At 47.0% G+C, this 143,681-nt stretch overlaps 3 protein-coding genes across 3 annotated transcripts; all 3 read right to left on the bottom strand.

Annotated features, from left to right (window-relative positions):
- Nucleotides 1-9,374: 9,374 nt before the first annotated feature.
- KRT23 (keratin 23) lies at nucleotides 9,375-48,616 on the bottom strand. The gene is made up of 8 exons (XM_084804600.1): nucleotides 48,134-48,616; nucleotides 33,029-33,111; nucleotides 29,991-30,147; nucleotides 20,271-20,432; nucleotides 16,880-17,005; nucleotides 13,483-13,703; nucleotides 12,008-12,036; nucleotides 9,375-10,010 (listed from the first exon to the last, which is right to left on the bottom strand). The coding sequence occupies exons 1-8, from the start codon at nucleotides 48,545-48,547 to the stop codon at nucleotides 9,916-9,918; spliced, it is 1,287 nt and encodes a 428-aa protein (XP_084660726.1). The 5' UTR covers nucleotides 48,548-48,616; the 3' UTR covers nucleotides 9,375-9,915.
- Nucleotides 48,617-85,694: 37,078 nt separating this feature from the next.
- LOC146341036 (keratin, type I cuticular Ha4-like) lies at nucleotides 85,695-103,912 on the bottom strand. Its single transcript, XM_084808254.1, has 7 exons — nucleotides 103,418-103,912; nucleotides 98,506-98,588; nucleotides 93,814-93,970; nucleotides 92,373-92,534; nucleotides 92,111-92,236; nucleotides 88,105-88,325; nucleotides 85,695-86,250 (listed from the first exon to the last, which is right to left on the bottom strand). The coding sequence occupies exons 1-7, from the start codon at nucleotides 103,910-103,912 to the stop codon at nucleotides 85,947-85,949; spliced, it is 1,548 nt and encodes a 515-aa protein (XP_084664380.1). The 3' UTR covers nucleotides 85,695-85,946.
- Nucleotides 103,913-121,036: 17,124 nt separating this feature from the next.
- On the bottom strand, nucleotides 121,037-128,357 carry LOC146341037 (keratin, type I cuticular Ha6-like). The gene is made up of 7 exons (XM_084808255.1): nucleotides 127,902-128,357; nucleotides 125,972-126,054; nucleotides 125,635-125,791; nucleotides 123,663-123,824; nucleotides 123,438-123,563; nucleotides 122,654-122,874; nucleotides 121,037-121,187 (listed from the first exon to the last, which is right to left on the bottom strand). The coding sequence occupies exons 1-7, from the start codon at nucleotides 128,355-128,357 to the stop codon at nucleotides 121,037-121,039; spliced, it is 1,356 nt and encodes a 451-aa protein (XP_084664381.1).
- Between the last annotated feature and the right edge of the window lie 15,324 nt (nucleotides 128,358-143,681).

Here is a 143,681-nt window from a genome sequence, read left to right on the forward strand (position 1 = left end):
TTTCATCCTCACAACAACAACCCTGTGAGGTGGGTTGGGCTGAGAGTCTGTGACTGGCCCAAAGTCACCCAGTGAGCTTCCATGGCCGAGTGGGGACTCAAACCTGGATCTCCCAGCTCTCAGTCCAACACTCTCACCACTGCACCATGCTGGATCTCCACCTTAATATTTCTCAGCTTTAGTTATCCTTCTTTCCCCTAGGGGTGGACAAAAGTCCCTTACCTGTCCTCGAAGGACGTTCGCGGTGGGGGGGAGGCGCTTCGCTGCTCCCCCCGCGAAGTTCAGGCCAGGGGGGGAGGCTTCCCGCCTCGGCCCGGCCGAAATTCAGGCCGGGGAGGAGGCTTCCCGCCTCGCCCGGCCGCGAACGCGAAAGTTAAAAAAAAAACAAAAAACGCCCCCTGATAGGCTACGTGACGATTCACGTAGCCTATCACGGCTAGATCTGCAAAGTCAGCCGTGATAGGCTACGTCAATCATCACGTAGCCTATCACGGGTGACTTTAAAAAAAAAAGCGCGTACGCTAATGGCGGCCCCCATAGGGAGCCGCCATTCGCATTCCTTATTTGGTCGCTGTAGTCTACGTAAATGTTTACGTAGACTACGGCGAAAATAAGGGCAATGCAAATAGCGTTGCCCTTATTTTCGCCGTAGTCTACGTAAACATTTACGTAGACTTCAGCGACCAAATAAGGAACGGGAATGGCGGCTCCCTATGGGGGCCGCCATTATCCGTACACACTTTTTTTTTTTTTTTAAGTCACCCGTGATAGGCTACGTGACGATTGACGTAGCCTATCATGGCTGACTTTGCAGATCTAGCCGTGATAGGCTATGTGAATCGTCACGTAGCCTATCAGGGGGCGTTTTTTTTTTCTTTTATTGCAATGGCGGTGGTGGCAGCCGGTCGAAAGACCGGCTGCCGCTCCCGCCCCACTCGAACACCCGCCAAACCGCCGGCCGGACCCGCCGCTGGGAGGGACATTCGGCGAAGGTAAGTCCCGTCCTGGGGGGGGTGCGGGGGGGTGCGGAGGATTTCTCCCTGAAACTTGTTCGGGGGGCCGAACACGTTGGCACCCGGCCCCCCGAAGTTTCGGGGAGAAATTCTCCGCCAACCCTACTTTCCCCAGAACTGAATTATATAGCAATGCTGACCCCACTTACAGGGGTAGTGTAAGACTTACCCAAATAATGTATATGGAGTGCTTTGATTTGCTAAATCATTATAGAAATTCTCCTTCTCCTTCTCCTCCTCCTCCTCCTCTTCCTCTGGCATTTGCTCTGAGGAATGTAAGAAATCTTGGTGCTTTTTCTGCAGATGAAAATCGAACATGTAAGTTCTCTATATGCAAATTGCGTTTGTACAGCGCTGACATGGATGCTATCAGGGAAGGAGAGTCCATCGATTGCAAGTACTCAACAGAGCAGGAGGGCTGTTCCAACTGATCTGGGGAAGAATGAGAAGATTTTGGGCTTCCTCTTAAGGTTTTGAGCTTCCAGGTAAGTAATTTTAGACTCCTGACTTCATGGTCTTAAGGATGCCCCAAGGTAGTCATGACTGGGGAAGGCAATGGCAAACCACTCCACTACAGTCTGCCATGAAAACGCCAGCGCAAGCGGTGTCCCTCTAGGGGTCAGTAATGACCCAGTGCTTGCACAGGAGGAACCTTTCCTTTCCTTTCCTTTCCTTTCCTTTCCTTTCCTTTCCTTTCCTTTCCCCCTTTATATGGTTATGTGTATTACTTCATCTACTTCAAACTGTGGCAAGTCAGCCATGCTGCATTTCGGGACCCTCCTACTCATTCTGCTGAGAAAGCCCCCCAAAGTCTTCCCCAAAGTCCTGTCCTGACGGTACCACGGTGCTTCTGCCAGGTGGCATGGCATGAAGATGCTATTTGAACAAATTGGACTCTGGAATAATAAACGGGACAACAGCCGTCCAGAAAACAACATGGCAAATCCAAACTCTAGACAGAGAATTAAAGGGGTCTGCCCTTTCCTAGTTCCACATTTACTCTATGGCTTCGCCAGTTAAGGCAACTGATGTAGCAGCGTAGGGTTACCAGGAGTGCATTTTTGTGCGGAAGGTCTATGAGGTCAGTTCAGTTCTAGTACTCAAAAACAAATTCCTGGGCTCAGTTTCTTTAATTCTAAGTGTATGTCTTCTGCACCAGCCTCCATTTGGTGGGATGCTGACGTTCGAGAAAAGTAGATCCCACAAGCTTGAAGTCTGCCCTCCCCTGCTTTACAGCATAGCTGACTTGACACTCAGTACCTAAACATTTGGGCAAGAGATCAAGGAGCGTTTCAACCAGTTTGGCTTCCTAGGGACAAGGAATACCTTGTTGTTTCTTAGTGTAAGGCCTCTATGAGAACATTCTGCCTGAGTCAGAGCAGGGAATGTGAGCACAGAATCTTGACTTGGCTCTTTGGACTATCAGCTGGTGAAGCTGAGTGAAGCTGGTAAACAGGAAAAAATGCTGGGGGCTGCAGAGGGACCAAGAGAGCAGGCTGGGAGGTCTGGAGGAGAAAACTGGTGGATTACAGAAACTGGTGGATTACAGTCATGTATGGGTTCCTGCAGTAGCCTGGTGGATTATAGTAGCTTTGTGGATTCATTGGTTTGCGGATTTATGATTTATGGATTTATTTCTCCCTACTGGTACTTTTAACTTTTCCTTCTCTTCACGTGTTCCTATACTTTGCGTGCCTATGTGCTTTGTATGTATGAGTTGTTTCTGTTTGCCTTTCATCTGTAAATATTCAACTCTGTTCATTTATATTTGCTAATTATAAAGTTCATGTGGTGTTTTGTTGGTTTAAGTAGAAGTGTAAACAGAATCCAGCCCAATCTTGATGTGAAACTGAGAGCATCACATCAATTGGGCTTTCACTAGTAAGACACATGGGTCTTAAGGTGTGGAATTGTGTGTGTGTGGCGGGTTGGGGCAGGAGGGATGAGTTTTAACACTGCTGTGTTGAATGGTGAACTCGGCAAAAGCAGTCTGGAGTTTGCTGAGGAGGGATGCTTGAGGATTTCGTTTGATCTGCATTTTCAGCAAACTGACTTGATTTTCACTTCCTGGACTAATTTGCAGATCTTCAGAGGTATTCTTCAGATTTTGCACTCTTCCAAATTTTGCAAGACTGTTCTTGATTCAAAAATCATACCAAAGTGCATATATTTTAGGATAAAATGCATACAAATGCATACTTTAGGATTATTTATTTATTTATTTATCTATTGTATGGCACATTTACATCACATTACAATAAAAACACAGAGCATAATAAATATGAAATGTAAAATATAAAATATAGACAGGAATATTACAAACATACAGATATAGTTATTTACTTCAGTTGTTACAGCCAGGAAATCAGCAAAGTCTCCGTTGTAGGCTCGGTTTTTTTGACACTCTGTCACTGTATGTTGGATAGTTTGTTTTCAGCCCCACAATCACAATTTGATGATGTTGTTTTGCCCCATTTATAAAGGGCATCTGCACATCTACCATGACCCGTGCAAATTCGGTTCAAGGTTGTCCATATCGCATGGGGCTGGTCAAATCCAGGTGGTTTTTCCAAGATGCAGGGCAAGCTTTGGCAGTGTGGAGGGCAGTTTCCTAGCCAATGTTGTTTCCACGTGTTGTGGATATTGAAATCATCTTCTAGAAGAGCTTTAGCGGTAGAAATGGCTGGATGTCTCGATCTTAACCTGTATACTTTAGGATAAAATGCACAGACAAATGTGTGTTTTGGGGAAAACAAATTTCACTACCATTTCCCCTAAAGTTGTCAATTAAGGAGGTTGAAACCTTTACAGTGCTTGATCCGACAGTTGGGTATTCAAAGAACATGAAACTGACTATGAGCTTCATGTAGGCAAAACATCAGATGTGGAAATTCATTAGGGAAACTCTTTGATCTTCTTTCTCACTTGGCATTAGGAAAGAGTGTTGGGTAGCCTGTGAAGGTTTCAGAGCTGTCAACGTATCCTGCTTCCACACAGAGGGAAGATTTACAGCACTTCATAAAAGGAAATAAGGCTCTCATTAAATCATTAAATCAAGTGGACATTTTGCACTTCTGCTTTGGCTGAAGGTAGTTCTTTTTTTTCCAGGCGAGAACACACACAACACCCCTCCCCCCAATTTTGATGGTGGAGAGTCTGTTCCTAGCTAGCACATCTAATCCTAGAACAACCCTCCCAGCATTTTGGAAGGAAGCCCTTTTTCAAAGCCACCCCTGAGACACAGGCTTCCTCAGCAACCTGTAGCGACAGGCTCCATAGGTTCATTATGTGTTGCATGAGGGACTACTTTCCTTGGTTCATTACGAGCCTGCTACCAAACAGTTTCAGTTGGATGATGCCAGGTCTGTGGTGTGTTGTGAGATTGTTGTTCATTTAAGTCTCACTCATAAACCTGTCTCATGTCCTGTCAGGGCCAAACTAGACATAACGCAACATAAGTTCTGTGATTTAAGGATTGTGTAAAATCTGTTCCATCTGTGCTTCACAGGTTGATGGCACCTTTCGTTCTGTTATCCCCCCATTGACAGAATTGGATTTTTTCATTCCCGAATTTATGCAAATTCACGTGTGCACAAATGCAGAAATTCCCCCCAAATGTTCAAATCCCCCAAATGCACATTTTCAGGGTTTCACCTATGAGGAAATGCGCATTTTCAGCCAGGGTTTTTTTTTTTTTTTTTTGGCGTATTTTTCTATGACAAAATTTGTGCACAATCCCCGAAGGTTAGAAAAACAGTTGGCAAGTCTGCAGAATCCTCCCAACAGAGGAAAAACTGGTCTGCTGTGGAATCCATGGGTTGGATGAATAAAAATCCAAACTCATTTGGTTCCATTGCGGATTTCTCCAACATCCCTACTGTGATTGGAGGTATGGATGTGTTTTTCTCATCCCAAATGCAGCCATGCAAGGGCCTCCACACTGATTCCTTAATTCAGATACTCTCCCCCCACAAAGAAACCCCTGTGACATTAGCCACAGAGTGCAAAACATATAAGCATCAATATCCTGCCTGTATGTTGTCTCCTCTGTACCTATCAGTAGCTTGGGGGCAGTGGGGGAGGGATACCTTGGGGAGTCACTGCAGGGGAAAGGGTTAAAACCCCTTCTCCCTGCACCATGCCCTCTGCCTCCCTGCCCAGCTACTTTTTGTACATGAAGACATTGGGAACTTCAATCATGGAACTACAATATCACATTTAATTTGGTTCTCAGTCCTCTCTCATTAAATTAATCTTAAATATTCCAACTGCTTAAGCCTTTTTTTGTACAATAGGCACTTCAGCTCTCATCATTTTAGTTGTCCCTTTTTTTGTGCTTTCTCCACAGTGAAATCCTTTTAAATGATTTAATAGGATGAACAAAATGTTTGTGTATGTGCATGAAAATAATGTTACAGCATTATGAAACCATGCCACCCATTCTAATCTGCTCAGGAGCAGTAAGTCCCAGATCTAGCTGGCTTTATTGACATTGGGTGTTAAACTGAAAGAATACATCGGTTAGCCTAGAACCGTCTATCTGGCAGTACCTGTTCTTCCCAGAAAACATTAGGTAATCCACTCAAAGTCTTTTGGAACCTTTCCTTATGCAACCAGGAGTTTTGGTCACCAACTGGTCTTAACATGCCCAGAGAAAGATTTGGCTCATGGAAATGAATTTTGTATACAGCCCTCCTATGGACAACTTAAAAATATGCTCCCCTGGAACCCTACCAGTGGGCATTGAGTGGTTTCACTTTGTGGAATCATAAAGCTGAAAGGAACCAAAATGACATCTTTCTTGTCTATACCTGCATTGTGAAGCTGGGCTATCTTCATGCCTGCCTCTCCACAGATCAATCTTATGCAATGTATCCACTGCATGATCATAGCAGTTCCTGCCTTCAGGCCTACCAATGGAGCTGAGGGAAACAAAAGTGGGGTGTGTGTGTGTGTGTGTGTGTGTGTGTACACGTGCTGGTTAATGGGGAGGGTACAACCGCCCACCACAAAGTGGGATAGGCTTTTCTCAGCAGGGGGCAGTCTTTGCAAATTTCTCTCCAGCTAATTTGCCATTTACCCTTCTTGTTGTTGTTGTTGCTTTTAAAAATTCTCCAATTTTCAAGACAGGTCTAATCTAAAACCTAATTATTGCCATCTTGTGTTAAGAAGTTTTGACAGAGGAACAGGCTGCCTTGAGAGGTGACGGGCTCTCCTTCACTAGAGGCATTTCAGCAGCAGCTGGATTTCCACCAGTTAGGGATGTTGCAGTTGCTGGCATTGTAGATCCAGCATTGAGCAGGGTTAGATGACCCCCAAGTTCCATTCCACCTCTAAATTTCTATGGGTAGGATTTCTTTTAACATGTAAAGAGGCTTTGTATCCTCCCATGAATCTCCCAAGTCCTTGTGCATTCGGCTGGAAAAAACTCTAATATGAGTAAGTCTGGCTGGCATCCACTTGGAAAAGGGTGCATCACCTGGGGAATGCTCAACCCTATGAAGCCTGTAGGGTTGCCCAAAGCCTTCCTCATTTGATGGTCCCAAGCTGTTCTTTTGTTTGGTGTTTCCTGTGCTAATTTTTGTATTTTGTTGGTTTATGTTCTCATATCTTGCGGTGTTCTGGTCTATATTGTTACTATATTGTTGTAAAATGTCCTGAGGAACCCATTCAGTGGAGACATGGATAATATATTTATTAGAGCTATGCGCAGATGGCCTCTCAAAATTCTCCATCTCTTGTGGGCAGATAAATTTGGGAGATAATTTCATGGAATTTCTCCAGGGGAAGGAGGAATTCTCCACAGTTTCTCAAAGGTAGGGATCCCTGTTGGCAGGGCTTGTAGTACAGCTCCTTTAGTTTTGGGGCTTTTCGTGATGCAACAGCATCAACTGTGTTAGCAGGCTGGCCCCCATTTTGCATCCACCACAATGCAGGTGTGTGTGTGTGTGTGTGTGTGTGTATGTGGGGGGGCAGTGTCGTGTCAAGCTCCAGGGATGAGGTGGAGTTAGTGCTTTGCCAAAATCTGTCCCACAATTTCCAGAAAGTTTTCTTTCCCCATGAAAGGGGCTCCTATTGTTCTGCCTCATTTGCAGGACAGTCTATAATTCATGTTGAATTTCTTTTGGTGGTGTTTTTGAGCTTACCTTATCTAGGGATGTATGAAAGTGACTTACCTTTCTGCGGATTATGCTGATGCTGGGGGGGAGGTGTTCCGTCCCTCCCCCCGGAATCCTAGCCGGCCGGCTCCGCTCCGCAAGGATTCTGCGGAGCCGCCGGCCGGCTCTACCAGCAGCCGGACATTTGGCCGCTGGCTAGCAGGGACGCAAATGGCGGCGGCTGTAGCCGCCGCCGTTTGCATCCCTGCAGTCAGCCGTGATAGGCTACGTAAATGTTTACATAGCCTATCACGGCTGATTAAAAAAAAAAAATGCGCGTATGCAAATGGCGGCGACCATGGCCGCCGCCATTTGTATTCCTTATTTTGGCACGTCTTAGTCTACGTAAACATTTACGTAGACTAAGACGGTGAAAATAAGGGGAACGCAAATAGCGTAGCGTCTACGCTATTTGCGTTCCCCTTATTTTCGCCGTCTTAGTCTACGTAAATGTTTACATAGACTAAGACGTGCCGTACGCGCGTTGTTTTTTTTTTTAAGTCAGCCGTGATAGGCTACGTAAAGTTTTACGTAGCCTATCACGGTGTTTTTTAAAAATCTAGCTGTGATAGGCTACGTAAATCTTTACGTAGCCTATCACGTTTTGTTTGTTTGTTTGTTTGTTTGTTTTAACTGGAAATGGAAGCGCCAGGAAGATCCGCCCCAGGTAAATCTCGTCCCGGGGGTGGTGGGGGGGGTGGCAGACCGTTCCGCCACCGATTTCGGGGGGCTGAATGCGCTGGCATTCGGCCTCCCTGAGTTCCGTGGCAGAATTCTCTGACATCCCTAACCTTATCACAGCCAGCCTCCTAGGCTGCCTGCACTTCCGGATTTGAAAAAGCCCTGACGGAGGTATTAGCTCATGATGCCTTCCACAAGGCTTCATGAGGAGGCTACGGGCATCTCTACACCAGCCTAAAATCCTGCATTCAAAACAGGGCTTTCTGCTTCTGTTTTAAATGCAGGATCACAACTGACTCCCTTCCTCCCGCCGCCCTTTCCCCATATCTGAGTCTTCCATTCTCTTTCATTGATCTCACTCCCCTTCTTGTCGCTTTAATGCTTTTCACGGAGGAAACTGAAGCAGCACACAACGGGGTAATTTGATAGCTCATGATCTGCGATCTATTTAAAAGCAGAACAAAGGGCATTTAGTGCAGGAGGGTCATGGCAGGGTCATGGCATCATGTAAAAAGCCTGCAAACTTCCGTGAAGGAGCAATCTCAATCGCAGCATAAAAGCTCCGTGTGATGAAGCCCTACAGGCTGAGGCTCAGGCTGCCGAAGAGATGATTGTACAATGAAAGACAGGACACTTGTGCTCATTCCTCGGCCGCCTCCTAAGTTAGGTAAGCCCAAGAAACCCAAACCTAACCCTTGAGAATTTCTCTGAAATTTCTTCAGTATTGAATTTCTTTCTGAAACCTTTTCTCTTCAATCAAAATTCAAATCGAATGAGGATGGTCGAAAAAAATGTGGGAGAAATTTTTGGCAGAGCACTGATGCTTATGTAATGCATAAAGAAATATTATCAGTTAATTACTTGATTTGGTGAATCAAGTAATTCATATGGTGAATATTGATCCCTTCCAGTGCCAGGCCCCATTGATCAAGATGCCGTGTGAAATGTAATTAAGCATCAACAAGCAACAAGGGGAGAAAGAGCTGGTGATTGTTTTTTTTAAAGGCTCCTTTTTGAAAACACCATCGGTCGTTGTTCTTTGGGCACAGGGACAAACCATTGTTAATTTAATCCCAATAGCCTGCCCTTACCACTACTCAGTGCATGGGGGGCTGTATTAAAACATTGCTCATGTTGGCTCTCAACTGGCTCAGCCCATCATAAGCCACTGTTCACCATGCATAGCATTTGACTTTTGGCATACCCCTGAAAATATTCAAAGTGCTGCACACGTTTTTGAAACCCTGACAGTGTCAATCTACATTGTTCTTAAACACAATGTCATATGAGCCCTTCTTGATAAGAGATGCCTGTGATTTTGTAGATATTTTTACCCACCCCCCAAATCCTTTAAGACATGCTTAATGGAACTTTAAATGAGAACATTCTCATTTGATTTCCCTAAGCTGCTAATTTCAGCAAGTTCCAAATAGATGTTTTGACTGTATTTGAAAAAAATATCTGATTTTTAAATAGGCTTTCAGGAGCTATCTCATATAAAGGCAAGATGAATAAGCCCTCTAGAGTTCCAGCCACTTTTCAAAAATATTGGCTGTTTAATTTGTTTTAAAACATTCATCTTAGTGTTTGACAAGACACTTTCCAGACAATTCTTAATACTTGTCTTGTTTTTTTGACAAATATTATACCACTTAATAACTTGCATCATGGCCTTCCTTCATTTTCTTGAGGCCAAACTAGTCTTTTTAAGTGCACAATTGTACAGCATTTTTTACCTCTTGGGACAACACGTTTCTTTGTTGACTAGCTGCCATGCTTAAACACCAGTTGCCAGGAACAAGAATAAGTTAACAACCTTGATTTATCTTGTGTCCTTTAAATAAGTAGGAGCCAAGAGAAGACAGACTATCATTTGCATTTGTATTAAATTAAATTACGATCAGTTTGGATAGCAACATGTAATTGAGGAAAACAGTTTCAAGGCCCCCAAAGAGAAGTTTTTAGGTACAATACTAAAAAGAAATAGAACTTTTTTCATCAGATAGTCAGACTTCCATGGGTTTTCCTGTATATAAGTGCTTCTTTTCTTCAAACTAGTGAAGTCATGCCTGCCGTTTGATCTCAGTGGTATGTGTGGAAACAACCTGTCCATCCACAGTCTCCTGCACAATTTTCTTTAGATTTTGGTTGGTTGATTCTGGAAGAAATTTGGGAATGCATTATTATGTAAGAAGCACTGTATGATTGTCTATATCAATAAAGATGCTTGGGACTGAGTGACCATCTCAAAGAGCTCTCAGAATTGTTAGGGTACTTCCATTTGTCCTAGAACAGGGACAGGGAACCTCTGGTCTACAGAGTTTCCACATCCAGTCCATGAGTTTCTTCTGCAGACTCCACCCCTTTTCCCTTTAGCCTGGCAAGAAACCACCACCCTTATCTCCACTTTTTCTGCTCCGCTTTTGAGCACTGAAGAATGACAGCCTTCCTTCAGCACAGTGCAGGGAAACCCTCTCTTATCTCCGATCAGTGATTGCAGATAAGAGAGGATTTAAAGGCATTTAAACTTCAAATACCAATGCTCTTTAAATACCTTTAAATTTTAAATACCTTTATTTAAAGGTATTTAAAGACCTTTACAATTTAAAGCTATCTAAAGAGCAAGGTATTTCAACCAGTCCCATAAGGCGAATGTGTGGGAACCTGAGGCTCATGCCTTAAGCGTCTGTTTCTGTGGCTTACTTCTGAGTAGGCATGCCTAGAACTGAGTTGTGCTCTCTATGCCTGAAAGATGCTGCACTGGGGCTTACTCCTGAGTAGACATGCATAGAATTGAAATTTGTACACATACTGTTAAACACCTTGGTTACTAGAAAAATCTGAACATAGGGCATGTTTACATCTAACAGTCAAAATATGGGGCATGATGTTGCAGGTGGTTTTGTAGTATAATCTATACATGTCTACTCAGAAGTAAGTCCAACAGACTGCCATAAGGCATAGTCCTGGATAAGTGGGTTTATGACTGCCGCCTCAGCCTCCCTTCACACATATCAGTCATGGCTCAGACTGGAGCCCTGCCCCAAAGTAATGTTATTTGTGGTGTGCGGAACTAACCTTTCTACATATATCTTACTTGAGATATTCAAAGCATGAATGCAGACTTTCAAACAAACAGAAGAGATGCTCCCTACTATCAGCATTGCACAAGGAAATAGGAATCCTACAAGTACAGTTCTGGTCAGTGAGTGATTTGCTGGGTTTTCCTTACCCCCATGCAACATAACACATCTCCACCTAAAGGACTTCCATTTGAAATTTAGCTCCAGTGGAATCTGCTGTTAATTTAAAAGATCTCTCATAAAAGTAACTTAAGTGAGCTGGAACTCATGTTCACCCAGTCCATATTCACAGCTCACATTCAGATGGCCAAATCTATTTAAGAGCGGGGTGAGCAACACGTGACCTGTGGAATGCATGCAGCCCCCATTGTGCCTCTCTGCCACCAAAATTCATGGCAGCAACAAAAATCACTGATTTGTGCCACCAAAAATCGGTGGCAAAATGCTGCAGAATGCTACGATGGCCAGCTTCGGCTTATTTTCCAGCTAAATTTGGTCACTGTACCATTCCATAGTGGTTTGCTGCAAAAGAATGGTGACAAATCTGTTTCTTCTTTGTCACTCATGCCCAATTCCACAAGGCAGCAGCAACAGCAGGAGTGTGGCCTGCTTGCGGAGATGGGGGGACATCTGAGTGGTGGTGAAAATGGCTCCTGGACCTCCCATAGTTGCCCACCCCTGATTGAGAAGATGCACATGCTGCCCAAATACTTCAAGCGGGACTTTTCCCACAGACATACATTTTGCATATCTGTGATCACGAACAGAACACAAAAGAACATAAGAATATAAGACAAACAGCCCTGCTGGTTCAGACCAAAGGCCTATCTAGTCCATCATCCTGTTTCTCACAATGGCCAACCAGATGCCTTGGGAAGCCCAGAAGCAGGGATAAGGGCAATGGCCCTCACCCACTGTTGTTCCCCAGGGACTGGTATATACTGCCTCCGACACCGGAGGTAGCATGTAGTCATCATGACTATTCACCATCAACAGCCTTATCCTCCATAAATCTAATTCCCTTTAAAGCAGTCTAACTGAGACTTTTCTACAAAAAAATCATAACTTTTACCTCTAAAGCGTGAATAGGAGTCTGTCATCCTGTGAAATGATAAAAGTAAAGGTAACATGAATTAATATGTTCAATGAAAATTTGTTTAATAATATTTCTAAGGTGGCTGTTCCCTTAGTAGTGGCCAAGACACTCTTCTTTTTATTTTATTTTTTACCCTGACACTAAGGAACCCCACACCTTCCCACTGGACAGAAGATAAGGAAGGGAAGGTATCACACACACCCTCTCTTTCTCTCACCAGCTTTTAAATACCCAAATGTAATTCCCTCCTCCTCCCCACTTCTCAGAAGCTGAGTCAATCCACTGTGCAGCCTCCCTCCCTCCCTTCCATCATTGTTAACCATTAAACTGCCATTTTGTCCTTTTGCAAGAAAACTCCAGTTCTGGAAAAATTCTAATCTGGTCTCCTCCAGATACCTTACCAAGGGCACTCCACTACCTAAACTAAGCAAGCCAAAGTCATTCACATTCTGCCCCTTTGTATTTGGAAGACATGTTAGTTTCTGGGCCAGCTCTACCTGGCCAACAGCAGCCTGTCCTCCAGCAGCATTGAGCCAGGGTTACAGTGGGAAACATTTGAGTTAAATTCCCCCACCCCTGCCCTGGAATTTGTGGTCTAGAAGAGCTTATTCCCTGAACACAGAGAATTAGTTTGCCAAAATGTATAGAGACATGTACGTACCTTGAGCAAGTGAAGTAAAAACAGCTGTCTTCAAATGTGCATCTAGAATGTATCTGTGGAGTGTGTGTATGCGTGTATGAGGGGAGGGTTGCATGTACGATGACTTCCATCATGCATATAGTTGCATGTCTGAAGGGGTAGTGTCTGGTGCTTAGGGATGTTGGAGAAATCCACAATGGAACCAAAAGAGTTCAGATTTTCATGAATCTGCCCACGGATTCCTCAGGGGACCGGCTTTCCGGTCAGGTGGATTCTGTGGACTTGTGGACCAGTTTTCTAACCTTTGGGAATTTTGTGCAAATTTCGTTGTAGAAAAAATGCCCAACATTAAAAAAAGGCCAACAATGTGAATTTCCCTCGCAGGTTAAAGTGTGAAAATGCACATTTGGGGGAATCTGTGCATTTTTGCATGCGCGAAATTGTGTAAATGCAAAGTTGCGCAAATTCAGAAACAAAAAAGAATTCAGTTCTGACGATGGGCAGACAACGGAGTGGCAGGCACCTGACAGTCCATGAAACACAGACAGAACAGATTTTACACAGTTCATACATCCCTACTGGTGTATCGTTTTTGCATGCCATCTAAAAGTGGTCCTAAATGTTGCATTAATTCTTTCAGTTATATATACCAGTATATTTCGGCCTAATGCCTGGTTTTAGAATTGTTTATTCACTCGCCTCAGCTTTTCTGCTGTGCAATTTCCCCACATAAAAAGATATCCTTAATAAACAAATTCCAGGCATAGGTTTCTTCTTTCCCTGTCTGTGCCTGAGGATAACTTTGCCTTACCCATGAACTTTTCCCTCTAGAAGCTGGCGATAAGTAGAAATCTCCTTCTCCAGGCGGGTTTTTATTCCAAGGAGAACCTTGTACTGGTTATTTTGAGACTTGATGTCATGGCGTAACTCACTGAGCTCTTCTTCACATTTGGAGATTAAGTGTTGGATGCTTTGAAGCTGGAAGGTGTAACGAGACGTGGTTTCATCCAAGTTGTTTTCTAGGGCAAATTTCTGAAAGAACAAAAAATCCAGTGATGTTATCATTTCAAAATGGGCATGGTGACAATACAAAAACCCAAGAAAACACAGTTATTTATTTACTTGTGGATTTGTAAATTACAGGCTCGCTCTATCTGTAGAAATCACATCTCTAACTTATACCTACAAATACATTGTATTGGCGTGGGGAGGGTAGTAACTGCATCCCTCTTCTTCTCTTGGCTTCCTTGCCTCTCCACCCAACTTTAGAATGCAACAGTACCATCCTATACATGTCTACTCAGAAGAAGTACAGCGAGGTTTACTCCCACATAAATGGGTATGGGATTACAGTCTTAGTTTTTATTTTTATTTATGTAATTTATTCTTTTACAGTATTTGTATACCACTCCACATCCAAAGACCTCAGAGCGGTGAGCAGCAGACAGGGTAAAGAATAAAAACACCATGTCATTTTTTAAAAAATTGTTTAAAAAGAGACAGAGTTCTGATAAAAGCAAATTTGATAAAATATTGCCACTGCCAGTCGCTCGAGGAATGCTTCCTGAAATAACAAAATTTTCAGGAAGTGCTGAAAGCAACATAACATTGGCGCCTGCCTGTCCTCCAAAGAAAGGGAATTCCATAGGAAGGGGGCCACCACAGTGAAGTCTCTTTTCCTGGTGGACTCCAATCAGGCCATGGGTCCATGTGGAACCACCAGAAACATTTAATGTATTTTGATCTCACTCCTCAACCAAAGACTCTCAGGGTGGCTTGCATGCAATCAGAGAAATGACAGCCCCTGTTTGCAGTCATAATCTAAAAAGATATGACACACAAGGAAAAAGGGATGGGAAGGGAAGGGAAGAGGAAAAATTAAGTAGTCTTTCAGCAGGGCTGGTGGAACAGCCCTGCTTCCCCTCTCATCTCCTTCTGTACAGCCTGCTGGAATGGGCAAGGCCTTTTACAAAGCGCCATGTACATCAGTGGTGGTGTGATTTAATTACTCTCCATTGTGTGCTCATCAAGTGGAGAATGGCTGCCCTATAATTCCTTGCAGAAAATGTGATGAGGTGGAATTTTCCCAGAACCATCCCCATTGTCTGCAGTGCCACTTCCTGGATGATGATGAGCTCTTTCAGCAAGGCCTAATCCATGCCAGGGTTCAATGGTGAGAAACACAGACAACAGCATTGCTGACTATGCGCAGAGTCCCTTGTCCCTCACCACCGACTAATCACAACCACCCTTTTTGCATTTCGCATTGGATAGGTAGGGTTGCCGGTGACACAGGGTGTGGCTTAAACCTCAACTGCCCTCTCTTTAGACACAAACCACCATCTTATATAGAACTATTACACGGGAAAAACGAACCTACAGTAGTAAGTAGGAACATGAGGGCTCTGTCTGTAAAGACGGTAAAATGTTAGTGAAAAGAACTACTAGGCGGTCACTGCTAGACTTGGTAATTGTTGGCAGCTTGTCTGTCTTTCGGAACAATGGTAAAGTCCTTTGCCATTCAAGGAGCTACTAGAACACTGTACCTCTAACTTCATTCCCAGTGGCTTGCCCTGCTGACCGCGTTCCATTTTTTTCTCTGTGGTGATGGTGGTTTGATCTGAGAATGTTCTTGCAAGGCTCCATGAGTTGCCATATTCATGGGGTATCGCTCTATCAATGGCCATTAGGCAACAATAGCTAAGTGCCAGTGTGGTGTGGTGGCGAGAGTGTTGGACTAGGAGCTGGGAGATCCAGGTTCTAGTCCCCACTCGGCCATGGAAGCTCACTGGGTGACTTTGGGCCAGTCACAGACTCTCAGCCCAACCCACCTCACAGGGTTGTTGTTGTGAGGATAAAATGGAGAGGAGGAGGATAATGTAAGCCGCCTTGGGTTCCTTGCAAGAAGAAAAAAGGCGGGGTATAAATGCAATAAATAAATAAACAAATAAATAAATAAATAAACAAATAAATAAATGTGCAGAGGCAATATACCTCTAAATATCAAATACAGGAAGGCCGTCACCTTCATAACCTGCTTGTGTCGGGAGGTCGCCCCTGCCGCCTTCTGAAATCCTCAGGTAGCCAGAATCAACATGCGGACAATAGGGCTCTTTTCCAAGGCTTTATTTCCATTCATCCTAACGATGCTTACAGATGCTAATTGTTTGATCCTACGAGTGAGACTTAAGAGAGCTGCCTACTAAGGGGTTCTAACCTTAGGAATCAGTTGTTCTCCGTTTGGAGGGGAAGGTGGGAAACCTCTGTACTTATGGGCTAGGAGGAGAGTCCACCCTTTTCCCGTGGGGCATCGGGGCTCCACTGTTGCCATTGCGCCAAGCGAGCTGAGGGCCTCCTCTCAGCGCCCGCCATCTCCCGCTTGATGCTGCACCAGCGCCTAGCATCCAGAAACTGCTGTTGCGCCTCCCTCTCCCTGCCAGGGTCACTATCACTCTCAGGAATGTGTACCCGGGGGGGCTCTCCCCCTAGCTGCTCCTCTGAACAGTGCGCGGGTTCCTCTCCCACGGTTTCTATCTCTTCCTCAGAATCAGAACTGCTTTGGGGCTCTCTAGGCTCCGATCCAACCCTGACAGCTTGTGAACTTCCCCAGGCAGCTGCAAAATGCAACATGGATCTTGGTCTGATCCAGCAAGCCAGTCTTTATTTGTATGTAACCACAGGTCATTACAAAAAAACAAAATGGGATGTTATGAAAAGAACACAGCAAGACACACTTTTATAACCCAACTGAGCACATTGACCTAGACTCATGAAGAGCCCTCTGCAAATAATCATTTCAGACCTCTGGCAAAAGCAATCTATCCTTGTCCAGCAGCCTGATGAACAAGAAGAAGAGGAGGGAGGGAGAGAGAGAGAGAGAGAGAGAGAGAGAGAGAGAGAGAGAGAGAGAGGTGGTGGTAGTGGTGGGTCCTGCTGGCTTTCACCCTGCCCACTGCCATCAAGAAGCCCCCAACAGATTACACTTGAGGGAACGTGGCTCTCGACAGAAAAAAAAGGTTGCCCACCCGATATAAGCCATACATATGTTCTCTCCTGAAGCCCAATTTCCATGCTCATTTACCTTTGTACAGCACCAGCAGGATCAGCCAGGAGTGCACACGTTTAAAACCAGAGCAGGATATGGAAGAACGTATTACGGGGTCAGGAAACTGATCCAGTGTATGTCCTCCTATGCCCTTGGTAGTTACCTTGTTAAGCTGTGTCTGAAAATCAATTTCCAGGGTTTGCAGGGTGCGATTCAGCTCACTGATTTCTTTCCGGCTGCTTTGTAGTTCATCCTGGTTGGGGCTGTCTTCCAAAGATTCACTGGCAATCTGTGAAACAAAAGCAGATGCAATTGTTGTTGCCATGAGCAGGCTCAGCCGAGCGTGTTTTGGACACACCCTTTTCACTGGGCCCTGTGAGCTGCAATAAGAATTCTGCCTCTCTAGGCTTATTCCCCTAAAGGCACAATCCTATGCATGTTTAGAAACAGGAAAGTCCTACAACTGCCAGCATTCCCCAGCTGGGTGGGGGATGCTGGGAGTTGTAGGACTTGGTTCTGTCTAAACATGCACAGGATTGCACTCTAAATGGTTATTTCTTCCCCACAGGCAGAGTCTGCTTGGAGTGTTTGCTAAGGAGGGCGTACCAAGGTTGCACACCTGTTATCCCTACTATCGTTGTGTGTGGGCTTCCCAACCTCATCCAGTACCTGCTCCTTTTTAGGATGGCACTGTTAGTTGAGCAACTCAGCAGATGGGGTTATATTAAATCTCTAGAGTTATGCCAGTCTAGAACACAGAATCATAGAATAGTAGGGTTGGAAGGGGCCTACAAGGCCATTGAGTCCAACCCCCTGCTCAATGCAGGTATAACTTCTTTGGATTTCCCTACTCTGGCTTGGCATCAGTCTAGTTTGCTGAATCTAGACCTGTGCACAGTTGGCCTCTTGAAATCTTCCACCATATCTTGAAATCTTCCACCATATCTCTGGGCAGAGAAACTGGGGGAAGGGATGGTGCGGGCGCCCGATTTCGTCTTGGAATCCAGCAGAACAACCCCTTTCCGCACCCCCGAGCCCTGCTCGCCGAGCCCCTGCCCGTCCCCTGGCCGTGCGCGGTGAGCGGCCCGCACGTACATTGGCAGCCTCGTTGAGCTCCATTGTTGCCATTTTTTGCAAAATAAAATGGTGATTGTGAAAATGCACATATTTGCGTAGGCACGAAAGTATGCACTTTTGCAAATGCGCATATTTGCCTATGTGTGAAAACGCACATTTCGGGGGAAATGCGCATTTTCTAAAATGCACATTTTCATGAGTATGCAAATATGCACATTTGGAAAATGCGCATTTTTGTGCATATGCAAATATGTGCATTTTGCGATAGCCATTTTATTTTGCAAAAAATGGTGACTGCGGAGCTTGCCAAGGCCACCAGGGTGAGTGTGGGCTGCTTGCTGAATGCAGGAGGGGCTCGAGAGTGGTCCAAGGACCAGCGAGTAGGGGCAGGGGCTGGGTGGGTGCCCAGAGAACCCAGAGGGGGGTGGGTTCGCACATCCCTAACTGGGGGGACCATTTCTGCCATATTTCTCCATGAGGAGAAATTCTCCAAAGATTTCTGAGGGGTTCACCATTAGCAGTAGCACAGCTTCTTCTTTTTCCCCCCTAAGTCATTAAAAAAAGTATTATTATTTGCTGCTGTTGCAAGCAGCAGCAGCCCCAACTGCGTTGGTAGCCTGGCCACCATTTTACGTCCTCCGCAGTGCCCTGGAGCTAGTGTCATTCTAGAGCACTGTGGGAAGGTAATGGCAATGGCCACCCAAAAACAGTGGAGAATATTTGGAGAAAATTCTGCAAAGTGGTTTTCTGTTTTTAGGGCGGTAAGAAAAGGAAAAATCTCAGGCATTTTCTCAGAGAGATGTCTTCTGGTTGAAACAGCCCAGAAGGCTTCAGAACCAATTAGACCAAGGATCACCACACATATACTCATATCAAAAGGACTGATGGCCTTCTCTAGATGGCTGCTGCTTGAAAGCCGCCCCAGTTCCACATTGTCATGACCCATCTGGTAGAATCCTCTTTGGAGGATGAGCTGGAGCTACCAGAGTCAAACATTGCAGAGGAGCAGCCTGAGTTAAGGGGACTCAGATCAAGGGGATTCTGGCCTCTCGGGGAAGACAGAGGTCAGTTCTTCCTCTCAAGATGATAATAGCCCCCTCTCTGAATAAGAGGCAGACACTAAGTAGCCACCTAGCCTGGGGAGTGTAGTTGTCTAGAGATGCAGGCTGAGTTGGCCAGCAGATGAAGATGTGCCTACCCAAGGAATAAGGGCTCCTTGTGAGTAAAGAGATACTTGTGAGCAAGACTCTCCTCACAAGGAGACCATTCCTCAGGTGAGACTAATCTCCTGCAGCAGTGGTCTGTAGGATCAGGCTTAAAAACCTTCAGTTCTAGGCAGAGAGTATCAGAACAATGTGTGTGGATCAGTTTCTGTCTTCCTTGGCTAACTACTGCTCCTCTGGACCACCCTGTGTTTGGACCTTGAACTGCCTTCAGGCCTTGTCTTTGGTACTGACCCTTGCTAATTCCTAGCTGCTCTGTCTTTGCACCACTGGAAACTGGGATGGACAAACTCTATCTGTAAAATCAGCTCTGTCTGTGTTTCGTGGATTGTCAGGCACCTTTTGTTCCATCATCCACCCACAGATGGATGTGAATATTTTTTTTGTTGTCATGTGGAAAAAGATGGAACTAATTATGTAAATATTTACGTAGCTATTTACGTAAGTATTTACATAATTTATCTCGGTACATAACATTTAGCCTTTCGTCCCCCATTCAATGTTTCCTCAGCAGAAATTTATGTATTTTTCTAAGGATTTATATGCATAAATTTTGGGAAAGTAAAAAAAAAAAAATCATCTGAAAGTCCACGGACTCCTCACGGCCTGAGGGGGTCACTGCAGCAGATTCCACAGGTTGGATTCTTAGAAATCCAAGCTCATTTTAATCCATCTCGAATTTCTCCAGCACCCCTAACTGGAAACAGGATACCCTCCCACTGGGAGAACAGTGAACCTCTGTTTTTCAAATAACACTTCTGGAGGTGGCATTGATTAGGCACGGATGTTGTCACTTGCCAGTTTGTGTCCAGACACCCAGAAAGGTTTGGGTGTTGGTGATGTCAGATGGGGAAAGCCATTACTGCTCAGATGAGGAGGTGGTGTTTCTTAACTAAGCACACATAACCAGGCACTTTATCTATCTGGAAATAAGTTTGCAGGGACAATGGGTGTGAAACGATTCCCTGGGGCACTTTTGTTTCCTAGAATGGGATTAAATCAGTTTCCACATAGCACCCACAGGCCAGTCCCTAATTTGTAAAGAAATAATTTATCGACACTGTAGTCCACCCCTCCCCAACCTGATGTTCTCCAGCTGCGCTGGACTACAACTCCCATTATCCCCAACCAGCATGGGTGTCTGTGCTTGCTGGGAATTATGAGAGCTGTAGTCCAGCACAGCTGGAGGACACTGGGGTTGGCTATTGTTTTGTAGCCAACAAGGGTTCTCCATCTCCTTTGATTTCGGGATACCTGTTGTTGGAACCAGGCATCCAGGCTTTGGCGGTTCTTTTCAATAATTGCTTCATAATCTGCTCTGATCCCTGCCAGGATCTTGGCCAGATCTTCTTGAGGAGCTGTTTTCACCTTGACGTTCACCTTCAGTTCCTTGGAAGCGCCATGTGCTTGCATATCCTATACATGAGGGCATAAGGAAGGACACCAGCATAAACCTCCTCGAGAAGCAAAACAAGCAGATGGCATTCCTTCCTATCTGTCACCTCTTCCCTTTGGGCAGGAGATGAAAGTGGTTTTGGGGAGACCGCCTTCCCTCTTTCTGTTTTGTAAATCTGCTCGCTAAACTTTGCCTTTGTTCTAAGCAGTTTCACCTTAGTTGGCATTTTCTAAACTAAGGAGGGGGAACCTCCAGTCCATGGGCCTAATCCGGCCTCCTGAAGACCACCCCGGGGAGGGGAAAGGAATCACTGGTCAGTAACAGGGTGATTTCTCTTACGTAGCATGTCACTCGCTCACCCATGGATTTTTTTTTTTTACAGCTGTCACATGATCTTTTTATGGAGCTATCCACCTTACTCCCAAGATTTCTTTTCTGGCTAGCCATCCCCAGTTCAAGCCCCATCAGGGTATATGTGAAGTTGGGATTTTTGACCACAATGTGCACCACTGTAAGATTCCTTCCTTTAGAAGTTAAAAACAAATGTTGTTAAACATGAACTCCTAGATAGCTCAGATATAATCTTGCAAACTGAACTCAGCTCATAAGCTGTAGATATGCTTTGGGTCAAACCTAACCCCACACTTCCCCTTTACGGGCAAGTAAATGTCCCTCTTTTAGGGAAAATAACTGCTACAGTACAAGTATGCCTCCAGTTTATTTTAATGAATGTTTGCAAGCCTGGAGCATGCTCCCTTACAGCAAGCCTGGAAAAGCACAAGGATATGGAGGGAGAATGAGAATGCCATCTGCTGCAAAGCAGATGTTTGTGACAAAAATAGAAAAGTCTAAAGGAAGCCCCCTTGGACTGGGGGAAGTTCTCAAAACAACTGTCAAGGAATAGAACACTGTATGTAGTGATGGATGGACTCCCTCTGATCCAAGCTCAGTGGGTGCTTGAGGAGGTGTCATTGCTGCCTGCCTGCATGAGCCCGTGGAGGGCTCGGCAAGCTGTCCTCTCCCACCCCGCAGCCATCCATCCCCCATGCGAGCCTCCATTTTAACACAAGATGGGACTCTGTAATTTTTGTAGATCTAATGTTGAGCACAACAGTGGCCATAAAGGGCCATTTCCCCAACATTGTGTTGGGGAAATGGCCCTTTACAGCCACCGTTGTGTGCAACATTAACACAAGATGGTGCTCGGTATTTTTCATAGATCTAATGTTGAGCACAGTGGTGGCCAACATTATGTTGGGGAAATGGCCCTCTACAGCTGCTGTTGTGTGCAACATTAGATCTACAAAAAATAAACGTAAAGGTAAAGGTGTCCCCAGCCAGTCGTGTCCGACTCTAGGGTGTGGTGCTCATCTCCATTTCTAAGCCGAAGAGCCAGCGCTGTCCGAAGTAGGGATGTACGAAAGTCACTTACCTGGTCTCGCAGCTTGCTTCGCGGTGGGGGGGAGGCGCTTCGCTTCTCCCCCCGAAGTTTAGGCTGGGGGTCGGAGGCTTCCTGCCTCGCCCGGCCGAAATTCAGGCCGGGGAGAAGCGCCCCGTCTCCCCGGCCGCGAACTTCAAAGGGAAAAAAAAAAAAAGCCCCGTGATAGGCTACGTAACGATTAACGTAGCCTATCATGGCTAGATCTGCAAAGTCAGCCGTGATAGGCTACGTTCATCGTCACGTAGCCTATCACGGGTGACTTAAAAAAAAAAAAAGCGCGTACGCAAATGGCGGCCCCCATAGGGAGCTGCCATTCGCGTTCCTTATTTGGTCGCTGTAGTCTACTCTTTACGTAGACTACGGCGAAAATAATTTTCGCCGTAGTCTACGTAAATCTTTACGTAGACTACAGGGACCAAATAAGGAACGCGAATGGCGGCTCCCTATGGGGGCCGCCATTAGCGTACGCGCTTTTTTTTTTTAAGTCACCCGTGATAGGCTACGCGACGATTAACGTAGCCTATCATGGCTGACTTTGCAAATCTAGCCGTGATAGGCTACGTTAATCATTACGTAGCCTATCACAGGGGCGTTTTTTTTTTTTTACTTTTCTTGTAATGGCGGCAGCGGCAGCCGGTCGAAAGACCGGCTGCCGCCCCTGCCCCTGACGAAGACCTGCCGAACCGCCGCCAGGACCCGCTGCCGGGAGCGACATTCGTAAAAGGTAAGTCCCATCCCAGGGGGTGGCGGATAATTTTTCCCCAAACCTTCGGAGGACCGAATGCGTTGGCACTCGGCCCCCCGAAGTTTCAGGGAGAAATTCTCCCCCATCCCTAGTCTGAAGACGCTTCCATGGTCATGTGGCCGGCATGACTGATCACCGAGGTGCACGGAACGCTGTTACCTTTCCTGCCGAGGCGGCACCTATTTATATACTTGCAATTTCTTGCTTTCGAACTGCTAGGTTGGCAGGAGCTGGGACTGAAGACGGGAGCTCACTTCGTCACGCGGCACTCGGGTCTTGAACTGCTGTCCTGCTGACCTTCCGGTCTGCAATTCAGCGTCTTAACCACTAAGCCACCGCGGCCCCTCTACAAAAAATACAGAGCCCCATCTTGCATTAAAATGGAGGCTCGCATGGAGGATGGGCGGCTGCAGGATGCGAGTGGGCGTGCCAGGCAAATCCCAGCTGCTTGCAGGGGTGGGGGCTCCCTGGTGCCAGGTTCAGGGGTACAGGAATCTGACGGACTCCCGGACCCAACTGGGCGCCTGCGCCATCCCTAATTCTACACAGCCCATTGCTAAAACACAGATGATGGGGTCATGAGCAGGACATAAGCCTGGTAGGTAAGCAGAAATGGGATCTGCCAAAATGATCTGGCTTGAGGTACATCTTAAAAAGGATCTGACATGTCTGGCTTATCAGTTTATCATTTGGACCTGAAAGTTTCCTGCCTGACAATTCCCAGACTCCTTAGAGAGCTCTGAATGAGTATAAAGGGAAGGCATTATATTTCTCCAGCACTTTATGGATTCTTCTGGGAAACACCTACTCAAAGATACGTAAGCACTGAAAGTATTCCAGTGGCCCAAATTCTTGCTCTCCATCACTTTTCATGAGTTTTAGGTTTTATTTCCTTGTTTTAGAATCCACACTGAACACATACCAGTGTGATTTAAGGGAAGTGAGAAAAAATAACAGATTTCCTTGCAAAATGGGAGTGGTGGGACAGTACCCTTCCAATGACCCACTGTCTGTGCTGCCACCACCTCCCCTTCTTTAGTGCCAACAGTGCACTGGCCCATGCATGCAGCATAAAAGTGGTGCGGTGTTTTTCCAAAGAGGTCACAAAGTGCAGTTAAATAAGGCAGCGTTTGGAGGAGAGGCTGTCCTGGACTGACAAATAAATAGCTGTGTTGACAATGGCGAAGCGGATGAGGTGGAACTTGAATGGTTCAGCAAAATTTACACCCGCTTCTCTGGCTCACATCCCCACCCATTAAAATGTAATTAAGAAAACCCTGAATCGTAGCCTGGAGAGGGATCCCAACAACCTATTCTAGTCCTGTGTGGCTGATGATAGTAAAATAGGATTCCCAGTCCTCATTTGAAGGTGACAAGAGTTCTCCATATTCGTTTTTTCAACCTGGATCTGGAATGGACTTCGCTGAGCTCTGAGAGTGAGAATGTTCCCTTAATTATTTCCCTGACTCCTGCCACCCCACAAAAAGCAATAAAAAACAACAACCAATAACTCATCTTAACTTATTCCTTGCGCAAGAGACTTAAACTTTTCTAATGTAATTTGCTTATCCTCCTCCACATGAATGCCCTTGTTCTCATTGACTGGTGATTTTAAGTGCTTGTTTATTCTTATTTTTTATGTATTTCAAGCAACTACTTCCATGCCACCCTTTAACAGAGTTCTCAGGGCAGCTTCGGTGAGAGTGTCAAAACAATTAAAATACAGACCTAGGCATTGATTGCTTCTTTGTCTTAAAGCTAGCTTATCACAGAGAATTGTAATTTCCCTGTCGGCCTTATTTTGAGAGTCTTTAACTACCTAGAAATATACGAGCAAGGTTGTACATACAAGGCTTCCCTAGCCCAAATTCAAATTCCTGCACCAGATAACTCACATTTTGCATATGGAATGATTTGGCAAACTAAGCTATATTTTCATAGATTGTGTATATCTGGTTTCCAAGGGTGGGTTTTTAAAAATGTTGGGCAAAGTAGCGAAGGGAGGGGATGACATGGAGGTCTATGACTTGGCAATCAAAGAGACAATGGCTGTGTTCACACAATACAAGAACCCACACTCAGGGTTGAGTATGGGTTGAGTGTGGGTTGTCGTTGAACCGTGGGCTGTTGTTGAAACATAGGTTGTTGCATTATGTGAACCCAGCCATGCTAACAAACTATGGTTTGTTAACCACGAACAACCCATGAAAATAACCCATGGTTTGGTGTTGGGTTGTGAATTGTGGGTTGTTCGTGGTTAATAAATCGTAGTTTGTTAGCATGGCTGGGTTCATGCAACATGACAACCAACAGTTCAATGACAACCCACACTTAACCCATACTCAATCTTGAGTATGGGTTGTCATGTGTGAACCCAGTCACTAACAGGAGACACTTGGGATGCTCCGTGGGTCTTGTAATTACCAGCCATATGTCGTGCCACTGAGGCACTGCTTGTGCAAGGCCAGGCAATTAGGAGGACACATTTAAAACAGGAGACAGAGCCATAGGTTCCCCATGCATTACCTTCTACTGAAAGGTGAAAGGATACCTAGGCTGGACCAGAGGCATATTGTGGAAAATTTTAAATTTGACTGCCTGAAGCACAGTTACATTTGGCTTTAGGAATCCTGGCTCCTTACTGAAATATAACTTGAAACCTTTTTTGGGGGAGGGCAACATCCTCTTCTAAACCTGAAACAGTGCCTTTCAACTTAATCAGTGTTTCTACAAAATTGTATATGGCCATGTTTCCATCCAAAAGCCATGAAGGTTCAATGTAATTACTGTAGGAGCAGCTGAATGAAAGCACCTAATTACTATGTAAACAACCTAATTATTAGACAAGCTGAACTGGTTTGGTAAAGCTCCCTTCATTGCAGTATCAGCTTGTGGTTTACATACTGCGAGTGCCTTTGGGAAGCAGTGAGAATGAGGTTAGAACAAGACAGTATTCAGAGAGCCTAAAAGCTGTGATGCACTTAGGGATGTCCTGAGTGTCTGTTTGGGGGCTCAAGCTTGGGGGGTTCCCGCCAGTTCAGACCCGCCAGATGCCAGTCTGCGACCCCCTGCTTTTGCCCAACTCGGTGGCCCCCGCTCCTTGCCTGAGTGTTGCTCTTCCCTCTTGGTTCCCATCCTGCTGCCTCCACTGCTGCTGACAAGAACAACTGAGCCCCTCTCTGCCGAGCACTGGCAGAGAGGGACACAGTTGCTCTTGGCGGCGGCACTTGCTGGGCTCCTGCGAACCACCAGCCGGCTCGCATCCCAGCGTGAGCAGGGGTGAGCAGTGGGCAGGGATCTGGTGAGCGGGTCGCAGGGTGGACTCAGGTGAGTTCGCCCATCCTTAGATGCACTGTGCTGATTGCTTAGTTAAAGGGGACAAAAGCAATGCATCTTTCCAAAATTTTCTAAGCACAAAATGACATCAGTGGAACACAATCTGATACTGGTTTCATGTTCTACATTTCTATGACTTGTTGTGTTCCATTTGATATTTAACTGTGAGATCTACCACTAGGGATAGGTGAGAAGTTCATTCCCTCTGAATTTGTATGAGAATTTACCAAATTTGCACTTCATGAACCAATAAGCAAACCAGAACACATTCTGCACTGAAATTCTCACTTTCCCGAATGTTGTGATACAGTTCTCCACTTAGAAATATGCGCACCAAAATGTGCACATTAGGGGAAAGTGCACACAATAATCCATATGCCGTGAGTGCCATTTTTTGGTAGAAAGGTGTGGTACAAATCAAATAAATACCTTAGGGGAAAGTTTGCAGAGAAATGTGCACAGTGCTGAAAATTATGCACAGAAATGCATTGTAATAGGGAACATAGCTTGCCAAAATGCATACATTTGCGAAAAGCATGCACAAAAATATGTGCATTGAGTGCACACAAAATGCGTATTCTAGAAGTGTGCATGAAAATGCATACAGATGTTCATGTGGACTTAGATCCTTACACTGATGTGAAATCAGTGAACAAGGCAGGAAAAAAGAGAGAAACAGGAAAAAAGAAGAAACTGAAAGATTTCCCCATCCCTATCTACCACTAGAAACTTTAACACTACAACGGTCGCATTTCATCTGAAATGCTGAAATCAGGTAGCTGACATGAGATAGTGTTACCTCTGGAAGCTCCAGAAATCAGGACCGGCCCTACAATGACACTGCCTGGTGCAGGCACATCAGGCGGCAGAATGGGAAGAGTGGCAAATTGCACCGCTCTCCCCTTCCAAAGGACCCGCCGCTTCTTGGTGTTGTTGGCCGCCTGCTTGGCTCCCACCTGCCCAACTGGCCGCCCGCCCGCCCAGCTGTTGCTCCTGCCCAGCCACCCACTCACACTCCCACCCGACCTGTGTTGGCTGGGCGTGCATGTGCACAAGAGCGGCCAGCTGGGTTGGCTGGCTGGCCAAGCAGGTTGGGGGGGAGAGAGGCAAGCCAGTGAGCAAGTGAGCCGCCACTCCTGTTCCTCCGCCCGCCCGCCCACCCGCCTCCCTCCCACCCAACCTACTTGGCCGGCCAGCCAACTCAGCTGGCCGCTCTTATTCTCATGTACCTGCCCGCCCTGCTGCCGCTTCCACCCTGCCGCTGCTCCTGCCTTATGCCCAAGCCGCAGGGCTCCTGGGAGAGGTCGGCTGAACTATCGCGAGAGGTTCCAACCTTCTCTCAATAGTTCGGGACCTTCTGTGATCATCCAGCCAGCCTCTCCCACCCGTGGCTGTGGCACAAGGTAGGAGCGGTGGACAGGTGGGAGCACGAGAGAGGCTGGCTGGATTGGCCAGCCAGCCAAGCAGGGAGGGTGGGAGGTGTCGGCGTCTGAGCCACTGCCAGAAAAAGCAGGGCGGTGGCAGCCGCTCGCTTCAGGTGGCAAAATGCCTTGGGCCAGAGCGCCTGAAATCATTCTTTCCTGTGCCTCTAGTGTTAAAGGGACATTTACCCTTCCTGTGGAACTCTCTGCTTTGGGAGGTCAGGCAGGCGCCAACGTTGTGTTCCTTCTGGAGCCTCCTGAAGACACTGTTATTTCGGGAGGCCTTCCTTGTGTGACCAGCCCTGGTTTGTTAAATTCGGCCTTCTTGGAACTTGTCTTTTAAAAAAAGTTACTGTTTTAATGTGGTGTTTTATTCTTTTATGTTTGCTGTTCACTGCTCCACAATCTTTTGATGTAGAGCGGTGTATAAATATTTTAAATAAATAAAACGTAAATAAATTATCAACATATCTAAAATTTGAGGCATTTTGATGTGTCTTTCCCAGTAGTAATGGCTGGCTTAGAGCATCTTCCTCAAATATGCATCATTCTCTAGACAGCCTCACTCTCAGCAATAGAGCATGCAGTAGCCATACCACTCTGTGGCAGAGATTTGTGGGCTTCTGAGGGGCGTCTGCTTGGTCACTGTAGGAAACAGGACACTGGACGAGATCAGCCTTTGGTCTGACCCAGCATGGCTTTCCTTCCTTCCTTATTTATTTACTTATTTCATTTATATCCCGCCTTTTTTCCTCCAATGAACTGAAGACGGCGTACATAATCCTCCTCCTCCATTTTATCCTCACAACAACAACCCTGTGAGGTGGGTTGGGCTGAGAGTCTGTGACTGGCCCAAAGTCACACAGTGAGCTTCCATGGCCGAGTACGGACTAGAACCCGGATCTCCCATCTCGCAGTCCAGCACTCTAGCCACACTGTCTCTTATGTTCCTGGGTTATGCAAATGCAGCCCCTGATCACCAAACTGTGATACACATACAACTTGGCATCAGACTGGTGGTGTGGTGCCAGTGAATGGCAGGGAACAGTGCTGTGCCAGGCTATATAAGTAGGGTGAAAATTCAGTGTGTCAGTTTTTAATTGACAGGAATTAAGCCCGTTGAGTGTTTGCTCAGCTGAGATTAATGAGTGTTCAAAGCTTAATGGTTCGACACCTTGGAGATTTAATTCAACATTTCAGGACTTTTTTCTCCCTCTCTCATAGCAGTAGAACCCGGGGTCATCCCACGAAGCTGATTGGTGGGAGATTCAGGATAGATAAAAGGAAGGACTTATCATAGAATCATAGAATCATAGAATAGTAGGGTTGGAAGGGGCCTACAAGGCCATCGAGTCCAACCCCCTGCTCAATGCACTTCTTCACACAGTGTGTAGTAAACTATGGAATTAGGGATGGTGCGGGTGCCGGATTCCATCTGGGATTCCATCCCTGCCAGCACCCCTGAGCCCCACTCGCCAAGCCTCTGCCCCTGTTCATCCCCTGCCCGTGCTTGGTGAGTGGCCTGCACTCACCTTGGAGGCCTCATTGAGCTCCTCGGTTGCCATTTGTTGAAAAATAAAAGGGCGATTGCAAAAATGCGCATATTTGTGTAATGTGCAAAATGCACATTTTGGAAAATGCACATATTTGCGTGTGTGAAAATGTGCATTTTGTGAACGTGCAGATTTGTGTCTGCGTGAAAGTGCGCATTTCCCGGCATATACAATTATGCACATTTTTGCAATTGCCATTTTATTTTTCAAAAATGGCAATCGCGGAGATCGATGAGGCTGCCAGAGTGAGTGCGGGCTGCTTGCTGAGCACAGGAGGGGCTTGAGTGTGGTCTGGGGACCAGCAAACGGGGGCAGGGGCTGGGCAGGCACCCGGAGAACCTGGATGGGAGTGGGTTCGCACATCCCTTTATGTAGTTCGCGACATCAAGATGTAGTGATGGCCACCATCTTGGATGTCTTTAAAAGGGGGTTAGACATATTCCTGGAGGAGAAGTCTATCACTGGCTATTACAGTTTATGGCTATATGCTACCTCAAGTACCAGAGTTGGTATGCCATGTGCACCAGTTGTTGGGGAACATGGGCAGGAGGGTGCTGTTGCACTCATGTCCTGCTTGTGGTTTCCTAGTCGACAGCTGGTTGGCCACTGTGTGAACAGAATGCTGGACTAGATGGACCCATAGTCTGATCCAGCATGGCCCTTCTTATGTTCTTAACATTTTCTTTCATTTGTGACTGAATTATATTTAGTCTCTAAATGGATTATGGCTGGAGCCTTATGGTAAATTTAGGTGCTAATGAGCCACAAATGGTGATTTTATATATTAAGGATTGCCAAATGGCCAGCCCATGCTAGGGCCAGCCCATGCCAGTTGGCTGATCTGGACAGAAATTTGCATTCAGGGTAAGTAACAGCGTACCGATAATACTCACTTATGTGTGCTGGATCCCTGCAAATTCAAAATAACTATGAAATGACTTACAAAACTGCTGCTTTCAACCAGATAATAAACTTGAAGAGGATTACTGGGTTAGTTGATTAAAAAAAGCATAAGAGTTAATTAAAATAAATGGAAATCAACCTAGACAACTCATTTTAGCATTTCTGGAAGTGTATCCTACCTCCTCATGTTCTTTCTTCTTGAGTATGTTATCTTCTCGCAGAGCTTCAATCTCCATTTCCAGGTCTGTTATTATAATTGTCATGTTGTCGAGTTCCTTGCGAATGTTCTCAACATCATCCTGCACACTTTGCCGAAGAGCTTTTTCTGCCTCATATCTGAGCCAAGAAAAAGAAGTTGCATACTTGAGTGGGTTGGAGACAGCAATCCCACAGAGGATTTGCACCTACAATGTTTAGGCATTTTGCAAGTGTGCCTCCTGTGTCAACTTTTTCTTCTCCCACCTTCATGCCATAAAAAGAATACAGGTTGGAAAGACACAATGAAGCATTGTCCACTCAAGGACAATCGTGAAGTCCACTGAAGCTCAACACAGTCATGGAGAAGTTGACTGACCAACCAGTATTGGTACCTGGCATGCATCTAACGCTGGCCCAAAGGCATTGCTTCCAAAGCCAATTTGGTTAGATGTAAAACCCATAGGGCAAGGAGGTGATCAGACAGGAGATTCTAAAAATATTCAGTGACTTGATGGGATACAGTTCCCTTGCATATACATACATAAACGGTGTAGTCCTCTTAAGACAGATGTATTGGTCCAAATTAATTTTGTCTGGTATAGGAGGATGAAAATGATAAAAGCCACCTGTCAGAGCTGCAGGGAAGGGCCATAGCTCAGTGGTACAGCACACTGTTTGCATGCAGAAGATCCCGGGTTCAATTCCCAGCATCTTGAGGTATGGCTGGGAAAGAACCCTGCCTGAAACCCTGGGAAGCTGCTGCCAGTCAGTGCAGGCACTACTGAGCTAGATGGAGTAATGATCTGATTGGCATAATGCAGTTTCCTATGTCCTCATGGTGTAGCAGCTATCTTTTTGTGAACCGCCCAGAGAGCTTTGGCTATTGGGCAGTATAGAAATGAAAAGCATACGTACGTACGTACGTACGTACGTATGTACGTATGTACATACATACATAAATACCATTTCCATCTAGGGAAGCTGGTTGCCAGTGTTGTTGGTAGATCAGGTTAAACTATTTGTGCATTTGTGCAATTGTGTCCTAAGGAAAATCTAGTACGACAAACATTTGGACAGCCTCATTAAACTACATTACAGTGACTCAGAAAGAAGCTGCTCGAACAGTTTTAGTCAGCATTGCTCCACGGTGAACTGAAGCAGAAAGAGGTTTGGACGAAATGTCAGTCTTTAAGAACGCATGGCTTCTATGCCAAACCAAACATTATGGTGAGCCTGAGATAAGGAATGGGACAGACCTCGTCCTCGAGGGTGTCTTTAACTTTTTAAAAAACTCATTGCCCTTGCAATGTTTGTGACATCTTATTCTACTTTTTTCTACAGGTTGACTAATGGTGCTACGCAGACCACTGCAGTACTGCTAAACTAAGAGCGCAATCCTACGCATGTTTAGACAGAAGAAAGTCCTACAACTCCCAGCATTCCCCAGCTGGCTATGCCAGCTGGGGAATGCTGGGAATTGTAAGACTTTCTTCTGTCTAAACATGCATAGGATTGCACGCTAAGAAGGGAGGGCCCTCAGAAAACACATTCAGGCTTGAAGCTTCGGGGTCTTCCTGGATTAATTGCTCTGTGTGTGTGTGGGGAGGGGAGGGGCACCTTTCACTTGTTCCTCCTGGTGAAAACATTGTGCCTATTTTTGTCAGATTTAGATTGTCACCCCTGCTTTTGTAACCTTGAGGTTAGACTCCCATAATTAGCACTACGTTGCCTTCCCTTGATGGCTGTTTGGAAACTTCAGCTGGTGCTACAAGGCACAAGAGCTTAACTTGAATCCAGTGCTCCAACTTCCCATTGTCTTCTGGACACAATACAGATGTTGCAGAACCTGATCCATGAAGCCCTAAATGGCTTGGCTCCTACATACCTAAGAGACGATTGCCTTCGTCCTACTACATTCTCAAAAAGATCAACTGATGGCCGAACCAGACACATGCATGTTAATTTACCTACAAAAGGGAGGGGGAGGGGGAGTTTGCTTTTTTATATCAAAATGAATACGCAGGGGAAGGAATTAAATTTGTCTCCACCACCCTCAGGGGCTTTAAGCTGTTTTTCCTCTAGCCAGCTCCGATAATGAAGTGGGCTGTGCTGCGTGAAATGGCATAAAGCAGGAGAGATAAGGTGGAGGAGAGGTGGGTTTTACTCCCCTGCTTTGCACACTCATTTTGATAGCAAAAGTCAACACTTTGCATCCATGCTTTATAGATAAACAGGCAAGCACATGTTTAGTAAGTGTGCATATCTGGACACACCCTCTTAATACCATGGATGTATGAGCCAGAGGTTAGGGTGGGCCTTTAGCCCCAGTGAAGCTCCTCATAACTAGCTTCAGGAGGGAGGAGAAATGGGCAAAAGCAAACAGGTTGGATTGCCTACATCAAATGAGGGCAGACTTCACGCTTGCAGGATCTGCTTTGTGTTTTACTAGAAACCCCGAGTCCACCAACTGGAATCAGGTGCAAAATAATGGTAGTGGGGTGGTGGTGGTGGTATTACAGAAATGCACGGAATTAAGGAATAGGATGCCTCTGGCTACTTGCTCAGTCCAGGAGTTTGCTTTTGTATCAGAACTGAGCTTACAGTCTTTGGGCACAGAAATTCACTTCTGGTCCCACTCCTAATTAGCAGCCTAATTTCTGGTGGTGATGGTGGTGAGGTGGCAGTGCTGGTATTGTTATTGTTGCTATTATTGAACAATTGGGAGTCAGAAACCCTTGCTGATTTACTGCAAATCACCCCATGATCTAGCAGTGGATCCTGACCTATTTTCTGCCTGCCTCCGGCCTACATAATTCCTGAAGTTCCCTCTCCCATTCAGGAAAGGCAGCAAAGCTTTCAGCCTCAAGCAGCTACGTCCATCCGGGCAGCCACAAATGCATAAGTGGCAGGGAGGGAAGGCCAAAGCCACCAATTTGGTGGTTAAGGGTGGTTAGAGCCACGTTCAATGTGCTTGTCCATTTCGGCTTTCAAGGATAGATGAGTTCAAAGAAGAACTTACTTGAGCCTGAAGTCCTCGGTTGCCATCTTAGCATTGTCGATCTGCAGAACGATGCCTGCATTGGTAACCCGCCCAGTCTCAATCTGCAAATAATAAAGATGGAATTACTCTCACTGAGGATGTAGAATGGATATCTCAGGATGTGACAATTTGGCTGGAGAAGTGGTGACACTTCTTAGCACATTGGATTTGGAAAATACCAAAAGGAGTCCTGTGGCTTCTTAAAGACTAACAGTGTTGGGTGGGATTCTTTTACTCTTCCCTACCAAACTATGAATACTATCACACAGGTTTCCAGGAAAAGTGTGTCAAGCAATGGTACCATCCATCCTGTGGCTCCAGCAGACGAAACCTTCCCCTTAAGGCCCAAGAAGGTTTAGGACACAATCCATACTGGCTGGGGAATGCTGGGAGTTGTAGGACTTTTTCTGTCCCAACATGCATGGGATTGCGCCTTTAGTCTCCGGAACTTCCATGGAACCTCTGGGGTCCTTCTCAGGCCATCTGTTATTTCCAGCCTGGCTTCCTGATTGGCTAGGGCCTTTGTATACGTTTCCTCCCTTTGGGAAATACTCATTTTAGAGTTGAAACAATGACCTGCAAACATTTCTAATTTGGGCATTTCAAATTTTGAATGAAATATCTCAAAGCAAAATTCAAACTCACATTATATGAAAGTGTCAAATACGTAACTCTAAATTCTAGATTTGGATACCTTATACTTGTTAGCAAATTTTGGTTTTTAATTTTTTTTGTTAGCTTGCTTCTGATAGGAATTCTCAGCTGCCAACTGCCAAATACTAATTACCATTGCATGTCACACATGTCAATTACCATGCATGTTACATTTCGCAATAACAACAGCTGAAAGTCAGCCTTCAAACTCCTGCTGATATTCCTCTGAGATGCACAGCCACAGAGGAATGTTCTGGGCGTGTGCTATAGAACATGCTAACTCTTATCAATTCATGAGAGAGGATGGTGGGGGCCAACAGTGCCCCCATGTCAACTGAGTGTGCATCCCACGGCATGTTTCACAATTCTCTGCAATGCTCGGGTCTCCAGCTCGGAGGTGGAAGAAGAAGATGTTTGGGCCAGCCTGTGCATCAGACTAGCATTCCAAACTCAGAGCACCTGTGAGGTGCAGAGGCTGAGCAAGCCCTCCCTGCTCCCACACCTCCAGCTTGGAACTGGTGGGAAGTGGGGACTTGGTTTCTGCCTCCCCCACCCAGCTCAAAGCTTAGAGCTGGAGAGAGAGCAAGGAGATCTCCCCCCAACCTCATGCAGCTCTTGTTAGAAAAATAAAAATCCCCACCACTGGTATTACTCGCCACTTAAAGCCATGAGGCTAACTGACTTCTGAGTAGACCTTATCGGATGCAATTTGAGTGACAGCCCTGATCCTATGCATGCTCACTGGGAAGCAAGTCCAACTGAATTCAATGGGGATTTAGCCCTAAGTAAGTGAGCAGAGGGTTTAGTTAGTTAGTTAGTTAGTTAGTCAGTTAGTTTATTAATTAAATGTATTAATTGCCCATCTGGCTGGTCACCCAGCCACTCTGGGTGAAGGCAAATGCAGTAACTGAATGCTGTCTTCCAGGTAATACGTGTTATCACATCACTAGAAAACACTGTCTGATACATTTTACCTGGAAGGGCTACCATCTGATGAACGAAAGGGACACTATAGTTGGATCGGGGAAGAGATTTTGTTGTTTTGCTGCTGGGAAGGTCTTTCTTTAAAATTCCAAATCCCTCCATCAGTTAAGGCCAAACTAGTACGTGGGCAGCAGATGACTCTGAAAATAGCATCTACAACGGCTCAGGTGAATTAATCAGCTCTCTTCCAGATACCTGCAACATGTGAATCCCTAATCCCTTTTCCAAATGTGCTTTGTTCCTGTACGATGGGTGTTATTGCCCTTCCCTGCAAATCATCTCACCACATTGCTAGTTTTGATTTCCCATTTTTGGATGCCCTCGAGCAACAGCAGCTTCTGAGAAAGATGTTAATGTCCCCCATTCAAGACATGAAGAACCTCCTGTTGCCTGTCCTAAAATAATTGCTTTATTTGGTCTCTATAGACCTGTCCCTTAATAAAATACCTTTAAGGTTAAGAATTAAACTGGTGTGTCTCTTTTTACCTTGAAGGGCATGTTTTCTGGACTTACCTTCTTTTTCTAGCAGTAGTTACATTCTTGAATCCTCCGAGCAATAACTCCTGTGCACACAACACTCTCTGTTTCATAGTTAGTAATGTGGGTTTGTTCATTATATTCTTGTTTGGAAAGAGAGAAGCAGCGTGTGGAATGCCAAAGTAGTCGTGATGGGAGTGGGAATCAGTATACGGATGAGTGAAGCAGTTTGCTTTTACTCTCCATTAATCCACTGTTCATGACTACCACTATTCGCACAAGCATTAGTGTGGATTAGAATCACTACCCAGCCTACATACGGTTGCACTGAGAGAGTGGAGAAATCATCGGTGCAGTTAAAATGGTTAGGAATGAACATCAAATGATGTCAAGATCGTGCCGTTAAATGTTCCTGGACTGGGATCTTGTGAAAGAGGGGGAAACAACAGAGAAGTTGCCAAGGAGAGGCTCTGGTGGATGGAAGATGCCAGGTTTACGGAGAGGTTAGTAAATGATGAAGGAATGGGCAGTGCTTGAATTACTGGGGATGGGAGCAGGGGAGAACTTTAATGAAATCACAAGCTCCACCCCATGGGTTCCCCCAACTTTAGCCAAACAATGCTGACTAGGGATGTCGGAGAAACCCACAATGGAACCAAAGAAGTTTGGATTTTGCTGAATCTAGCTGGTGGATTCTGTAGCAGACCAGCTTTTCCCTTTGTCCGGTGGATTCCACTAACTTGCAGACTGTTTTTCGAACTTTCCAGATTTTGCACAAATTTTGTTGTTGAAAAATACACATTAAAAAAAAACTGGCCAAAAATGTGCATTTCTCCATAGGTGAAAGCGTGAAAATGCACGTTTTGGGGGATTTTGCGCATTTGGGGGGATTTGCTCATTTTCACACATGCGAGTTTACAAAATTGAGCATTTGCGCAAACCCGGGAACTAAAAAATATCCAATCCTGTGGATGGGCAGACTGCGGAACGAAAGGCACCTGACAATCCATGAAACAACGACAGAACGGATTTTACCCAGTTCGTACATCCCTAATGCTGACCCCATAGCCTTCTCATCCAGTAGCTAAGGGGGCCATCACAAAAGGCAAGGAGGTGTGGGGCCCCTCCCCTCTGCAATTTGTGCACTGGATGGGTGCGATAACAGGTGCACTGTGGGTCTCTGTGAAATAATTTTGTGGGTAGGAACCTGAGATACCCTTGACCTCTACCTAAGGCATCCCCAAGAGATCCTCTCTTGTCTTGTCTTTCCTTGAAATTCCTCCGTAGCATCACACAGCTGGGAGGATTCATGTTTGGAATGTATTCATTGAGCAATGAGAAGGAACATTTCTGGGTAGACAAGAGGTGTTGCCAGAAGGTGCAACACGGAAGGCCTTAAACATCTCACTTGGTTCAGAAATACAATTAACGATCTTTGCATTCCAAGTAATAAGGTGTGTTGTTGTTGTTGAACTGTAGAACAGGAAAAGGGCAGGAGCTAAAATCTTGGAATCAATGACCTATATTTTCATGATTATGGAAGCATGCCATATAATAGACTATTGTGAACAAAGTCACTTTAGCCTAAAACTTCCTTGCCCAAATCCTCATGTGGCTGGGAGTCACAGTGACATGCCAATCAATCACTATCTCTCCGAAGAACCTAGTTCACCTGTCAGCTTCTTCCTCTCCCTCCCTCGACCTATGCAGCAGCCCAGAGTGCCATAAGGAAAGAGGCTGCACAGTGAATATCTCCAGCAAGGGAGGAAAGCCACATGTCAGGAGACAACACATGGACACACAGGGCCTTCAGCCAATTTGAACTGAGGCAAATTCTTTCTGACCCCTGGCTGTGAACAAAATTCATGTAGAGTCACATCGAAAGGAAACTGGGTGACGCTGTGATGGGGGCGTGGTGGTGGTACTGGGATGTTTTGAAAAACATCCTGACTTCAGTTGTAGAATCTTGCACGATGCCCCAGAAGAAGCAGAAGCCGTCTCCAAAACATATTTGGGGATGAAGACTTTCCCAATAGGCCAAATGCATCACCAAAGTAGAAACAGAATCATAGAATAGTAGGGCTGGAAGGGGCCTACAAGGCCATCGAGTCCAACCCCCTGCTCAATGCAGGAATCCAAGTCAGAGCATCCCAGACAGATGGCTGTCCAGCCTCGTCTTGAATGCCTCCAGTGTGGGAGAGCCCACCACCTCCCTAGGTCATTGGTTCCATTGTCGTATTGCTCTAACAGTCAGGAAGTTTTTCCTGATGTTCAGCTGGAATCTGGCTTCCTGTCACTTGAGCCCATTATTCCGTGTCCTGCTGCACTCTGGGATGATCAAGAAGAGATCCTGGCCTTCTCCGCTGTGACAACCTTTCAAGTACTTGAAGAGTGCTATCATATCTCCCCTCAGTCTTCTCTTCTCAAGGCTAAACATGCCCAGTTCTTTCAGTCTCTCTTCATAGGGCTTTGTTTCCAGTCCCCTGATCATCTTTGTTGCCCTCCTCTGAACCCTCTCCAGTTTGTCTGCATCCTTCTTAAAGTGTGGTGCCCAGAACTAGACACAGTACTCCAGATGAGGACTAACCAGTGCTGAGTACAGGGGAACTAGTACTTCACGGGATTTGGAAGCTATGCTTCTATTAATGCAGCCCAAAATAGCATTGGCCTTTTTTGCAGCCACATCCCATTGTTGGCTCATCTTCAGCTTGTGATCGACAACAATTCCAAGATCTTTCTCGCTTGTAGTGTTGTTGAGCCACGTATCGCCCGTCTTGTAACTGTGCATTTGGTTTCTTTTTCCTAGGGGCAGAACTTGGCATTTATCCCTATTAAATGTCATTCTGTTGTTTTCTGCCCAGTGCTCCAGTCTATCCAGATCACTTTGAATTTTGTTTCTGTCTTCCAAAGTATTAGCTATCCCACCCAATTTTGTGTCATCTGAAATGTGATCAGCATTCCCTGCACCTCCTCCTCCAAGTCATTAATACAAATGTTGAATAGCACTGGGCCCAGGACTGAGCCCTGCGGTACCCCACTCGTTACCTCTCCCCAGTTTGAGAAGGTCCCATTGATAAGCACTCTTTGAGTCCAATCATGTAGCCAACTGTGGATCCACCGGATCGTTGTTTCATCTAGCCCACTTTGAGCTAGTTTGCTCATCAGGATATCATGGGGCACTTTGTTGAAAGCTTTGCTGAAGTCGAGGTATATGATGTCTACAGCATTCCCACGGTCTACAAGGGAGGTTACTTGATCAAAAAATGAGATCAGATTTGTCTGGCAGGACTTGTTTTTGACAAATCCATGTTGGCTTCGAGTAATCACTGCATTGTTTTCAAGGTGCTTCCAGATGGATTGCTTTATCATCTGCTCCAGAATTTTCCCTGGGATTGATGTCAGACTGACTGGTCCGTAGTTCCCAGGTTCCTCCTTTTTACCCTTTTTGAAGATAGGGACAACATTAGCCCTCCTCCAGTCATCTGGCACTTCCCTCGTCCTCCATGATTTCTCAAAGAGAATAGACAGCGGTTCTGAGAGTTCTTCTGCCAGTTCCTTTATTACTCTAGGATGCAGTTCATCTGGCCCTGGAGATTTGAACTCATTCAAAGTCATTAGGTGTTCCTTGACCATATGCCTATCGATCTGAAGCTGCAATCCTGCCCCTTCAGCCTGCACTTCGCCTTTGCCAGGGGGGTCATAGACCCTCTTTTGGGAGACGACTGAGCCAAAGTAGGAATTGAGCACCTCTGCCTTTTCTTTGTCATCTGTTATCGTTTTGCCATCCTTATTTAATAGCTGAACAACCATTTCTTTCCTCTGCCTTTTACTATGCACGTAGCTGAAGAAAGCCTTTTTGTAGTTTTTAGCATCACTCGCTAACCTCAGCTCATTGTCAGCTTCAGCCTTCCTGATGCCATCCCTGCAATTCTGTGCTACCTGCCTGTACTCTTCCTTTGTTACTTGGCCTTCTTTCCACTTCCTATATGTGTCCTTTTTTGTTTTCAGGTCATCCCTAAGCTTTTTGTGAAGCCACATTGGCTTCTTCTGTTGTCTTCCACCTTTTCTTCTTGTTGGAATTGTTTGTGATTGTGCCTTGAGAATTTCCTTTTTTAAAAGCTCCCACCCATCTTGGACTCCTTTTCTCATTAGCGTCGCTTGCCATGGGACCTTACTGATCATTGTTCTGAGTTAATTAAAATCAGCTTTCCTAAAATCCAGGGTACACGTTTGACTACACTCGGCTTTTGCTTCCCTTAGAACCAAGAACTCAAGTGCAACATGGTCACTTTCCCCCAGAGTTCCTATAACTGCTACTTTCTCCACTAAGTCATCTCTGTTGGTTAGGATCAAGTCAAGGACAGCCGATCCTCTAGTTCCTTCCTCTACTTTCTGTAGGAGGAAGTTATCTGCAACACAAGTCAGGAATTTCCTGGAGGGGCCATGTTTTGCAGAATTTGTCTCCCAACAAATATCGGGGAAATTGAAGTCCCCCATTACTACTACATCATGCTTCCTTAAAACATTGGCCATTTGCTTTTCAAAAGTTTCATCCTCGTCTTCTCCTTGTTTGGGTGACCGGTAGTAGACTCTGACCACCAGGTTCCTTTTATTCTTTGCTCCATTTATTTTGATCCAGATGCTCTCGATGGGGCTACCAAGCTCATCCTCCTGTATTTCTGTGCAGAGATATGTTATTTTTCACATACAGTGCAACCCCACCTCCCTTTCTGTTCCTCCTGTTCTTTTTGAACAAGTTATATCCTTCAATTGCTGTATTCCAGTCATGAGAGTCATCCCACCAAGTCTCAGTTATACCTATCAAGTCATAATTTCCCTCCTGTATTAAGAGTTCAAGTTCATTCTGTTTGTTTCCCATACTCTGGGCATTAGTATATAGACATCGAAGACCATGTGCTTCATTGTCTGGCTTTCTTCCTACATGTGTCTGAAGACTACTATTGGGCGCTATCAGAGCTGTTCTCTCCGTTGCAGAGCATGCGCCTACGTCCATTGTTACCCCCAACATTACATCTCCCTTCCCCGTAGGATTCAGTTTAAAGCCCTCCTGATGAAGTTCTTCATGCTGTGGCCAAACACATTCTTCCCATCCTTTGTGAGGTGCAACCTGTCCCTTGCCAACAGCCCATCTTCCAGGAAGTATAGCCCGTGGTCCCAGAATCCAAATCTCTCTTGTCGGCACCACCTTCATAGCCAGTCATTCATCCAGAGTATTTGTCTTTCCCTTTTTATCCCTCTTCTAACTACTGGAAGGATGGATGAGAAAACTATCTGGGCCCCAAAGTTCTTGAGTTTCCTTCCCAGAGCTTCAAAGTCTGACGTGATTTCTTCGTAGCTCTGCTTGGCGGTATCATTTGTTCCCACATGGATGAGAAGAAAGGGATACCTGTCAGTGGGCTTTATGAGTGCAGGCAACCTTTCAGTCACGTCTCTAATTCGTCCTCCTGGGAGACAACATACCTGGCGAGTCCACGGATCTTCGCGACATACTTGGGTCTTGATCCCACGCAGCAAGGAGTCTCCCACTACTACCACTCTTCTCTTCTTGTTGTTGTAGGCCTGGGTTTCATCGCCTCTGTTTGACTGACCTTCAGCCTCTTGCTCACTCTCATGTAGGTTCCCCTGTGATTCTTCCTCTGCAGGCTGTCCTCCAGGCTCATCTGCAAGTACCTGGAACCGGTTCCACAGCTCCACTGCTTCCACTGGTGCAGAGTGGCGTCTAGTTCTTCTTCTCCTAACTGTCATCCTTTTCCAAGGAGTATCCTCTACTCCATTTTTCTTCACCTCAGCATTTCCCACTGCCTCATCTTGCTGTTGCTCTTCAAGCTTCTAGTCTTCCCTTTGCTGCTGTAGTTCCCCCATTCTGTCCAAGAACTCTTTGTGTTCTCTTATTCCCCGGAGGGTCGACAGTCGCCGCTCCAGTCCACTTACTTTTTCTTCCAGCAGCATGATCAACTTGCACTTGTTGCAGGTGTAGGCCATGTTGTTCTCAGGCAAGAAAACAAACATTGCACACACCTTGCAGGTCACCACCACTGGAGAGTCTTGTCCTTCCATAGCCTCTTTTCCCTTTTTGTGTCTAGCTTTGTGATTGTTCTAGACTAGCCTGTGCCTGTTCCTCTACTCAGTAGAGGTTAAAAGCAGAGTCCCACTGGTGTGAAAGTGTGTGTTACAAGGCAAATAAATGGGGAAAAGTTAGTTAAAAAAAAAAAAATAAAAAATGAAAAAAAAATGTTAGGGGCCTCCCCTGCTGAACTCCCCCGGCCAACTCCTGTTTGCTCCCCCTGGTTGCTTGCTCTCTGGGAGCTTGCTTGCTTCTGTAGTCCCTGGACCAGCTGGAGCAGCTTGCTCTGCTCTGCTCAGCTGGGAGCCGGGAAACAGACTGAAGCTTCCCGCCCACTCAGCTGCTGGGAGTACTCAGGCCACACACCCCCAATTCAGTTGGAGCTCTCAGAAGCACCTGGTGAGCTCACAGCCAATCATGATTCATGGAATTCTGTCCTAAACCAATGAGGTTCCCTGCTCCCACAAGTGTTTCCCGGATGGTGCATTTGCCATCTGCTTGCCTATTAATCTGTAATCCTTACTTTTCTCGGGGATGCACAGTGCTGGCTCTGGGTTTCTGAGGACTCTTGGACAAGACACCCCAAAGGGCCCCTTCGGTCAGTAAGTCCACCTTCTCACTCCCATTGTCGCCAGCTACTATTGCTTCTCATCTTCTTGCTCATTGTCGCTGCTACTTGTGTGCTGGACAGGCAGAGACAGGGAGCAAGTTGGCCGCGGCATCTCCTGCTCCTGCTTCTCACCACCACCGTCGTCTGGCCCAGGGCAAGAGGCAGGTGAACACGCAGGTTGGAATGGCGAAGAGGAGAAGTAACTCTGGGGGACTCTTGTAGTGGGCCCCTGCTAGAGTGTGGGCCCTCAGCAGTTGCCCACCCGTGCCCACCCTTGACACCTGACCTGGGTAAGCCACTGATGTGTGAGGGATGGTAAGTTGTCGGGTTGCCGAATCTATCCACAGAACTGCAGAACACGAACATGCTGCAAAGCATTTGCAAAATGGAATGTGTAAATGGTTTTTCCATCTGCCAGATCAGCAGGTGTTTGTCTAAGTGCAGGCCTGAGGACAGGTAATGGGTCAGGTCCGGCTGGGGGGGGGGGATGTCTAGCTTGCATTAATCAATTCTAAATATTAGAGTTAGGAAATTCAGTGGAGACAGACACAATACAAAAGTGCATGATGAGTGCTGACAATGGGGGACAGGAATTGCAGACAGGGAGGAAAGAACCTAGTCTATTTAGGCAACTTCAGAAGAAGCAGAAATACACCTGGTGCACAGCCAGACGCTTTAGAGCAGCTTTCCCCAACCTCGTGCCCTCCAGATGAGGTGGACTACAACTCCCATAACCCCCAGCCACCACAGACGGATCAGTTTATTTCTGGTCCATCCATGTCAGCTTTGCATGTGTTCATTCTTAAGCCCATTCTGTATCAATCTGCGAATCTTTTTTTCAATCCGCACAAGCGCATTTCACAATGCATGCATACAAGTGTGAAATCCGAATGACAACTGTGTTGCAATTCGCACATTAGCCCAGGAGGTGCAGATCAGTTCAGTTTGCTTTAAAATGTGGACCGGATGAAATCCTTGAGCATTCCGAGTTACTTGACACAGGATGGAAACAGATAGGGGGAAAGTCTGTGATGAACTATGGTTACTTTCTACCTGTGGTCTACCTGTGGTTTTCTTGATGTCTGTGGATGACTGCAGAAGCAGAATTCAAAATATCGGAGAAGCCCACATTTATAACTCTGTGGGTGTCATTATATATGAACAAGAGAAGTGCTGTGCTGAATCAGACCAAGGGTCCATCTAGCCCAGCATTCTGTTCCCACAGTGGCCAGCCAGATGCCTATGCGAAGCCCACAAGAAGGATGTGAGGGCAACGGCACCCACCCACCCATGCTCCCGAGCAACTGGTACTGAGAGGCATACTGCCTCCGATACTGGAGGCAGCATATAGCCATGATGATCAGGGCCGGCCCTATAATGAGTCAGCTATCAGGCAGTGTGGAATGGGGAGAGCAGAGAATTGCACTGCTCTCCCCACGCAAAGGGCCCGCCACCACCACCACCCAACCACACTGCTGTTGCCTCCCTACCTCTTTGCAAATGCCTGCCTGGCTGACTGGCGGCTCCTTCTCCTCTTCCTCCCTCCCTGCTCACCGGCCCACCAGCTGGCCTCTCCCACCTTCTGCCCCAGCCGCAGGGCTCCTGGGAGACTCAGGAGAAATATCATGAGAGGTCACAAAGTCTCGCGGGAGCAGCTGGGACATCACAAGAGGTCCTGAAATGTTGCGGGAGCCGCTGGGACCTCTCGCGGTATTTTGGCTGACTCCCAGGAGCCCCGTGGCTGGGGCAGCAGGTGGGAGCGGCTGGCCAGCCAGTGAGCAGGGATTGAGGGCACTGCCGCTACCAGCCACTAGCCCACCCACCACCCAGAAGAAGCAGGGTGTGGGCAGCACTGCGGCTGCCACCGCCAGCACCAAGGGCACCAGTGCCACCTCGCTTGGGGCGGCATCATGGCTTGGGCTGGGGCTGATCATGGCCAGTAGCCATTGATACATTACCTAAGAGGAGCTTTTACCTTGGGCCAGGAAGATGACTTCTTCACCTGGCAGGGGCTCCTTTCAGTCAATTCAAGCAAATAAAACCCAGGGTCAAAATCTGAGGGGAGAGTTTACAGGAAGAGCGCAGGAAGATGAGACCTCATAGAATAGTAGGGTTGGAAGGGGCCTATAAGACCATCGAGTCCAACCCCTGCTCAATGCAGGAATCCGAGTCAAAGCATCCCTCACAGGTGGCTGTCCAGCCTCGTCTTGAATGCCTCCAGTGTGGGAGAGCCCACCACCTCCCTAGGTCAGAGGTTCCCTGAGGTGAAGGAAGCTGAGGACAGGAGATTGCACTACGAAAGTCCTCATTTATGTGTGTGTGTTTGATCTGTCCTCAAAACGTTTTTGTAGCACATCTGGCCTGGGTTGTGGAAAGCCATTCAGGGCCTGAAAAGAGCTGTAACTTGAAGAGACCTTTATGTTGGCTGACTGGCTCAGGCTTCTTTCTCTGGCTCTCGTCCCACACAGGCCGGCATAAGGGCTGTTACCATGCTGAAAGAGTTACCTAACCCCTGGGATCAATGCCACTGCTTGTCATCGTTCAGAGCTCTTTGTGAAAACCTCTCAGGATTATGGGAGGTACAAGTTACCACCATTCAGAACCAGAAATACTCTTCATAAACTAAGCCACATCTTTGCATAAAGCCTGGCTTCTTGTCTTATTTGGCAGCGTGAAGCTCAAAGTAACTTAATCTGATTCATCACCAGGATTCTTACCTAGTTGGATAGGTTTTATTACAAGTCCATATTAACCCCTCAGCTTGAAAAGCAACTTCCTTGTAGTGGAAACCAGTAATTCTTTTTAATTATAAGGAAATTATATATTTACAGGGAGGATTTTTTTTAAAGGATTGTTTCCCTAATTTAGCACAGAATGGCCATTTGTCCTGTATGGTTGGCTTCATATATACTTGGAGACATCCATTCTAGTATTCCATTCACTTGGGGCTAAACTACACACTACATTAAATACGTAGTGTGTAGCTTATCTTCACCATTTTGTTTACCATAGCATAAGCTTGTGGGAATATGATCCAGATTGGGTCCACTGTGCGTGGGTTGGGAAAGTTTAAACCTTCCCACCCAGCCACCCTACCCCGCAAATCCCCTCCCCTCCCACACACATGGTGGCTAAAAAAGAGAGATTTGGTGCCAATTGAGGTTTCCCCCCCACTCTTTTTTTCTTTTTTAGTGTCAATGGAGTGATGGAGGGGATTGGGGAGAAAAGTGGCTGGGTGGGAAGGGTTAATCCTCCCGTACCCACTCACAGTAGTCCCAGTCCAGAGGAGTAGGGCGCTGCATGCTTAAACTAAGGTAAAGAAATGGTGAGGATCAGCTGCGCATATGATGTATTTAACGTAGCATTTAGTTTAGCCCTTCGATTTTGGAAAGTAATTGCAGACTGACCCACAGAAAGCATCTTCGAAAATGGTTTTATGTGGACAGGTATATTTATATCTGCCTTGTTACCAGCTTGCCATGAGCTGCTTACTATGGTGTATCAGAAATATACTGAAAGTGAAAACAATGTGTTGGGCTTGGGCAATATTAGGGTAGCCATGTGGCCTCCTTTAGAGATGACAGTCCTCTGTTTGAAGGACTGTGCAGTCCAAGTCTGGTTTAAAGATACATAACAATAAGAAGGTAAAGCAGCAGGGGCATAAAACAAGTTTTATGTTTATTGATTTCTATAAATATTTATAAGCCACCTTTCCACCCGGACAGCAGACTGAACAGGTACACAGGCAGGTCACTATGGTGAGATGTCTTGTATTTCTATTTAAATTATCATCATGATTTCTAAATGTGTGTCTATGCCTATAAATTACTTTAGCAAATGCAATTTTATGCAAATCGGTGTCCCCCTTTGTCCCCATTTTGGGCAATGCATGAGTGGCCACCCTAGGCAATATACAACACACAAAATCCCTGCCCTCCAAGGTTTACAGTTTACAGGTCTAGCCAAAATGAGGGCCCATTCTGATGTTGTTTCCTAACTCATAGTATAAAATGCCATTTAGGGATGTGGCTACATCTTTAACGCCAGTGTGGTGTAGCGGCGAGAGTGCTGGACTGGGAGCCGGGAGATCCGGGTTCTAGTCTCCACTCGGCCACGGAAGCTCACTGGGTGACTTTGGGCCAGTCACAGACTCTCAGCCCAACCTGCCTCACAGGGTTGTTGTTGTGAGGATAAAATGGAGGAGGAGGGGGAGGAGGAGGAGAAGGAGGATTATGTACGCCGCCTTGGGTTCCTTAAGGAGGAAAAAAGGCGGGATATAAATGTAATAAATAACAACAACAACAACAACGCTGGATGGGTCAGACAGGCATGAGTAAGAGACATGTGCGTTGCAAACCTCCAGCTGTTCCTGCATTAGGCAGCTGTTTATTGACCTTTTCTCTATGGGTATTTTCAAGAACCCAAGTAGTGAAATGAGATATCAGAAGCAGCCCTAAAACAAAGAAAGAAAACACTGATGGTTCAAACAGGCCTGAGGCATTAATATATGCCAGGTTCAGTTCCTCCTTTGTAATAGGGATAACTTGTTGACATACCTCTGAAAGGGGCTTAGTTATCACAGGTAGCAGATGGGGTGCTGTACCTGTGTCTGGACTCTACTGCTTCAGACTGTGGGTCTCTTCACGTAGAAAGCTAGAATGTTGTCAGGGAGAAAGCTAGAGTGGAAGTTTTCACTCAGACATCTTGTTTTTTCAAGGGCAGGGAATTGTTTTGGATGGATGAGCATTCAGTTATGAGAGCCCCCTCCTACAATCTAAAGCGGTATAGTCCCAGACACAGGCTGTTTCCGAGAACTAGGCCAAGATTACTGCAAGGAGATGCATGAGCTGAGGCAAGACCATCCAAACACATTTTGCTGCCTGAGGTGATGGATGGGAGGGCAGTCCCTCCCATTCCATGACCCAGAATGACAGATGAATCTTACTGACAGTTGAATTTTACCTGAGGCTAGCAGGCTAGCTTAGGGGTTCCAGGGAAGGCGATGTGGCACATACCATCTCCTACCGCCACTCACCATGCCCCAGCTTCCAACTGAGGTTCCCACCTCACTCTACCTAACCCTCATGACAAGGCCAGGCCTGTAGAAGCAGCAATAGCCTTGCTAATGATAAGTAACAAATTAATTTTCCTCAGCAGAGCTTGATAATACTACTTGCTAAAACAAAGAAATTGGAAAAGGTCCCCTATCTCATCTGCATAAGATTATTTTCAGCATAAAGTCCTGCATCCATTGGATGGTTTTTTAAAAAAAAAAATCCCATGGATATATGTCCGTAGACATATTTTACAGGAATGGATAATCCATTCTGCTTGCTCAAACACTATACCATTAACTGAATTTAATAGGCATTTAGGATTCACTCATAAAACTAATCTCACAATGGAATCTGAGAGAATCATGCTGTGCAGGAGGCAATGAGATCACCTAATAATTATGCTTTTAAACTATTTATCTTTGGCATATACAAGGCAAGAGAAAACTGCCATTGTTCTCTCTGTTTAGAATTCAAATAATGTTTTATGCAAATTTGAAATGTAGAGAGCGATTTGAAACCGAAATGTTGATTTTCAATTCCCCCTCCATTTCAATTTTATAAAGGTTTGTATAAACTATATCTTCTGTTTTGCTCATAAAAATGGCAAAGACTAATATTAAGCATTAACTTGCCAAACTCAATATTTTGGCAAGTTAATGCTTAATATTGTTCTTTGAAATTTTTATGAGCAAGATGGAAGATCTAGTTTTATACTAACTTTTATAAAATTGACATTTGAAAAGAAAATGAAATTCAACATTTTACTTTCAAATTACTCACTGCATACTACATGTTTTCCTTTGTTTTGTCCTTTGTTTGCCATGTATTACTGTTGATTGCCTAATAAATCCTGATGGATTGAAATTTTGTGCTCCTAAGCCTCTAAATTCCACGATGTCCATAGCAGGAGTGTTGTTACAATCTTGAACTGGGAACATATAAATATGCTTTTTCCCTCCCCCAAGCAAAATATTACTTAGCTAGTTAGCTTGAGAACTCTTCCTTCTTCTTCGTTAATTTCACGGCTACCTCCCCTTCCCCCTTTCCTACCCTCTGAGTCCACCCCTTTCCTTGAGGACATTTCTTCTGCACGACTTCAGCAGAAGGAACAATTTGGAGCAGTATCTCAACTATTTATAATGCAGCCAGCTGCGCTGAATGAGGACCTCAATTCCCCCAGGAGAGGAAATGTAAAACACGCATCTCCGCTGACTTACCTGCTCATGCATGTCTAAGATGTTTTGCTCGTAACCCTTGAAATCATACCGGGCGTTGTGAGACCTCTTCTTGTGCCACTCCCGGATGCAGCCCTCCAGCTGAGTGTTGGCCTCCTCCAAGGAACGCACCTTGTCTAGATAGGCAGCCAAGCGGTTGTTCAGCTCCTGCATGGTCTGCTTCTTGTTCCTTCCCAGGAAGAGGTCCCCATGGCTCCCAGGAAAGGCGCCCCAACCTGCCCCTGCATCAGAGGCCAGCCAGGTGGGCCCTCCAAAGGACATGGGAACGTGTGTACTGCTACTTCCCCCATGCAAACTGGAAGCTCTGTAGGAATCTCCAACATGCATGAGGCCGCATCCTGCAGCACCCCTGAGAGACCCGGAAGAAAAGTGGTAGATGCCTTGGCTGCAGCTCATCCTGACATCTATGAGGAACTGAATGTACACACAAACTCCGCTCTCTCTCGCTTTTGACTTACTGGCACTGTCTGAGAAGTGTCCCAACCTTCCTTAAGCGCTTTTAAGCCTGCCCCTGTGGGAGTTCCCTTGTGTTGAACAGCTATGCCAACAAAGATTGTGTCATCACAAAATATGTGTTTCCTCTTGGTCAGTTCTGAAACCCTTATTAGGCTGCAAATACGGCTGTCATTCTCTGGAACAGCAACGGCAACATACCAAGGGCTCTATCTTCTCCCTCCCTCCCTCTCTCTTTTTTTTTTTTGCTTTTTGCATTGTATCAGTGAGGTGTGTCTACCAAAGGGAGGGGCGAGGTGCAGCACTGAAGCAGCCCAGCGTCTGCTTCAGGTTTCTTTCAGTGACACGGCTCAGTGTGCTGGTTTTGTTGTCTGCGGTAGCAAGAAAAGCACCCTGAATTACACACACTACCAAAGGCCAGAAAATGGGCTAGGCTTCCTCAGGTCTTGCTTTAAAGGTCAAACCCATTTCTAAACCTCCACATTTTCGAATGTCTTTTTAGCATGTTAACAACTCCTGATTTCCCAAAGCACTACTTACCAAGTCGTTATGTTGTTTATTCGCTCAGTCACTTCTGACTCTTCGTGACTTCATGGACCAGCCCACGCCAGAGCTTCCTGTCGGCCGTCGCCACCCCCAGCTCCCCCAAGGTCGAGTCCGTCACCTCCAGGATATCATCCATCCATCTTGCCCTTGACCAGCCCCTCTTCCTTTTGCCTTCCACTTTCCCTAGCATCAGCATCTTCTGCAGGGTATCCTGTGTTCTCATTATTCTCATTATGTGGCCAAAGTACTTCAGTTTTGCCTTTAATATCATTCCCTCAAGTGAGCAGTCTGGCTTTATTTCCTGGAGTATGGACCGGTTTGATCTTCTTGCAGTCCAAGGCACTCTCAGAATTTTCCTCCAACAACCAAGTCATTATATAAAGCCTTTTAGGAACATATGTTTATATATAAACTGTTTCAAGAACATGAGAAAAAAGTATTGAAATCAATCAAGGAGTCCTGTGTCAACTGCCGTCTCTCTCATTATTCTCCTGTGCCTGCAGGGCCAGGGTTTGAGGAGGTCCTGGGCAAAGTGCCCATGGGTGAGCCCTCTCCTCCATGGTTGGGCCTGGCGGTAGTGAGCCCATGTGTCCTACTTTACAGAGGACACAGGGAAGTCCTGTATCTGAAAACAGGTGGTTGGCCACTGTGTGAAGAGCATGATGGACTAGATGGACCCTTGGTCTGATCCAGCAGGGCTCTTCTTATGTTCTTAAAAGCTGCCAGATGACAGACCTCTCTTTGAAGATGTCCTCTGTTTGAAGGGCTGCCCAGTCCAAGCCCAGCTTAAAGTTCTAGATCCCTAAGAAAGCAGAAGCCTTGAAGTTGCTCGTCAACAGTTAGCACCCAGACAGGAGACTAAGACAGGTCAGGTGGTCCTTCCCCACTGTTGTGAGATGTATTTCTATTTAAATTATCACTGGTCTTTCTATACTGGCAAATAAACACATACATTAACAGGTGCAAATCTGTTTCTCCATTTTAGGTGATATGTAAGTGGCCACCCTCCCTGGCAGACTTCCCTGGGGCCTGAGCAACACCAGGCTGCTGAGGGCCACCATTTTAATTCCCCACAATGCTCCAGAGTGACACTGCGTTGGGAAATTAAAATGGCAGATAGAAGTTAGACCCAGCTGGCAAGTGCTGCTTGGAGAAGCAGGGCCAGAAAGACAACATAAAGGGTGCCCAGGGAGCCAACAGTGGTGGGCCCTGCCGGGACCCTGGCAGGTGCCTCAGGATGCCAGGTGCTGACACCAGCCTGGTGTGCCTGTTATTTAACATTACTATTTTTGTAATATTACTATTACTAATCCAGTATGCTAGGTGCTGTACAGAAAGTTATTAATACCAGTTCTATCTGTATATATAAAAGGCCAAAGCCACTCTTTGCCTCGCTCAAGCATAGCCGGAAAACAGAACCCAGGAATGGAGCTATGCAGATGAAGGGAAGAAGAGGCCATCCAGACAGGAATAGGTTTATTACTGAAAACTAGTCAAGACATAATGCTAAACACATTGCTTGGAATCACATCAGTTAAAAAAAAAATTAATAACAGCCATAGGGTGGCCAATTTTCATCAGGGACACTGGGCAGGGAGCAAGTTCACACCACCGTATCTTCTCTCCTTTTTTGTTTTAGCAAATATTTTCCAAACCTTTGCTTGGTGTTAAATCCAGCTTTGTGCCCCATCACAATTCCTAGCAAAATTCTGCACAAAATAAAAATTCAGCAGAATTGCAGAACGAAAAAGGGACGTTTTGAGCATTTTCAAAGTTTGCTTTAGAAATTCAACTTCTGAGGAACAGGTTCTTTAAAATGAGAGCCAGTGTGGTGAGAGTGTTGGACTGAGACTGGGTTCTAGTCCCCACCCAGCCATGAAGCTCACTGGATGACTTTGGGCCAATCACTACCTCTCAGGGTTGTTGTGAGGATAAAAGGGGGAGGAGGAGGGTCAGGTGAGCCACCCTGGGTTCCTTGAAGGAAAGAAAAAGGTGACATATAAATGTAATAATAAATAATAATACAAACATCAATCTTACATTTTCATTATGAATTCTGAGGCAGTAAGGTGAGCCTCCATTTGCCAACTGTTTCTACACTTAACAAAAGAAAAAGAAACCAATGATGCCCATAATTATTTGGGTGGGGGGTGGGGGTGGGGTGCATGTGTCAAATTAGGATATTTACAAGCTAATTCAAATTAAGAGAATTGGTCTGGGAATACCTCTCCCCCCTCTGCATTTCACCTTTAGCAATCTCTCTTGATAGACTGGGCTGGGGATGGTTTGTTAGTAATACTCTCAGTACTACCAAGTAAGAATAATATGCACAGTTAATATTCTTTATGACTGCTCGAGAACTCTGGAGACTCACCAAAGCCTGAACCTGAATGTATTTCAGAAGCACTGTAATTCTCCACCCCTATTATTATTATTATTATTATTATTATTATTATTAATATCCCGCCTTTCCCCCCAATACTGGGACTCAAGGCAGCTTTACAACATTAAAACTTGTACAGTTAAAAGCTATAAATAGAAGTATACAAAAGTTAAAAATATAATTAAATCATCAATAGTATAGTATAAAATATCAAAATGTTAAAAAACAACAAGAAATATAACCGTAGTATCCATCCGTTGTATTCTCACAGGTCCAGACTAGCTATCCCCATTAGGACTGGCATTTGAGGAAGGGGAAAGTGGGAGTTTGAAAGTTAGCTGGACCTCAAGTCACAGCATCTGATCTAAAAGTTCCTCCTCGTAATCTTAGATGTTTCGTTGCTATTTATAATTCCTCAGAGGTAAACTAAAGGCATTCTGAATATGGTCTAAGCTGCTTTGTCCTTTATTATTACATCAAAAGCCCCAGGTGTGTGACCTGCTAATGAAACAGGTTGTTCTTTATAAAGCTCTTGTGCGTCCTGGCTCACACTAAGGCCTGGCTATGCAGTTCCTGTAGCTGTACAGTATTAACTGTTAACAGCTGGTCATAGTAGTTATATGTGAAATGAGTGGTTGGACCTGAACCCCAAATTTAATTAAGAATTTGCAAGGGAATTAAGAATATAATCATAATAATTTCCAGAGTAAAGAGTACTTTTACTTACCTATTTAATGTTCTTGCTTCTACTATGTAATTGTTGCTACTACAATATCGCTGCTGCTATATTGTTATTGCTGTTGTTGCTATCTAAAAATTAGGCATTGTGCATAGTCATGCAGGAACCCACAAAATGGCTTCCAGCCCATCAGCTATCTAGCAACCGGGACACCAGGTACCACACAATTCCCTACCTCAGAAACTTAATTCCGCTACAGTTTTTGAGCATGTCCATTCTGAGCTCCAACAGAGACTCCCCCTGTTCCTTACCTTCTCCAGAAGTATGAGAATCTCTCCAGAAGATGCAGGTAAGGCATTTGGTGATGACCAAAATTGATGGCTGGCTATAAGCCAAGCTAACATTTGTGGACCCCTTTAATTATGTATACTCACAATTCACTCCCTCTCCTTTGTGAGGATAATTTATTGTAGATAGAGTCTTTTGCATAGCCTTCTTCTACCAGAACCCTATGGAAGCAGGATAGGATGGTTTGAGGATGCTTTGGGCCCCACTATAATTTCTCATGAACATTTGTATGGATTATGCTATATAATTTTGCACTACCCACCCCAAATCAGGAGCATCCTGCAGCACCCCTCCCCCCATAGCCTTCTTTCAGAATGAAGTTCAAGCTATCCTGTGAAAGTAAGAGCTAGAACCATCCTGTGAAGACATCTCAGGCTCCATTGGCACTACTTCATCACCTGCAAGAAATATAGTGGTCTCTGCCTCACCCTAGATTTGTGGGACATCAGTATCTTAACCTGACCAAACCTCTGCCTGTGTGGTCTTCTTGAGTAACACCATTCCTCTCCTCAAAAAAAGAAAAGTGGTTTGCTTTCACTGGCTTCAAAGATCACATATCTCTGTCTGTCCTCAACACTGCAAGTTTGTCTGGCTTGTGGTAGGTGACCAGTGCTTTTAGTACTGTGTTCTAATAGTGGGGCTTTCCGTTGTCTCAAGAGTTTTTATGAAATGCATGGCAGTAGCAGCTGCCCAACTTCATCATCATGGTATACCTGTTTCCCTATATATCAATTCCCAGCTATTAGCAGCAGAGATGCGCTTCTCAGCAGTTTAGACACCTCATTTTGTGGGGTGGGGTTTTTTGACTCTGCCCTAAAGATGTCCTGAATATTTTGACTACACAGTATTGCCACGGATCACGCAAACAGTATCCTCACACCAGTATGGTGGCCTTGACAACCTTGGTTCTCCAAGCTTCTTCAGTTGGGGTGGCATCACTTCCCGGCAGTATGGTCCAGAAACTTCAGGTAGTCCAAAACAGGGCAGCAAGATTGTTAACAGGGACTGGTCAATGAGATCACATTACGCCAGTACTTTTCCAGCTATGCTGGCTGCCAGTCCATTTCCGGGCCTGATTCAAAGTGCTGGTATTAACACTCAAAGGCCTTAATGGCTTGGGGCCAGGTTATCTGAAGGATCACCTCCTCCCATATGTATCTGCCCAGACCCTAAAATCATCCTCAGCGGCCCTCCTCTGGGAGCCCCCACCAAAGGAAGTGAGGTGGGTGGCTACCAGGAGGAGGGCCTTTTCTGCTGTGGCCCCCTGGCTGTGGAATGAGCTCCCTAGAGAGGTTCGCCTGGCGCCTACATTGTTCTCCTTCCAGTGCCAGCTGAACACCTTTTTATTCTCCCAGTATTTTAGCATTTTAGCTTCCTAGTCTTTTAGCTTTGGTTTTTAAATCTGTACTTTAAATCTCTGTGTTGCTGCTAGGTTTTATTCCAGTTGTACTGTTATATTATGGTTTTAAGCTTTCATATTTTATATTGTTTTATGCTGCACTTTGTGGTTTTAATTTTTGTGAACCGCCCAGAGAGCTTCAGCTATTGTGCTGTATAGAAATTAAATAAATAAAATACTGTGTGCAGTGTCCCAGAACAATGCGAAGATCATATATCCTGGTGCCCTTCAGATGTTTGGGCTACAACTCCCATCACCCCAGTCAGCATGACCAATAGTAAGGAATTATGGGAGTTGTACTCCAAAATATCTGGAGGGCACCAGGTTGCTTCCACCCCTCGCCCCCTGTCCTACAATGAGATATCCAGATCTCAGGTCTTACAGCTTGGCAGGCCGTACACACCTAAGTTTTTAAACATTCCATTCAGTGCTAGGAATTCATAGGTAAGCAAGTAGACTTAACCTTCTGAGTTGGCTGATGCCGAAACTAGAATGGGTTATCATGGGCGACTGAAATAAGCAATGAAACTGGCACAGAACATATTCTCTAACGTGGAATTGCTTGTTTGTTTTCTCCCCCAAGGCTCCTGTGTTAAATGCAAATTATATTTAATACTAAAAACATCTAATTTGCGTTTAACCCTGAAGCCTTGGAAAGGAACATTTATGGGACCATTATAAGGTTAAAACCAATCAAGAAAACTGAGGTTAGTGGGACGGCTTAGAGAGAGTATATAGTGCCAGGAACTATAGTTCATTTGGGTTGGGGAGCTTCTCCATGTTTGGTCAGATCAGTTTATTGCACAGTTGCCTTCTTTCCAACTCTTGGGAGCTTCCTGGAGCTTATCTGCAGTTACCTGGAGCCTTAAAAAAAAAAAGAAAAAAGCCTTTGGTGGCTTTTGCACAGCTCTGTCTGAACTGTGATTAGTGACCAGGACTTGGATAGAAAATAGATGAACTGTTGAGTGACATTTAATTTGAAATGACAATGTGAAGGTGCAGCCTACAGTACCAGCTGGGAGAGAACTCTAAAATAAAATGACCTCCCTCCCCGAAGATTTTCTGAGAAAGGTTGGAAACACTGAGCAGATTCTTTTGAGCAGAGCTTAGGGGAATTCGCTTCCCTATTGCTAATGAAAAAAAGACTGAAAAAAGACTGAAAAGCACGCAATATGCATAGTATTAGGAGGGAAAATAGCAGCAAGTGTTCTAATGTAGGCAGAAAGTGGGGCTACAGGACAGCTGGATCAGGTACAGATATTTTTCTAGGATGGCAAAAGATCTAAGCCTTCATTTCTGGATATTCTATTCTGTGATGTTTTATTCCCTATAATTTCACTCTCTCTCCTGCTCTTATCTTGCTGAAGGTGTTCACTCTGTCGCATGTTGCTAAGAGCTGTTAGGAAGAAAATCCCAGTGTGGTTTCTAATTATAAAGCAGCAGAATGAATGGCAAAGGCAGCCGCAAAGCTCTGCAAAGCCTTGTCCAAACAAATTCTGACTTGTCCTGAGTTTACAACCCTGTTCTGTTATCGTTAAAGGTTGCCAAATCTGCCATTATATCAACAGCACCTTCATTTCTGTGTCAACGACGGATCTCATCTTTTTCTCATGCTGTTCCCAAACAGGAAGGTCCATTGTACTTAAGAATTGTGGCCCTTGCAGATCTGCTTACTCCAAGGGGATCTCCTTCCTGATTATTGATTTTCCATGGAGGAATGGTTGGTAGCACGAATCCCTCGTTGGCTTGAGCATGGTGGGCAACCTGCCTTGAACACCTGTCCTGGCACAGTGAATGTGAGCAGAAACTGGTGGAGTTACTGGGAGAGAGTGTGAAGACTGGCATGAAGCATCCACTGCTCATGGAATTCATCCTGAAGTTGGTTGCCAGTTCTTGTTGACAAAAATTATAGGGCCGAGTGCCTTTGAGCATCTGCAAAGTGCCTTTCGTTTGTGAAGAAAACGCTTCCTCACCTGTTGGGAGACTTTCCAAGTGTTCTGTGGAATATGATGTCCTGTGCCTCACTTTCAGTCGGAGTTAGGGATGTAAGAGAAATCCTCCATGGACCCAAATGAGGCCGGATTCTATTGAATCCAGCCCACCGAAGTCCATGGAGGATTGGATCTCCTACCTCCAAAGTCCTTGCCGACTGGATCCTGCCTGCCGCCGGCTCCGAAGCCCCAGCGATACGGCTGCCATTGCTATATTGCTGGCTGGACTGACAGACTGTAGATGCAAATGGCGTCTGCTATGCCATTTGCGTCCCTGCTCTTTGATGTGATAGGCTATGTAAAGATTTACATAGCCTATTATGTGAAAAAACAGGGATGCAAATGGCATATTTGCATCCCTGTTCCTTTGCGTGATAGGCTATGTAAAGATTTACGTAGCCTATCACGTCAAAGGGCAGAGACGTAAATGGCGTCTGCTATGCCAGATGCCATTTGCGTCTGCAGTACGTCAGTCAAGCCTGCGATATGGCAATGGCAGCCATATCGCTGGGGCTTTGGAGCCTACCGGAGGCTCCGCAGAATTGCCATGGAGCGGAGCCGGCCAGCGAGGATTCTGGGGGAGGGATGGATCACTTCCCCCCCCGCGGACCCCCCCCCCCGCCGGAATGGCAGATAAGTAATTCGTACATCCCTAGCCGGAGTGCCTAGGGTGACAGTGTCTCCACATCTGCTGTATGATCTGAGAGATGACTTTGGGTGAGACCAGGGGTGGGAGAACCAGGGATGTTTGAGCTCACAGAAATTCTCCAGACTTCACTTCAGAGCTCAGTTCAGCTCACTCCCATTTTCATTTGAGGCATGGTTTTTGGTTTGCTCAAACAGGAAAAGTGAACATTTCAAATGGGAAAACTGTGCATTTCTCCCATTGACTAAAGAGCCAGTGTGGTGTAGTGGCTAGAGTGTTGGACTTGGAGCCGGAAGATCTGAGTTCTAGTCCCCACTCAGCCATGGGAGCTCACAGGGTGACTTTGGGCCAGTCACAGACTCACAGCCCAAACTACCTCACAGGGTGGTTGTTGTGAGGATAAAATTGTGAGGAGGAGGATAATGTAAGCCGCATTGGGTTCCTTGCAAGAGGAAAAAAGGCAGGATATAAATGTAATAAATAAAATAAATAAAGTGTGGAAATGCGGCTAAAAATAAATAAATAAATGCTAATTTCAAAGTGTACATTTAAAACAATAGCAACACATTTTTCGAACACAGTCGCTAGTTTGGGAAGGTGCGGACATTTTTCCGCAAGAATGCTCTCCCACTTGCATTTGTGAATGGGGCAAGTTCGGAAGATTCACAAACCAAAAGGAAATTCTTGTGCATCCCTAGGTGAGACATGCATTGTAAATTATTAAGCAACATTTCACTCTCCAAATAAATATGTAAGATTCAGTTCCTAAGTAACACAGTTTCACCCTTTTCTGGCAGGGTACCTCTGATGTACGGCAAGCAGAAATTCAACAAAGGAAGCCTACCAATGCCAGGAAAAGCATCGTCTGTTGCATTTCTGCCTGTCCTGGACTTCAGCCCTGAGATCCAGCCCCAGCTGCACCACTGGAGATCACAGGCAACTATTCAGCTGATAGAGGCCCAGGTTATACTAGGCTGGCTGCTTCAGTTGCACAGTGGCCAGGACAAACCTAGCAGACTCACCAAATACTCCTTGCAAAATGGTAGAGCTCCATGTGAAGGCATTCACCATACACAGCTTTCACAGTACACGCACGGGTACTTGAATAGGTTACCGTCTCTGTGGGATGACTCAGTGTAAAGTCAGTGCTATGGCAACATATGTATGGATACTTGCAGCAAGACTGTTTGGGGAGTTTGGGGCTTTGGATCCTCCAAGTCTGGCAGTTGGCCAAGAGGTCAAATTTCTGACTGGGGCACTAACATTCTGGTGGAGTTCTAGCAATCCTGCTTGTAGTTGTATAAGATGAGATGGCACCGCATTTTATTTATTTATTTAAATATTTTTATCTTGGCGTTTACATTAAAACGTTTTAAAACAAGAAACATTCTTTTATTTTCTTTTAACTGATGCCTTATTACTTCCAGTCAAGACAACTTCGATGCTCTATATGTGGGACTGCACTCCGTCCTGATGTCGCACGAGATCAGATAGTTGGGTACAAGATGACAGACAGGGAACTTTTCATGGTGGGGACAAAATAGCGGGATGCCCACCTTCTGGAGTTCCGCCAAGCCTCTTCTCTAGCTTTTGGGGGAGGGGGTGGGTGGGGTGAGTCTACCGAAGACCTCGCAACAAGTTTTAGTGTTGAATGATCTGCTGTTTTTATTATTTTTATAGGCTACCGCTCTTAAATTAATATGCTGTAGAGCTCCTATTTCAGTATTGGGTTAATTCCATTTTTATTTTGCATGATTTTGAGTGTATTATTTTAACCCTTTGTAAGATGCTTTGGATATTTTAACAGAAAAGTGGGGGTAATCATCATCATTATTTGCATGCTCTTAACAGGTACATGATACCTTAGAAATCTAGTGAGATAGCTCAGATTTGCATACATTTGTTTGCACTGCATAATTTTATCCATGCTTTCGTAACCTCTCAGATAGACTGTTGTTGTTCAGTCATTCGGTCATGTCCGACTCTTCGTGACCCCATGGACCATAGCACGCCAGGCCTTCCTGTCCTCCGCTCTCTCGTCTCTCCCGGAGCGTGCTCAAGTTCATATTCATTGCATCGGTGATGCTATCTAGCCATCTCATCCTCTGCCGTCCCCTTCTCCTTTTGCCTTCAGTCTTTCCCAGCATCAGGGTCTTTTCCAGAGAGTTTTCTCTTCACATTAGGTGGCCAAAATATTTGAGCTTCAGCTTCAGTATCTGTCTTTCCAATGAGCAGTCAGATTTCCTTTAGGATTGACTGATTGGACCTCCTTGCAGTCCAGGGGACTCGTAAGAGTCTTCTCCAGCACCACAGTTCGAAAGCATCAATTCTTCGGCGCTCAGCCTTCCTGATAGTCCAGCTCTCACAGCCATACGTTACTACTGGGAAAACCATAGCTTTGATTAGACGGACCTTTGTCGGCAAGGTGATGTCTCTGCTTCTTTCTATGCTGTCTAGGTTTGCCATAGCTTTCCTCCCAAGGAGCAAGCGTCTTTTAATTTCATGGCTGCAGTCACCGTCTGCGGTGATCTTGGAGCCCAAGAAAATAAAATCTGTCACAGCTTCCATTTCTTCCCCTTCTATATGCCAAGAAGTGATGGGGCCAGATGCCATGATCTTAGTTTTTTTAATGTTGAGTTTCAAACCAGCTTTTGCACTCTCCTCTTTCACCCTCAAAAAGAGGCTGTTTAGATCCTCTTCGCTTTCTGCCATTAGGGTGGTATCATCTGCATATCGGAGGTTGTTGATTATTCTCCCGGCAATCTTAATTCCAACCTGTGATTCATCCAACCCAGCGTTTCTCATGATGTACTGTGCATATAAGTTAAATAAGCAGGGCGACAATATGCAGCCTTGTGCATTATACATGGGGCTGTCCTTGAAGATGGTTTGGTAATTGCAGCTAGTACAGAAAGCCGCTGTGAGACTTATAACTGCAACAGCTCTCTGGGAAAGTATCTCACCAGTATTAAAAGGACATCACTGGTTGCCAGTTTATTTCTGAGCCCAATTCAAGATGCTGGTGCTGACCATCTGGCCCTAAACTGCCTAGGGTGGCCATGTGTGTTACTTTACAAGAGTCCTTTATTTGAAGGGTTGCCTGGTCCAAGTCTGAATTAAAGATTAATAACCCTAAGAAGAATGAGCAGAGGTCTTGAACTGGCCCATCAATGATTACCACTTCAACAGAAGACCAAGCAGGCGAACAGGCCACCTGGTGACACAAGTCCTCACTGTGGCCGTTTCTACATGAGGCATTTATTGTGCACTCATGATAGGCCACTCACGGAAGTTTGTGGGAGGCACTAGCAGGGAGGGCAGGCGGGGAGGGCTTGCAGCAGCATCCAAGTCTCATCTTTGAAGCCTAGATTCTGGTAGTTTCTAGAGATTGCTGCCAGGCAGCCTGGGAAATAGAGTCCCCAGTGCCCCTCAACTTAATGGATTGACTCAGGAAAGCTTTAGGAATTCTATTTCCCAGGCTCCCCAACGTTAAGCTGAGCATGTTTGGATGAAACTAGAGATATCTAGGCCTCATAGATGACGCATGAACATTTATTTATTTACATGTATATCCCATCTTTCCTCCAAGGAGTTCAAGGTGGAAGTCTTGGCCTAAAGTCATCCAGGGTGTTTCATGGCAGAGTGGGAACTAGAACTTGGGTCTCCCCAGTCTTCGTTCAGTGTTCTAACCACTACACCATACTGGCTATCCACACCAGCCCACCTTTCTGGCGGTCTCCCTCTGCCACAGTAGGTTTTGAGAAGAAGGAGCTGGCAGCAGTAAGGGCTACATCCAGGTGAGAAATGTTGAGCTGAGTCTCACATTTTGGAGGCTTGCCCTAGTTTTCCAAAGTGGAGACCTTGGTTTTTCAACACTCTCTCAGGACCAGCATGAACCACACTCATTTGAACTCTGGTCAGCAAAACAAAGCCTAGATTTGAAAATGAATGTATGAGCAATCTCAGAAGTTACTAATGCTCAACTTTTGGAGAGTAGTCTCTAGAGGAAAGGAGCATAACAGTTGCACGCCTACCAAGCATGCTTCTCTACATGTGTCATTGTCATCCTAAGTGCCTTGATGGTTATATTCAGAGGGAACTCCCAGTGTGTCAAAGATGATGTAACGTATGGCACTGAAAAAGAGGCTGCCCACTTGATAGGTGTCCAGAGCTGCTGGATCTGTGTGCATCATGTGGTGAACTGCTGAATGTCCAGTGGCAGCTTCTCAGTGAAGGATCTTCACTGATTCCACCCATCTAGGCTGGCCATTTGCTTTTCCTGGACAGGAAGGTGTATAAGAAGACTTCCTGTTCCAACTGAGCATTACTTGAGCAATAAGGTCCTCCTAAAGTCTTGAGCGTTCCTGTATCTTTGGTAGGGATGGATGGACTCACTGCCATCCAGTTTTGCCACCACTCGCTCCCCCTGGACCTGCTCACCAAGCCTCCGTGCTCACCCAGACCTGCTTGCCGAGCAGCCGCGCACCCGGTGAATGGATCCGGCAGCTGACTGTCCTCTTAGCGAGCTTTGCATAAAAATGGCAGCTTGGGGATTTCTGGGAATCTAATGTTGCACTAAAGGTGGCTGTAAAGGAGCCATTTACACAACATTACAGGTGTGAATGGACCATTTACACCTGTAATGTTGCATAAATACCCTTTTACGACCGCCATTTGCGTAACATTAGATGTACAGAAATCTCCGAGCCACATTTTTTATGCAAAATGGGTGGTTTGCCTAGAGGACGAGCAGCTGCTGGACCCACTTGCTGTTGCATGGCTGCTTGGCGAGCAGGTCCGGGCGAGCGTGGGGTCTCAGTGAGTAGGTCCGGGGAGAGGGAGTTCGGGGGGGGGGGAGTCCACTGGACTCCACCCCCTTCCTGGACTGTCGCACCATCTCTAATATTTGGTCCTGGCCATTGGCTTGTTCCATGGCTCCTGATCCACCTCAAACTGCTGCCCATGGTCCACACTGAGAACATGTTGGGCTTAAGGTGTTTTGAGCTTTATAGGTACTCAAGATCAGCTTGATGGATTGTGCCTAGAAGATAAAGGGCTAGCATGGGTGATGGTAACAGTTGCTGCTCTTAACGCATGAGGGTGGTTCACATGAAACCCCCCCCATGCACTGAAAGATGGAGGCATGGGGTTGTGTGGGCTAGTGCTGCTCCTTGCTGCTGATGTGCCATCCTCCCTGCCACCGATGTGGCCAACTGCCATGCCCTCTGTCTGTTAAGGTCATCTTGGTTGTACATGCATAGAGAGTTCCTCCATGTAAGGTGACCCTGATAGGTGGATGGGTAAAGTCTCTTCTGGTGTGTTACAAATGCACGGAGGGTGGGGTGGGGTGACTGCTGAGTGCATAAGCAGTGTGGGCCCATGAAGCCTCATGACTCCCTTGTGAATTCTGTCAATGTGTAGAGGGGGTTGTGTGCCCCCCCTATGTTCTAGAGGAGGGAACAAGTGGATGTGGATTCTAGGGATGGTGGAGAAATCTGCTGCGGATTCAAATCAGGGCAGAATCTCAAAAATCTGACCTGTGAAATCCACAGTGGACCAACCCCACTCACCTCTAGCACCATTGGATTTCCTGCAGGGCGGCTCTCCTCCATTTGAAACATATGCCATTAGCCAATCATGGGAAAAATATGGCCGCAAAAGGAAGTTTATGGCATTTGCAACCATAAAGCACTTTCTTTTATTTGCTTTACGGCCACAAATGCCATAAACTCCATAATTCACAGCCGTATTTTTCTCACGATTGGCTAACGGCAGCTGCCATTAGCTGATCGCGCTGTTTAGAATGGAAGACAGCCACCCATGAAATCCGATGGACATAGTAAGGCTCCAGGGAAATCCATGGGGTGCAAGCAGCCCGGATTTCCCCACTGTGGACCCCCTGCCTGGACCAGAAGTCACAGGGTTCATACACCCCTAGTGGATTCCAGTCTCCAAAATTTTCACCAAAAGCTTTCTCATAATATTGTGTCTTTGGGCTTCATATGGAGGGAGTAAACAGAAGTCCAATTCTGGGTACAATTTTATGGCAGTTTCTTCCACAGTCCCCATCTTCTTTGCTATGTTTACTTGTTTCAAAATCCTCTGCATGTTAGAATATGGTGGTGGCTGTTACCTACTCCAAAGAGAAACAGTAGTTTCTCATGCAGAAAAATGTAAGTAATGGGCAGCCATACCAGTTGTAGGGCAGCTGGTCTGGATGGTGATGGTTTGGGTGGATGAATCATAGAATCATAGAATAGTGGGGTTGGAAGGGGCCTATAAGACCATCAAGTCCAACCCCCTGCTCAGTGCATGAATCTAAGTCAAAGCATCCCTGACAGGTGGCTGTCCAGCCTCATCTTGAATTCCTCCAGTTTGGGAGAGACCACTACCTCCCTAGGTCATTGGTTCCATTGTCATATCTCTCTAACGGTCAGGAGGTTTTTCCTGATGTTCAGCCGGAATCTGGCTTCCTGTCACTTGAGCCCATTATTCCATGTCCTGCACTCTGAGATGATCAAGAAGAGATCCTGGCCTGCCTCTCTGTGACAACCTTTCAAGGACTTGAAGAGTGCCATCCTATCTCCCCTCAGTCTTCTCTTCTCAAGGCTAAACATGCCCAGTTCTCTCAGTCTCTCCTCATAGGGCTTTGTTTCCAGTCCCCTGATCATATTCATTGCCCTCTTCTGAACCCTCTCCAGCTTGTCTGCATCCTTCTTAAAGTGTGGTGCCCAGAACTGGATACAGTACTCCAGATGAGGCCTAAAGAGTGCTGAGTAGAGGGGAACTAGTACTTCCCAGGATTTGGAAGCTATGCTTCTATTAATGCAGCCCCAAATAGCATTTGCCTTTTTTGCAGCCACATCACATTGTTGGCTCATATTCAGCTTGTGATCTACAACATTTCCAAGATCTTTCTCGCTTATAGTATTGTTGAGCCAAGTATCGCCCATCTTGTAACTGTGCATGGGATGGTGGGATGCTAATATATGTGTTGGGTTGCATTTGTTTGTGCCCACCTTTTGTATGTGGATGCTGGCAGCCAAGAAAGAGTCGGCTGTGTTCTGTTTCCCAAGCTTAATGCATTTTGTGTCGACTCAAAGTAAAAAGAGATGGGGTAGGGATCCACCTGTAAACAAATGTGCAATGGCAAACCAGTTTATGTAGGCATTTGCCTGAGGTGATCTGACAAAGGACACTGTGGCTTGAATTGGTGATGAAAACAAAAAATGAGAGCTCACTGCTCATTTATTTATTTATCTGTCTTATTTCTATCTCACTTATCCACTATAAATAGTACCCAAGGTGGTTAACGACAAAAAAATGCAAGATAAAATACAAAATCATAGTTATGAATAAAAGCAAGGCAATTAAAAACACATCAATGAAATTAAGAAATAAGCAGCACCCACCAGTTAAAATCTTCTTCAGCGAACAAGTCATCTTAAAAGCCAAATGCCTGTCTGAATAGAAACATCTTTACCTGCTGCATCACAGATCTTACCCCAGGATGAGTTCAGTTTCACAACTGAAAGAAAAGATATGCATGCTAACTGAACCCAGGTCCAACCATCAGTCTTGCCCCTTCCTCCATTTTCCAGACAGGCTATTCTCCTTTTTATTTTATTTTTTTAAATGACGCATCCATCCATTTATTTGTTGTTGCCTTTGTAATATTTTTAAGTGTCCTCCTTTTTTCTTTTTTTTCTTTTTAAGTGCAAAACTGCTCTAGGGATTTTTTGGTGATATCACAGGGCAGAGCCAGCCAGCACCGTGCACAGCCAGCTGTTCCTGCTGCAGACCTGGAGAACGGGCTTTTCCAGAGCTCAACCCCGAGGAGGAATAAGCAGTGGAGGCTGGTGGCTCCGATTCTGGTGGGTCCGTGAATCCGTTCTGGGTTTCAATCAGAACCAGCCAGTACTCTAAAGGAGCTATCCAAGGTGCTGAACCTACTTTGGGGGGATAGGATTCAGCACCTCGGATAGCTCCTTTAGAGTTCTGGCTGGTTCTGACTGAAACCCAGAACGGATTCTTAGCCCCACCAGCCTCCACTGGGAATGAGTGTGTTTGGACTGGAAGCAGCGGGGATGTTTCCAGGTCAGCTCTTCTTCTTTCGTCCACTGTTACTGGAATACATAGTGGGGTTGTTGCAATGGCAGGGCTGGGGATATACACAGAACCAAACCGATCCTTGTATTTGTGGTGCAGTCTAGTGGGTATAAGCGGAGGAGAGGATGGGGATATCATGACATCAAATGTGAGCATAACTAACACCATATGATGGGCACCATAGGCTACTTCAGGATGGCATATGCCACAGCCAGCCACTTGACTGCAAAGTCTTTGGGGACCTGAAGATACAGCTGCAAAATGCTCATGTTTCGAGGGTAGAGTAGATATCAGCTGCCCTGCACTAGTCTCATCTGGATGAAAAATCGGGCTTGTCTAAACCATGAGCATTGCCTCAGTGTTCCTAAGCTGCTGAAGGATAAAGACGAGATCCTGATTTGGGTCCTGGGCTTACCTCCCATTCCTGCACACAATAGGGACGTTAGAGGATTCCACCACGGACTCCAATGAGGCTGGATTCTTTAGAATCTGGCCCCCTGGAGTCTGTGGTGGAACGGAGCAGTGTTGTCGTCCCCGCCACCCTGCGAAATTTTCCCAGGACGGACCCTACCTGGCGTCGGCTGGTCCATTCCGTTCGCTGCCCTGGTCTGCGGCCGCGAATGGCTGCCCCGGTCTGCAGCTGCCATTTGCCTCCCTGCGTTAGCTGTGATAGGCTACGTAAGTATTTACGTAGCCTATCATGGCAAAGAGCAGGGACGCAAATGGCATCCGCTACGCCATTTGCGTCACTACTCTTTGCCGTGATAGGCTACATAAATATATATGTAGCCTATCACGGCTAACACTGGGATGCAAATGGCGGCTGCTACACCATTTGCGTCCCGGCGTTAGCTGTGATAGGCTACATATATATTTACGTAGCCTATCACGAAAAGAGCAGGGATGGAAATGGCATAGCAGGCGCCATTTGCATCCCTGCTCTTTGCTGTGACAGGCTATGTAAATATATACGTAGCCTATCATGGCTAACGCCGGGACGCAAATGGTGCCCACTACGCTGGACGCCATTTGCGGCCACAGCCCGGCAGCAGACAGAAGTCCAGCTACGGGCGGGCCCAGCTGGTGGCTCCGCCAGCTCACCGGATCGCCTCCCCCCCCAGCGGACACCCCCACCCGGAACAGGGTAAGTAATCCGCCCATCCCTAGCACACAATCAGTGGTTCGATAAGTAGAGTGGCCATTTAAGCATGGCCAAAAAAGAGAAAATGCATCACCAGAAAAGAACAAAAGAGGACACCGATTTGCATAACATTTGCATAAGGTGATTTATATGGATAGATGAAAATGTGGGCATAATTACTATAATTTAAATAGAAATACCATCTCATCATAGTCAGGATAGGAAGAGTGTCCAGATGCTGACTGTTGGTGGGCAACTTCAAGGCCCCTGCTGCTCTCTGTTCCTATGGTTCTTTATCTTTAAACTGAACTTGGACTTGGCAGACCTGCAAACAGAGGACCGTCAAGTAGGGAGGCTGGAGAAATTTGAGATGGATTAAAAGGAGCTCGGATTTCTAAAAATCCAACCTGCGGAATCCGCTGCAGAGCGACTCCCTCAGGTCATGCAGAGTCCGTAGACTTTCAGATGATTTTTTTACTTTCCTGAAATGTACACATATAAATCGGTAGAAAAATATGTACGTTTCTGCTGAGGAAACGTTGAATGCAATGGGGACAATACACTAAATGTTACATACTGAGGTAAATTATGTAAATACTTATGTAAATATTTACACAAATACTTATGTAAATATTTACGTAATTATTTCCGTACTTTTCCACATGACGAAAAAAAAATTGCATCTGTCTGTGGGCAGATGATGGAACAAAAGGTGCCTGACAATCCGTGAAACACAGACGGGGCAGATTTTACTCAGTCCGTACATCCCTACTGTCAAGTAGGACACATGGCCGCCCTATCGATAAGAAAACAGCCGTCATGCAGGCAAGAACAGTAGATCTCTCTTTAGCTTCACAGAAGAGGGGGTGGAGACACAGAAAAGGAAAATGTGCCTCCAATGAGCATTGAGCCAAAATTTCTCCAAAAAGAATTGCCTGGTAATTCTTCTAAGAATTTTCTTTCTTGACCTCCCCCTGTGAACCGCAGGAGAATATTTGACAAAATGGCCTCCCCACTTCAGGATGGAGCATTTCAGGATCCGGCCTTAATATGGCTTAATATTATTTTAATATTGTTGAAGGTAGCAGTGGGTTTGGACCCTAATCTGTCCACTCCTGTCTTAGGGAGCACACTGCCTCTTTCATCCACCAGTGTGAACTAATAAATAGAACTGATACAAACTGTTTCAGGAGGGAATTTTCTAGGGGTGCACGAAAGTCACTTACCTGGTCTCGCAGCTTTTCGCGGTGGGGGGGAGGCGCTTCGCTGCTCTCCCTGCGAAGTTCAGGCCGGGTGGGGGAGGCTTCCCGCCTCGTCCGGCCGAAATTCAGGCCGAGGGGGAGGCTTCCCGCCTCACCCGGCCGAAATTCAGGCTGGGGAGGAGGCGCCCTGCCTCGCCCGGCCGCAAAATTAAAAGTTAAAAAAAAAAAACGCCCCCGTGATAGGCTACGTGACGATTAACGTAGCCTATCACGGCTAGATCTGCAAAGTCAGCCGTGATAGGCTATGTAAATCGTCACGTAGCCTATCACGGGTGACTTAAAAAAAAAAAAGCGCGTACGCAAATGGCGGCCCCCATAGGAAGCCGCCATTCGCGTTCCTTATTTGGTCGCTGTAGTCTACGTAAATCTTTACGTAGACTACGGCAAAAATAAGGGCAACGCAAATAGCGTTGCCCTTATTTTTGCCGTAGTCTACGTAATCTTTACGTAGACTACAGCGACCAAATAAAGAACGGGAATGGCGGCTCCCTATGGGGGCCACCATTATCCGTACGCGCTTTTTTTTTAAAGTCACCCGTGATAGGCTACGTGACGATTTACGTAACCTATCACGGCTGACTTTGCAAATCTAGCCGTGATAGGCTACGTTAATCGTCATGTAGCCTATCATGGGGGCGTTTTTTTTTCTTTTATTGGAATGGCGGTGGCGGCAGCCGGTCAAAAGACCGGCTGCCGCTCCAGCCCCGGACAAAGACGCGACGAACCACCGGCCGGACCCCCTGCCGGGAGGGACATTCAGGAACGGTAAGTCCCGTCCCGGGGTGTGTGTGCGGGGGGCGGGGGGGGTGCGGAGAATTTCTCCCCGAAACTTGTTCGGGGGGCCGAACACGTTGGCGCTCGGCCCCCCGAAGTTTCGGGGAGAAATTCTCCGCCATCCCTAGAATTTTCTGAAAATTTTCCTGAGAATTCCCCCCCCCCAAAAAATCTGCTGGAAATTCTCCCCCTCCAAGAATATTTATCACCCTCCTCTAATTTTGCCTGTTCTAAACAGAGTGGATAATTTTGGGAGGACATTTTCATTCAGCCCTGCCTCCAACAGCCCTTTCCAGCCTGAATAAGCATTGGGGCTCGGAAATAGGGCTGCTGGAGAAATTTGAGATGGACTAAAATGAGCTCCGATTTCTAAGAATCCGACCTGCAGAATCCGCTACAGAGTGACCCCCTCAGGCAGTGCGGAGTCTGTGGATTTTCGGATTATTTTTTTTACTTTCCCAAAATGTACGAAAATATAAATTCGTAGGAAAATACATAAGTTTCTGCTGAGGAAATGTTTAGTGGAATGGGAGACAATATGCTAAACATTATGTACTAAGGCAAATCATATGAATACTTATGTAAATACTTACGAAATTATTTGAGTATTTTTCTGCATGACAAAAAAATGAATATTTGTATCTGTCTGTGGGTGGATGATGGAACGAAAGGCACCTGACTATCTGCAAAACCCAGATGGAGCAGATTTTACACAGTCCGTACATCCCTACTTGGAAAGAAAGTGGACAAAGTACAGGTCCTTACTTTCTTTTGGGAGGAAAAATCAATCTTGGTTTTTATGCATAGCTTTTTTGGTAACAGGAAAATGCAAATACCTAGCACCACCAACAAAACCCAGAAATTGTATCTGGATAAATGTATGTTATTATTTTATTTTTTAAAAACCTTTATTGTTGCTGTGGGACTGGCAACAACCTGTTGCAGTGTGGAGTGCTCCTGTTCAGGGTTCCAGTTATCCAGTCATGCCATCTTCTAGGATATCCCATTCCATTTCCCCTCCCCATGGTTTTCCGCCCCATGCCCACCCAAGCCCTCCACATTTGGTGCCTACTGATCGTGTTCATTTCTCATGGGGCTGTTTTGGGGGACCCCCCAAGTTTTTTTCCCTAAATATTTTTTGTACTTCTACAAACCCTGGGGTTCCCCCAAGCCTGCTGTTACCTCCCTCTTCTGTGTGGCTGGTGCTGTATTGGCTACATAAGGAATGGCACTCACCCTCTGAAGATCAGAAATAGAGGGAATAACGTATGGCACGAGAGAGAACACCTTTGGGAAGCGAACAGGTTTTTCTTGGTGTCTCAGTTCCGCTTAGCATGTTACTGATTTAGAGTGACAGATTACGACAAAGAGATGCAGAGAGATATAACAGATTGAGCGTGGATCAACCCATTACGATAAAGACGGGGTTGCTGCCAAAAAACATAGCAGCCTTGCGTCAAGTTCTTCCTCTTCATAACATATAATAAAAAAAACTTAGCTGGATCCTGACATCACAACATTCCACATCATTGACAGGCAGGGCAGAGAAATATACATCTTGACATCAGGACACAGATAACTATTAGTACACGTCAATAGTGCGATCTTATGCATGTTTAAACAGAAAAAGTTGGCTGGGAAATGCTGGGAGTTGTAGAACTTCTTTCTGTCTAAACATGCGTAGGATTGTGCCCTAAGAAGGGAAAGAGTGAGAACCTTTCATAGGGCTGTGGTATACAGATCTATGCTGTATCCTGTGTTTGTGATAATGAGTGGGTATGTCCTTATTTTGGTGCAGTGTTACAGCAACATGGTTCTCCATCACAGATACATGTGGCAGGGAGCTGCAATTGGATGTAACTCCCTGGCACATGTGTAAACCATGAGTATGCACAGTGAAATATACATACGTTGCTAGGGATGGACGAAAGTCCCTTACCTGGTCCCGCAGCTTTTTTCGGGGGGGTGGGGAGGCGCTGCGGTTCTCCCCCCGAAATTCTTGGTGGGTGGGGAGGCGCCCCGTCCCTCCCGGCTGAAATTCTGGCTGGGGGGGAGGCGCCCCATCCCTCCCTGCCGAAATTCTGGCCGGGGCGGAGCGCGAAAGGAAAAAGTAAAGTGTAAAAAACACGTGATAGGCTATGTAAAGATTTACGTAGCCTATTACGGCTAGATTTTCAAAGTCAGCCGTGATAGGCTACGTAAATCTTTACGTAGCCTATCACGGCTGACTGAAAAAAAAAAAAGCGCGTACGCTATTTGCGTTGCCCTTATTTTCGCCGTAGTCTACGTAAATCTTTACGTAGACTACCCGTGCCCAAATAAGGAACGCAAAATGGCGGCGCCCATGGGCACCGCCATTTGTGTACGCGCTTTTTTTTTTCAAAGTCAGCTGTGACAGGCTACATAAAGATTTACGTAGCCTATCACAGCTGACTTTGAAAATCTAGCCGTGATAGGCTACGTAAATCTTTACGTAGCCTATCACGTTTGTTTGGTTTTTTTACACTTTACTTGGAAATGGCAGTGGTGGCAGCCGGTCGGAAGACCGGCCGCTGCTGCCGCAACGCCGCCGAACCGCCGCCGGGACCCGCTGCCACGAGGGACATTCGTGCGAGGTAAGTCCCATCCCGGGGGGGGCGGGGGTGTCGGAGAATTTCCCCACCAATTTCGGGGGGTTGAATGCATTGGCATTCGGCCTCCCGGGGATTCGTGGAGAAAATCTCCGACATCCCTATTAGGGATGTCAGAGAATTTCTCCACGAATCCCCAGGAGGCCAAATGCCAACGCATTCGGTCCCCCGAAATTGGTGGAGAAACGGTCCGCCCCCCTGCCCCCCCCGGAATGGGACTTACCTTTGGCGAATGTCCCTGGCGCTGGCCGCCCGGCGGCGGTGCGGCGGCGGCAGCTGCCAGTCTTCTGACCGGCTGCTGCCGCCGCCATTTCCAAGTAAAAAAAAACGCACACACAAAGATTTACGTAGCCTATCATGGCTAAATTTTCAAAAAACACTGTGATCGGCTATGTAAATCCTTACGTAGCCTATCATGGCTGACTTTGGGGGGGGAAGCGCGTACGCAAATGGCGGTGCCCATATCACGGCTGACTGCAGGGATGCAAACGGCGGCGGCTATGGCTGCCGCCATTTGCGTCCCGGCCGGCCAGGAGGATTCGCGGCCGGAGGGATGGGGCGCCTCCCCCACCACCCAGAATTTCAGGGTGAGGAACGGAGCGCCTCCCCCCCACCGTGAAGCAAGCTGCGGGATGAGGTAAGGGACTTTCGTCCATCCCTAGTTTCTACCAGAGTTTCACATTAGCGGAAACCCCAGGCATTATCTCATGAAGAAAACAATCCAAAGTGCATTTTCTAGGAAGTAACTCCCATTGAACTCAATAGCCTGGTTCACACTTAATGACATACCAGAGTATGGGCTGAGTACCTCTCATCAGGAGGTTTGGGGTGTGGTGTCATCAATATGCCGATGACACGCAGCTCTACCTCTCGTTCACGTCTTCACCAAGGTTGGCCGTAGAATCCCTGTCCAAAAGTCTGGAGACAGTGAGTGGCTGGATGGGGAGGAATAAGCTGAATCTGAACCCTGACAAGACCGAGGTACTTTTGGTGGGAGACAAGAGGAGGTTGGGGGATGTTGACCTGGTGTTGAATGGGGTACGGCTACCCTTGAAAGACGAGGTCCGTAGCCTGGGGTCATTTTAGACTCCCAGCTGTCCATGGAGGCTCAGGTGTCAACTGTGAGCCGGAGAGTGCTGTATCAACTCCATCTGATACGGGGGCTGCGCCCCTACCTTCCTGACCATCTGCTCCCATCGGTAGTACATGCCCTGATCTCCTCTTGTCCAGACTACTGTAACGTGCTCTATGTGGGGTTACCCTTGAAGACAGTTCGAAAGCTGCAGCTGGTGAGGACAAGGGGGAGGGCCTTCTCTGTGGTGGACCCCACTTTGTGGAACTCTCTCTCTAGGGAACTCTGCCATGGCCCTTCTTTAATGAGGTTCCACCACGTGTTGAAAACGTGGTTGTTCAGGCAGGCATTTGGGTTAGGGTATTTTTAGAAATATGTTTTAATGTGTAATTTTACTGTTTTAAACTGTTTCTACTGTTGTACATCGCCCAGAGTGGCCGGATGACTGGCCAGATGGGTGGTTAAGAAAATACATACATACATACATACATATGGGTTGTCGCTGATTTATGGGTTGTTCTTGAATCATGGGTTGTCATTACATGTGAACCACACACTATGGTTTAACTATGAGTTGTTAACCAACAACAACCCAGGAAGAGAACCCATGGTTTGTTGCTGGGTTGTGAACTCTGGGTTGTTCGTGGTTAACAACTAGGGATGTGAGAACTCACCCTAGTTTGGTTCTCCGTGCACTCGCTGAAGCAGCGTCCCTGCTCGCTTCCCCCCGCCCCCGAACCTGTGCTCGAGCCACCCACGAGTTTGGTGAATTCCCCAGCACTCACCGTGAACCATTTGGTGAGCACCGCCATTTTTGTGCTTTTGCTTTCTTGGAAAAACAGGAAGTTAAAAAAAATTGCATATTCAAATACGCACAGTTTGGAGCTGGGAAAGCTAAATAATCGCAATATTAGAGGGATTATTCCTCTAATATTGTGCTTATTTTGGCTTTCCCAGCTCCAAACTGTGCATATTTGAATATGCACATTTTTTAAAACGTCTTGTTTTTCCTAGAAAGCAAAGGCACAAAAATGGCGGCGCTCACCGAACGGGTTTGTGGTGAGTACTTTGGAGCACGAGCAGGCACAAGCAGGGGGCAAAAAGAGAGTGTCTCAGCGGGCGTAGTTCAGGGGTCGCGGGCAGGGGATTCTCAACGAATTCCGGAACCCCAAACTGCGCTCACGACATCCCTATTAACAAGCCATAGTTAAACCATAGTGCCAGGTTCTCACATAACAACAACCCATGATTCAACAACAACCCACAGTTCAATGACAACCCATACGCAAGGTTGTCCATACAAGTGAACCAGGTCAATAGGACCTACTTTCAAGGGCATGAGTGTAGGAACAGGCAGCATGGCCCACTTCACATTTTTCATTTTGAGTGTGTACTATTTGAAGAAGCAACATTAGAAACCCAAAGTCCAATTCTACAACACTTACTGCAGTGCTAAGTGGCTGCGACACTTACTGCTCATTAGGCTATGTGCATCCTGACCTAATGAATGTCCTGGCAGAAGATCTCTGTTTTCCACTAGGAGTAAAGCAGTGACAGAACCGACCATTAGACAGGCTGGTTCATATGACTCTAGACTTTGCTGGTGAGACAGAGCCCTGTCCATGCTGACTTCATGCACCAAGTGAGGTAGTCTGGTGATCACTTCAACATGATTTCTCAACACATGCACTCACATTACTGTGCCACTGCGCTCTCCAGCTAACTGTCAGGAGCGCCCCTGTTGCCTTCTGGAATCCTCAAGTAGCCAGAATCAACACACAGACAAAAGGGCTCTTTTCCAAGGCTTTATGTCCATTCAACCTAATGACGCTTACAGATGCTAATTGCCTGAGACTAAGTGGAAAACTCAAAGGAGAAGCCTGCCAGAGGATTCTAAGTGTTGGGAACGTCAGGTGGTCTCTGTTTGGAGAAAAGCGTGGCAACTCTCTGAACTTAAGGAGTAGGAGGGGAGACTCCCCCCCTTTCCCGTGGGGCATCAGGGAGCAGCTGTTGTCGTCATGCCAGGCGGGCTGAGCACCTCCTCTCAGTGCCCGCAACCTCCCGCTTGTCTCTGCGCCTGCGCCTCACATCTAGAAGCTCAAGTTGTCCCTCCCTCTCCATGCCTGGGTCACTGTCACTCCCAGGAATGTGAGCGGGGGGGGCTGTCCCTCCAGCTGTGCCTCTGAAAAGCGAGCGGGTTCCTCTCCCACAGATTGTATCTCTTCCTCAGAATCAGACCTGCTTTGGGACTCTATGGGCTCAGATCCAACCCTGACACTAATGGAAGCATTGGCATAGTAAAACAGGTGTCATCCACCCACTGAAAAACTGGACTTGGTTTTCCAATAAAGCCATCAAACAACTGCCTTGCCCTTCGCATGACAGGTAACAATATGGTGTGCCTAAGTCACCACAAATTGGCTTCACCACACATTGCTGTAAGTCAATTAAATCAGCTTAAGTGATGGAAGACCATGTGGGGGATAATATGTATGGGGAGGGTCGAAGTACCCTTGCATAGTGAAATCCTTTCCCAAGCAATTCTACTGGATCAGAAAGAGCTTGTAGTACTTTAGTGGGGCTGTTGCCTTTCCAAACGTTTAGGTCACCTGGGGAAAGGACCCACCACCCTTACCCTTGTGTTTATTTAATTTAGTTGAAAATAGTTGTACCCTGCCTTTCTGCCTGATGACAGCCCCCCAAGGCAGCTGACAATAAGTGAGAATGAATGGGTAATAGCGCGATGCATAATAGTGCAAAATAAGGTTCTCTAAAAAGCAGGGGGGACTTGCGATGATGGCAGATGCTCACTCCCCAGGCCTTGCATGTTGATGCTGCTGATGTTGCGACTGCTTCTCTTAGCAGTTTCCATGGAGACCACAGGGGAGGATAGGCCTGTCCCCTGATGTGTGCTACTTAGCAACCAGGGCCAGGTAGCATCAGATCTTTTTGTCTCTTGGAGACGGGGGCCTCTCACATGGACAATCAGCAACTCCTGGCTCTTCCTGGTGGCAGGGAGGCCTGATGAAGGCCCAGGGGGAGATGGATAGAAAATGATTGACCTTTTTCTGTGGCAGTGAGCAAGCCTCCAATTAATAAGACAATTGCCTTGTGGAAACCTCCCTTCCTGTTTATGATCTTGCATTATCCCTCAGGTAGTTGTGGCAATTGCTTTCAAGAGAGCAATTTAAAAAGAAAACAATCAAACCTTAACTAAAGAATGTGAATGGGTTGTGTGTCTAGTGTCTTTTAATGAATTTTAGAACAAGGTGGTTCAGTGGTTAAAAGTGTGGGGGCTTAAAGTGGTTCACATCCCTGTTCAGCCTCAAAGCACACTTGGTGACTTTGGGCCACCAAGGATCTTGAACTATGCCTTGTGTGAAGAAATATTTCCTTTTATCTGTCCTGAATTTCCCACCAATCTGCTTCATTGGATGACCCCCGGTGTTAGTATTATAAGAGAGGGAAAAAATGTCTCCCTATCCACATTCTCCACACCATGCATAATTTTGTACACCTCTATTATGGCCCCCCTTACTCACTTCTTTTCTGTGCTAAACAGTCCCAGATGTTGTTGCCTTGCCTTTTTTTTTCTTGACCAAGGGCGTCCCAAAATCTGAAACCAGCACTGATCTCCCACATCACATTTAGTTTGTCCCAGCATTCTTGACCATTAGCCATGTTGTCTGGGGCTGATGGGAGTTTTTGTCCAAAACATCGGGGGGGGCATCATGTTTGGGGAGGCTGTAGTAATGTGATACATTCTGGGGCAGGCAATTCAATTGGGGGAAGGGAGAGAGAATAAAATGTTGGGGTGTATGTAAATTTCTTTTAAAAATCCAATCTGAGTGCATAGTTATTTCTTTGAAGGGTTACAAATTTTATGAAGCTATATGTAAGTGTTATGTGCAATGCGAGTGGAATGCATTTGACTAGTTAAAGTTCATAGATTTATATCACTGGTCAAGAAACCTGTCCTGATCCAAAATAAATTTAGAGGGGGTGGGGAATAATACCCCCCCCCATTCATAATGGTTTTTTGGGAAGAATGTCTGAGGTTTAAAAGAAACTACTTAATGCAGTGACCCCCTGCCAAAAAACAAAACAAAAGAACAGTTTGATAACTTTTGAAGAAGTCGGGGTGCTTATAATTAGAGCATAAGAACGTAAGAGCCCTGCTGGATCAGACCAAGGGTCCATCTAGTCCAGCATTCTGTTCACACAGTGGCCGACCAGCTGTCAACAAGAACCCACAAGTAGGACATGGGCGCAACAGCACCCTCCCACCCATGTTCCCCAGCAACTGGTGTACATAGGCTTACTGCCTCTGATCCTGGAGGTAGCACATAGCCACCAGGAGTACTAGTCATTGACAGCCTTTTTCTCCAGGAATTTGTCCACCCCCCTTTTAAAGCAATCCCAGTTGGTGGCCATCAGTACATCCTGTGGTAGCGAATTCCATAGTTTAACTATAAGAAAAATTAGGTGTTGTTTCAATACAAGAGAAACTCAGAGAAACTCAAATGAAGGTTGGAATCCTCCCCAGCAAGTCCAACCAACCAACGCAGTTGTATGAATTGAAGGAAGTTCATAATTACCCTAAAAAAATAATGATGTCATGAGAATTCCTTGTGGGTAGGTGAAGTGTAAATCCTGAGTGTCAAGAAAAAAAAGAGAAGCTATTATGTGCTTGTCACTGGGCATGGATATGAAGAAATTAGAAAAAAAAATCATAACAGATTGACTATTAAGGCCTTATTTGAACCAGAGCAATGCACAAATGGCCTCTTGAAATTCTCCACCTTACTTGTGGGCAGAGAAATCTGGGAGACAATTTCTTTGAATTTCTCCAGGGGAAGGAGAAATTCTCAACCGTTTCTCCCAGGTAGGGCTCCCCATTGGCAGGGCTTGTAGCACAGCTTCTTTCTCTTTTGGTAAACGTTTTTTTGGGGGGTTGCGCTGCAAGAGCATCAGCTGTCTTGGCAGGCCGGCCCCCAGTTTGCACCCACCGCAAGGCAGGTGGGGGCAGTGTTGGGTCCAGCTCCAGGGATGAGGGGGAGTTCGTGCTCTGCCAAAAGCTGTCCTCCAATTTCCTGAACGTTTTCTCCCCCCATGAAAGGGGCTTCCCTTGTTCTGCCTCATTCGGGATGTTTCATCATGTATTTTTGTGGTGTTTCTGAGCTTCCCTGATCACAGCGAGCCTCCCAGGCTGCCTGCACGTCCTCATCTGAAAAAGCCCCATGGGAGGAATTACCTCATGGTGCCTTAAACTGGGCTGTAATTGAAGTGTAGGAAGCTGAGGAGGCCACAGATTGCCAGACAGATGATTGTACAATGAAAAACATGACATTGGTGCTCTGCTCACTCCTCGGCCGCCACCTAAGTAAAGTCAGCCCCAGAAACTCAAACCAACCCAAGAGAATTTCTCCAAAATTTTGTCACCATTGAATTTCTTTTCAGAAGCAATTTCTCTTCTATCAGATTGAATGAAGATGGTTGAAAAAAAGTGGGAGAAATTTTCGGCACAGCACAGTAACTATTTGCAGTGGGCCCACCCAAATCTCCCTCTGCCTTGTGTGGCCCTTCACTGCGGATGGGAGTGATCACAGGTTCAGAGGATTGAGTGGTGTCTGGATGGTCAGAAACATAACTTCCATATTATATAACTAGTGTATTCAGAATGCCTTGTCCGCCACAGGCATCTGTTTCCCAGATTCCACCCCCACCCCCCCATGGCCAGCTCTTACCTCAACAAGCAGTGTCTCTCTTAATTATGCAATGTCTCACTCTATAGCTTGGTGGTGACATATTTCCTAAAATCACATTATCCCTATACAGCAAGTACAGGTTAGGCTATGAATGGGCTTTCTAACCAAAGCTGTAACAGGGCTCAGTTCAGAGCGCTGGTCTTGACCTTTGAAACTATAGCTGTATGCAAATGACATCTCAAAATTCTCCACCCCTTATTTGCAAACACAGAAATTGGGGGCACCATTTTGCCCAATTTCTCCAGGGGGAGGAACAATTCTCCAAAGGTTTCTCAAGGGTGAGGCTCACCATTAATTTATTTTTTTGCTGTTGCGGTGACACTAGAAGCAATTGTGTTGGCAGCCCATCTGCCATTTTGCATTCTCTACAATGTTTCAGACCTAGTGTCATTCCAGGGCATTGTGGGGTGGGAGAATGGTGGAGAATCTGAGCAGAGATGGTGGAGGATCTGAGGAGAAATGGTGGAGAATTTGAGGAGAAAATTCCATAAAGTGGCCTTTTTTGGGCACGTGGGGTGGGGGGTGGGTGGGGAGCAGATGAGAAAAAGAAATACCTCAGAAATGTTCTTGGAACAAATGTATTCTGAGAAAATTCAGAACAGCTCTATAATTAAGGATACCTGTTGCCACATGTGCCTGTCCACTGAAATCTTCAACAGAGGCCCTTTCTTGGCTGCCTTCACCATCTGAGGTATGGCAGATAGTTACTGGAGAAAGGATCTTATTGGTGATGTTGCTCTGATTCTGGAATATTCTTACCGGGGAGGCTCACCTAGTGCCTACTATGATGTAGTTTTGGATCCAGGTGAAGCCCTTTTTATTATTTCGTGAGGGCTTCTAATTCATTTTTGATCTGTTTTATCGTGCCATATTTTTAAAAATGCTTTTATGCTGGTCTTACAGACCTTTCTGCCTTTGGTATACTTTATTATGTTTTTAATTTGTTTTATTGCATTTTGAAATATTGCGAACCACGCTCGGGATTTTGATTGACAGGCAGGCTATACTTATAAGAAATAAAGTAATAACCAGTTTATTCACTGACTAGCTGAAAAAGGGCTCTCCAGCATATACAAGGTCAGTCACCAGCTCAGCTCACATACCACAAGACCTTATTCAGGAGGAGGAATAATCCGCTCAACCTTCAATTTCAGTGCATGAGAGTGGCTACCAAGCTCTCATTTTTTACTTCGAAGAGCTCACGTCAGTCACATTTGGGACTTTGTATCTGAGATCCAAAGCGGTTGGATATACTTCTAATTGAAAGCAGACTGCACAGCCTTTCTTTGCACAGCAATGTTCTAGCAAGTGTGACCACAGCGTGAGCAAAAACAACACTCTGTAGTGTGAGAATTCGTTATGAGAATACCTGTGACTCATTATGGCTTAAAAAAAAAAAAAGTATTCTATTTGCCTATTAGAACTAAAAAAAAAGCTTTTTATACTCTTTGCAAAACATTCAGCTTAAAATCGTTACAGAGGGCCTCTGCTGAAAAGAGCTGAAACCACAATTTGTATATCGAATGAACAGAAACCACCTTGCAAACTGCCAGTACAAAAAAAACACCCCTCAACCATTGTTCATTAAGGCTATTTGCTTCTCCTTAGTTTTGGTGAGTTGTGCCTGTGGGGTGAGGTGTGTGTGTGTACATGTTACACAGGCAGTTCATGCTGTTGTGCAATGCTTATTCATAAGCCTAAAGATAACACAACTCTTAACATTCGCAACTCAAGTCCAAATATGTAAAAGGCTTAACTGTAAGCAGAGTTATTCAGGAGCACAGTAGAGCCAGTGAGCAATTTCATTGTCCCATCTGCCACTGGTGTGAAAAACATGCCATAGAACTGTAGACCTGTTGTTGTCTTAGGGTGCAATCCTATGCATGTTTAGACAGAGAAAAGTCTAAGTTTAGACTTAGACTTTAGACTTTAGAAAAGTTTAGACAACTTTTCTCTGTCTAAACATGCATAGGATTGCACCCTTAATTGCTTTTTCCTTTAGCCAAAGGAGAAACTAACTAAAGAAAGACAGCTTGAAGGAGAGCTATCAATATCTCAGGTCCACCTTAGCCTTCAGGCAAGTGCACTTGGCTGAGGCAGACACCATCACCTTGTCCAAGAGCTCCTCTGAACAGACCTCCATGCCTGGTGGGGCTGTCTATTCACTCCATTGTTGACCATTGCCACACAGTGGGGAAGGTGTCTGTGGGCATCTGATGGTATTAAAGAGAACAGGCCAGTCCCTGTACACATGGATCTCTGGGCTAGGTTGCCAACCATGCCTGGTTCTGACTAACCATGTCTGTTTCAGTGCAAATCCAGGAATTAGATCTAGCAGTAATTATGGCGCTTTTCTTTCTTGTTGAGACTCACTATGTTCATCCTAGGTAAAGTTGTTGCTGAATTCCAGTCTAGCTAGAATTTGGGCTGGATTGGGGGAGGGCGGGAGGGATGGCTAACGAAGTTGGATGTATTTATTATTTTAGTTTGGAGAGCTTCTTAGAATTTCTGCTGAGTTTCTTGGTTCCATTAGGATTCCTTGTAGGCCAAGCCCTATAAGCTTTCAGCATATGCTGCTCAGATGACTGGTGTGTGCTAGGGATTCAGATCTTTAGGGCGAGACCCAGATTCGGGCAGATCTGCTAAGGAAAGTGTCACTCCAGTGATGTTCCTGGAAAATGTTCCGTTTTCACCTATCTCTAAACCCCCATCTTCTCCATTGCCTAGACCAATGCTATTATGCATGTGCTGAAGCATTTGGAGCCTGTGTGCAGGCTGCAGCTGTTATTGTAGGTCTCAAGTCCTCCCCACCACCTCTGCATGATTCTTCTGCTGGGGAAGCAGCGATGGTTGTAGCCTTCGCTAAAGCCTTGGCCTCCAGTTACATCATTCACGTACACTTACTTAGGCTTATAAAAGCAGCAGTTGCCATGAGATGGTGCACGGGGGCTCCCAGGGTCTGCTGCTGAGTGTCACTACATGGGAAGAGGGACCCCCCAGCACCCTTACCAGAGAACACTGCGAGGCAGCAGAGGAGGCACGGGGGTTGCTGATGCATGGTTAGCAGTGTCCAGTGTGGTCACTGGGGTGATGTCCTGTGCCCACACTGGGGACTGCTAGCAATTCAGCAGTCACATGCCTATGTGGTCTTAACAGCCTGCACACCTCCTCTACCTCCTTGCAATGCACTCTGGTAAGGGTGCCAGGGCACCCCCTGCTACGATGACAGAGCTCGGTGACAGATGTTAGTAGCCCCTAGAGAACTGCTGCTGCCTTCGACGCCTTATCAAAACCTAGCAAGGACTCCAGGATTTCAGAAGGACATCAAGAACCAGGAAGGGGGTTGGACTCGATGGTCTTATAGGCCCCTTCCAACCCTACTGTTCTATGATTCTATGAAGATTCTGCTAAATTTTGCAAACAAGCTAATTTTAACCCTTTGGGCACTTGGTTGGGGTGGGGTGGGGGGAATCACACCTACAGCCAGCGTGTTGCCCACCCCATGCTAAATGTAACTGTGCAGTTACAAATGCTGTAACTGCAGTGGAATGACTGAAAAATGTGTCATGGAATATTCTCTGCAGCACAGCCACTGGGTCTCCCCCATCTCCAAACAGGGCTCTACTATTGTGCCAGGAGCCCGCCTTGTTCAAGTTCATTCCACTTCCTGGTCTGGACCTGTTCCTTTCCAGATTCCAGCCACCTTTCCATTTGTAGAACCGGTTGTCCCTGCTGGGGTGGCCCAGTTTCTCAACTAACTGGAATGTTTTAAAGTCCAAATCAGAGACCTACTCTATCCTGTTTATAAACACCAGCTGAAAGCTCTGTTGACACCTTGTGCTGTTGATCCAACAAAGCTTTTGCTTGCACACGACACAGCCAGGGGCTTTTTCACTTGAACATGGAAGATTTCTATGGTGTTCAGGCTTGCTATACATTCCTGCTGGGATGTTCTTATCGTACCTAGCTACTGCTATGGAATCACACTCTGCTGAGATAGCTGCTGTTCCATCTCTATTGGCTCAGCCACACCAACTTGAGCCCTGCAAAGAAGTAACGATATCAGTTTTTTACTCTCTTTCCGCAGTGGTGAGAAGAGAAGTTCAAGACAGGTGTTGCTCTGTCAGAGGTCACACCTGATCCTGCCAGCCTGTGGCAGGCAGCTTTATTTTTAGTTAGCCCATGCTGATGTCCAGCCATGCTGCCATGGGCACAGCTAGTCATGTGCATCTGACATCAATATCATGTGCTGAACTTGCCATGGATTGGCTTTTGGCACACAATGTCTGAAGCCCATAGGTTAGATCCAGACGTTTTCTTATTTTAAGAGTAAACTCATTGAAATCAATGTGGCTTTGAGTAATTTAAGTCCCATTCTGCTCTGAATAGATTTGGATCCAACCCCAATGACTGCTGCCATAAACAAGTTTATAGGCAGTTTTCTTTGGAAGAGAGAATCCTTGAGACATGGTGTCATTGTTTATATACAAATGATCATGTTGTGTTTGAAACAGCTGGGATGCTGTGACAAGCACAGGCCATGCTAAGGCCAAAGCAGAATCTTTGGTAGATCCAAAGCCCAGATCTGGTGTTCAAGACCAGGTGGCAATGCATGGTACTATGCAGGTGGTTACCTATTGGGGTGTTATGATTATGGTGATCAGGTGGCAAAGAGAATCCTTTGGTGATTTGGTCAAGACACCTGAGATAAACACCCAAAGTGCTAAAAACACCTGGTTAGAGAGCAAATGCAAGACTTGGACCAGATAATGTCTAGGTTAGATTTTGCATTCAGTTGCCACAACTAGCATTGAGTTGAAGATTATTATTATTTTTCTGCCAAGCTACCCGTTCTGAAACCATTGGCATGGCTTGGATGGTCTCTCTCTTATACAAGTTGAACAGCACTTTAGTTCCCCCGTGTGGTTATGTGTCAGTACTGGATGCTGACTTTGAAATTGTTTTCTTCAGACTGTTTCCCATTGCTACATTCTCGTTCCAAGATAGGTTTTCTTTCTGTGAGTTTTGTACTTTAGATGGTAAGCAATTTAAAAGTTATGGAGGTGGTCTATCTTTGGGTGGGATCCACAAAGGAACAGTGGTGGATGGGAGAGGATGTGACTGTGATTGATTTTCATTGTTTTAGGCTGCCCTCCTGTGGTCAGAGGGTGTCCCGGGGCCATCAGTACTGCAGACTTCACTTCCCCCTCCATGGACAAAGAGAGCAAGAGAGAGCGAGAGATTTGCCCATGGAGGTCCTTCCAGGGTGGTGGCAGAGCTTTCCGCTGCCATGGCTGTCCCAGGGACAGATCAGAGGAGACTTCAGACCCACCAGATCCAAAACCCCCTATTTCCCTAGACTTGACCATCAAATGGTGGAAAAACTAACATCAGCCCTTGAGATGGCATAGTGGCTTTCCTCCTTTTGAAGGCATTCAGCAATTCAAAAGAAAAAAGCCTGGAGCTCAGCAGGGCTTCGGAAATGGTGGTTCTTCAGCCATGGATGCTGATGCTCCCGCCCTGGCTCCCATAAGATTGCTCTGCCCATGATGTATCTGTGGAAGGTATGGGCTTAGGGATCCTTTTGGATGTGATGGGAAAAGAATCCCTCTCCCCCCACCTCCCTCCATGTGTGTGTGCATGTGCATGGGAGGCTGGTGGATCCAGTTTCAGTGGGCGGAGTTTCCATTTTGGGTTTTAGTTACAGCCAGCCAGAAGTCTAAATGTGCTATCCAAGGTGCGGGACCTAGCCCCAATATGGGTCCAGCGCTTTGGATAGCTCCCTTAGACTTCTGGCTGGTTGTAACTAAAACTCAGATTGCAATCTCTGCCCCACTGAAATTGGATCCACCACCCTCTCCTGTGTGTGTGTATGTATGTATGTATTTATTAAATTTCTTAATCGCCCATCTGGCCGGTCACCCGGCCACTCTGGGCGATGTACAATAGTACAATTTAAAAGAGTAAAATTATACATCAAAACATTATTTAAAAATACCCTAACCCACTCCAAATGCCTGCCTGAACAATCACGTTTTTAATGGGCGGCGGAAGCTCATTACAGAGTGGGCATGGCGGAGTTCCCTAGGGAGGCAGTTCCACAGAATGGGGGCCACCACAGAGAAAGCCCTCTCCCTCGTCCTCACCAGCCTAGCTGTCCTGGCTGATGGGACAGAGAGAAGGCCTTCCGAGGCTGATCTTATTAAGCGGCCTGTCTGGTTTTGCTGGAGGCACTCCTTGAGATAGGCTGGACCGGAACTGCACCGGGTTTTAAAGGTCAAAATCAACACCTTGAATTTGGCATGGAAAACAACTGGTAACCAGTGCAACTCCTTCAGCACCAGAGTGATGTGGTCACACTGGCGGCTGCCTTGAATCAGCTGCCGGCGTGATCACATGTATATACGTATTGGTTTTTCACTTTGTAATTCTAACATGGGGGGAAACCTGACTATTAGACTGATGTGATTACATTTTTGTATGCCCGCTGATCCACTTTTACACCAATCTTGAAAATAACTGTTGAGGGTGGTGATCACCTGGGCCGCTATTCCTCTTTCCACTTTCTTCTCGAAGGGATTATTTGGATGGTGGGATGGATGGAAACGGATAGATTGTATTTCGGACTGTGTGAATTCTGCTGAAATCTTGGAATAAGATGACCCGCATAAAACAAAACTGTACTTTGTATTACTACTACTGCTATTGTTGTTATTATTGGGATTTTGGACTGATTAAAAACAACAACACACACATTGTTGCACGAGTTGACTTGCTTCCCACTATTTCATAATCTGAGAAGTGCGCCTGCTCTCCTCAGTAGGAAACATCATACCTCTGAAAGCCTCTTCGGACTGCAGGTGGCACCAGCACCTTATGTTACTCTTTGCTGTGAGAGGCAAGAACTGATGGGCTGGATTCAGACAACGCTAGTTGGACTTAGGTCTCACAGAAATCAATGTGAGAAGTAATTCATTGACTGAAGTTATATCCCATTGATTTCAATGAGACGTAAGGAGGGATGCTTGAGGAATTCGATCTGGGCACATTGCGATGTAAACTGATCTAATCCACACCTCTGGGACTAATGTGTGGATTGGAATGTAATTATTCTTCTGATTTCATCCTTCCCTGCATTTTCTGATGTAGTTCCTGGCTCAAAAATATTTAAAATGAGTATTTTAGGATAAAATGTGTTGAGAAATGAGTACTTTCCGATAAAATGCATTTAGAAATGTGTATTTTGTGAGAAAATATATTAAAATGTATTGAAATGCATATTTATGTACAAATGTTGTGGAACAGGATGGAATGGCCTTCTGAATGAAGTGAAATTAGGGATGTTAGAGAAATCCGCCACAGATTCAAATGAGGCCAGATTCTTTGGAATCTGGCCTCAGGAATCTGCAGTGGATCGGCCCCAGTTATCTCCTCTCCTGGAGGATTCTGCATGGGATGGCATGGCCGCTTGTTGCACCAGGAGCCCTTCGCCTCCACGCCGATCGCCACTTTTTTTTTTATGGCGATCGGCAGGATGTCCCAATAGACTTATATGCAAAATAGAGCCATGAATCTTGCGTATAAGTCTATGTGTCCATATACTTATACGCAAGATTCATGGCTCTATTTTGTGTATAAGTCTATGGGCACATCCTGCCAATCACCATTTTTTTAAAGACTTAGGGCACAATCCCATGCATGTTTAGACAGAAAAAAAGTCCTACTACTCCCAGCTAGGGATGTGTGAACCCACTCCTGTCCGGGTTCTCTGGGTGCCCAGCCCCTGCCCCCGCTTGCCAGTCCCTGGACCATGCTCGAGCCCCTCCCGTGCTCAGCGAGTGGCCCGCATGCACCCCGGCAGCCTCGTTGAGCTCTGTGGTCGATGGAAATAGTCTCAAATGCCTATAGAGTTGTTGTGAGGGAAGGACCATCTGTTGTTGTGAGGGAACAACCATCTTTTCAGTTATTTCACATGTTCCAGGACTGAGCTCTGGCAATGGAAACACCAGGCTTACACCCTTGCTCAAAATGCTTGGGACCCTTGTGTTGGATCCAGATTTACACGCACGCAACTGGGCTGGTGGAAGCGGACTTCCCAGCCCCCTCTTCCCCACAGCAGCCCCTTCAGCCCCCTGAGTGGGGCCCTGCTGGGTGAGCTATGGTATGAGGGGGAGGAAGGGGGGCTTCCCAACATTGGGTGAAGGCATCTTCCACAAGCAGAACCCTTCCGTCAATGGAAGGCAGACCCTGGATCCAACCCTTTGCTTCCATCTGGAAACTCTCACCCCCTTGTCTCAAGCAAAACGTTCCTTGGGAAACACCCCCCCAGATGCCACATTTTTGCTATGCCAGAAAACAAACGTTTATTCAGAATTAACCAAAGAATCTTTTGTGTATCCCATGAAGTAGGAAAGCAGCAGGGAAGGGAACAACCACCATGCTTCTAGGCAGTACACACTTTACTTCAGCATGGCTCCTAGAGGACTTTTCTAAGCACAGGGTAGGAGCATACGTTTTCCTTTCTTTCTCTCTTCAAGGTCCGGTCCCAGTCAGTTCCTTGATGCCTCTGGATTTCACGCCTGGGCAGTGAGGTTTTACATGCGGCAGATCTTGGTGCTGATCCGTGGGCCTGGTGGGCATGGGCCACAAGGCGGTGGACAGACTGGTCTGCATGGGCCACAGAGAGGGGGCCCACAGGGTGGAGGGCCACATGGGGCACAAACTGGCCCACAGGGATTGACACAGGATGGGGCCAGGTTGGGCTCAACCACGGGCACGCATGGCTTGCAGTTTGGCGGGCAGACTGGAGCACAGACGGGCTCTGGCACGCAAACGGGCCGGCAGACAGACGAACGGATGGCGGTCGCACACTCCGGGTTGCAGGGACGATTGGGCAGCCTGGAAAAAGAACAGACGTCAGTTTTTAGGAGAGGCCACCATGTGCTTGGAAGGAAGTTAACTTGGGAACATGATTTTAAAAAGTAGTGAGAGGGGATGTCAGATGCTAAAGCAAAAGGCTTTACACTCTGTATTGTGCTTACTCTCACAACAGTGTTCTTCTGAGGCACATTGGTGCTCTTCCCTGGACTTGCTATAACTAGGGATGTCAGAGGAATCTGCAACAGAACCAAATGAGTGGTCCGGCTTTTCTCAGTTGGGCAGGTTCCAGGGACTTGCAGATTTATTTTTTTTTTAACTTCCTGGAATTTTACGCAAATTTTGTCGTAGAAAAATATGCAAACATTTAAAAAACAGCCAAAATGTGTATTTCCCCCACAGGCTAAAGTGTGAAAATGTGCATTTGGGGGGAATTTGCGCATTTTTGCAGGCGTGACTTTGTGCAAATTTGGAAACTAAAAACATCTGATTCTGTCAATGGGCAGATGACAGAACAAAAGATGCCTGATAATCTGCCAAACACACACAGAACAGATTTTACACAGTCCGAATATCCTAGGTGTAACCTCAACACATAAACACATTTACCCATTTCCTTCATCTGCACTTATTTCCATATAGCTGTGCTTCGAATCACAGTCCATGTACTGCCAATGTTGCATCCTATCATGTGTGTGTTTTGAAAGTAAATTAATTCATTAGTTAGTATATCATGTGCAAAATTATGAGTCAACAAAACATCGCAGTTTACTAGGAGCTGCTACTTGCAGTAGCCCTTTGGAGTTACATGATGGGCTGCCTTGAGCACTTCAGTTCCAATAGGACAGTCTTCCCCCTTGGCCATGCTGGTTGGCAGTTATGAGAATTGCGGTCCAGCACATCTGGAGGGGACCAGCTTGGGGGTGGCTGTACTAGGAACTCATATGCTCCAGATGTGCATCAGGGTCAGTCCCTATTACAGCCCTTCCAATCTTGGGTCCTGGGATGTTGTTGGATTGAAATACCCATCTCCCCCAGCCAGCATGGCGGATAGTCAGGAATGACAGGAATTGTGATCCAACAACATCTGGAGACCCGAGGTTTGTTTGTTTGTTTGTTTCTATACTGCCCGATAGCTGAAGCTCTCTAGGTGGTTCACAAAAATTAAAACCAAAAGGTTGGAAAAGATTGTGGCCTATTAGCTGATACATGTCCCTAATACAACACCATCCCTATTTTCCCAATCTCCAATGGAAGAGTTGCTTTATAAAGTTACGTTGGTCCACTACAATTGTTCACATTTCGGCCCCCCGCCCTATTCTCTACAAGGTAAATGGGGGGTGTAGAAGCAGCTAGAGTAGTGCACATCCACTAAATGGGAACACATGGACTCCAAATCCTAGCATGCTACTTCCCTCCCCAACCCCCTGGTAACTACCTATACAGAAAGTAAATGTTCCTGAATGTGTTTGAGTTGTCTCTGTTCATTAATCAGCACAACCCCAAGGCCGCTGTGAGATTTAAGTTTAAAAGAAAAGGATGCAGTTATAGTCATGTTACTAACACATCCTGTTTCAGATTCCCATGCAGGGGAGGCTGTTGCAGAGTCAATGAATGAATGCAATGAACAGCAAAAACCTTCAGCAGTATGGAATTGGGGACAGGTAGCAACCCCTGGTGCGAAGACAGAGGTTGGAAGCAGACAAAAGTTTCCCTGTTTTCATCTGGGAAGCACGTTCCAAAGAACGTTTCAACCATGGAGCTCCCTTCCAAGTCGGGGTGCTTACTGGATCCCAGCGGAGGTGAGCTTTGTAAAGCTGAAGCCACAGAAATCCTCACCGGGCCGGGCCCGCCGCTACCATTTTGTGTACGTACTTGCAGTCTTCTCCTTCCAGCATGTTGCGGTAAGTGGCAATCTCACAGTCCAGCCGGGCCTTTTCGTCAAGGAGGGTCTTGTACTCGCAGTTCTGGCGCTCAATGTCGCAGCGGATTTCGGCGAGCTGGGCCTCCACGTTGCTGATCAGACACTGGAGCTGGGAAAGCTGGGTGCAGTAGCGGGACTCTGTTTCTTGCAATGTGCACTCCAAGGCACCTTTCTGTGAGGGGGAGGAGGCAGAGTGCTTCAGCAGGGCAGCGGGGGCTAGTAGTTGCACACCCCGCAATGTGAACATGATGGGCTACAGTGTTTTTTGCTGGCTAGCTTGATTAGGTTGAGGTGGGAATAGAGATGGTTCCTCACGCTGCAAGACTGCATGTAGGCCTGGCATTTAGGATGCAAAATCAAGCCATTGACAGTGCAGTCCTGTACAGGTCCACTCAGAAGTACGTCCCATTGAGTTCGGTAGGCTTCCGGGTAAGTGTATGTGTCTGTCTATCTATCTATCTATCATCTATCTATCTATCTATCTATCTATCTATCTATCTATCTATCTAATCTAATCTAATCTAATCTCCACTCTGATAGTCATTTAACAGCACAGCTGCTCATGAGGGCGGAAGCCGAAATGTTTAGCTTAAATATTTTTTTGAAAACTCTGTTGTTAGTCTTTCTATTTTTCACCTTTCTGCCATCTATGTATCTATCAGCGATCTATCGATCTATCTAATCAGCCTGAAGAGTGGTGGCTGTTTTGTTTTTTAAATTTGTGGAGGTGGTAGGGATGGCAGAGAATTCCACCACGGATCTCAGGGAGGCCGAATGCCAGTGCATTCGGCCCCCCGAAATCTGTGCCGGAATGGCCTGCCCCCCCCCACGGATCGCCCCGGGACGAGACTTACCTGGGGCAGATCTTCCGGGCAGCGGCAGCTCCGGTGGCGGCTTCAGCGGCAGCGGCTGCAGCGGCTGATCTTCCGACCGGCTGCCACCGCCGCCATTTGCAGGTTTGTTTGTTTTTTTCCCCACCCACGTGATAGGCTACGTAAGTTTTTACGTAGCCTAAAACGTCTGGGTAAAAAAAAAAAAAAAAGGGTATGCAAATGGCGGCGGCTATGGCCACTGCCATTTGTATACGCCTTTTTTTTTTTACCCACACGTTTTAGGCTACGTAAAAACTTACGTAGCCTAAAACGACTGGGTTAAAATAATAAAAAAGGCGTACGCAAATGGCGTCTTGGGCCATCTTAGTCCACGTAAATAATTACGTAGACTAAGATGGCGAAAATAAGGGGAACGCAAATAGCGTCCACTACGCTATTTGCGTTCCCCTTATTTTCGCCGTCTTAGTCTACGTAAATGTTTATGTAGCTTAAGACGTCAAAAATAAGGAACGCAAATGGCAGCGGCCATAGCCACCGCCATTTGCGTACGCGGTTCCCCCCACCCCAGAGCCCTCCGCAGCCGGAAATCTGGCTGCAGACGGCTCTGGCCTGGCTAGGCCTGTCCGGCTGCTGAGCCGGCCAAGGAGGATTCCGGGGGGGCGGAGGAACGGAGTGCCTCCCCCCGTCCAGGATTCCGGGGGGAGGGACGGAGCGCCTCCCCCCCCCACCATCAGCATAATCCGCGAACAGGTAAGTGATTTTCGTACATCCCTAGGAGGTGGGCATAACTTTTGTACGCATTGGTTTGCTTTCCAAACCTAAAATATCAGGAAAAAAATTATATAAAGGTGGTCACGCACTGAACAAAACATATAAATAAACAAACAAACAAACTCAGCACCAGCAAAATAATGATTGCATTATTTCTTCTATTTCCGCTAACCATGTGGAGGAGCAAGGTGCTGCGATGGTCACTAGAGTGCTGGAGCTCTCTCACACATCCCTCCCCTGGCTCCTACAGTTTTGCCAGGCTTTGCCCACACACTTTTAATCCTGTCTCCACAGCCACAAGTCACAAATGTTTCTTGAAAAATAATGAAAATAGATTTTTCAGGATGCTGTGTGTCCAATATCAAGCTCCACAGATGTGCAGGGAGATTGCAGAGTTGTGGAACGCACACCACCCTGATTATCTGTTATGTTTGCACAGTTTAGCCACGTGTTAAACCTGTCCTCTTGAGCCTCATGTGGTGCAGAGTGGTAGGCGGCAGCATTGCAAATGAAACTCTCCCCACGACCTGAGTTCGATCCCAGCTGGGTCCCAGGTAGCCGGCTCGGGTCGACTCAGCCTCCATCCTTCCGAGGTGGGTAAAATGAGTACCTAGCTTGCTGGGGGAAAGGTAGTTAGGAGGACTGGGGAAGGCAATGGCAAACCACCCCACTATAGTCTGTCATGAAAACGCCAGCGTAAGCAGTGTCCCTCTAGGAGTCAGTAATGACCCTGTGCTTGCACAGGAGGAACCTTTCCTTTCCTAAAACTGTCCTCACAGTTATTTATCTCATGTATTTCTTAGATGCCTTTCAAGATCATAGTCTCCCCAAAGTGGTTTACAATTAGAGATGTCAGAGAATTCTGCCATGGATCTCGGTGAGGCCGAATGCCAGTGCATTCGGTCCCCCGAAATCTGTGGCAGAACTAAGCCCCCGCCCCCCCCACATGAAAGGTGCACGAAACAGAGCACTTACCTGCTGCCATCCGTGCTGACTTGCGAATGGCAGTCGCGCTGCGGTTTCCATTCGCTTCTTCATCATAGCTGTGATAGGCTACGTAAATAATTACGTAGCCTATCATGGCTAACGCAGGGCTAACATTTGCGTCCCTGCTCAGACCATGATAGGCTATGTAAGTATTTATGTAGCCTATCACGGCAAGCTAAAAAAACCCCACAGCGTACGCAAATGGTGGCGGCTACGGCGGCTGCTATTTGCGTTCCCTTTTTTTTGCTGTTTTAGTCTACGTAAATATTTCCGTAAGCTATTATGGCGAAAACAAGGGGAACGCAAATAGCGTAGTGGGCACTATTTGAGTTCCTTTTTTTTTTTTTTTTTTTGCCGTAATAGCTTACAGAAATATTTACATAGGTTAAAATGGCGGGAAAAAAGGAACGCAAATGGCGGCCACTATAGCCATTTATGTACACTGTTGTGGGGGGTTTTTTGGCTGCAGGCTGCCCAGCGGCTGGATGTATGGCTGCGGGCGGCCCTGGCTGGCGGCTCTGCGGAATCTCCGCAGAGCGGAGCCGGCCGGGTTAGGATTTCGGGGGGAGGTGCGGAGCGCCTCCCCCCCCACTGCGAATCACCCCGTCAAAAGGTAAGTGACTTTCGTACATCCCTATTTACAATATAAAAAAGTACAATTAAATATGAAATAATAAAACCACCTTAAAATTTCAACAATTTTCAAACAAGCTAGTTAAAATAAAGCATCATTTCAAATATTTAGGCTTAGGGTGTTGTAGCCCATGTTTTTCTGGGTGCCCTTCCAGGAGGCTGGCCTAACATCACATGAAGAGGAGGCCGGTAGCCAATGTTTCCCTGTGTGTGCTTCAGGGAAGGTGCAGAAGTGATGCAATACCTGGATCTGTTCTTAGCTTCCTGTACCCTCCGGGGCTCTTTTAAGGACAGGATGAACAAAGGAAACAATGCAACCTGCCCTAAGCCTTTGAGGTGGATCAGAAATTAATCCAGGTTACTCCATGAGGTGCTGGCAGCTGCTTTGTGGCATCACTGCTTGTCTTGCGTAGACCTCTGAAAGGAGGCTGACGTTGCAGAGGGAATGTGCTCTGACAGAAGGATAAATGCAATATGCTGCACCAGGGATGGGGAGCGTGTGACCCTCCCATCAGCATTGTACTCCAACTCCCATCAGCCCCAGCCAGCATGACCAGTCTGGCAGCATCTGGAGAGCCCCAGGTTCCCCACCCTTGTGCAACACACAGTAGACTTGAGGACTGATCTCCCTGATCCTTGAGAAGAGCTGTTCAGAAGCAAGATATAGTGAGATTGCTGTGAGCGCGCTATTTAACCCCTGGCGATATGCTGGGCATTCCGCACTCCTACCCACCATGCTCTGCTGAGCCTGTAGGTCGATCTCCAGGGCCTGAACACAACGCCTCGTCTCGATTATCTCTGTCTGGCAGCATTGCAGCTGTTCTCCACTGGAGATCACCTCCCTGTTTAGCTCTTCCATCTGGTGAAAACAAGTTAAAAATAAAGGTGGGGAATGAGAAGGTTGCAGGATTCTGCCATGGAAGACTGCCACTGAGAAGCCCATTGGGGTGGATTCATTTAGAGGGGAAGTATTTGGCCTCCAGGGAGGACCATACCTGGGTACAGTACCAGTCTTCCACTTCCCGACGATTTTTTTCAAGGTCAGCCTCATACTGGCATCGCATCTCATCCAGGACCTTGTTAAGGTTACAAGATGGGGCGGCATCCACCTCCACGTTGATGCGATCACCAAGCTGGGAGCGAAGGGCACAGGACTCCTGGAGAAGGGGACAAGGAGGAGGAGAAGGAAAAAGTATTGCGGGCGACCTGGAACCCTTTGATCTGTGCATTGGTGTTGGACTAGTAATGCAAACTGGTTGCGTGGCAGGGACTTGTTGGACCCTGGTATAAAAGTGATTTGAGGAGATTCAGTGGATGGGGCATGCATCAGGCCAGGATCTGGTGGTCATAGTTGGGACTGAATGGAAATAAAGTTCCCCTGGGTGACAGTGGTTAGTAACCCTTGGGGGGTTAAGAACATAAGAAGAGCCCTGCTGGATCAGACCAAGGGTCCATCTAGTCCAGCATTCTGTTCGCACAGTGGCCAACCAGCTGCCGACCAGCAACCCACAAGCAGGACAGGAGGGCAACACCACCCTCCCACCCATCTTCCCCAGCAACTGGTATACACAGGCTCGCTGCCTCTGGTCCTGGAGGTAGCACAGAGCCATCAAGACTAGTAGCCATCGATAGCCTCCTCCTCCAGGAATTTGCTCTTTACCTGCTGTTTATAGGTTCAGATGATTGTACAAGGCTATTTTGCTCTGTGGGCACCACTTCTGCATCGCACCTGCGCTCTGCTTGTGGTGTAACCAGGCACTATCCAGATGTGTTGGACCACAACTCCCATCATCTCCAGTACAGGTAATGTCTGAAGATGATGGGAGTGATTGTGGGGACTGATCCGGAGGAGGGTTACTGGATAGCAGGGATGCTGGAGAAATTCAAGACGGACTAAAATGAGTTTGGATTCCTAAGAATCCAACCTGCAGAATATTCTGCAGACTGGCTCCTTCAGGCTGCACGGAGTCTGTGGACTTTTGGATCTTTCTTTTTGACTTTCCCAAAATGTATGCAAATTTATTCATAGGAAAATACGCACGTTTCTGCTGATCGGCATGCCATCCCAGAAAATATACGTGGGGAAAAGTTGAATGGAGTGGGGGGCAACATGCTAAGTATTACATACTAACGCAAATTACATACATTGTTGCAAACCCTCCTACGGAATTAATTGTGCATCTTTCCGCTTAAAGAAAAAAAATCGAATACATCTGTGAATGGGCGCCAGAACGAACGACACCACACAATCCACAAAACATACACGGACGGATTTCACATAATCCGGGCATCCCTGCTGGATAGATGATGTCTCCTGCCTTTGGACAAAGATTGAACTCGATGCCTCAGGGGACTTCCAGCTCTGTGATTCCGTGTCCCTGCACCCATGTTTTAGCACCTGTTCTGGCCTTGGCATGAGCAACGTTTTGGCTGTACCTCCTCATGGTTTTTCTTCAGGCACATCATCTCCTCGGTCAAGGACTCAAGCTGAGCTTCCAGGTCAGCCCTGCATAAGGTGAGATCATCCAGAACTCTGCGAAGACCATTGATGTCGGCTTCGTCCCGCTGGCGCAGGCTCAGTTCATAGTCATACCTTTGAAGGGGGGAAGGGCATGTAATTACAGGAGGGCTGAGAGGGCAGAATGTGAAGTCTAGGGATGTATAAATCCCGTACCTGTGTCAAGGGCTCCTTGGAGGGCTCTCTCAGTCTAATCCAGTAGCCAAGTCCAAACACAGACAAAGGGATTCTTTCCAAAGCTTTATTCTTCTTTTACAACTTAACAACTCTACAGGTAGCAACTAGATCTGAGCAGCAGCATCCCTATGCCCTAAGTTGGAACAGTTGGTCCCCATTTGAAAGGCAATTACTGGCAGACCCCTGAATATAGGGACTAGGGAGAATCCCTCCCCTTTTCCCTTGGATCCTTCGGGTGCAACTGTTCTTTGAGCGCGAACTGGGCACTACGCCTCCTTTCCGCGCCCTCCATTTGGCGCCGCTCTCTGCGTCTGCGCCGCGCATCCACCAAGTCTGCTATCTGTGCTGGGTCACTCCCTGGACTGCTTTCTAAACTAGGAATGTGGGTGGGAGGAATCTCCGTCAGCTGTTGGTCCTGGGAAAGAGGAGCGCGCTCCTCTCCCAGGAGCGACTTCTCTTCCTCAGCATCAGAACTACTCTGGGACTCTATGGGCTCAGTGTCCACCCTGACAACCTGCCAGTCCAGGGGGGGGGTCCGCAGGGGGAAGGGAGATGATCCGTTTCTCCCCCCGGAATCCTCGCTGGCCGGCTCCGCTCCACGGCGATTCCACAGAGCCACTGGCTGGCTCTGAAGCACCAGTGATACGGCCTCCATGCTGTATCGCTGGCTGAAGGGGACTTGATTGACAGTGGACGCAAATGGTGTCCAGGATGCCATTCGCAGCTGTAAAGGCCTTAGTTTAAGGTAAATGCAGCGATAAATGGCTGCATTTACCTTAAACTAAGGCCTTTACAGCTGCAAATGGCATCCTGGACGCCATTTGTGTCCGTGATTTTCATTCACGCATAGCCTATTGCGTGAATGAAAAGCAGGGATGCAAATGGCGTCCAGGATGCCATTTGCAGCCGTAAAGGCCTTACTTTAAGGTAAATACAGCCATTTACAGCTGCATTTACCATAAACTAAGGCCTTTATGGCTGCAAATGGAGTCCTGGACACCATTTGCGTCTGCAGTCAGTCCCCTTCAGAAAGTGATATGGCATGGCGGCCGTATCGCTGGCAATCCGGAGTCGGAGGATCCAGCCGAAGAGAAATTCGTGGGGAGGCAGAGGTAAGTCTTCTGTTCCACCACAGACTCATTGGAGTCTGTGGCGGAGTTCTCCACCATCCCTAGTGAAGTCTAGACCTGGGAGCCCTGAGCACTAATCCAAGCCCAGGTCTGGATCCCGTGGACGGTGAATAGAAGCCAGCCTTCCCTCGACTAGTGGCTTTCAGAAGGTTTGGACTAAAACTTCCATCAGCTACAGCAAACATGGCCAATGGTTAGAGGTGATAGGAGTTGTCATCCAAAACATTTGGAGGGCACCAAGTTGGGAAAGGCTGGTATAGGTGCTCGCTGGTGTGCTGCACTCATCCATGAATGTGTGTCAAATGTCTATGAGAACTCTGGGACTGTCTGTTCCGGTCTCTGTTTTCCCACCACTTAGTCCATCTTTTTGCTTACCAGAAAAATATCCATTAAGGAGGAAAAGACGGAAGAGCTGCACAGCGTCTTTTGACTGGTAGAGCTAGGAGCCCTCTGTCTAGAAACACCCTATGTCCCAACCTCTGTTGCCCATCAGTTATCCATGAACAGAAATAATTATTTTATGGCATCGTCATGAAGAGGAAAGGTATACACATTCTGATCCTTATGGTGGGACACAGAATACTCATATCATGTCATGGAATTTCTTAATTGCAACAAACACACTCTTCTGTACACTTTCTTGAAATGAGCCACACTGAACTCCATGAGACTTACTTCTGAACAGACATGCAAAAGGCTGCACTGTTTATCCGTCGTTTTGTAGTCTCAGTGAGAGGGTGGTGAAAATGCAGGTTTTTTTCTGATGCATGCGTATGAACAGAATGGGGTTTCTAAGCTGCAGTAGTGATTTGGGGTATGGAATGAGCATGTATCATTCTGAAATCAAAGGGTGTCGTGTTGTATTTGCGTCCTATGTGTGCACATGTGTTCATGTGTAAGTGGAGAAAGAGAGACAGTTGAATAATTATTCTTAGTGGCTCAACTCTGTTGTGCAGTGTTTGATGGGTTTGGGCAGGGATGGTTCATTGTTTTAGAGGAACTAAACCAAATCCACATTTCCCCGCATCAATAGGATGTAGGGATGGGCGGATTCCCTACCTGCCGGTCCAAGGGGAATCCATTCCTCCCCCCAGAATCCTCTCTGGCAGGCTCCGCTCCATGGCGATTCTGCGGAGCCGCTGGCTGGCTCCGAAGCACCAGTGATACAGCCGCCATGCCGTATCGCTGGCAGAAGGAGACTGACTGCAGACACAAATGGTGTCCAGGATGCCATTTGCGGCTGTAAAGGTCTTAGTTTGAGGTAAATGCAGCCATTTAGCTTGAACTAAGACCTTATGGCTGCAAATGGCATCCTGGAAGCCATTTGTGTCCCTGTTTTATGGCTGCATTTACCTCAAGCTAAGACCTTTACAGTTTCCATTTACGGCTGCATTTGCCTGTGAGAGCTGGACTATAAGGAAGGCCGAGCGCCGAAGAATCGATGCTTTCAAACTGTGGTGCTGGAGAAGACTCTTACGAGTCCCCTGGACTGCAAGGAGGTCAAATCAGTCCATCCTAAAGGAAATCAACCCTGACTGCTCATTGGAAGGACAGATACTGAAGCTGAAGCTCAAATATTTTGGCCACCTAATGTGAAGAGAAAACTCCCAGGAAAAGACCCTGATGCTGGGAAAGATTGAAGGCAAAAGGAGAAGGGGACAGCAGAAGATGAGATGGCTAGATAGCATCACCAATGCAATGGATATGAACTTGAGCACACTCCAGGAGAGAGCGGAGGACAGGAAGGCCTGGCGTGCTATGGTCCATGGGGTCACGAAGAGTCAGACATGACTGAACGATTGAACAACAACAACAAAGACCTTTACGGCCACAAATGGCATCCTGGATGCCATTTGCATCCGCAATCAGTCCCCTTCAGCCAGCAATACGGCATGGCGGCCGTATCACTGGCAATCCGGAGCCAGAGGATCTGGCCGAAGAGGATTCTGCGGGGAGGCAGAGGTAAGCGTTCTGTTCTGCCACAGACTCTGTGGGGCCAGATTCTAAAGAATCTGGCCTCATTGGAGCCCATGGCAGAATTTTCTGCCATCCGTAATAGGATGCCAAAAAAAAATGTGGAAGAAAGTAAAACTGACAGATTTGTCCATCTCTAATTTGAAATATACTTTTATGAACCAGCTCTTTATGTGGAAATGGATCTCTACCTTCTTAGCGCTACTGGACATCTCTTAACAGAATATTCCTCATTTCAGAATACTTTGGGTCTTAATAGAACAGACACTGAAGTTTCTGAAGCATAATTTAGTTTGAAAATGTTGAACTGTCAATCCTTAGCTGGTCCCATTGCTAACAGCAACCTTCACGTTTAGCCTCTTTTTCCCACAAGACTCTTGCTGGTAACCCCTGTTCTTCACCTGGGAGTACAACTAGGGTTGGCGGAAAATTTCTCCCCGAAACTTTGGGGGGCCGAGCAACAACGTGTTCAGCCCCCCGAAAATGTTTCGGGGAGAAATTCTCCGCCCCCCCGCCCCCCCCGGGATGGGACTTACCTTTCCCGAATGTCCCTCCCGGCGGCAGGTCCCGGCAGCGGTTCGGCGGGTCTTCGTCAGGGGCGGGGGCGGCAGCCGATCTTTCGACCGGCTGCCGCCGCCGCCATTCCAATAAAAGTAAATTTTTAAAAAACCGCCCCCGTGATAGGCTACGTGACGATTAACGTAGCCTATCACGGCTAGATTTGCAAAGTCAGCCGTGATAGGCTACGTAAATCGTCACGTAGCCTATCACGGGTGACTTAAAAAAAAAAAAAAAAAGCGCGTACGGATAATGGCGGCCCCCATAGGGAGCCACCATTCGCGTTCCTTATTTGGTCGCTGTAGTCTACGTAAAGATTTACGTAGACTACAGCGACCAAATAAGGAACGCGAATGGCGGCTCCCTATGGGGGCCGCCATTTGCGTACGCACTTTTTTTTTTTAAAGTCACCCGTGATAGGCTACGTGACGATTTATGTAGCCTATCATGGCTGACTTTGCAGATCTAGCCGTGATAGGCTACGTTAATCGTCACGTAGCCTATCACGGGGGCGTTTTTTTTTTTTAATCTTTTAATTTCGCGGCTGGGCGAGGCGAGGCGCCTCCTCCCCGGCCTGAATTTCGGCCGGGCGAGGCGGGAAGCCTCCCCCCCCCAGCCTGAACTTCGGGGGGAGAGCAGCGAAGCGCCTCCCCCCCACCGCGAAAAGCTGCGAGACGAGGTAAGTGACTTTCGTGCACCCCTAAGTACAACATACAGGATGGAAATGGCTGAAGAACAAGAGAGTTCAACCCACCCCACAAATAATCTTACTTAGTGCAGTAGTCATCTGAAGCCATTTTGAGATTATCAATGTCTAGGCACAGTCTTGCGTTGTCAGCTTTAGTACAGCAAATCTGAAAAACAAGAAATTAAAATGTCATTTTAATCCACCTAAATGGGTGAGGTAGGAGGAGGGATGTGTGACTCCGCCAGATCCAAGCTTGTTGAGGTTCTCTGAATTTCACCCCAAAGCTCATTCCGGCTCATGTCCACGTCAGATTGTGAGCTTTGTTTTTGACTTTTTGCACAAAATGTTGTGTGCATTTTTTTTTCCAAATGTACAATTCAATTGTGCACATTTTTCAAAAGTACATGTTTCTCATGTGCAGTTTTCAAATATATGCATTTTTGAGTGCACTTTTTTGATTTGTTACAGAGATGGCATTGCAATTTCAGAAATGTACAGGCCTGCATTCAATTCTGGCCTCTGAGGACTGGGTACCTTCTGGTCAAAAGTGAACTGAAACAAAATTCCCATGCATCTGTAGGCAGGAGCAGGTCGGAAGGAATTTGAAGGGCGTGGCAGCCGACATCAGAATGTGCCCTGAAAGTCTGTACAGATAGATTGTGAATGGTAAGCACGCTGGAAAGTACACTGACTGTGCTGGGTCAGATGTATCATCCTCTCTCCCAGGGTGAGCTCAGGGGAAACTGGCACTGCGCTGTTGTCACAAAAGTCGGCTGTGCACTGTAGTGATTGGCTAGAACTGGTGATGTCACTAAGCCAACTTTCGCTGCTTTCTCAGAGCAGTTTTTCAGCATTTAAAAAATGGATTCTGCTTGCTTTTTTTTTTGCTTTTGTTTTTAAAGGAGGTAAATGTACATTTTAACTGAACAAATGTACATGCAGTGTCCATCTGTGTATCCTTTATTCCATGGCAACTTGAATATGTGAAAGCTCCATATTTCTTCAACTTGTGTGTATGACTATGTGTGTGTGTATGAGTTACACAGAACAATGAAGAGTTTACTTAGACTCAGTGTCAACTCAAAAGCTTGTGCAATATTACATCATAATGAGGAAGCCCATTAAAAAAAAATATCCCGCGATCTGTTTTGTGTTACTAATGTTCAAGCGGCTACTGCAAACAGGGTGTATGTTTAAGCTGGCTTTCCCAGCTACATATAGCCAGCTGCTAAATTACAAAGCAAAAGGTATAAAAGCTGTTGTCAGCACTAAACTGCGTTTTCATATGTACAACATGATTAAAAATGTTTGTGCAAAAGTAGAATAACGTCAAAATATAAAAATACTATTTATGTAGCCCAGGAAACAGTGACTGTCACACACTGAGTAAGCAGAATACAAAACTCATAGAAGCAAACAATAATATTCGAACACTTAACCTCTCCAGGTATTTGGCAACCTATATTGGGGCACTTAGGGCAGGACTTTGGGGTGCAAGTCTAGGGTCCTACTCAGTGGAATGAGCAGCAGCCAGGCTCCCAAACACAGCAGGACTGGCTGACTATGTTTTGGAGTATGTGAAGTAATACACATGACCATCTAAGGGAGAGGGCATGAAAGGCAACAAAGGAGAGGGCCTTCTGGGTGGTCCCCCCCCAATTATGGAATGATCTCCCCAACGAGGACTGCCTGATGCCAACATTATTATCTTTTTGGTGCCAGGTGAAGACCTTTCTCTTCTCTCAGGCATTTGGCAGCATAAGGTGAGGTTTGTTAATATGGTGCTAAAAAGGTTAAATAATTTTGCGAACAAAAGACTGAAGATTGGCAGATGAGCCAATGTGAGTATATGAGCGAAATAAGAAGAACTGGGCACGCTCGCCAGCTAGGAGGAGGAAAATTAGTGTTCCACATCTTGTGGTGTACACCTGCAGATAAAGGAATGTCCTTACTCAATGCCACTTGGGCGGGGGAAGCCGTAGTACTAAGCATGAGAGAAAACTTGGAGGAGGTTTTTGGGTGGATATGACTACATATGGCCAACGATGAACGTGAGGACCAGGGAGAACTACATCAATCAAGATAACGTGCCCAGATGGCAGCCTTTTAGCCATGTTTTAGTAAACTTCAAATTAACTCACTAGTGGTAATGCCAGAGATGTTCCCCAAAAACATGGCCATAAAAAGTGAGATTGTCGGGGATAGAGAGACACCTCAATTCTAATTGGTGAGTGGGTGGTCTAATTGCTCATGCACCCCATTTCTGATTGGAAGGTGGTGGTCTCATCACTTATTGGGCCCCTACCTTTGGCCAGAACAAGCGTATAAAAGCACAGGCAGTGAGGACTGAAGCTCACTTCGCTCCTTCGCCTCTGATCTTCTCTGGACCACCGGACCCAAGGATTTGGGTAACTAGGGACCTAGGGATGGACGAAAGTCCCTTACCTGGTCCCGCAGCTTGCTTCGCGGTGGGGGGGAGGCACTCTGTCCCTCCCCCCGAAATTCTTGGTGGGGGGGAAGAGCCCCATCCCTCCCCGCTGAAATTCTGGCTGGAGGGGAGGCGCCCTGTCCCTCCGGCCGAAATTCTGCCTGGGGGGGAGGCGCCCCGTCCCTCCGGCCGCGAAACCTCTTCTCCTGCCGGGACGCAAATGGCGGCGGCCGTAGCCGCCGCCGTTTGCGTCCCTGCAGTCAGCCGTGATAGGCTACATAAAACTTTACGTAGCCTATCACGGCTGACTTAGGGGGGGGGGAAAGCACGTACGCAAATGGCGGCGCCCATGGGCGCCACCATTTGCATTTCTTATTTTGGCCTGGGTAGTCTACGTAAATATTTACGTAGACTACGGCGAAAATAAGGGCAACGGAAATAGCGTTGCCCTTATTTTCGCCGTAGTCTACATAAATATTTACGTAGACTACCCGGGCCAAAATAAGGAACACAAATGGCAGCACCCATGGGCGCCGCCATTTGCATACGCGTTTTTTTTTTTCCAATGTCAGCCGTGATAGGCTACATAAAGATTTACGTAGCCTATCACGGTGTTTTTTGAAAATCTAGCCGTGATAGGCTACGTAAATCTTTACATAGCCTACCACGTTTGTTGTTGTTGTTGTTTTTTACTTGGAAATGGCGGTGGCGGCAACTGGTCGGAAGACCGGACGCCGACGCCGCCACACCGCCACCGAACCGCCGCCGGGAGCTGCCGCCGCCAGGGACATTCGACCAATGTAAGTCCCATCTCGGGGGGGGCGGGGGGGCGGACCGTTTCTCCACCAATTTCGGGGGGCTGAATGCGTTGGCATTTGGCCTCCAAGAGATTTGTGGAGAAATTCTCCGACATCCCTATAGGGACCTCTTTATACTCTTAGACTTTGGAACTTAGAATATTTTCTGAAGTTAGGACTTAGAGAGTATTTTCTGAAAGCGGAACTTAGAATTATTTCTGAGTTTGGGAGTTGAAGTTATTTCTGAAGATGGGACTTAGAATTATTTCCACGTCTTGGGTTTTTCCTTTCACTCTAACTTCTGCCTTTATTCTTCACAAGCCTAGAGGAATGTAGTAATGCTTTAGCGTAGTTTTTTTTATATAATTCAAGTAATGTGCAGGAGGAGAAAAAGGGAGAGTTAACAATTACGTTTTAGTTTTGTTTAGATTTGTTTTACTTTAGCTTTAAACCACAAGTATTAAGCAGAAGGATAGGAAGGAGGAGTCATAATAATGTTAGAAGCTCAAACCACTGTCTTATTAGCAGATAATTCTTAGTACCAGCTTGGGCAATTGCAGTTCTTTTCATTAATCTCCTATTTTTTGTTGTATTCTCTTTCCCTGTAATCACAGAGAAAGTTTCTAATGCTCATATAACCAGCATGCCAGCACTTTCTTTTAATTTTGTAATTTTCTAAAATAAATAGATTTCAATTTACAGTGTTGTCTGTAGTAATGTTTGTCTGTTTGGATTAGCTTGGTTACCCACCAGGGTGTTTTGGACCCATTTGGTACAGGCTCTGAAGTTAAACAGGACCAAATTTACAAGGTTTTAATCAGGTTCTGGATTTTTCTTGTCGTTGATCATTTAAAATTGTTGATGTACATGTGTCTCTGTGTGTGTGCTATCTGTTTATATGTTTGTACGTAAATGGTTTTTACACTATGCATAATGTATTTTTAACAGTTTTTAATCTTTGTGAACCACCCAGAGAGCTTTAGCTGTTGGGCAATATAGAAATGTAACCATAAATAAATGAAATGAAATTGCATTCAGAGGCTAAAATTACCAAACTGCACCACTAAGGGCACAATCCTATGCACGTTAAGACAGAGAAAAGACCTAGAAGCTGGGAGTTGTAGGCCTTTTCTCTGTCTAAACATGCATAGGATTGTGCCGTGAACACTCATTATTCAGACCTTCCTGCCTTCAGGCCCACTGGTTTCAGCAACTTGCAAGAGGGTGCAATGAGCTGGAGGACTTGAATGGCTTTTTTAAATAGAAAGATCTAGATATTCAAGTGTTTCATTATGCATGGGAACAAACAACAGAGCCCAACCCCACATCCTTCATGTGAACATCCATGTGGATTCTTTCTGCCCACAGTCAAAACAGACTTGGAGGGTCATCTGCCTGATCTTGCATGGCAATTCCTGTATTTGTATAGGACTGGAAACGAGTCTTTAGTTACACCGGCCTTCCACAACATGGCGTCTCCCAGATGTTTTGGACTACAACTCCCATCAGCACCAGTCAGCATGGCCAGTGGTCAGGGATGATGGGGCATGTAGTCCAAAACATATGGAGGGCACCATGTTGCGGAAGTCTGAGCCACACCTTGAAAGCTTCTATGAAACAGCAATCGGAACATTCTCACACTTTTCTTGTCTATTCTGTAGCTACAAACCAACCAGCAATTGCGTTCGTTCATTCAGACAAAAGACTTGCGACTGTCTCATGTTTCCATGGAACCAATTCGCCATGGAAGACCCCAGGACCCCAGATTACCTGCTGCTGGAGCTCGTCAATGTTGCAGTAGAAAGGTTTGAAGTCGGTGCACACATAAGCATTCTCACACTCGTACCACTCTCGGATCTTGCCCTCCAGGTCAGCATTCTCATGTTCCAGGCAACGCACTCTTTCCAGATAGTTTCCCAGTCGGCTGTTCAGGAACTCCATGGTCTCCTTTTCATTGCAGTTGAGGATGCCTTCATCGTGGCCGCCTGCATAGCAGTTGAGAGGGCGGGCAGGAGGTGGGATGCAGGGTGGCGGGACACAGGTGGAACCCAAGCTAGGAGGGGGAAGGCATGTAGACGGCATGTAGCCCCCACTTCGGAAGCTGCTGGGCAGCGATGGGGTGGTGCGGCCCGGGGTGGGCAGGCAAACACTGGATCGGCGAGGAAGGCCATGTCCGGGACGGCAGTTGACAGAGACAGCACTGTTTGGCCGGCAGTTGCTCGTGACCCTGAGGGACCCACAAGGGCGAGTGGAAGTTGCAGCCATTGTAGAAAGGGAACGCTAGATTTCAGAATGAGCTGGAAGACCCAAGGCACCCAAGTCTAGAAGGTGAACATACTCCTGGAGATTTTTTATACCAGGAGCATTGGGTGTGAGCTCCTTTACGAGGCTTCTTCCTTGTGGCGATTCACCTGTGGCCTTCTCATTTGTCCTCCTCATTGTTCGCTTGAAAAGCATTTCTTTGCCTATAAAACGTCTGTTTGCCACACACACCACTTGCCAAGTCAGGACTTCTCTTGATGGCTGTCCCTGGGATTATGGTTTTATGGGACACCATCAAAGCAACCTGTCATCATCAAACAGCAGCCTTCAATAGCTGGGTGTGGGTCATTTCGGCAGCATTATGGGCTTGATGTTTCACAGTGAAATTGCCCCCTCCCTCCCTGCCCTAGTTTGACCATCCCCAAAGCAGTCATACCAATGATTTCTCCTTACTGTGCCAAGAGGAGTTTGTGTGTAGGATTGATGTTTCTCTAACTGCATGCAAAGTGCTCCAGTGTAAAAGATATAGTAGGATGTTTATTCTGTAACTTTGGGGCTGTTCACACAACACTCTAAACCACACTCAGTGGTTGAGTATAGGTTGTTGTTGAACCATAGGTTGTTTGTTGAACTGTGGCTTAGCTTGTTTTCTGAACCCAGGACATTTTCCACAGGGTGGTTTGTTAACCATGCAGTGTGGCTTGTTAACCGCCCCAAACAACTCAACAACAAAGCATGAGTTCTCAAGAAAGCTTGTTCAAGAAAAATAAGCCACACTGCATGATTAACAACCCACCCTGCAGGAAATGTCCTGGCTTCAGACAACACGCTAACCCATGGTTTAACAAACAAACCATGGTTCAACAACCCGCACTCAACCACTGAGCGTGGGTTAGCATGTCGTGAGACCCCAGTCTTCCAGCTGTGATTTGCTGGCAAAGTTCATCTGGGGCATCGGAGACATGTGATGTGTAGATTTGCCCCCCTCCCCCATACATTTCCTTAGGACAATTTTATGGGTGGATGCTGGTTCATACTTAAGACATAACTGATTGCCATATTTGATGACAGGAAAGGAATTCATACCAAATAGATTGGTTAGATTAGTGGGGACTGGCTTCTTCTTTAGTGTGTCTTTTAATTTTAATTTTTTTAGTCTTTTAATTTTAAAAATTAAAAATCTTAATTTTTAAGATTTCTAAGAACTGAATATGTAAACTTATTATACAACAAGAATATGTAGATTTTTTATATATTTTAAACAGATCAGTTGCTCCTGAGGAAGAGACCCAGTCTTGAAATGCTTTCAACATTTTAGAGCATTTTAGAGATCTGCATAATAAATGTTTTTATAGTCCACAAGTATTTTAGAGATCTGCATGATAAATAAAAAAATGATTATTACAGTCCATACCCAGAGGCACTTTGGGATTTTTTCCCCTTTTGATGTCCCCCCCCCCAATTGACATAGGAGCCTCCAGCTTCCACAGTTTATTACCTTTTTATACCGCCCAACAGCTGAAGCTCTGGTTAGTGGAAGTATCACCCTCCAACAAATGACAGCAACTTAGGACCATGAAATTCAAGATCTATTAGAGCTGTGGAAGGGGTAGGACAGATGTCAGATAGATGCCTAGAGGAGGTGAGATGGCTAGAGCACCGGTGGCGGAAGTCTCACCCCAAAGACGAGAGGACACAGGCTAGAGCTGTGTCTTCAGCCTATCATGTGGCGGTGAAGGCAGCAAAAAAGGACTATTATGCTGCCTCTATTGTGTCTGCAGAGTGCTGTCCCAGGAGGCTGTTCCAAGTGGTCTGGAGCCTGGTTGGTCCAGTGGCTCCAGAACTGCTGGAGCGTTCTAAGGCCTCCTGTGAGGCCTTGGCAAGGCACTTTGTGGATAAAATTAGGAGTGCTATTCCGTGTGCCATGTATACAGTTATCAAGCAAGAGGCAGTCTGTGGCAAACCGGTTTTGTGGGATCGGTTCTAGGGATGGACGAAAGTCCCTTACTTGTCCTCGAAGCTTGCTTCACGGTGGGGGGGAGGTGCTTCGCTTCTCCCCCCGAAGTTCATGCAAGGGGGGGGAGGCGCCCCGCCTCGCCCGGCCGAAATTCAGGCCGGGTAGAAGCGCCCCGTCTACCCGGCCGCGGAAAAAAAAACAAAAAAAACCCCACCCCCGTGATAGGCTACGTAACGATTAACGTAGCCTATCACGGCTAGATTTCCAAAGTCAGCCGTGATAGGCTATGTAAATCGTTACGTAGCCTATCACAGGTGACTTTGGGGAAAAAAAAAACCGCGTACGCAAATGGCGGCCCCCATAGGGAGCCGCCATTTGCGTTCCTTATTTGGTCCCTGTAGTCTACGTAAAGATTTATACAAATAGCGTTCCCTTATTTTCGCCGTAGTCTACGTAAATCTTTACGTAGACTACAGGGACCAAATAAGGAACACAAATGACGGCTCCCTATGGGGGCCACCATTTGCGTACGCGCTTTTTTTTTCCCCCCCAAAGTCACCTGTGATAGGCTACGTGACAATTAACGTAGCCTACCACGGCTGACTTTGGAGATCTAGCCGTGATAGGCTACGTTAATCGTTACGTAGCCTATCACTGGTTTTTTGGGGTTTTTTACTGCACTTGTAATGGCGGCTGCCGCCCCCACCCCTGACGAAGACCCGACGAACCGCCGCCGGGACCCGCCGCCGGGAGGGACATTCGTGAAAGGTAAGTCCCATCCCGGGGGGGGGCGGGGGGCGGGGGCGCGGAGAATTTCACCGCCGATTTCGGGGTCCGAATGCATTGGCACTTGGCCCCCCGAAGTTTCGGGGAGAAATTCTCCCCCATCCCTAACGGTTCCAGCTTCTTCCTTCTCATGAAGTGGACAAGGTGCTTTCATCTGTAAGTCCGACCACCTGCTTACTTGATCCTTGCCCATCTTGGCTCATTATGGGCTGCAGAGGGAGGCTGGGTGAGGGGATCAGGGTGGTGGTGAACGCCTCCCTCGAGGAGGGAGTGATGCCATCAGCCCTCAAGGAGGCAGTGATTAGACCACTCTTAAAGAAGCCCTCCTTGGATCCCCAAGTTCTGAACCACTTTCGCCCACTCTCGAATCTGCCATTTTGGGGCAAGGTGATTGAGCGGGTGGTGGCGATGCAGTTGAAGGCACACTTGGAAGAAGCCGATTAACTAGATCCACTTCAGTTGGGCTTCAGGCCTAGGGCATGGGACAGAAACGGCCTTGGTCGCCTTGGTGGATGATATGAGGAGGGCTCTGGATAGGGGTGAATGCTCCTTCCTTGTTCTCCTCGACCTCTCAGTGGCTTTTGATACCGTTGACCACGTTATCCTCCTGGACCGCCTGGAGGGGTTGGGCATTGGAGACACTGTATTACAGTGGTTCCAGTCCTTCCTCTCTGGCAGGTACCAGAGGGTAGCACTGGGACAGGAGGTTTCGGACCCATGGCCGCTCACTTGTGGGGTTCACAGGGTTCCATCCTCTCCCCGATGCTATTCTACATCTATATGAAGCTGCTGGGGGCTATCATCAGGAGGTCTGGGGTGCGATGTCAGCAATATGCACATGACACGCAGCTCTACCTCTCATTCAAATCTTCACCAGCGTTGGCCATAGAATCCCTGTCCAAATGTCTGGAGACGGTGAGTGGCTGGATGGGGAGGAATAAGCTGAAGCTGAACCCTGACAAGACCGAGGTACTTTTGGTGGGAGACAAGAGGAGGCTGGGGAATGTTGACCTGGTGTTGAATGGGGTATGGCTACCCTTGAAAGACCAGGTCCACAGCCTGGGGGTCATTTTACACTCCCAGCTGTCCATGGAGACTCAGGTGTCAGCTGTGAGCTGGACAGCGCTGTACCAGTTCCATCTGATAACGGCGGCTGCGCCCCTACCTTCCCGACCATCTGCTCCCATCGGTAATACATGCCCTGGTATCCTCTCATCTAGACTGCTGTAATGCGCTCTACATGGGGTTACCCTTGAAGATGGTTCGGAAGCTGCAGCTGGTACAGAATATGGCGGCTCGCCTAATTAAAGGCAGCTGCTGGCATGATCACATGACTCTGGTGCTGAAGGAGCTGCACTGGCTACCACTTGTTTTCTGGGCCAAATTCAAGGTGTTGGTCTTGACCTTTAAAACCCTCTATGGTTCTGGCCCAGCCTATCTCAAGGAGCACCTCCAGCAACACCAGGCAGGCTGCTCAACAAGATCAGCCTCGGATGGCCTTCTCTCTGTCCCATCAGCCAGGACAGCTAGGCTGGTGAGGACGAGGGAGAGGGCCTTCTCTATGGTGGCCCCCACTCTGTGGAACTCCCTCCCTAGGGAACTCCACCATGCCCCCTCTTTAATGAACTTCCACCATGCATTAAAAATGTGGTTGTTCAGGCAGGCATTTGGGGTGGGTTAAGGTATTTTTAAATAATGTGAAGCAGGACAAAGGCTAATAGAGTTTTGCCAAGAGAGCACGCTGATCATAGCAAACACTCTTTTCCAACAGCACAAGAGGCGACTCTACACATGGACATCAACAGATGGTCAATATCGAAATCAGATTGATTATGTACTTTGCAGCCAAAGATAGAGAAGCTCTATATAGTCAGTAAAAACAAGACCTGGAGCTGACTGTGGCTAGGGATGGCGGAGAATTTCTCCACGAATCTTTGGGAGGCCAAGCGCTGAGGCATTTGGCCCCCCGAAAGTGTTGGGGAAATTCTCCGCCGGCCCCCCACCCCCCTGGGATGGGACTTACCTTCAGCGAATGTCCCTCTCGGCGGCGGGTCCCGGCGGCGGTTCAGCGGCGTTTCGTCGGGGGCGGCGGCCGGTCTCCCAACTGGCTGCCGCCGCCGCCATTGCAAAAAAGAAAAGTGCGGTAAACACACACACACACACACCTGTGATAGGCTACGTGATGATTTACGTAGCCTATCACGGCTAGATTTCCAAAGTCAGCCGTGATAGGCTACGTAAATTGTCACGTAGCCTATCACGAGTGACTTTGTAAAAAAAAAAAAGCACGTACGCAAATGGCGGCGGCCCATGGGCGCCGCCATTTGCGTTCCTTATTTTGGCACGTCTAGTCTACGTAAAGATTTACGTAGGCTATGGCGAAAATGAGGGCAACGCAAATAGCGTTCCCTTATTTTCGCCGTAGTCTACGTAAATCTTTACGTAGACTAGATGTGCCAAACTAAGGAACGCAAATGGCGGCGCCCATGGGCTGCCGCCATTTGCGTACGTGCTTTTTTTCCCCCCCCCAAAGTCAGCCGTGATAGGCTACTTGACGATTAACATAGCCTATCACGGCTGACTTTGGAAATCTAGCCGTGATAGGCTACGTTAATCGTTATGTAGCCTATCACGTTTTTTTTTTTGTTTGTTTTGTTTTACTTTTTCTTTTGCGGCCGGGGAGATGGGGCGCTTCTCCCCGGCCTGAATTTCGGCCGGGCGAGGCAGGGCGCCTCCCCCCCAGCCTGAATTTCGGCCGGGCGAGGCGGGGCGCCTCCCCCCCAGCCTGAATTTCGGCCGGGCGAGGCAGGATGCCTCCCCCCCTCGCCTGAACTTCGGGGGGAGAAGCGAAGCGCCTCCCCCCCACCGCGAAAAAAGCTGCGGGACAAGGTAAGTCCCTTTCATGCATCCCTAACTGTGGCTCAGATCATGAGCTTCTTATTGCAAAATTTCAGCTTAAATTGAAGAACGTAGGGAAAACCACTAAACCATTCAGGTATGACCTAAATCATATCCCTTATGAATATGCAGTGGAGGTGAGGAATAGATGTAAGGTCTTCTGGCTGGAGACCTGGCTGGTCTCCTGGCCGGCACGGCTGGGCGCAGCGTATTCATTTGTGTTCGCTATTTTTAGCTTTTCTAGCCTATGTAAATATTTACGTAGGCTAGAACGGCGAAAAATAGCTAATGCAAATGGCGGCCGCTGTAGCCGCCGCCATTTGCATACGCGTTTTTTTTTTACTTTGCCGTGATAGGCTACGTAAATATTTTCGTAGCCTATCGTGGTTAAGTACAGGGACGCAAATGGAGGCAGCTACGGCAGCCGCCATTTGTGTCCCTGCAGGCTGCCCAGCGGCTGGATGTCCGGCTTTGGGCGGCTGGAGCTGGCTGGTGGCTCCGCAGCTTGGCCGTGGAGCGGAGCCGGCCAAGCAGGAATCTTGGGGGGAAGGATGGAGCGCCTCCCCCCCTGTTGAGGATTCCGGGGGAAGGACGGAGCGCCTCTTCCCCCAGCGAAAACAGAACGGAACGGAAGGTAAGTGTTCCGTCCATCCCTAGAGACATCACCTTGCCGACAAAGGTTCATATAATCAAAGCTATGGTTTTCCCAGTAGCAACGTATGGCTGTGAGAGCTGGACTATAAGGAAGGCTGAGCACCGAAGAATCGATGCTTTCAAACTGTGGTGCTGGAAAAGACTCTTACGAGTCCCCTGGACTGCAAGGAGGTCAAATCAGTCAGTCCTAAAGGAAATCAACCCTGACTGCTCATTGGAAGGACAGATACTGAAGTTGAAGCTCAAATATTTTGGCCCCCTAATGCGAAGAGAAAACTCACTGGAAAGGACCTTGATGCTGGGAAAGATTGAAAGCAAAAGAAGAAGGGGACGGCAGAGGATGAGATGTCTAGATAGCATCACCGATGCAATGAATATGAACCTGAGTCCTGAGCACACTCCGGGACAGAGCAGAGGACAGGAAGGCCTGGCGTGCTATGGTCCATGGGGTCATGAAGAGTTGGACACAACTTAACGACTGAACAACAACAAGGGTATTTTTAGAAACATGTTTTAATGTAGAATTTTATTGTTTTAATACTGTGTAGTGTTGTACATCGCCCAGAGTGGCTGGGTGACCGGCCAGATGGGTGATTAAGAAATTCAATGAATGAATGAATGAGATAGCTGTGCCATGACAAGTGTTTCTCAGGGAGCCTGAAAAACTGAGTGAAATAGAAGTGGCAAGAGGTGACATTCTAGGGCTTATTGGCAAATTAAAAAGTAACTAGTCATCAAGACCCAGATGGCATTCATTCATCCCAGAGTTCCTAAAGAACTCAGATATGAAATTGCTGATCTTCTAACAAAAATAGGCAACTTGTCGCTAAAATGGGCTTCAATGCCAGAGGACTGGAAAGTAGACAATGTAACACGGATCTTTAAAAAGGGGCCAGGGGACCCCGATGACTGTTCCACCAGGTATTTTGGTGGGATGCAGTATTAATGATAAAAACAAGACTTGCTGAGGAAGAATCAGTATTGGTTCTGCAAAAATAAGCTCTGCCCCACCAAGTTTCGGTGTTGTTGAGCATGTCAACAGTGACGAATGTGAATAGGGGTGATCTGGCAGACATCTGGCAGAGCCAGTGTGGTGTAGTGGTGAGATTGTTGGGACTGAGAGCTGGAAGATCCGGGTTCTAGTCCCCACCACCTTGGGTTCCTTAAAGAGGAAAAGAGGCGGGATATAAATGCAATCAATCAATCATATACTTGGACATGTGGAAGAAAGGCTTTAAGGCCTTGTCTTTTGACCTGACTAGGTAAGTTGCAAAGAATGATGGGATTAAGGAAAATCTAAGATTTTCTTAGGGAGGGGGGATGCTTTGCTGGCTGGAGCTGATAAGCAGAAACTGCTGATGTCTCAAGATGCACCCTAAACTGGAATGTTCCTGTTTAGAGAAGCTGTTCAAGGCTGTTGTGCTTCTGCTTTACTGATACACTTGCAGGAGATGTAACTTTCCTATATAAGGAACTAATATAACTAACTGCCTACGTGCAGTTCAGAGAGACCCTGTTCTTAGTTGCAGATTCTCCATACAGCTGTATTCTACTTTTCTTTTAACAGAGTCGGTCTGACCCAACCTGAGTGAAGTTTTTGCTTTGACAGACATTATATATCAAAAGGTATTTGATGAAGTCCCCCATCAAGGTCCCTTGACTAAACATAGCTGTCTTGGGGTACGAGGATGTGTTTGTAACTGGTATATAACAGAATGCACAGAGTAGGTGAAAATGGGCAGTTCCTGTAGCTGGGGTGGGGGACTAAGAAGTGGGATCCCCCAGGGATCTGCATTGGGACCAGTGCTTGTAAAGTTGTTCATAAATGGTGTATGATCCCAAATTATCCAGAATCTCTAAAAGGATCTCCCATTAGGTTTGGTGTGAAATGCCCCCGGCTTTCATGACCCCTTTTGCAGGCTATTTTTGATAGGTGGGGTGAATTGGGGGGGGATGGATTGAAACCTAAGGTGTTTTTGTGGCCTCCCAACTGTTGCTGGCCGCCATTTTTATTTTCCTGAAATGCTCTAGAACAATACTATCTCATGACATGACTGCCATAAATGGTGGCCAGTATGACCTGCCATTTCCCCCCAGAATGCTCTTGGAACTATGCTGTATCATAGTGAAATATTGTTTGGAGGCATTTGGGGAGAAATAACGATGGTGGCTGGCTGCAGCCAATGACATGTTTCGCAGGACATGGTAAGCAATGGTGGGTTAGCACCCTTGTTTGTCTCAGAGTGGCTTGCCATGATTAGGGCCATGCAGGGATCCCCAATCCACCTCAGAGGCCACTTTGGGGCTCCCAAGGTGGGACCAATGTGCTTCGGGCTGATTCGGCCTCCCCATCAGCCTCTGGAGCAGAAGCAGGATTTGGATGGCCAAATCCCACTTCCCCCCAGATGCCCCCATCATGTGAGCTCCCAGCTCCTTACGTGGGCCCTCAGGACATGGGCCAGAAGCCGTCTTTATCCAAGGAATCAAAGTCATCATCACTGCTGCCACTGGGAACTCCCTGTATTTCTGGAAATAGATCCTGTGCAAATGGTGTCCCTCAAGTATGCTACATTAATGCTTGACTTGTGCAAGATCTATTTCTGGAAATACAGAAATACTCCCTGGAACAAGAAGCCCTCAGGTTGCCAGCATGCAACCTGAGGGCCCAGGTAAGGAGCTGGGGGCTGGGTGGAGGCGGCAGCATGGCTGGGTTTCCAGATTGCTCTGAAGCACACCAAAGCACTTCAGAGCAACCCACCCCACTTCGTGTTGCTTCGTGCCACCTCCATCTTGCCTTGAAAGCATCCGGAAGTGGCCCGCTTCGGCTCAGGGTTTGGGCTTTGGGCTGAAGCGGTACACAGCCCTAGTCATAATGTCTGAACCTGGCACGAGTCTTCAGCATGACTTCACCCTGAGAAACCACGGCTAATTGTTGGGTTGTTCAGGGTGGCTTGTTTTCAGGGTAGCTTGTTGTGACGTGCGAACCCCACATGATGGCTTGTGAGGGGCTTGTCCCAAGAAACAACTGTGTCACCTGGCAAGAGTGGTGAAAAACATGGCCACTCTTCACCATGCTGCTACTGCCACCTCCCTCCTCCCTCCTCAGTGCTGTCTGTCCCTCCACCAAGACAGAAGTGACACTCGGGAATGTCTGTTACTTGTTCACAAGGGGGACAGTGGTTGCCTTCATGCCCTGGTTGTGGGCGTCCTGGAAGAGTCTGGCTGATCACTGTGGGAAATGGATGCTGGGCTAAATGGGCCCTTGGTCTGCTCCAGCAAGGGCTCTTCTTTTATGGTCTAAAGATAAAGCCAGGGGTGCTACTGGTGGTGGTGGGAAAGGGCCACAACATCCCATGTACATGGTTTAACCAGCTTGGCAACAAGATTTGCCTGGGCTGGTGTCAAGAGTAGGCATGGCTAAGCACCTGCCGAGGGCCCACAGCCCAGCCGGGGCCTCGGACCTGCTCCTTGCAACACAAACAGAATGATTGGTATTCTTGTTTGTGTACGTCATCTCTAAGGGTGTACGGATTCCCCACCGTCTGTTCCAGTGGGGAATCCGAGGGGGGGGGAGGCTATCCATTCCTCCCCCCCAGAATCCTCCAGAGTGGCTCTGCTTGGATTCCGGGGAGGGGGGGGGACTGGCTTGGGGGCCGCTTACTTTCCCTCCTGCCAGCCAGGCCATTTGCCTCCTCCCTGTCCCTACCGATTGCCATGTCTTTAAAAAAAATAAAAAATGGCGATCGGGAGGATGTGCCCATAGACTTACATGCAAAATAGAGCCTTAAATCTTGCATATAAGCCTATGGACACATAGACTTAGATGGTCTATTAAATGCCGCTATGCCATTTGCGTCCCTGTGTTAGCCGTGATAGCCTACGTATATATTTATGTAGCCTATCACAGCAAAGAGCAGGGACGCAAATGGCGGCCGCTACACCATTTGCATCCCTGCTCTTTTTGTGATAGGCTACATAAATATATATGTAGCCTATCATGGCTAATGCAGGGACGCAAATGGTGTAGCGGCCGCCATTTGCGTCCCTGCGTTATTCGTGATAAGCTATGTATATATTTATGTAGCCTATCACAGCAAAAGGCAGGGACGCAAATGGCGTAGCAGATGCTATTTGTGTCCCTACTCTTTGCCGTGATAGGCTACGTAAATACTTACGTAGCCTATCACGGCTACAGTAGGGAGGTAAATGGCAGCCGCAGACCGGGGCAGCCATTCGTGGCCGTAGACCGGGGCAGCGGATGGACCAGAGGGCCGACAAAAGTTAGGGTCCATCCCAGGGAAATTTCGCGGGGTGGCAGGGGGGATTGCTGCATTCCACCATGGACTCCGAGGGGCTGGATTCTAAAGAATCCGGCCTCATTGGAGTCCGTGGTGGAATTCTCTAACATCCCTAAAAAAAATAGGACTTTGGGTTTCCCCCATGTGCTGAGACCTGGGCACAGCAAGAAAAACACAGAATTCCTGGCAGCAATAGGTTCTTTCTTCTAATGATAGAGCAAAACTTTGTCATGGGTCATCTAGCTCCGCTAGTATATAAGAACAGACTTCTTACTAGGGATGAACAGACACCCCCCATCTGGATTCTCCGGGTGCCCCCCAGCCATGACCTCCATTCATGTGCCCCTGGACCTGCTCATCCCCCCCACCCCCGCTTGCTGAGCCACTGGCACTTACCTGGAGTTGTTCCCGAGAGCCCATTGTTCCTGCGGTCACCTTTTTTTTTTTTTCACAAAATGGCAACCTGGGAACATCCGTAAATGCAATATTGTGCACATGTCGGCTGTAAAGGCCAAATCTGCACAATATTACAGGCGTAAATGGCCCCTCCAGGTAGGTATGGCTTGGTGAGCATGGTGGGGGGGGCAGGGGCAGCAGCTTGGCGGACGCAGCCCTGAGGCACAAGCGGGTGGGGGGGAGTTCGTTGGACTCCCAGGCTCAGCCACAGGCCTGCAACATCCCTGCTTCGTAGAAGCATGCTGGCCAACCGGGTCTTACTGATGAATCATAGAATCATAGAATAGTAGGTTGGAAGGGTGTCCAGCCTCATCTTGAACAAGACCATCGAGTGCAACCCCCTGCCCAATGCAGGAGTCCAAGTCAGAGCATCCCTTTCAGATGGCTGTCCAGCCTCGTCTTGAACACCTCCAGTGTGGGAGAGCCCACCACCTCCCTAGGAATGGGTTCCATTGTCGTATTGCTCTAACAGTCAGGAAGTTTTTCCTGATGTTCAGCCAGAATCTGGCTTCCTGTCACTTGAGCCCATTATTCCGTGTCCTGCGCTCTGGGATGATCAAGAAGAGATCCTGGGCTTCCTGTCTATGACAACCTTTCAAGTACTTGAAGAGCGCTATCCTGTCTCCCCTCAGTCTCCTCTTCTCAAGGCTAAACATGCCCAGTTCTCTCAGTCTCTGTTCATAGGGCTTTGTTTCCAGTCCTCTGATCATCTTTGTTGCCCTCCTCAAGTCTGAACCCTCTCCAGCTTGTCTGCATCCTTCTTAAAGCGCGGTGCCCAGAACTGGACACAGGACTCCAGATGAGGCCTAACCAGTGCTGAGTAGAGGGGACTAGTACTTCATGTGATTTGGAAGCTATACCTCTATTAATGCAGCTCAAAATAGCCTTTGCCTTTTTTTGCAGCCACATAGGGATGGCGGAGAATTCCGCCATGGATTTCAGTGAGGCTGAATGCACTGGCATTTGGCCCCCTGAAATTCGTGGTGGAACGGCCTGCCACCCCCCACCCCTCCGGGGATTCCCCCTGGGATGAAGCTTACCTGGGGCGGATGTTCCGGACGGTGGTGGCTCCGGCGGCGGGTCCAGAGGCAGCGGTGGCTGGTCTTTCGACTGGCTGTTGCGGCCGCCATTTGCATCCTGGTCTTTGCCATGATAGACTATGTAAGTATTTATGTAGCTTATCATGGCAGGCAAAAAACAAAAAACAAAACGGCGTACGCAAATGGCAGCGGCTACAGCGGCCGCCATTTGCGTTCCCTATTTTTCGCCGTTTTAGCCTACGTAAATATTTATGCAGGCTATTATGGTGAAAAAAAAGGGGAATGCAAATAGCGTAGTGGGTGCTATTTGCGTTCCTTTTTTCCCCACCATTTTAGCCTACGTAAATATTTATGTAAGCTATTACGGCGGGAAAAAAAAGGAACACAAATAGTGCCCACTACGCTATTTGCATTCCCCTTTTTTTCTGTCATAATAGCCTACGTAAATATTTACGTAGGCTAAAACGGCAAAAAATAGGGAACGCGAATGGCGGCCGCCGTAGCCGCTGCCATTTGCGTACGCCATTTTTTTTTTTTTGCCTGTCATGATAAATATTCATGTAGCCTATCATGGCAGCCTGGCTGGACGCAAATGGCGGCCGCTACGGTGGCCGCCATTGGCATCTGCACCAACCAGTCTGTGGCCGGAACTCCGGCTGTGGACGGCCTTGGCCGTCTGCTCCACGGAGCCGCCGCGGAGTGGAGCCAGCCGGGCAGGATTCCAGGGGGAGGACCAAATCGCCTCCCCCCCCATTGAGGATTCCGGGGGGAGGGACGGAGTGAGCTCCTCCCCCCCACCGCGAATCAATCCGCGAAAAGGTAAGTGACTTTCGTACGTCCCTAAGAATCATAGAATAGTAGGGTTGGAAGGGGCCTACAAGACTGTCGAGTCCAACCCCCTGCTCAATGCAGGTGTCCAAGTCAGAACATCCCCAACAGGTGGCTGTCCAGCCTCATCTTGAATGCCTCCAGTGTGGGAGAGCCCAGCACCTCCCTAGGTAAATGTAAGTAAAGAATGTAAATAAAGGAGGTTGACTGAGTGACCACTTAACTATAGAGTGAGACTCCTCAGTGAGTCTGAGTGGCCGGTTCGAGAGAATGCAATAGGGCCTTCTCAGTCTTGCAAATGACTCCTTAAAAGGCAGTCTCTCTGTTTCCACGTGCTGCCCTCCCTCCCCTACCACAGGACTTGCCCGGGTCCAAGACTCTCAATAGGGATGGAGCTGTGCATACAGCCAGCATGGGACTGAGCCATTTTAAGATGAAGTGGCAGCATGCTGGGCTCACCCTTGGGCATCTGATCCATCTTCAAGCCTTTGAAAGAGAGCAAGTGTGATCAGTGCCCTCCATAATGCCGCACTGTATCAAAGCTGTGGTAACCACAGTGCAGGGCTACGGCTGCTGCATTTGTGCAGTTGTATCCTTGCTGAAGGGCTTGGAATATGATTCTGCTTTGAAATCCTGGTTTACAGGCGAAGCTTAAACCATAGTTTCCTGGGTTGGATGTCACAGGAAGCTGTGGTTTACGCTGTGGCTGTGCTTCTCTGCAGCCAAGGGTGCAACAGAAGGAAAGGGGGGTTGGATGAAGTTTGTCGCTCATTTGGGCACCAACAAACCATGTTTTGTTGGAGTGTCCCATTACATCTGAACTGGGCCAGAGTGTATCTGGACATATTCATTCATGGATAATAGATATGCAACATATATATGAATATATATGAATTCATATATAAATATATAAAAGAACTGCTTAAATGGAAAGCTTTATTTTTATTTTTTTTGCTACACTGGGATTCCTCCCTTGCAGACAATGTTACCATCAGGGATTACAACTGATTTAGGACAAAATAAATGCAAGCTCTGTCCAGTGTTTGGTTCAGGATCCTTGATACCCTGATTTCAATCAAAAGTGGACTGGATCTTAATTTACCTTGAATCAGAAAAACAGCAACCCAGAACCTGTGTGGCTTCCTGGTAGCAAGCGTAAATAACTGTTCCCCTCCATCTCTTCCTTGAGGATTTGGCAGTGCTCTTGCCTGCCGGGAGAGTGAGCAGGCTTTGGGGGCTGTTGTTGTTATACTTGGGGAGGAAACGGGGCCTTAGTACTTGACACTGTCATTAAGTCTGAGAGCCTTTGATTTAAACAGCAACAGAGGGGAGATATGCTGAGCTCATGGAGTTGGATCCAGATGAAAGCTGCAATCCTGTACCCACTTATCTGGGAGTAACCCTCATTGAACTCAATGGGACTTACTTCTGAGAAGACATGCCTAGGATTGTGCTGTAATTTAGGGTGCAATCCTATCTGGATGCCCATCAGCTTCTGAACTCAGAGACGGGCATTATATGCAGAGCAGGAGGAATGCAGGGGTGATTGTTGGCTCTGCAGTTTTGCTAGATGGGCGTTTTGCTAGATGGGCATTTGCTAGATGGGCGTTTGCTAGATGGGCTCTGTGGAGCGGGTGGGAGGGTGGCTGGGGAGAGCTCATATCCCTGCTTCCTCAGTCCCCTCCCTGCCCACAGAATTGCCCCCTTTCCTTTCTCTCTGAGGTTGGTTTTGCAAGTTCGGAGAGGCAGCCAAAGTGGTTCTCTCCCACACTGGAGGCCTTCAAGACGAGGCTGGACAGCCATTTGTCAGGGACGCTCTGACTTGGATTCCTGCATTGAGCAGGGGGTTGGACTCGATGGCCTCGTAGGCCCCTTCCAACCCTACTATTCTATGATTCTATGATGCTATGATTCACCCCAGCTGCAAGGGGAAGGGGACAGGCAGCTTGGACTCCTGGATCTGAGGTCGGAGCACAGTCTCCAACATTGGATCCAGGCATTCAAACTATCCTACAGCCCCCCAGGCACTTGTCAAGGGGACATAGGATTGCTTTCTTAGTTGTGGTTAGTTCCCATTTAAATCAATGGGACTTCAGCCATGACTAAGTTGTCCCACTGATTTCAGTGGGACCTGTTCAACTAATTTACAAAACATTCCTGCGCAGTCTACTCAGAAGTCAGTCCCACTGAGTTCACTGGGACTTACTTCTAGGTAAGTGGTATAGGATTGCAGCCGTAGTCTGGACAAGCCATAGTAGTCAGTGGCCAGATACTTCCATAGGAGGGGAAAATAGATGATCTAGTCACCACCACTGACTAGCCAGGGAATTTAGCTGAGCTGTGTGCAAATGGCCTCTTGAAATTCTCCTCCTCACTTGTGGGCAGAGAAATTTGGGACACAATTTCTCCAAATTTCTCCAAGGGGGGACGAGAAATTCTCAACAGTTTCTCCCAGGTAGGGCTGCCCATTCGCAGGTCTTGTTGTAGCACAGCTCCTTCTCCTTCTTTTGGGAAGGGTTTTTTTTGGGGGGGGGTGCTGCTAGAGGATCAGCTGTCTTGGCAGGCCGGCCCCCAGTTTGCATCCACCGCAAGGCAGGTGGGGGCAGTGTTGTGTCCAGCTCCAGGGACGAGGTGGAGTTCATGCTCTGCCAAAAGCTGTCCTCCAATTCCCCGAACGTTTCCTCCCTCTATGAAAGAGGCTTCCCTTGTTCTGCCTCATTCGGGATGTTTCATCATGTATTTCTGTGGAGTTTCTGAGCTTCCCTAATCATAGCAAGGCTCCCAGGCTGCCTGCACATCCTGATCAGAAAAAGCCCCATGGGAGAATTTACCTCATGGTGCCTTAAACTGGGCTTTGACTGAAGTGTGGGAAGCAGAGGAGGCCACAGGCATAGTAGCCTCCTCAGCTCCCCAGGTCCCAGGGCATAGTTTGAAGGCACATGAGGCAGTCACCTGTTGAAAGAGGTCTGGGTGTCAATGCTTGGAGGGGAGACTACCTGGGAACCACATGTAGCCACCTTGAGTTCCATGATGGAAGAAAGGCGGGATATAAATGTAATAAATAAATGAAAATGAACAAATAAATACAGGCAGCCAGAGGGATGATTGTACAATGCAAAACAAGACACTTGTAAGAGACTCCTCGGCCACCTCCTAAGTAAGGTGAGCCCAAGAAAGCCAACCCCAACCCCGGAGAATTTCTCCAAAATTTATTCACCATTGAGTTTCTTTTCAGAAGCATTTACTCTTCTATCAAGTGGAATGAGGATGGTCGAAAAAAAGTGGGAGAAATTTTAGGCACAGCACTAAAATTTAGTCCATCAGGGTGTTCGGTACGGAGCTGCGCCAAAAATCCCCCCCTCGATCTTCATCCCCTATGTAAGAGTGTGTGTTTGTGTGTGCGTGTGTGTGTGTGTGTGTATTTTCACCTTTTGAAGTGGGGGGGAGACACTTCTATGAAATTTTCAGGGGTTTGGTGATGGTGGGGGATTGGCTTAATTTAGTAAGTTCTTTACCTCTCCTCCCACTCCCTTGTTTAAAAAAGGCCTCATCACAGCTGCTCGTACTGAAGCATCTCAGCCGGGCCAGAAGCATAGCATTGTTCCCATGGGTCTTCTTCTGGCTCAGCCCCCAGCAAACATTGGTTCAATGCTACTCTCTAGACCGCTATGATCAGCCACAACAAGACTTTTTTTTCAGTCTTAGAAAAAGGAAATCCAACTCCATCTCCCCCTGAACATTTCTGAGAGTTTCACTGACCCAACATCTGGGAGAGTTCCCCCTGCCCTCAACAAATTGCCCCCCAAAAGCTGGGCTGGAACATTCGGCCCAATTCTAGTTTGGCGCTATACTTGGCAAACCTGCTTCAGTCAAATAAAGGCAAATAAGCAATGGGAGTGGCTTTTAAGCAAGAAGTGATGGAAGCGAACACCAATGAAGGATAGCATAAACCCCAATTTTCCCATGTGATAGGAGGAAAAACAAAATGTTTATTGAGAATCCTGATTTTTCATCCCAGAGGCTGAATCACTACTGAAGCAACTCTATCATTTGAAAAGTTGATGTATGCACCAAAATACCAAGGAATGAAATGAACCAAGAAAACAGAACATTAGCAGTGCAGATCCCTTAATATTTGCAAGTGTGCAGCTGAATGTCAATTTCTTCTTCCCATCATGGTGGATCTGTTTCATTTTGACATGTTGCTTCTTTAGAGGGATAGATGCTGGACTTGTTCCCGAGACGATATGATCTTTCCATCTTTAATCTCCTCCGTAATGGTGCGGATCTTTTTAGTGATCTGGGAGACCGGAGCACAGACTGGAGGAGAACATTCTGGCACGCATGGAACCCTGGGAAGCCTGAGGTTGCAAAGAAATTCGAGGTGAAAATTGGAGAAGAGAAGAAAGTTGGCACACATGCTTATTGTGGGTTAGTCTACTAAAGTTCATGACTGGGGAAGGCAATGGCAAACCACTCCGCTATAGTCTGCCATGAAAACGCCAGCGTAAGCAAGCATCCCTCTAGGGGTCAGCAATGACCCGGTGCTTGCACAGGAGGAATCTTTCCTTTCCTACTAAACTTGGTAGTCATCCCCCCAAACCCCCAAATTGTCCCCACTTTTCCCAAATTGTGCCTCTTAATTTGGTTTCTTGCACCCATACCCAGAAAGAATAGAGGCATGGGACACTCCTCATTGGGTTAACTAGGGCCCCAAGTTTATTCATATTGAACAGAGGAGATCTGCAACAAATACTGCAAGCTGCTGGGCAGAAAACTGGCTAAGGCAAGAACCACCTTGCAAGTAGGAATGTATGCGAATTTCCTTTCAGTTTGTTAAACATCAGAACTTCCTCCATTCGCACCCTGAACACAAGCGCATTTTCCAGGCAAAGCTCACATGTTCCCACACTTGCAATTGCATTTGCAAAATATGTTCATTAGACAAATATGCACTTTAAACCTGCACATTTGGGGGGGGGGATGCATTTTCACACTTGAGTCAATGTAAGCATTTGGGGTGGAGTGGGGTGGGGTATCAGGATACGTTGAACTCCATCTTCCCTGAGAAATGTTGCCCATCTTATTTAAACTCTTTTGCCTTAGACATTTCTCCCAAGCAGGAACACCCCACTCCAAATTAGGGATGTATGGATGATGTAAAATCCGTTCCATGTTTCGCGGATTGTCAAGTGCCTTTCTTTCCATCGTCTGCCCATCGATGGAACTGGATGCTTTTTTTTATTCCAAAGTTGCCCAAATTCCCCCAAGTGCTCATTTTCGTGTTTTAGCCTATGGGGAAAATGCGCATTTTGGCTGGTTTTTTAAAATGATGAAATTTGTGCAAAATTTAGGAAAGTTAGAAAAGTGGTCCTCAAGTCTGCAGAATATGCCCGAAATGGGAAAAGCCAGTCTGCTGAGAAATCCAATGGAACTCATTTGGTTCTATTGCCGATTTCCCCAACATCCCTACTCTGAATATGCCTTGAATTTTCACTTTTGGTGAAATTAGGTGGCAATCATAGTTCTTATCAATGCAAACACCTATTTCTTACTGTACACCTATGTACCATTTCGGACTGCATGTAGGGGTTCTCCTCACATTGAATGCTCCTCCATACCACCACCCCCGTGCCACACCCTGCATGTTATTTGTTGTTTGCAGGGAATGTTATTTTGTAGGGAGGAGTGTTCCATTGCATGAGCCCCTAACTCCCATCTGAAGTTGTACAATCCATCCACAGGATTACCCCCTCAGTGAGAACTAGACAAATGTTCACAAGTTGTAGGCTTAGCTTTGCCCAGTGCCCATTTGGGTTACACATACTTGCAATCTTCTCCCTCCAAAAGACGTCGGTATGTTGCAATCTCCGATTCTAGGCGAGTCTTGACATCCAGCAGAACCTTGTATTCGTGGCTTTGGCATTCCATGTCACATCGGAGGTCACCTAACTGAGCCTCTATGTTGCTGATCAGGCACTGGAGCTGTGCTAGTTGGGTGCTGTAGCGGGCTTCGGTTTCTTGCAGAGTGCATTCTAGAGCAGTTTTCTGAGAGGGAAAGAAGAGATACTAAATCGTATGGTTTCCAGAGGGGTAGCCATATTAGTCTGTTGCAGCAAAAACAACAAAGAATCTTGTGGCACCTTGAAGTGAAACAGCTGATCTGCAGTTCACAAAGAACTTCAATTCTATCACCTGTGGCTAAAATTGAGATAAAGGACCATCTGGATAGTGCTGGATATGCAATGCTAGACTAGCTAGTGATCCAGGAAGACAATTCTTAGTTCTTATATTCTTACATATTGTGTCAGTAGATAAAAAGTGCTGGACCTAAACTAATTAAGAAGCCTTCCTGTATTTAAATATAAGAATAAAACTTGAAGAGCATCCCAACAGAGATAGGAAGAAAGAGAACGGAGGCTGTGTTAGGTTTGATTGGGTAGAAAGTTATGAGATGTGTTGAGATTGATACTAAAATGAGTGCTGGCTTATCAGAAGTTACTTATGTAGGCAAGGCATACATAGAATATGGCTCCGGAAGGGAGCACAAGGCCATCTGGACTGTGCGAGAGAAGATCCTCCCTCACCCACAAAACCTCCTATTGACATACCATGTTTTGTTGGGTATCTAGATCAATCTCAAGTGTCTGGACAGTGTGTCTCAACTCAATGATTTCCGACTGGCAAGTCTGCAGCTCTTCACCACTGGAGAGCACCTGTTGGTTCAGCTCTTCCATCTAAAACAAACAAAAACGGTGAGGTTGAGCATGTCTCCATTGTGGGGGAAACCATCTCTCCTTTGTGGCTCCTTGGAGACGCCCTCCCAAGATACCCACCTTGGATGAGAACCAAGTCTCAATGTCTCGGCGATTTCTTTCAGCCAGGCTTTCGTACTGGCTCCTTATCTCATCCAGGATCTTGTTCAGGTCGCACGATGGGGCGGCATCCACCTCCACGTTAACTCTGGCCCCAAGTTTGGAACGCAGTGCACTGGCTTCCTGCAGGAAGGGACAGCCCATTTCACTTAACTTGGATTACTTGGGGAACATGGTTGGGTTTCCATTAGATGTAAAAACCCAATCCCAAGGAGCAAGGACTGAAGGGGAGTTGTGATGGCTCCACATGGGGCTTCGCTTGATCCTACTGTAGTCCTGTTTTGCACTGCAGAGCACCTGTTTCCTTCTTCTCACCAGGCCAAGTGTATTCCAATGCTGTTTAGAGGTAGGACCTTACTTTGTTCTATGAAGTATGTTATTCATTTTCCGGGCCCAATTCAAGGCATTGGTATTGACCTTTAAAGCCCTATATGGTTCCGGCCCAGTCTATCTTAAGGAGTGCCTCCAGCAACACCAGGGATGCTGCTCAATGAGATCAGCCTCTGAAGGTCTTCTCTCTGTCCCATCAGCCAGGACAGCTAGGCTGGTGAGGGCTAGGGAGAGGGCCTTTTCTGTGGTGGCCCCCACTCTGTGGAATCCCCTCCCTAGTGATCTCCGCTGTGCCCCCTCTTTGATGAGCTTCTGCTAGGCTTTGAAAACTTGGCTGTTTAGGCAGACGTTTGGGGTGAGTTAGGGTTTTTTTTTTTAGAGCAATGTTGTTTTGTTCAGTTGATTATGTTGTGTTTTGTGTTATTCGTATTGTATGCCCACCTAGAGTGGCCAGGTATCCATCCAGATGGGTGGCCAATAAATCTAATTTTAAAAAAAAAATAATTTAGAGTGGGATGTCAATTCAGTTTTGGCCATCTTGAATATTGGGGTATATATATAACCAATACCCACACTGAATTATAATAAACTAACAGTGCAATCCATTATATGTCTACTCAGCAGTAAGTCCCATGGAGTTCAATGGGACCTGCTCACATGTAAATATATAAAGGATTGTAGCTGACCTGTTCATTTCTGTGCATCTGTTGTCCTAAAGAAATTCCATAATATAATATCATATTCTATGATCCACCTTTCCTATAAGGATTAAGGCATGTAACAATTTTTTTAATTGCCTTTCTCTTCTTGACACCACCATAAAATAGATAATTTCTATTCAGGGATAACTGATGAGTTCAATGGGGCTCCTGTCCAGGTAACTGGGTATAGGACTGCAGGCTAAATTAACTTATTTGACACTTTTTGACCCCGGCCCCTAGTTTCCTGTCGATAATGTGGCCAGATGCAAAAGAGGTCAGGTCTCCTGCACCTTTAATAGTTGTGTAGCAGAGGGAAATTCAGCTGGTGTGACTTGTGAGGTAAAGCACCCATGCTGAAATCTGCACTTTGTACAACTATTAAACCTGCAGGAGACCTGGCCTCTTTTGTACCTCGCTATCCTCATACAAAAAGGTGTTGTGATGTTACCTCCAGTATCAGAGGCAGTATGTCTATGTACACCAGCTGCTGGGGAACACAAGTGAGAGAGTGCTATTATGCTCATGCCCTACTTGTGGGCTTCCCATGAGCATCTGGTTGGCCACTGTGGGAACAGAGTGCTGGACTAGATGGACCCTTGGTCTGATCCAAAACAGTTCTTATGTTCTTACACTACTTTGAAAAAGAGTCATACTAGGGCTCTAGAAAACCACCATAACAGAGGGAGTTCCATACATGTGGAGCAGCTGAGAGTATTTCTCAATGTGCCCTTGATGGTTCATTTTTGGTGGACTTCTGTTATTGCAGGGGCATTATCAGTCGATCCTCAACACCATGATGGTGCACTGGGAAAGAGACTGTCCACTGCACATGGAACGACATTCTTCATAAATAACAGAATGTAGCAACTGCAACCTTTTCCCCAGCTAAGTTTTGTTCTTACCTCCTCGTGGTTCTTCTTGAGGCAAAGGAGCTCCTCCTTGAGGGATTCAAGCCGGGGTTCCAGGTCAGCCTGGGAGAAGGTCAATTCCTCCAAAACTATGCGCAGCGCATTGATATCACTCTCAATGCTCTGGCGAAGTGTCAGCTCAGCCTCGTACCTTTGGAAGAGGAGATGTTAACACAAAACAACAAGCACAAAGTTGTCTTCCCTTCATTAGGGAAAAAATTGTTTAAAACAGGAGTCATCCTTTGTAGGAAGGAAGGTTCTTATCGGAGGCCTTTTCTAGCTGAAGTCACATCTCTAGAGTAAGTTCTTGCTCTAAGTAAGACTAACTTACTTGGTCCTGAAGTCATCAGCAGCTAGGTGGGCATTGTCAGTTTCTAGGAACAGCCTGGCATTGTCTGTCTTGGCATGCAGGATCTGCACAAGAAATCACAGAGCTGTGAATTGTTCTTAAAGTTGTGGAGAAAACATGAGGCAATGATTTTAGAAAGCAACATTTCTTATTCTGGGTGTTCTATCTGAATGACCTGGGGCAGGAAGATGGATAATGCTGACAAAAGATGAATGAAAATATTATGGATGCTGAAAGAAGCATTGCCCAAAATGAAGGGATGACCCTTAGAGCAATTTGCCCAAGGCCATTCAGTGAGTTCATGCAGGGATGCTGTCAGGGCAGAATGCTGGGGCAGAAGTCCAGGGCCCCACTCAGTAGAATGAACAGTGGGCCTCCCAAACACAGCAGGTCTGCTTTACCATATTTTGAAGTAAGTGACATAATACTCATTACCGCTGAAGTAGAAAAATAACTGCCTTTTGGTATACTGCATGCTGAAAGTCACGTAGGCAAAAGGAAGGTGGTTGATTAACTTACTGGCTGATTAACTTACTGTACACGTGTCACACAAATGCCTATCAGAACCCTTGACTCTGGAATCCAGAAAAACACCCTGTAAAGAAGTTTTTCCCCCTTGACCTTTTAGGTAACAGACTAAAGCTGACGTCATGTGCCTTGTTTACTTCTTTGTATAAATACCAAAGTCGCCTATTGTTCTGAGTTCAGTCCCGAGGAACCATGTTGGTCACTCCTGACTGCACCACACCTTGGCGCCTTAAGCAATACACATCCACTCAAACCTAAAACATTTTGAAGCATCATTCTTCAAGAGGAAAAGGAGTTTTTCTCTAACACCATCCAAAGAATGGAGGCCATAAGACCATTATGTCCAGAGCCTAAAATTGCCTAACTCTACCATTGAGTAGATGGCTTGCCGATATAAATGTATTGTTTTCATGTAATTAATGTGTCTGGTTCTTTAAACAAAATGTAGTGATCAGGATTCAGACAATGTTGTGGGAGGGGTAACCCTCTCCTCCTGCACTCTGGAACATTCTCACCACCACCATCCCTCGCTCCCCAGAAGCCTATATTTGCCCAGAAGGGATGCTGCTACTGACACCAATCCCAGCTTCCCTCCAGTGGCAAATGGCAGCATCGAAAAGGGTGTTCATTGGGACCATGATGTGGGTGAAAGAGTTAATCCCTTCTTCCTGTGTACTGTGCAGTCCTGATCCTGAATCCCCATCTCCAATTTCTGGTACTTAAAAAACACCCCCCACCACCACCATCACATTTAGCATAAAGTGAAGTTAGGTCCTAAGTCACAGCAAGTAGCAATGAGCAGGTTGTGCGAAGCGTAGAAAGTAGCGCTGGGAGAAGCATTAAGAGATAATGGGAGACCATTTCTTTGTAATGGTCTAATGGGATACGAGATGGAGAAGGTACTTGCTTTATTCCCTCTTCCTCTTTCAAGTGGATAAAGAGAAGAAGCAGAATAATCCAGTCAATCAAAATGATTTGCTGTCCACACAAAAAAATTAAAGCCCTTAACAAAGATCAAGCTCACTTTGTCAGTGAAGCCCTTGCTTAGCCACCAATAAGTAGTATTAAATAAATGAGTAAATACGAAAGAATGTCTAACTACATTTGCTAGTGTGCCTTCGTTATTACCCTCCCCTATCCCACATCCCAGTTTTCTCCCTCCCTCCCCGCTATCCGACCAGATTGGAAGCTTTCTGTGGCAGGGGCCTGCCTTTACATTGCATAAAGCACACCACAAGCAAAACCGAGCACTTTAAACATCTCTCGATTTCAACCAGAGAAAATTAAGCATTGAAGTCAGCTCTGGCTGGATTGTCTCCTGTTGAAATGGACAGATGTACATGAACGGTGCCTCGCAAATGAATAATAATGCAAGAGCCATTACCTGGTGCTGGAGTTCCTCAATAATCTTGTAATAAGACTGAAAGTCAATGCACACATAGGGGACTTGGCATTCGTACCATTCGCGGATCTTGCATTCCAGGTTGGCGTTTTCCTGCTCCAGGCACCGCACTCTCTCCAGGTAGCTTGCCAGGCGGTCGTTCAAGCGCTGCATCAGCTCCTTCTCATTGCAACTGAGGATCCCTTCGTCATGCCAGCCATAGCTTCCAACAAACCCAGGTCCGAAGGAGCTGCTTGGCGGGCAGATGCTAGGCATGCAGGTCCCGGCTCCCAGCTTGATGGATGAGGATGACACACTCCTGCTGCCAAAGGCAAGGCTCGGATCTCTGCATGAGCCACCAGAGTGGATGGAAGACATCCGAGTGAGACCCCTGGAAGGGCCACACAGTCCCTTGACGGAACCAGAAGAGATGGTCTGGGCATAGTACTTGGAAGCCATAGCGCCGGCGGATGAGTAAAAGGAGGGATGCTTTAGCAGATTTGCACAAGAGGTCAGAAAACCCAGATTGCCACAGAGTGAACTTGTCATTCTCCACCAGAGCATTTTTATACTCCACATATTGGGTGTTGGCATGTTATAGAGGCTGTTTCTCTTGGGAAAGTTGTTGCCAGCTTTCCTATGAGCATTGCAGAGCCTGTTGTTTAATTGCCCATCACGAGACAACTTCCTCATAAAAAATGAAATGGCTCAGGTGAGTCACTAGCGATTCATGATGTGCATTTTATAGCATCCCCAAAGAGGCCTTTCATCACAATTAGGCTCCGGCTTTCATTAATGGAGCATGGGGGGTACTAGGTGGCAAATGGCACTAGAACCCAAGTTGCACTTTTTGGTGTGTGTCTAAATTGTCACACCAATGGCACAGTTGTAAACATGTTGATGAAGAGGTAAGTGGCATTGAACTGAGGGGCTTACTTCCTAAGCACACTTAAGAATGCAGCCTGGAAAACTCTAGGTCTTCCAAACAGCCCCTTCGTAGAATCATAGAACAGGAGGGTTGGAAGGGGCCTATAAGACCATTGAGTCCAACCCCCTGCTCAGTGCAGGAATCCAAGTCAGAGCATCCCTGACAGGTGGCTCTCCAGCCTCGTCTTGAAGGCCTCCGGTGCGGGAGAGCCCACCACCTCCCTAGGTCCTTGGTTCCATTGTTGTATTGCTCTAACAGTCAGGACGTTTCTCCTGATGTTCAGCCAGAATCTGGTTCTTGTCACTTGAGCCCATGATTCTGTGTCCTGCACTCTGGGATGATCGAGAAGAGATCCTGGCCTTCCTCTCTGTGACAACCTTTCAAGTACTTGAACAGCACTATCCTATCTCCCCTCAGTCTTCTCTTCTCAAGGCTAAACATAGGGATGTTAGAGAAATCCTCCACGGATTCAAATGAGGCCGGATTCTCTGGAATCCATCCTCAGGAATCCGCAGCAGATTGGCACCACTTACCTCTGCTCCAGGAAGATTGGAGGTGGAACAGCACTCGCCTGCTTCTTCCACCAGAGTTGTTCGCCTCCTCTGTGCCGATCGCCATTTCTTTCTTTTTTAAAAAAAAGGCGATTGGCAGGATGTGCCCATAGACTTATAAGCAAATAGAGCCATGAATTTTGCGTATAAGCCTATGGATGCATAGACTTATACACAAGATTCATGGCTCTATTTGCATATAAGACTATGGGCACATCCTGCTGATCGCCATTTTTTTTTTTTTTTTAAGAAATGGCGATCGGTGCAGAGGAGGTGAATGGCTCTGGCCGGCAAGGTTAGCAGCCCTATAGCCGGTGCAGCTCTGAGGAACCGTTGTGGAGTGGAGCCACTCTGGAGGATTCCGGGGGGGGGGGAGAATGGATCGACTCCCCACCCCCATGGATTCCCCACTAGAACGGATGGTGGGGAATCCATACATCCCTAATTAAACATGCCCAGTTCTTTTAGTCTTTCCTCACAGGGCTTTGTTTCCAGTCCTCTGATCATCTTTGTTGCCCTCCTCTGAACCCTCTCCAGCTTGTCTGCATCCTTCTTAAAGTGTGGTGCCCAGAACTGGAAACAGTACTCCAGATGAGGCCTAGCCAGTGCTGAGTAGAGGGGAACTAGTCCCTGGATTTGGAAGCTATGCTTCTATTAATGCAGCCCCAAAGAGCATTTGCCTTTTTTGCAGCCACATCACATTGTTGGCTCATATTCAGCTTGTGATCGACAACAATTCCAAGATCCTTCTCGCTTGTAATGTTGTTGAGCCACGTATCCGCCATCTTGTAACTGTGCATTTGGTTTCTTTTTCCTAGATGCAGAACTTGGCATTTGTCCCTATTAAATGTCATTATGTTGTTTTCTGCCAAGTGCTCCAGTCTATCAAGATCACTTTGAATTCTGTTTCTATCTTCCAAAGTATTAGCTATCCTGCCCAATTTTGTGTCATCTGCAAATCTGATCAGCATTCCCTGCACCTCCTCCTCCAAGTCATTAATAAAATGTTGAAGAGCACTGGGCCCAGGACTGAGCCCTGTGGTACCCCACTCATTACCTCTCCCCAGTTTGAGCAGGTCCCATTGAGAAGCACTCTTTTGAGTCCGTTTCTGTAGCCAACTGTGGATCCACCAGATTGTTGTTTCGTCTAGCCCACTTTAAGCTAGTTTGCTCATCAGGATATCATGGCACACTTTGCTGAAGTTGAGGTATATGATGTCTACAGCATTCCCATGGTCCACAAGGGAGGTTACTTGATAAAAAAAAATGAGATCAGATTTGTCTGGCAGGACTTGTTCTTGACAAATCCATGTTGGCTTTGAGTAATCACTGCATTGTTTTCAAGGTGCTTCCAGATGGATTGCTTTATCATCTGCTTCAGAATTTTCCCAGGTTGTATTCATACAATACAAGTTGTTTTCATACAGCTTGTGATTTGTGCTTGCAAATGTTGTATCTCAAGATCTAACAAATCTTTACAAACCATGTCTGCTACCAACTGAAGTTGTTGACAAGGAAAGAAATGGAAATTGAGTGGAAAAGAAAAGAGAAAGTTTTGAAACATGGTAATAAAGCCTGAGGGTTGGCCAGAGGCCTCCCCAGTGGAGGAGGCCCTGGCCAACAGTAGGGACTGAAGTGGAAAAATACTAGGGCTAGGGATGTATGAAAAGGCTTACCTGTTTTGTTTCATGACATCCGCGGTGGGGGGGAGGTGCTCCATCCCTCCCCCTGAAATCCTCGCTGGCTGGCTCCGTGCAACTCCGCGGATCCACCAGCCGGGACCACCTGCAGCGACATCCGGCCGCTGCTGGGCTGCGCAGGGATGCAAATGGCGGCCGCCGTAGCCGCTGCCATTTGCGTCCCTTTTTTTTGCCGTGATAGGCTACGTAAATATTTGCATAGCCTATCACAGCAAAAAAAGGGAACGTAAATCGTGGCAGCTATGGCAGCCGCCAATTGCATTCCCTTTTTTTCCCTGTGATAGGCTATGTAAATATTTACGTAGCCTACCATGGCAAAAAAAGAGAACACAAATGGTGGCGGCTACAGTGGCCGCCATTTGCATTCCCTTTTTTTCCCCGTGATAGGCTATGTAAATATTTATGTAGCCTATCACGGCCTCCGCAGGGATGTAAATTCATTAGCTGTGATAGGCTACGTAAGTATTTACATAGCCTATCACGGGAAAAATCATGAAGCGAATGGCGGCTGCAGACGCGGCTGCCATTCACAAAGCAGCACGAACAGCACCAGGTAGGTGCTCCATTTCGTGCGCCTTTTGTGGGGTGGTGGGGCGGGGGGGGCTTTGTTCTGCCATGAATTTCAGGGGGCTGAATGCACTGGCATTTGGCCTCACTGAGATCCATGGTGGAATTCTCTGCCATCCCTAACTAGGGCTGTACACCACTTCGGCCCAAGGCCTGAACCCCAAGTCAAAGTGGGCTGCTTCAGGTCACTTTGAGCCTCTTCTGTGGTGAAGTGGAGGGGGCACAAAGTGACCCGGAGTGGGTCAGCGGCTACCCAAAGCACTCAGTGTGCTTCGGAGCTTCGTCACCCCTGGCCCAGCCATTCCAGGTCCTTACCTGAGCTGTAGGGATGTACGGAAGTCACTTCCCTGTTCGCAGATTATGTTTATGGTGGGGGGGAGGCGTTCCGTCCCTCCCCCCGGAATCCTGGACGGGGGGGAAGGCGCTCCGTTCCTCCCCCCCCGGAATCCTCCATGGCCGGTTGTGCTCTGCGGCAGCTCCACGGAGCAGCTGGCCAGCCCCAGCCAGGCCAGAGCCATCCACAGCCGGATTTCTGGCCGCGGAGGGCTCTGGGTAAAAAAAACAAAAAAAAACCCGCGTACGCAAATGGCGGTGGCTATGGCCACCACCATTTGCGTTCCTTATTTTTGCCCTCTTAATCTACGTAAATATTTACGTAGACTATGAAGGTGAAAATAAAGGGAAACGCAAATAGCGTAGCGGGCATTATTTGCGTCCCTTTTTGATTCCCCGTTTTAGCCTATGTAAATATTTACATAGGCTAAAACGGGGAATCAAAAAGGGACGCAAATAGCGCCCGCTACGCTATTTGCATTCCCCTTTATTTTTGCTGTCATAGCCTACGTAAATATTTACGTAGACTAAGACAGACAAAAATAAGGAATGCAAATGGCGGCGGCTGTAGCCACCACCATTTGCGTATGCGTTTTTTTTTAACCCACCCAGCCGTGATAGGCTATGTAAAGATTTATGTAGCCTATCGCCTCGTTTTTTGTTTTTTTTTAACCTAGCCATGATAGGCTATGTAAATCTTTATGTAGCCTATCATGTCTTTTTTTTTTTTTATAAGAACAAGAGTGGAAATGGAGGAGGCCGCCGCCGGAACCGCCGCTGCTTGGAAGATCCGCCCCAGGTGAATCTTGTCCCAGGGGGGATCCCTGGGGGGGATCCGTGGGGGGGCGGGGGGGCAGGCCGTTCCGCCACAGATTTCGGGGGGGGCGAATGCACTGGCATTCGGCCTCACCGAGATCCATGGTGGAATTCTCTGCCATCCCTACTGAGCTGCCACCGCCACTTCCGCCACCACCTCCATTGCTGCCGCCACCATCGCTGTCTGTACTACTGCTGCCACCTTCTGAATCCACCTCCGTCACTGCCACCATGATCGCTGTCCGTGCCGCCGCCGCCTTCCGAATCCCACTTTGGGTTGGGGGCTGAGTGGGGTTGGGCCCCCCCAAAATCTGCCTGAGCCGAATCAGGCCCACCTCCGAAGCCACAAAGCAGCTTCCAAGTTGGATTGGGGGGGGCCTGCACAGCCCTAAAAAATACCACTTGCATGGTTAGCATGGGAATGTGTTACTGAGATGCTGAGAATGACGTAGGCAAAAGGACATAGTGACTGGATTAGCGCTAGAGGCCAGTGGCTGATTAACCTACTGTGCATGCGTCACAATGCCTAGCACGGCCCTTGTCTCTGGAAACCGGAAAACTTCCGCTGAAGGAAGGTTGTAGCCCCTGGACTCAGCGCTGCACCAAATGCCAACTGACGTCATGGGCCTTGTTTACTTGTTAGGGTAAATGCCAAAGTCACCTATTGTTCTGGGTCCAGTTCCAAGGGGCCACGTTGGCAACACTTGACCTCACCACACCTTGGTGTTCTGGTAATAAACATCCACTCAAACAAAAGTCAGTGTCTGTTCTTTGGCTAAGCCCAGCAGAGGGCTAAAATTCTGCAACACACCTTTCCATGGTTCTGATAACCCCCCTCCATTCCTTATTGCCTGTTGCTAACTGTGGGGTGAGATACAAATACTGTAAGTTCCCTAACTTCAGATCTGGGAAAACTGCTTACAGACAGGTCATCATTCTTGTAAGACCCTGAACTTTAAAAAATGATATTGAACCATTGTTTCTCCTCTTTATATGACATCCTGTTATGATTAAGGATGTGTGAACTCACCCCCATCTGGGTTCTCCAGACTCCTGCCCAGCCCCTGCTCCTGCTTACCAGTCCCCGGACTGCGCTCGAGCCCCTCCCACTCTCTGCGAGCAGCCCTCACTCACCCCAGCAGCCTTGTCGAGCTCTGTGGCTGCCATTTCTAAAAAAAATAAAACGCCGATCGCAAAAATCCGCAAGTTTTTGTATGCGCGAAAATGCGCATTTTTGCAAATGTGCATATTCTCAAGTGTGAAATGTGAAGTTTTGTGAAGGCATGCATTATTGTGTGTATGAAAATGTGCATCTTTGTAAAATTCGCATTTTCGCACATACACAAATTTGTGCATCCACAAAATGTGCATTCTCGCACACACGAATATGTGCATTCTCAAAAAGTGTGATCGCAAAAGTGTGTGCAAATTTGCGCAGTTTTGAGATTGCCATTTCATTTCTCAGAAAATGACAACTGCTAAGGTCGACAAGGCTGCCAGGCCGAGTACAGGCCATTCGCCGAGCACAGGCAGGGGCTGAGCAAGCAGGGGTTGGGGGTGCAGGCAGGAGCAGGTCCGCTAGATTCCTGGACTGAGTCAGGCACCCGTGCCATCTCTAGTTATGATTCACCCTCCCTGAATAATCTTTTCTCTAGAAGCGTTACCTCCAGGTGGAGTTTCAAATGAGTTCAGATTTTCATGAATCCAACCTGTGGATTAGCTTTTTCCAATTTGTGTGGATTCCAAAGACTTGCAGACTTTGCATTTGCAAAGAAACAAAATTCTTGTACAAAAAATCTGATTCTGTCAAGGAGAGGATGACAGAATGAAAGATGCCTGGCAATCTGTGAAACACAGGTGGAATGGATTTAACAAACTCCGTACATCCCTCCCTCTCCGCAGATACACAGATAGTGCCTTTGGGTATCAGGAGTCCTCTGTATGGACTCTACGCTCATGCTGTATCTCTATGCTGGACCACTCAAGGCAGATGTGAAGAAGCTGGGCCCGGTGCTCATCAACATTTTTATTAATGACTTGGATGAGGAGGTGCAGGGAATGCTGATCACATTTGACTCAAAAGTGGGCAGGGTAGCTAATACCCTGAAGACAGAAACAAAATTGAAAGTGATCTTGATAGGGATGTACGAAAGTCACTTACCATTTCACAGATCTGCTTCACGGTGGGGAGGGAGGCACTCTGTCCCTCCCCCTGGAATCCTCGATGGTGGGGGGGAGGCCGCCATTTGCGTTCCTTATTTTTCGCCGTCTTAGTCTACGTAAATATTTTTACGTAGACTTTATTTTCGCTGTAATAGTCTACATAAATATTTACGTAGACAATTACAGCGAAAATAAAGGGGAACGCAAATAGCATAGTGGGCGCTATTTGCGTTATCGCCGTTTTAACCTATGTAAATATTTACGTAGACTAAAACAGCGAAAAATAAGGAACACAAATGGTAGGTGCCGTAGCTGCCGCCATTTGTGTACGCTTTTTTTTGTTTTTTTGTTTACGTAAGTCTTTATGTAGTCTATCACGTCTGGGTAAAAAAACAAAAAACAAAAAAAACAAAAGATCAGACTGGAAATGGTGGCAGCGGCAGCCAGTCGGAAGACCAGCCACCGCCAAAGCCGAAGCCGCCACTGGAGCCGCTGCCATCCAGAACATCCGGCCCAGGTAAGTCTCATCCCACGGGGGATCTGTGGGGGGGGGTGGGGGGGTGGCAGGCCGTTCTGCCACAGATTTCATAGGGCCGAATGCCAGTGCATTCAGCCTCACTGAAATCCGTGGCGGAATTCTCCGCCATCCCTAGATCTTGATAGACTGGAGTGCTGGGCAGAAAACAACAGAATGTAATTTAATAGGGATAAATGCCAAGTTCTGCACCTAGGAAAAAGAAACCAAATGCACAGTTACAAGATGGGGGATACATGGCTCAACAACACTACAAGCGAGAAGGATCTTGGAATTGTGGTAGATCACAAGCCGAACATGAACCAACAATGTGATGTGGCTGCAAAAAAGGCAAATGCTATTTTGGGCTGCATTAATACAAGTATAGCTCCCAAATCTAGGGATGGGGGAGAATTTCTCCACGAAACTTCAGGGGGCCGAGTGCCAACGTATTCGGCCCCCCGAAGTAGTTTCAGGGAGAAATTCTCCACCCCCCCGCCCCCTGCCCCCCCCTGGGATGGGACTTACCTTTCCCGAATGTCCCTCCCGGCGGCGGGTCCCGGCGGCGGTTTGGCAGGTCTTCGTCAGGGGCAGGGGCGGCAGCCAGTCTTTCGACCGGCTGCTGCTGCCGCCATTCCAAGAAAAGTAAAAAAAAAAACAAACGCCCCCATGATAGGCTACGTGACGATTAACGTAGCCTATCACGGCTAGATTTGCAAAGTCAGCGGTGATAGGCTACGTAAATCGTCACGTAGCCTATCACGGGTGACTTAAAAAAAAAAGCACGTACGGCTAATGGCGGCCCCCATAGGGAGCCGCCATTCGCGTTCCTTATTTGGTCGCTGTAGTCTACGTAAAGATTACGTAGACTACGGCGAAAATAAGGGCAACGCTATTTGCATTGCCCTTATTTTCTCCATAGCCTACGTAAAGATTTACGTAGACTACAGCGACCAAATAAGGAACACGAATGGCGGCTCCCTATGGGGGCCGCCATTTACGTACGCGCTTTTTTTTTTTTTTAAGTCACCCGTGATAGGCTACGTGATGATTAACGTAGCCTATCACGGCTGACTTTGCAGATCTAGCCATGATAGGCTACGTAAATCGTCACGCAGCCTATCACGGGGGCGTGTTTTTTTTAACTTTTTATTTCGCGGCTGGGAGAGGCGAGGCGCCTCCTCCCCGGCCTGAATTTTGGCGGGGTGAGGAGGGAAGCCTCCCCCCCCGGCCTGAACTTCGGGGGGAGCAGCGAAGCGCCTCCCCCCCACCGCGAAGCAAGCTGCGAGACCAGGTAAGTGGCTTTCGTTCACCCTTACCCAAATCACGTGAAGTACTAGTTCCCCTCTACTCAGCACTGGTTAGGCCTCATCTGGAGTCCTGTGTCCACTTCTGGGTGCCACACTTTAAGAAGGATGCGGACAAGCTGGAGAGGGTTCAGAGGAGGGCAACAAAGATGATCAGGGGACTGGAAACAAAGCCCTATGAGAAGAGACTGAGAGAAATGGGCATGTTTAGCCTTGAGAAGAGAAGACTGAGGGGAGATAGGATAGTGCTGTTGATGTACTTGAAAGGTTGTCAGAGAGAGGAAGGCCAGGATCTCTTCTCGATCAACCCAGAATGCAGGACACTGAATAATTGGTTCAAGTGACAGGAAGCCACATTCCGTCTGAATGTCAGGAAAAACGTCCTGACTGTTAGAGCAATACGGAGGCATTCAAGACAAGGCTGGACAGCCACCTGTCAGGGATGTTCTGACTTGGATTCTGCATCGACGGTTTTGTAGGCTCCTCCAACCCTATGATTCTATGATTCCAATGCATGTTGCATTAAAGATCTGATAGATTTGATGCCCGACCTCTGCAAAGCAGGCAATACAGAAAGAAGTGACAATTTGGTGCTTATTTAAAAAACGAGACTCATTCCTATTTAGCCGTCATGATTTTAAACCCCAGTGGTAGGAAAGTCTACTAGCATGAACAGTGAAAGTGGGGGAGGGCAGCTGTTGACGCTAGCAAAGTTCTGCCTTTATTGCAATGTTTATATGCTTCTCATCTTAAGATTTCAGGTGCCTCTTAAGTTTTTATAAGCTTCCCTCTTGAGTTGCACAGGTGCACACTCCTTTCTTAAGTTGCATTGCTGAGAAACACTGACAGGGCTGAGCACCTGAAGAAAGGAGCTGGGGAGAAACCATGGATTGCCCTCGGGCTTATTGATGCAGACCTGAGTGCTCAAGATGATTTCTCTGCCAGCTAATCCTTTCCCATCTCAGATCTTCTTCTTCTTCGCCTCGATTACAGATTTTGTTGAAAGCAGTCCCTCTATTTCTGATGTTCAGGCCATGAGTGCCGTTGCTTATGTAGCTGAAACCACTCCACCCATGCACAAGGGGGAGGTTTCAGCAGGGGGAGGAAAAAGCCTGAGGGATGGGAAATTCCCTAAAACAAGCCAATGGAGACTGAGTGGGCTTAGTGGCCATGGCCTGCTTGCTGATGGGGATGGGAAGTGGAAACCTGAGGGTGGCGAATGGAATGAAATGGCATTCCACACTGCGATGTTTTAGCCCTATTCAGGCATTCTGCCTGAATGGAGCACAAAAATGCATGTAAGAGCGATGGGGCTGCTCATGCCAGCTCTGCCCGCAACGACTCCCTTTCTTCTAAGTCTCTATCCTCCCTTTATTGAGCAGAGAAGTTTGAAGGGGACTTTTACTTGTGTTTGCTTGAACACGAGTGGAACCCTTTGTGTGAATGGGAGCCCTGGCAAAGCAGCAGTCCCAGTTACATGGAGGTTTCTACTTGGGTCCAAGTGAATGCATGTAGAAGCCCCCTTCAGTCCACACTGCTTAACATGGGGAGGTGTGGGCTTAGTGGCTGGGGCCAGCACAAGGCTGCTGTAGGTAGAGCCAGTGTGTTCAGCCCTGTGCCTCTTACATGTGTTCCTGTACCCTATTCAGGCATAATGCCTGAATAGGGCTTTTCTTGCAGGCTCCACTTGTAGCCAGCGCATAACCACATTTTCCTGGAGGTGATAAACCTGTACCACTTCAAGTTGAAGGTGGGGACTCACATGATGAAAAGTTTCCCCATAGAAAAATAAATCCCTCCACACAGAAAACTAGATGTTAGGGTGATGCCTTCTCTCTAATATGATAGTTTTCTTTATATAGACTAGAAATCTTTTTTTAAAAAACAGGGAGCATTCCATCATGTAAGCCCCCACCTGCAATCTAAAGTGATACAATCCAGATACAGGCTTACTGAGAAGTAGGCCTATCATACATTTCAACAGTCCCTATTTATAATGGGCGGTCCCTATTCTCTTGTACCTGTCACTGGTAAGCCACTGCCCAATTTCCCCTATGTTCCTTTTGTGGAAGACTTTAATGGTGCTTTTTTTAAAAAGAAAACTCTATGTGTTAGTGATCCCAACTTGTATCTATATAGCCAGAGAGTAAATCTCTCTGGGCATTCTCTCTCTGACATAACTTTTATGATACTTAAAGGAAGAAAAAGCATCCAAAATGCCTACGAAATCACATTCATTCACAAATTTGGCACTTTAAAAAAAGCAACAACTAAGGTAACTGTGTTGGTCCATGAGAAGATAATCCAAAATCCACAGTTGGGCAATCCCTTTATCCCAAATCCCCAATTCCACAAAACCATGCACCCTTTTGAGTTCCCAAGAAGCCTTCATCAGGCACAAAAGAAGGGAAATGGTAAGAAACCAAGTCCCCTGAATTGGCCAGGTGTTATGGCCATGAGGTCTGCAGTTTAGATAGATCCAGTTAGGGATGTACGAAAGTTCTGCCACGGATCTCGGGGAGGCCGAATGCCAGCGCATTCGGCCTCCCGAAATCGGTGGCGGAACGGTCCCCCGCCCCCCCGTCCCCCCCCAGGACGGGACTTACCTGGGGCAGATCTTCCTGGCGGCGGCGGCTCCGGCGGTGGTTTGGCGGTGGTGCGGCGGCGGCCGGTCTTCCAACCGGCTGCCGCCACCGCCATTTCCAAGTTTAAAAAAAAACAAAAAACCAAAAAACGTGATAGGCTACGAAAATCTTTACGTAGCCTATCACGGCTAAATTTTAAAAAACACCGTGATAGGCTATGTAAATGTTTATGTAGCCTATCACGGCTGAGTAAAAAAAAACAAAAAAACCCACGTGTACGCAAATGGCGGCACCCATGGGCACCGCCATTTGCGTTCCTTATTTTGGCACATCTTAGTCTACGTAAACATTTACGTAGACTACGGCAAAAATAAGGGAAACGCAAATAGCATAGCATCTACGCTATTTGCGTTCCCCTTATTTTCGCTGTAGTCTACGTAAATGTTTACGTAGACTAAGACGTGCCAAAATAAGGAATGCAAATGGCGGCGCCCATGGGCGCCACCATTTGGGTACGTGCGTTGTTGTTTTTTTTACTCAGCCGTGATAGGCTACGTAAACATTTACGTAGTCTATCATGGCTGACTGCAGGGACACAAACGGCAGCGGCTACAGCCACCACCATTTGCGTCCCTGCTAGACAGTGGCCGGATGTCCAGCCGCTGGCAAAGCCAGCCGGTGGCTCCGCAGAATCCCTGCAGAGCGGAGCCCACCGGCCAGGATTTGGGGGGGGGAGGGACGGAGCACCTCCCCCCCTGGCCAGAATTTCAGGGGGAGGGACGGAGCGCCTCCCCCCAGCATCAGCATAATCCGCGAACAGGTAAGTGACTTTCGTACATCCCTAGATCCAGTCTCAAAATAGAGATTTGCAGTCCGAATGAATTCACCAGTGCTAGGTGCTGCAGGGATGCAGTAGCAATGGCTGATCTTCATTTCCCAAAGCACAAAGGCCACCTGTAACTCTGATCTGCCTCTTGCCTTGGGTGAAACACACAGATCCTGAGGTGGCACAGAGAAGACATTCAGAGAAACATGGCAGTCCTTATATTAAGAAAGCTGGAGATTAATTTTAGATGGTGCACTAGGTAAAAAAGTAAATTGAAGCCAAATTTTATTATGAAAAAGGATATTGCCCTCAAGGCAATGTCCTTTTTCAAGTGGTAGAAAATAACCTTCCACCAATATGGAATAGCTGGTTCTGTCACTACAAAAAAAAAAGTACCTTGTTCGGGATTGCCTGGTTGTTCAGCACTTACACTCCAGTGCTCCAGCAAGTGTAGTCGATGAATAGATTGTGCAGCTGTTTTCATATTTCCCGCCCTGTCAGTCAGGGAGTGGTCTTTGACTTCTCCATATATTCAATTCGATTACTTTATCCCCCTCTGTATCTCAATCCGTGATTTACCTTCTAGACTCTACATAATTGCAATTCTGATATTTACAAGTTGTGTGGGCGTCTGATAACTGTGGTGGACACGATCGTTGACATGAGGTCTGTTCACACAACTTTCTCACCCAACGATTAGGTCATTTTTGGTGACTACATCGTACTGGAAAGCCATGTGGGTTCAACTCAATATGCAATCCAATTGAGAGCAAGCTCTGGTTTCACAGGCTGCACAAATTTGTCCCTTGGACTTGTGATCTGGATACTTTGGATCATTCCCCAAGCAACGATACCCACAGAGGTTCCATGGAGTGATTACAAAACATCAGACTGTAGTATAAAAAGCAAACAAGCATCAATAGAAAATAACATTCTCCTCTATTTTTGTATCCATGGAACAGACTGTCACCATCTTGGCCTTATTCCATATAGTCACAACTGCTCCCCTTTATGAGAACAGGGTCATGCAGCTATGTTTTGTTTTCATCTTGATTACTGCAACTGTTCACAACATCTTCAAGTGCTGGTTCACCAGGTTACTTTGTCAGTTGGATATCACCACCCATCTTCTCTTGCGCATAAAGCAAGTCAACTGCATCACAGCCCAGCAAAGCACCTGATCTGAAGCAACAGAAATGTATCCAAAATCTGCCATCTACATGTTGATCTTCTGCCAGTACATTTTGTTCTTCACCTCCATTGCTCTTGACTTTTTTGTCATCCTTCTACAACAGTTCCCTTTCCTTTACTACCAGATGCTCTGTGTTTCCATTGTCAACTCTCCATCTCTTAAGAAGATATGCTCCCTTCTACCCTCCCTTCCCTACCTTCAATTTTATTTTTTGGCCTACCTGTTATTAAGTGTCATTTGACTTAGTGACTATAATTTAGACCAGTAAAGTGCTCTATTACGTTCTCCATAAAGGGTGCTCTTCACTGGGCAGTGTATGCTGAGTAGATAAAACACTTTGCTACAGGTAGCATTTAACAAGCTATATAAAAATGAACTTCAGCAAGCCCCTTGTTTGGCTTTACTTGCAAGCACAAACGTGAAATGGATGGTGTGCTGCTATCACTTTTCATTAGCTTCCCAACAAACATCATGAATACTTGGGAATGTACCAAGGTTTCATGACAGGTGTTAACATCCCTGAATCAATAGGATTTTCAAATAACTTCTTCATGAGGCTTGAAGGATTAGGGATGGCGGAGAAATCCGCCACGGACTCCAATGAGGCCGGATTCTTTAGAATCCAGCCCCCTGGAGTCCGTGGTGGAACGGATTACCCCCACCACCACCCCATGGAATCCCCCCTGGGACGGACACTACCTGGTCGTCGGCTGGTCCAGTCCGCCCGCAGCCGTCCACTGCTTCGTCTGTGGACACAAATGGCTGCTGTCTCAGCGCAATGGAGAAGGTGGTGGTGTGGCAAAAGCAGGAGTGTCCCTGCTTTAGCCTTGATAGGCTATGTAAGTATTTATGTAGCCTATCATGGCTAATGCAGGGACGCAAATGGCGTCCACTACGCTGACACCATTTGCGTCTGCAGCCCGGCAGCGGGTGGAAGTCTGGCTGCGGATGGGCCTGGCCAGCAGCTCTGCAGCCTTGCTGCAGAGCAGAGCTGGCCAGGGAGGATTCTGGGGGGAGGGACAGATCGCCTCCCCCCCCCCAGCGGATGCCCCAGAACGGAACCAGGTAAGTGATCCACCCACCCCTATGAAGGATGAAACATCCTCTTTTATTCGAAGCCTGGACCAGGCAGGGGAAGGCAGCCGGGACATCCAACAGAGGCAGGTGGGCCAACTTACCACCTTATTGGCCCTGCCTGGGACTGTGTTGCTGCCAGTGAGAAGCTGCCCCCCTGGCTGGAGCTGAAGAGGGAAAGACAAAATTCCCCCAGGGCTGATTATGGCTGATTCGAGCTGGCTGGGCCCGAGCTCCCTGGGAACACTCTTATCTGCCCAGCTCTGACGCGGGGCGGCAGCACCCCAGTGGCAGCGACGCCGAAGGCAGGGTCGCCCCTTTAGGGGGAGCCGCTTCAGGGGGAGACAGAAGGGCCACCCCCTAACGGGTTGACTGGTTTTGTGGCTTCCATGTGTGGGGGCTGTTTTTTGTTGTTGTTTGGTTTTGTTCTGTTTTTGGTTTTGCTTAGGATCCTGTTATGTGCCTGGGAGAGGGGATATATGGCCAAGTCGGGGTACCTCAGGGAGCCCCAATGAGGTTGGTTACGGGTCAAGGGAAGTATTAATTGGGAAGACGGCTAGCCAGGTTAGGGGAACATGGTCCAGACAGATAATGGCTGTGCTGTGTTCCAGCCCTCCCCCCCAGCCGCAGGCATGGTGGTTCCCCTATCAGCCTGCCCTTCTCCTCTGGATGCTGCTTTTAAATGCCAGTAAGACCTACCTCATCCATGACTTAGCAGTGGATGAGGTGGCCAGTCTGGCATGTATAACCGAGAACTGGGTGGGCGAGCAGGGAGGAGTTCGCCTCTCCCAGCTCTGCCCACCGGGGTACTTGGTCCAGCTTCAGGGGAGACCTGAGGGCCGGGGAGGGCTGGGGAGTTGCTGTGGTCTAAGGGAATTCCATCTCCCTCTGCAGGCTCCCTGTCCATGTGACTGCTGGCCCGGAGTGTTTGTACCTTGTGCTGGGCCAGCGGGACAGACTGGGGACTCTGTTGGTGTACCGCCCACCCTGCTGCTCAACAGACACCCTATCTGAGCTGACGGAGGTGGTCTCTGGTACGCTGTTGTGATCCCCCAGACTGTTGGTTCTGGGGGATGTCAACATTTGCACTGAGGGCACCTTGTCTGGGGTGGCTCAGGATTTCATGGCCTCCATAACAACCATGGGACTGTCCCAACATGTCATCGGCCTGAAGCATGTAGCAGGGCAAACTCTAGACTTGGTGTCTGCAACTGGACATGGAGATGG

This window comes from Heloderma suspectum, chromosome 6 (assembly GCF_057233095.1).
Source record: "Heloderma suspectum isolate Gila_16-S chromosome 6, 16-S_ref, whole genome shotgun sequence".
Classification (NCBI taxonomy): Eukaryota; Metazoa; Chordata; class Lepidosauria; order Squamata; family Helodermatidae; genus Heloderma; species Heloderma suspectum.

Excerpts from the sequence above, each read along its gene's own strand:
- LOC146341037 (XM_084808255.1), bottom strand. The coding sequence starts at position 128,357 with ATGGCTTCCAAGTACTATGCCCAGACCATCTCTTCTGGTTCCGTCAAG. Across the intron at positions 125,792-125,971 it reads GCTGATGACTTCAGGACCAA|GTACGAGGCTGAGCTGACAC; the intron begins GTAAGTTAGTCT and ends CCTCTTCCAAAG. Across the intron at positions 123,564-123,662 it reads AGACTTGGTTCTCATCCAAG|ATGGAAGAGCTGAACCAACA; the intron begins GTGGGTATCTTG and ends TGTTTGTTTTAG.
- LOC146341036 (XM_084808254.1), bottom strand. The coding sequence starts at position 103,912 with ATGGCTGCAACTTCCACTCGCCCTTGTGGGTCCCTCAGGGTCACGAGC. Across the intron at positions 92,535-93,813 it reads TGAAGAAAAACCATGAGGAG|GAGTCCTGTGCCCTTCGCTC; the intron begins GTACAGCCAAAA and ends CCCCTTCTCCAG. Across the intron at positions 92,237-92,372 it reads AAGACTGGTACTGTACCCAG|ATGGAAGAGCTAAACAGGGA; the intron begins GTATGGTCCTCC and ends TGTTTTCACCAG.
- KRT23 (XM_084804600.1), bottom strand. The coding sequence starts at position 48,547 with ATGAGCTGCAGCCAAGGCATCTACCACTTTTCTTCCGGGTCTCTCAGG. Across the intron at positions 30,148-33,028 it reads ACCGAGGACTTCAGGCTCAA|ATATGAGGCAGAAAAAGCTC; the intron begins GTAAGTTCTTCT and ends TTCTTGGCTCAG. Across the intron at positions 12,037-13,482 it reads CTAGAGGGAAAAGTTCATGG|GATGACAGACTCCTATTCAC; the intron begins GTAAGGCAAAGT and ends ATCATTTCACAG.